Genomic DNA, 105,672 nt, shown 5'->3' with positions numbered 1-105,672 from the left:
TGGGATGTTTGTTTAATGCATGGTTTGAGAGTGGTAATACTGCTATTGTATCCTCCTGATAGGATTCATGGTGTGAAATCACCTGCAGTACAGAACAGAAGTGGACAAATGGGATTGGCTAACTGAGTGCCTTTCTTTCAGAGGCTGGAAAAGAGAGTAAAAAGGTGGTGAGTTTATCTGAGGAGGTTCAAGTGGAGAAGAGAGAAAAGAGGTGAGGATCCTTTCATTCTTCCCATCTCTAGGCAGAATATTCCCCCACAGCCCCTTCGGTAGCACTGTGCCCCTGGTACCCAGGCTAGTGCAGCAGCCTGCACTTCCACTGCCATTTTGTCCAAAGGGATGGGGAGGGTATTTTCTTTCAATCTTGGAGAAGTAGTAACGAGAGCATTTCCTTATCTAACTTGCACTAGCAGACCAGTATGTTATCTACATCTTCAAATCCAAAGGAGAAGGCGATGAAAACATTGGTCAAAGCAATCCATTCAATGCAAGGACTGAAGAGGATCTTTTTTGCAGAGTGAAGGTCAGAGGGATGTGTTTTCACAACTTTAAGAAAGCACGGGAAATAGTTTCTGTAAACTTGCCTGAAATTACAGTGAAAATGGATGAAAGATAAAGCACTTAAAAATGGGAATACTTTACCTTCTTCACTTACCAAGATCTTCTTTTCTAAAACTACGTAAGCAGCCAGGCCAAAATGAAAATAGGGTTTGACTGAATTGTTTGAGGGAGTTTTTAAATTTTTTTTAAATTTCATTTATAAAATAGGCATTAATACATTTATATATATATTTTTATATGTATATATAAAGAATAGTAAACAAAACTTGTTCTCTAAAACCATGCATGTAAAAAACAAATAAGTTTGTTTCTGTTTTTTCCTTTTATAGGACTGGGGCCTGGAAATTGTGTTTTCTCGGAAGACTTAGAAAGCAATTCACATTCCAAAAGCAGTTACAAGCTACGGGTTATCCTGCTTGTTTTTCAAGAAAATATGAAAAATACATTTTTAAATGGCAGAAATAATTTACCAGCACAAACCATTTAATTACCAGACAAGAGTCATAGGCTAGTAACACTGTTGTGAAGTCTGTAAAAGGACCTCGTGAAAAATGAAGCATTACATGGCTCATTTAGCTTACAGCTGTTCTGCATTCTCATTGAGTGGTATTCTGTGTCAAAGAATGACAGTTTTAATTTCCTTTGCTAGTTCCTCTGTTTAGATCACTTTGACGCAGATTATCGCTTTTACAAGAACATAGTCCAGCTGGAGGGCAAACATCTCTTCTAATAATTTTTCTTCTTTTTTCTGTTGTTCCTTCACTGTGTGCAGCAGCAGTGCAAAGCCAAGTTGTATAACTTGGACTTATAATAGCTAATTTGCTATTTTTAGACACTCAGGTATAAAATTTGGTCCCTAAATTACAGGGCTGTAATTTCAGCTTAGTCTCAAGAAAAGGATTTCATGAGGTAATAAATGAAAGAGTGACTGGATTAAGAAGTATCAAGAAAACATTTAAAGCATGGATTCAATTTCAGCGGATCTTAGGCATGTATTTCACCTTCTATGTGCATTTAATTATTGTCTTGAACAATGACTAAATGAAGCAGAATCTTCCCTGACCTTCCCTGATCCTACGGAGTCTGTGCTTACTGGAGCCTATGCTTATTTTACAGGTAATTACATTTAAGCGACTGGTGCGTCTGTTACAACACCTGTCGGGACAGCAAAATGTGGGGTGCTTAGCTAAAACAGGCACTATGAACAAACCATACTATTAGGTCTTAGCCTGCCTTAGCAAGAGGCCTGCTTGCAGGTTGCGGGAAAAGTACTGGCATTGATATCAGGTTGCAAGAATGTAAACTATTGAGATAATGGGAAGGAGTTCTTAGAGAAAGACAATGATTTCATATGCACGGACAGCACGTGGACAGTGCATACAAACCAATCATCTAGCAACATTTACTAAGTAGTAAGAAGTGTGTTTAACTATTGCAAACCAATTATGCAGCGACATGTACTTGTAGTTAACCAATAATGTAGTGACATGTATGTGTGTGAGAGTATAAAACAAATGTTGTAACATGTAATAAACGAGATCTGCCTATCGATCATATTGGTCTGCCTGCAGTTGCTTCATGCCCTCTCGGCCAACAGCAAAATCTGACCAAGGAGTTCCAACACCCATTCAAACTTCCACACCTGGCAGTGCATCCTCAACTGACCTCCTTTCACAAGGGTATTTTGGTAAGGATCCTACTCACTATGTGGTATCTCAGATCAGACTGCCCTGAAAAGGCCCTGTGCAACCAAGTTTCAAACTCTACACTGTTTCCTGCCCTCTTGTGCGGGGAGACTGTCCTGCATCCATCATCACTGACAGTCCTTCCCCTGAGAGGAAAAGAAAGGACCAACCTTCCATGGACTGCTGGTGTTTTTCCAGCAATACTAACAAAGACTGACTTCTCCAATGTAAGCATGACACAACACAATGAAGGATGCATCTGGCACTCAGGGTGATGTAACCATGTCTCTGCTGGGGTGCATCCACCATGCATCCCACATGAGGCAGGTGATGCTGCCAGTGGTTGACTCTTCATATAGTTCAGGGACAAAACCTTCCTCTGTCCCTGTGGCCTCCTTCCAAACCAATCACCAGGCACTCCCTGTCCTTTGCTGCCTCCACACACACCAAGTTCAAACCAAACACTTCCCTCTCTCTTCCTCTCCATAGAGGACTGTGTACCAGTCACAACTCTTACCTCCTGAGATGGTGGCACTGCTCTTTGCAAGGTAGTGGCTGTCAGGTCCAGCACTGTATTCAAGCTCCTGCAGAGGAGTCCTTGGTACCTTGAAGATACAACTTTCCTTTCACTGTTTTTTGGGTGTGCTGCAGCAGCACAGCCTTCAAGCTACGTTGAATCCTCCACTAAGATAGAAAAGCTGCAGACAGAGGGCTCAGGAGTAGAGGGCAGCCAGTCCACCTGGAAAAGGTGGATCGGATAAGGGAAGGTCTTTGAGATTCAAAACAGGAGATAAAAATCCCACTGCAGGAGATAGATGTAGAGACCACTTGCAACTGAGGGCTCCTAAAGCTGAAAGGAGACATTGGAAGGTGTAGTAGTAAGGATGCATTCAAGAGGTGACCCTCAAAGACCAGAGGGTTCATAAGAGGATGCAGAGCAAATTTTTAGCCACTCAGAGTATCAATCCTACCAACTATAGCTGTGGTGAGAAAGACATCGTGTCCTGACAGGAAACGTGTGCAATATAAAGACATTATCAGAGGCAAATGTCTGCAGCTTGTGAGACAGTTACTGTTTTGACTACAGAGGAAGAGAAAAACTTGAGCGTTTAAGTGAAGTGGGAGAAAGCATTTGAGAATTCCTCCTCTGTACAAGCACAGACATGTTTCGGTTTTTGCTTGGCCTCTCTTGAATGTCCAACTGCCAAGCTATCACACTTGTCTGTTGTGACATCCTCGGCTGTCACTCAATGCAACCGAAAGTGCGTGGTGGCTTCCCCAGAATGACGTGTCTTCCTCCCGCATATGCGTAACTGCACTGGGTCTTTGAGTCACTGGGAGATGCCTGCCCATCCACTGTCGTCTGCCCCTGGGCCATGAACACAGGGCATTTCCAAACAACTCAAAAGTTTTGTTTTTCCTGTGGAGGTTCTTGTTTCATTTCTTGTAACTGTGCCCCTGCCCATGGCTGTGCTGGGAGAGCAGGGCAGCTGCCACCTCAGCAAGGAACCCCCCCTCACACACACGTTATGCATGCAGAGCTCACAAGGCAGGCTGAGAGCAGTGACACTGGGGTGTGTGCTGCAGGTGGTCTGCATCATGCTGGGCCACCCATGCGGGGAGGACGATCCCCCTGAGAGGCATCAGAGGGGTACCAGGAGGCAGAAAGCCATGCTCTGGCTCTCAGCGAAATGCTGAAACAGTGCAAAATTAGAGAGAAGCTGCATGTTCTGCGTGTATAGCTCTTCTGCGCCTCACAGATGCCAAGACTTCCTTGCCCATACACGGAGAATTGCATGAAGGTTTATACTTATATTTTGGATACAGAGCTTAGGGCAAGCTGAGCCTTAATACCTCTTTACCATTAGAAACAACAGGCACATCTCAATCCAAAAATTACCAAAAGCATGTGAAATTTTTCCTTTTGGATACAAACAAATGCAGTGGATAAGGTATAATTTCACATGAAAATATCTTTTAAATTACTCAGGTTTCCCCTTGTATGTTTATTTTTTGCCTGCTATTTTTTACTTCAATGTAAAAAAAAAAAAGACATTAAAAATATTTTTTCTTGAGCATCCAATTTTAATATTTCTATTTAGCTAAGAAAGGTATCAGCCCAGTCCTTGCACATGTATTTCTGTACGATTCCTAAAGGACTAAAAGCCAAATTTCCTGAATTTATTTCAGTGGAATGACATTGGTAGAAAACTGAGTTACAAACAAGAAACGGATATTTCCTGCTGGGATGAATGTGCTTGAAGAAACAATTGTCTCCTTCTTCTAGAGATGATCCTACAAAACTAGCATAGGCTACCTGGAGAAAAAGAGGAGTCAGGGAGAGAGACCTGAGTTAAAATACTGTAGCTGACTCTGCCCAGGGTAATGCTCTGTCTTTTGCAAGAACTATAATTCCATGATGCAAAAAGTCATGCAAAAATTCCCTGATGCAAAAGTAAAAGTCAGGTCAGTTTTGTTTCACCAATTCATTTCACTTTCTAAATTATTCAGGAGAGGCTGTGCCATTGGACCTGCCAAAGAAATTCGATTTTGCAGTCTATTTAGGAAATCTGGGCTTCCCCTGACCACGTCTTTCTCCTTCTTCCCTTCAATTCTCTTTTGATTCTTTACTTCCCCCCAATCCTTTTCTATATTCTAATTCTGCCTCTCATCACCTTCTTTGTTTCATTACTCAGCCATTCTCAGCTCTCCTGCAAAATAACCTGAGTCTTGTGAAAACTATATTGAGGACAAGAGTGATAAAGACAAGCAATAAATAAGTTGTCAAAGTCTTCTGTATCAAAAAGTGCTCATTGCTGCTGCTGAGCTGTGAGACCCAAAAGAGATGGTAAGACATGTTCTGACTTGTCGCTGCCTGTCTGCCCTGCAAGGTTTTACAGCCTGGAAAGAACACCCTAATCCTCAGGTCTCTTTCCTGCGTAGCACCTACAGGTACAAAACAATCCTGTTGTAAAAGTCTGCCTTAATAGCATTTTGGGTTTTGAGGGCTTTTCCTTTCTTTCCTTTTGCTTCTCACTCTTCTGCTGTGAAAGGTGTCTGGGAACTTATTTGTTCTAATAGTGCATGGGATCATTCAGGTGGCAGGCACCCCTGGAGGTCATCTAGGCCACTCCCTTACTTAAATTCAAAGGGGGATCAAGTTGCGCATAGTCTCATCTGGTCAAGTTTTGCACAGCTCCAAGGATGGAGATTTGGCAGCCTCTGGGCACCACTGCAAAACATTTTTCTGGTTAGAAAATTTGTTCCATGGTTAGAAAGCACCTTCTCATTTGAAGAACACATTTCTATTCACAAGTAGGTTAGTCCTATCTGCTCACTGGCATCTTCTCTGGTATTTATACTGTCAATAAGAAGCATTCTTGGTCCCCTCTAAGGCTTTGTTTTGCTGGACTAAATACAGCACTCACTTTCAGCTTTCTTTCCAGCACAAAGCCCTCCATCCCTCTGACCACTCTGTGCACCCTTCAGTCTCAGTTCATGTTTGTTTAATGGAACGGTAAAAAGCATATGCAAAATTTAAATGAAATCCCAATAATCTCTTTGAATCAGGGCAGTAAGCTTCACTCTTTTCTGCTGGCTATTCCTCACCTGACCACTTTAAGATCACATTAGCAGCACACCCACCATATACAACAGTGTCCTTCCCTTCCACAGCTATCTCTATGCAACATACTTGCTGACATCACAGCACCCAGCTCATGAATTCCTTCCTCAACATGTACTTATTAGCACTCAGCAGTACTCTCTCCCTTTTAAGCAGCTCTAGGCATACCTAATCCCGGTTTCTCACAGCTCCCTTATCACTGCATCCTACAAGACTCCATGAAAAGGCTTAATTGAGATTCCCAGGAAGGAAATGCATATTTCCTTTATGCAGGAAATGGTTTCTCAAAGAGTCTATTGGTGTGACATAATCCAACTCTGTAAAGTTATGCTTCATTTTATCCTGTTCCCCTCCCAACTCCTATTTGCCTTCCATTCAAATTTTTTCTGAGCTTTGTATACTATGGCAGTCAACCACTGAAGACTCCCCCCACCATCTTTTTAACTAAGGGGTCTGTGTTTGATTTTTCTTCCTACCAGAGCTGTGCTGTCACGTGACAGTCCCTCCAAAATTCAGAGACACACTTTGTCTCACAATAATCCAGGAGTTTTCTGTAAAAAAAAAGGAGATATTTACTGTACTTGGAACACCATAAGGGCCAGAAAAATTATTAAATGCTTGAGATCCAAAATTACTTATAATTATCCCAAAAGCATGCAACAAGACACAAATAGAGCAATAGTTGGCAGTCTTTTCATAGCTGCGGAGGCAGAAATTTCTTCAACTATATCTCTGTTGTCAGAGCTAATGTGTTATGTTGTGGGGATCCAAAATGCTGCCATAGCTCTGCAGTTTTGTTTCTGGAGTTACTGGTTGGAAAAACAGTGATGAGGAGAGCTGAAATCATGAATGAGGAGTTAGCTACCAATAGAAGAGATTTCAATTTCCTTCTAATCCCTTTCTGTGCTGAGACATGTCTGGTTATCCCAGTTGTATTATCCTTTTCAACCACAATTCCCAGCAAGACAGTTATCAGCACTGCTTTGACAGTATCTGTAGCTAAAATAGTTTTGCAATATGGGGAATATCTACAAGATGCACTTTGTTGACCTCCTTTCAATTTTCTTGAACATTTCTTGAAGAGGCAAAAATCCCTTGGTACAAGAGGTGTCTTACAAGAAAATATTTTATCCTGAAGTCTCTACGAAATCTAAACAGTTTCACTTTCTAAGTTCAAATACAGTTGTAAACGAAATGCCTGATCCTCTGCAAAAAACATACTATGAAAGTCCTACATGTTGAGTGGAAATTCTGCAATTTCATCCTAGAAATTTAAACCAGACCCAACTCTTTCATTTGCTCAGTCTCTTACAAAAGCTTTATTAAAAAACTCAAACATATCACACAAGAAAAGACTTCCAACAACAATAACCTCAAACTTGTGTTGTAGCTCAATGGTAACAACACTAAGCTTAAAAACTACATTTTGTTGGCACTGATATTTAGGCAAAAAATGTTTAGGGAAAAACCGGTATCTGCATCACATGAATTGTCAAAAATTAAATTTATCAGTACTATGCACTAACTGTAATGAATCAAATGCAGAAGACTGGAAAGTTAGAAGTCAGCAGAGAGAAATGGCACAAACCATGTGTATGTGATTTATTATTTGTCATGGAAATAAACCGCATTATTTATGTAAAACTGACTATTTAGTATGCCTAAACATGGTGCTTTGTACCAGTATATTGCATGGGGTTTTTCTCCTGGTGTTCTCTTGCTCAGTCTGTGAAGCTCTTTCATTTATTTTCAGGAAATGTTTAACATATTCCTGCCAGGTTGCATAAAATTCTGCCCGAGAGGAAGGTAACTACATCTGCCAGCTTCACGTGCACCGAGAAATGTGTGCTGAAGCTAAAGGCTTCAGACAGCAAATCTGTAAAAAGCTTTGCCTCAGCAGAGCCCTGGTCCAGCTGACATCCTCATGTGTCCCAGTGCTGTGTGAGCCCAGCATCACCATCGGTGCCAACAGGATTACTCAGAAACACGAGGCTGAGTACCTGTTTGGTGTTCATCCACATCTAACAAAACACTGTGAAAGGAGCTGGGGAAATCAATATTGTAACAGAGACACTTATACAATTAGGAACAACTCCAGGCCATGTGAAGTGCCTGAGGCCATCATCTGGCTCCTTTCAGAGCCAAGGGTAAAACTTACATTAGAGACTACCCCTCTGCCAGGGCTTCTCCACTACAGAGTAGAGTGTGATCATAGTTGCTGTCTGTCCCACAGCAGGGAGAGGAGCTTTTAAAAAAATTTCCTCAAAGCTGAGCTCTGAGGTTCAGAAAAGAGTGAACAAACTGCCCATAAAAAATGGTACATTATATAGTAGGACAGATGGTAGAAGCCATTACCCATTTTTTTGGTCTTTCTTTTTACATACAAGACACTGCCTGTTTCATAATGAATTCAATAGAAATGTTGTCATTGAGTTCACCCTCTTACAAGTAAATTTAGCAGGCTTTTGAGAAAGTTTTAAAACAGCTTTCATCTGTGTGACATTAATCTTAACCTTCTGAGAAGTAAATATTTTCATAACCCCCCATGACTAGTTCTCTGCAATGATTTACAAATATTTTCTCAATAGGGACACAATAAGGAAGATACCAAACACCAAACAAAAAGTAATGGAATTCTAGAGAAGTTAAAGGAGCCCTCCAGGCATTTTTTTTGTCATCATCAGAAGCCAGGAAAGTCAGTTTTGTTTTACTGACTGTTTGCAGGCTTTTTATTCTGCAGAGGTTCTCAGTAGACCCAAGAGCATTGGGAGTTCTGGTTAAACCAAATGTTCAGACATCAACACTCCTTTTAAAAGCTCTGCTTTCGGGAGGTTAGGAGTCATGAACTTTGCAGTCTAAAGAGTCTTGCAACCTCATCACATTGCTTAGCAGAAAAAATTGTCAGCTGTGGACTTACCTATTCAGATGGCAAAGCATGCAGTGACAATAGTCTGTGATTGCAAAACTCTTCAGCATGACTCTCTTTGCTCTTCGCTCTTTCATTAGACAAGAGAAGTCCTGTCAAAATCAGTGGAGTTACAACAGTTTAAAACATGTGCAATGGCTTTCCATGGTCAAGGGGGTAAAGCTGACCAAAAAGACCACTCAGGGAATAATAATAATAATAATAAATGTCCAAAACACTGTCTGGAATTGAAAGCAGGTGGGGAGACAAAAGTCCTCATGAATTCAAATTGACTTCAGCTACTAGTTTTGTCTGCTAATAAAAAGTGATGACCACATCAATGTATTAAAACTTTCTCTTTTTTTTAATCTTTTTTTCAAGAGTATGCACTTCTTTGGAGGTGTGAGATGTGCATGTTGAGATGAGGTATAATATTTTTCATGCTCAACACTAAACCACAGTGATTTTTATTATTTGTTACTGATACTGTCCCAGGACTCAGGCATTGCACCTTGATCCTTCATACTGACACAAGTGTTTGGGCAGACAAACCATCACTCAGATCGCAGAAGAGATACTAATGAAAACTATTAAATTCTTTTGGTAGAATTTTCCAACTAAATGCCCTCCCCAGTCTGATATTATGGTTCCAGCACCAGCACTGACACACGTTTTGACACACATGTGACAAAAAGTGACTTGTGGCACAAGTCAGATTACAGACTGGCAGCGACACTCTTTTTGGTAGCATCTTTCCCAAATTTGTAGTCATTTGGTAGTATGTTCCCACTTCCCAGGAGTTAGCAGAGCTAACTCCTTTAGAGTTTTAAAGTGGATTTGAATAATAAATAAGTCTGGGGGCAGCACACCAATGTTTCCATATCAACTTGTAACAATTGCAGAACCACATGCTAAATGTTACGCAGAAAGCAGCAAATTTTACTAAATAGCCATTTGGCACCTAGGTTAAATGGGAGATTTAGCATGCAGTTGGCAACACTATAGCAGTCTCCATGGAATGTCTTCTATATGACTTTGAAAAAAATAGTAGAAAATCCAATTTTAGAAAGTGCTAATTTTACAAAATGTATAAAATATGCAAGTTCTCACCAGAAATTTTGCACAGACTATTGCAAACACAAAATGAAAATACTGCGAAATGAAACACAAAAGTTTTGTTTATCCTTTCTTAAAAATGCCTGTAATTCTGACCAAGGCCTTTGCTCTCTGTTCATGTTTACCAATATTTACTGTATTCACAGGGAATAAAGAGAATACTCTTTGCTGCCTTCATATAGAGATGTTTTGAAAGTCTAAGCACTTTCAAAGTGTTGACAAGTCCAGACAAGAAGTATCAGAAAAAAGTACACCATAAAAATTCCAAGATCTGAGCACTTGTAAGTAACAATGATGATCAAAGTAAGAGCAGAAGGGAGTGACAGTCGATGATGCTGAGCTGAAGTACAAAAGGACATACCCAACAAGTTCCTTCTCCACACCAAAACTGCCATTGTCCCACCAAAACTGCCATTGTCCCATGTAGCTTCAGGCACAGGGAAGGGCTGGAGGTTGGTTTCGTATCAAAGCAGTTGAACTTGACTGCTTCTGGTTTTTATTTTTAACTTTTGGTCTCGCATGTATTTTTAACATCAGCAGGGGAAACAGAGTACATTCTGCATTTTGAGTGAGCAATACTAGGGGACTTTACAAAGAGAAGCACCTGACCAGAGCAGCAGAGCTGTGGTGTTCCCCTGCCAGGCATGGGCAGAGCCCCTGCCAAGGAAGGGGTGTGCGAGAGCTGGTGTGTTGCATGATTTGCTTTTGCACTAGCCCATAAGAAACTCCAGGGAGAGGAGCTTTTCCCTCTCAGGAAGCAGGCATCTCTGCCAGGCAGCCAGGATCCTTTGCCAGGGAGGGTCTGACACCCAGTCCTCCCGGGTTTCACCATACAGACCAGCTCTTCGTTCCAAAAGGCAGTCCATGGAGAAAGTGAGGCCTTTACCCATGCTCAGGCTTACTCAACAGCTCTGAGGTCAGAGTGCTCCCTGAGAATCACTTTCTATTCCTGCCTAAGGTCTAAATTTCTTGTACTACATATTTGAGCAAACTTCCCCTGGAATCCCAGTCAACCCACCATGGTGGCACACAGGCTCCTGATCTCCTCTTTGTGACAAAAAAGCTTCAATTTAAGAAAAGGGATAGAAAAATATCTTAGCCAAGATTCTTAGGAGTTGGGGGACTTTCCTGTAAAGTAGTAAATCTGGGTTAATAATCCCTTTAAATAGGGAAGGGATATGATTCAACATTTCCCACATCCTGGTTGAGCAATCTAAACAAAAAGCATCAGACCACCTAATTTGCCATCTGAAGGAAAAACCTAGTTGGACCTAGATCGCTCAAATCCTCTGGTGATGGGATCAAAGCTTTTACAGCCAACCTGGCCCCAGGAAACTTTTGCTTCAATAACATCAGTGTGGAAGAGTGAACATTAAAGATCCAGCACAACCTACTAATGCTATTATAGTGTGCTGTTATGTGATTAGAAAGTGCTCCTGCTATAGTAAGTAGGTTCCTGTTCAAAAATTCAGTTTAGAACAGTAAAGGAGTTTGCTAGAACTCACCCAGAAAGGAAGAAAGACCCCAAACCCCCAATGCATAAGGCACTGAGCAGTGATATTCAGGTTTCTCAACAAGATTGCAAAGCCAAATATATGATCAAAGTGGTAAAAACCACAGCAGCTCCACTGCACCCTTGAGCTAGAAAACTTTAATAAAACCACACAGCACTTACTGCACAAGCATAGTGCATTTTGGTTTTCTAGTTACCCATCTGCTTAGACAAAAATTCCAAAACATATGAAGTACTATTGAAAAGTTACCTCCCAAAAGGAATGCACTGGAGCCTTGCATATGATTCTGACAAGGGAGTTACTTCTATCGGTGGCCCTGTTAAGCAGTACAACCATGTTACAGATTATGTAAAAGATAGTCCTCCAGCTGGGCAGTCTACATATCTCATTGTACTCAGACAGGATATAAATTACAAATACCCACACTCAGCATTATTTCCCTATTCTAAGCTCTGAGGTAGAAATAAAACTCCCTGAAGCATGAGAAATACTCTCTCTTGCATCATTATGCATACACTGGCAAAAATAACTGCTGATACCACCCAACTTCTGTTCTCAGTGAAGAGAGAAACTGGTGCTATCGAGGAAAAAACACAAAAATTTCATGAAGTGACTTGGGTTATGTGCAGGTAATTTACAATGTCACAGAAAGGCAATGACCAGAAAAAGAAATGAGGATGCACGGCTACACGTCAAACCAAGCAATCAAGTCTGGTAATGAGATTACGAGCACAAAAACATGGGTCATGAACAAGGGTAAACACATTTAGATCTACAGATATCTCATTTAGCAACACATGAACTTTTATATAAAAGTTGAATAGATCCTCTGTTTACTGAGCTGAACTAGACTTGGTATGCTTTCATGAGTGTGATTACAGATAAACATTGACACTCCTTCAGTTTCCTTTTGCATTGAGCAAGCTCCTTGGAGGGAGAACCCGCCTTTTGAATGCTTTGTAAAACACGATCTACATCTAATGTACTATGTTAAAAATGGCAAACAATAACGATAAATACTTACCCCATGCAGTACCTCCCATACACTCAGACTCCTCGCTGTGTTCTCTTTTCAGCTTCTTCATTTTCCCCCGTGACTTCCCCTCACTTTTCTGCTTCGTCATACAATTTCTTTGAATTTTCATCTTTTATGCTTAGAAAGAGAGCTCAAAGGGAACAAAGAGGTTCCTTGAACACAAGTGGAATTTACAATCAATTTATTTTTAAAGGGGGAAAGAGATTTTCTTTAGAAGTACAGCCCTACGAAATTCAAAACACAATACCCATCAAATGGGATCCTTGTCAAAACAGCATGTTGCCATAGTGGGTAATGCTCACAAATAAGCCAGATATAGCATGCAGGTTCTGTGAGAGTGTGCTTGTGAAAGACCAAAGGCCACTGGGGTATTTCTAACTCATCCAGTTCTCTGACCTGGTGCCTGATGTAGCCCCGTGAAAAAGTACCCACTACAGCACACACACTGCACTGTGATAGAGACAAAGCAACAGCTACTTTCATTCCGTAAGAAAAGTTTGTGGAATTGCCTCCTGACACCATTTATTGGTGCAGCCACAACAAGAAAGTGTTCCTAGTGCAAATCTAGTTTCACTGGCAAGTGTCACAATGTTCCGATTCCAGCATTAAAATGTCTGAAATCATTATGACTTGAAGAGGTGTCTACTTAAAGTGGCTTGCAGCATTCAGATATTCCCCAAGAACAGTTATCTTTATGACCTCTTTCTCCGAGGACTGCCCACCTGTCTGCCTGGAAGTTGACTAGAGAAGACCAGGGCATGATTTCTCTTCTTGAGATTAAGCAGATTAAGCTGAAAACCAGGATGTAATTTAAGGGTAAGCAAACATTTTTGCTTTAGACCTCTGATTTAGCTCAAGGCAAGGAAACCCATGGTATTTGCATATGATGCACTTGAGGAAGAAAAATTGTCTTATTACACATCCTAGTCTTGTTTAAAAATGATGCATGTTTTTCTTAAGGAAAGAAAAATTAGCGATCCCCAGAGTTTTTCACCAAAAAGTCCCCAAAGAGCTCTGCAGTTCCCTGGCAAACAACCAACAGAGAACCAAAGAACTTGCAAAGCCACAAAAGCAACAGGCTGTTAGTCAAGTGCTTCAGCGGTCTTTGGTGACACGCAGCTTGTCAAAGCAATGTTTGCTTATGAGAAACATGAACACAGGGTATTACTGACCTGTTCAACCTGTTCACTTCAAATACAGCACAGGGCAGCTTGGTTTAACACCACAAAGAACTCTGACATTCTTTACAAGATCTGTAGGAACTCAAGTTCCCTCATTTTAAGCTTTGAGGAATCCAACCAAAAATATGTCAGGGGAACTGGACATCAGCTTTCCAACCTCATTCAAGAAATTTGGAAATTATTTACTCAGCCATTGCCATGATCCCTCTTGAACAGTCTTTTGACAATTGGCATTTTTTCCCACACAAAATCTAACGCTTCTATAAAAGAACACCATATTTCCATTTGTATTTCTCCTATTACCCACAATACTATTTTAAGTCATTATTCCCCAATATGCATCAGTGGTTTGTCTTACTACTGTAGCATAGTGGAGATTATTAGAATGAGAAAGACAGTCAAACCAAACACACAAATCAAAGTGGAACATACTATAACCCTAGTAAAATAAAATACCTTATTTTTCTATCTAGGAATGCCATTTATGTAGCCATTTAGTTGACTCACAGCATTCAGCAAGCAGTGTCTCCTGCTGCTGTGTTTTACCTCGGCCCATGGTAGGGCTCCTTGCAGACATGTGCCTGACAGCCAACAGAAGAGGGGAGACAAGCTTTGACCATGACAGCTTTGCAGTTTGTTGAATTCTTTAGTGGCAGCACCATTTCCATGCTGTTGTCAATCACCTCTCCTGAAAACAGCCTCCTCTGTACAAATCTCCCAAGTTATCAGGAGTAAAAGCGGCATGGGTTTGCTCCTGGGCAGAGTAAGAATTCTAGAAGAAACAGAACCCATTCCAGAACAGGTCAATGAGTAGCACACTGATCCTAGAAAACAAGAGATTGACACATGGGATGATTCTGGATTGGCTTCCTGGCTATAAACTCACACTTGACTGCGATCAGGAACAATTTTCATGTGTGGACAGTCTGAGAGATTCTTTACAACATTCAGAACTGGATCCTTTGCTCCTACAGAAATGTACAGTAGTAATTTTCATACATTTCTCAGACAGAAGAAAAAGTTGGATAAACACTGAGAATTTCTGAAATCACACCTTAGGGAGGTTTTACATGTCAGAATGCAGCCATCTGGTTGATACTATAAATGCCAAGGAAAAAAATAACCTGCACAGTGAAATGAAGTGCAATAGAAATAAAAGGATGCAAGAACAGTAATCGGCAGCATTACAGAGGTGCTATGCAGGAAAGAAACTCCTCGGTATCTAGAAACTATGCCTTTGAGTCTCAGCAATACTACTCATGCATTTCAAGTACCAGGCAGATCTCCTGACCTGTATCTAACTCATGAGCAAGTGCTGTTTGTTCAGGGCTTAATACATTTTGAACAACGTGACTACTGATAAATCAGTGCAACTCACTGTAGTACAGTGTGGATTAATTGACCTCCTTTAAGCCCTCCACAAACTTTAACCATTATTATAGATAGATCAGCACAAAGTATTTCTATTATGTACAGGACCAATTAAATAAGTGATTTTCCATAAGAAACTGTCCCCAGCAATAGAAGAAGTATTTTAATGCTGTTGTGTAAATTCCAGTTCCTTCTTCCCTTGAATGCTACGCTTTGTCCTAGATTATCAAATGGAGTTTCTAAGGCATTAATGAGCAACTTCCACTGGAGCATGTAAGTATACTTTGTACTTCTGAAAAGTCACATGGACATTCATATAAAAAAGTAAACAAAACCCCAAAATGAGAAAATAATAACTGAAGGCTTAGAGCCTTTTATATGAGGAACAACAGATGAAATTTGTTTTTATTTCACTCTTAAAATGACAAGACTCAATTACAGAATGCCTGCTGAAAAAAATTTATTAAGGAAACACAGCCTTCTACCAAGTTTTGGTCATTTTAAGAGTAGCATTTTCACTTCAGTTAGGTAAAGGAAAAGTTTGACTGTCTGCAGAGAACAGCCTATGAGTCGCCTGGCAGTGGAAGGAAATTCCTCTCTGAGGCATGTACATCCATATGGCTATTGCAAATGGAAAAAGAGGTAGGCAGGAGTTCCTTCCCTGCTGTACCTGACTCTGATGGTCATTAGAACACAAATACCAGGCACTGAGCTCATCTGCTCTGGCTGTTTTAATCCTTTTGTACAGTTGCAATAGGATCTTTTGATTGATACTAGTCAAATATACTGTTAGTGGTATGCTTTCTTCCATGCCTAACTCCACAGACCCGGTAAGGGAGAGCTAACATTACAGTAGATACTGTTCTGGGAATATCCCCTCTGCTGTGCTCAGGGACCTGGGCAGAGATGGACTGCTGCTGTTGAAAGCTGCTCTCTCACACTTGTGTTCCAGCTCTACTATCTCTCCACTGGGCAAAATTACTGCAGTTCCCTTTCTGTTACTGTCAGAACGAGACTTGAAATAAAAAACAGTAGTAGCCTGCTTCTTTCCTGAGGTTCTCTATCCAAGCTATTTTTAGAAATGAATTAGAAGTATCTCGGTTTTTTTTAAAGGGAGAATCCAAATGAAGACACGCAAGTTCAGTCACTGTATTGTCTATCACCTCTCTTACGCCCCATGTTCTGTTCTCCTCACTCTGCACCCTGGGAAGTCAGCACTTCCCAAAGCAGAATCAGGTCTCACTCTGGTCTTCATTGTGTGAGAAAACAGAACTGATTTCATATTAACACACACACACAAAAAAAAAAAAAAAGGAAAGAAAAAGGTCAATTTGGCCAAAATCAGTTCAAGACATTCCAAAAGTTCAATGTCAGCATGCCTTGCCCAGTTTGACTCAGTCTGCATTCTACAAGATTGATCTAAACAGGCACACTTGCCCTGGGTGAAGAGTCCCTGTGAAAGGTTAAAATTCCTGCAACACTGACCAGGTAGGCAGAAAAAGATAAGGCAGCAGATAACAGGGAACTTCATGGCATTTCCTGCAGCCACCCTCCTGCTGGAACTGTAGGAGCTGGTTTTGGTCCACTTAAAGTGTATGAATGTGATGTATTTAATCTACCCATATGTAGTTCACAGGGGAAGAGGCAACTTACAACTTGTACATACCCTGCACCTAAAGAGGGGCGTTTAGTTTCACATATATATATATATTATAAAAATAGCTGAAATACAAAGATAAATATACATCGTACAAATTCATAAAACCCTAAACCATACAGTTTAAATATGTTTATTTAAATATATAAATATATTTATTAAAACGTTAAAATTTAAATTTTAAAATGTTGAAATACCAGAAAGTATATAGCATGTGTAGTGCATGCATGTAAACAGGTAGGGGAGTACGTATGATTTCCAAGTACGTATGATTTCCAAGTACGTATGATTTCCAAGCCTTTCTGCGCGGCTGGAGCTGGCAGGCTCAGAGGCAGCTGGAGCGGAGGGAGCTCCAGCTCTGGCCCCGGCCGAGACCCCGCGGGGTCAGGTGAGCCGGCGGTGTGTGCGGGGGGCAGCCCGGCCCTCAAGGAATTACGGAGCAGGATTACTTCATGTTCCCACCGGCCCCGTTTCACAATCCCGCTCTCCAACAGTGTCAAGCCGGCACGCTCCTTCAAGCACACACACCCCCCCCCTCCTCCCTCTCCGTGTTCTCATGCCGGATTTTCCCAGGCCATGAATAATCTCGAAGCCCCCACGATAAATACACGTTCAGGGATGCCCGGAGCTCATTCAACCCGCCAGCCTCGCCGACGAGAAGGGGCCGGAGCCGAGAAGCCGCCGCGATGAAGTTTGCCCCGAGCCGTGGCTGCGGCCGTGCCCGCTCCGCCCGCCGCCAGCCCGCGCTGCCGCTGCTGCTGCCGCTGCTGCTGCTGCCTCTGCTGCTGCTGCCGCGGTCCGCCGCCGTCCCGCTGCCCGGCGCCGCAGACTCCTCGGGGGAGGCCGAGCCGGAGGAGGCGGTGGCGCGGCGGGAGGCGCTGCCCCTCAGCCTGCGGCTGGCGCAGCTGCTGCGCGACCGGGCGGCTCAGCTGCAGCACGAGGTGGGTACGGGCGGCCCGCGGGCTCGCACCCCGCACACACCCGGCCAGGGTCGGGGGGAAAAGCTGCCTCCGGCCAAGGTGCGACCGAAACTTCTTGGTGTCTCTCCCCAGATGTGCGAGAAGTTCACCGTCTGCGAGAACAGCATGGAAATGCTCCTCCAGAACAACCTCAACCTCCCCAGAGTGACGGAGGAAGACGGGTGTCTGCACGCCGGCTTCGATGAGGCAAGGAACTCCTTTCTGGTCTAAGCCTATGTGCCTGGGGCAACTTTTGCCTGCTTAAAAAAATGTGGAAGTTGACCTAAAGATCTGTGCCGGCTCCAGCTGGCTTTGGCCAGACCTCCACAATCTATAAGCATCATCTGCTAACCTGCACACAGCATTGCGATCAAGGCATTTTGAACTGTAAGTGACTTTCTCACCTTTCTCTCATTTCAGGATAAATGCTTGAGAAAAATCTCCAGCGGGCTTTATACATTTCAGACATACCTCAAATATGTACAAGAAACTTTTACTAGCGAAAACCAAAACGTTGAATCGCTATCCTATAGTACAGAGCACCTGGCACATACCATAAGACAGATGGTGAGTTGGTTTTAAATTCACTCTGATAATTGTTATGGCTTAATACTGATGTGCAGTCAGAGATACAGGATGCTATGTGAAGCTGAACATTTCCCCCTGAAACAACAGGTGACAGTTCCTTATGCTCAGATCTTATCCCCATGACTAATGTTGAGGTTTTACAAAGTTTTGGTTTCTTTTCTTAAAGAACAACTCTTCTTCCTACTTTCTATTGTTATTTCTAATTTCCAAACCAATTAAATGCATCAAAAAAAGTGCAAATACATTTTTACAGTAGTATTGATCTTTAAAACTTTCCAAAACAAACTTTTAAGCCAAGCTGTATGGTATATTGAGATATCTATCAGTAGCTTAAAAATCAAGGAAGATAGCTGCCTATTAAAAAGCACATATTTTGCTTGTAATGATCATGAGAAAAAAAAACTTTGACAAATACTGTTTTGATTTGGCAAACTAAATGCTGACAGACATTTTCCATGCTTTGGAGAGCTCTGAAAGATCACACTTCAAAAATTCACTTATTTCCTGTAGTTCTTGCTCACATTAATAATCCTTAAAATGAATATTTCCTTTGTCATTGGGGAACCTATTTGCCCAAGTAAAAATCATCCACATAAGGACTGCAGAAGTTTTGGGGAATTATTTCCTTCAAGGTGCTTTTTGGCACGTGAAAAGGCCATTGTTTGTTTCCCATACATTTCCTAACATACTGATTTATGTACATCATTCTTTAAAGTGAAAGGAAGCTGAACTGCTTTTTTTCACAGTGTTAGCTGAGAATAATAGCCCCATCATAAGACAGCAACTGACTACTGGCTTCCAACTTGATATATTAGTTTGCAGAAAGTTTGTTTCATAACTGAGGGAGATTAGGGTTTGGATTTTTTTGAAAATTAGTAGAATCAATGTAATCAAACAGGCAGAATTAAACACAGTGATCAAAAGCAAAACCTCTACTTGTAGAAACTATAGAGGTTTTGAGAAAAAGTCTTGATCTTCAAGTTGGAAGTTTTTCTTTATGAGAGAAAAATCTGCTATTTAAGGAAAGGAGAGCAAGACAGAATCTGTCACTTGTGGTTAGATAGATCCACCAGTACAGTACCTGTCTGGATATCCAAACACAAACTTTTACAGAGTGCAACAAGGAGCTGGGTATACCAGTAACAGGGAATGTGATCAGAATCCACTTCCAAGTAGTTTGGACACAAGGAATATGTTTTTATATTTCACACACACAAAAAACAGATATGCCAGAAGGAGGCTTGCATAATAAAAAAGTTCATAACTACTTTTACTCATCTTGTAGTTGTGCTCCCACACATCAGTGAAAGTTGGCGGCACTCAGTCTCCTCTGTGACTAAATGCCTGGAAAGCAAGAATTAAGCAACTAAAGTTTGACATCTTTGGAAACTATTGATCTACTATAAAACGTGAGAGTCTTTACTCCCAATTTCAGTTTATGTGACTCAGGAAGGAGCAACCAGTACAGGTTAGAACAAACCATGATCAGCACCTTCCCACCTCCCCACGGGACTGTCAGACAGCAGGAGGGTGTGTTGATTCTGCTCAGTGCAGAGTGTTGGACCGCACAATGCCAGACATTGCATTCAAACCAGAGCAAACAGTATAGATCAGAGATTCTTACACAGGAATCATAGCAGGCATCAGCATTCCTCAAACCCCCCCACTGAAGCACAGTTGCATAGAAGCAGAGCTCCCAGGGAGAACTGTTGCCTGCAGTACAGAAAGGGTGGATACGCAGCTGGTTGGGAACACACAAAGTGATGCTCTCCCATAAGCTCAATTACAATTTAACCAGGATCCCCCCAATATTGTCTTTTTCATAGGTGATCAATCCCGAAGAAGTGATCGTCCCAGATGCAGATACCCAGGAATCCCTCCGTGCAAAGCTGAAGTCCAGTAAGACCTGGATTGAGAAAATCACCACCCACCTCATCCTCCGAGACTTTACTTCATTTATGGAGAAAACAGTGAGGGCTGTGCGCTATTTGAAAAATACCAGGAGTTTCAGTGCCTAAATGTTTTAGTTCAGGCACAATCCTTCGTTACACATCTGTCATGTGGCAGATGACAGTGTTGTTCTGTTTTAAGAACCAGAAAAAGTAACAGTGGTTTGCATTTATATACATTCCTATTTCCTTCTAGGAAGTTATTTATTGTATTTAAAATATTTATTAGTTTCTAATGTTTCTTATTTATATTTTCAATATTTACAAATAATTTAAGCAAAGGACATATTTTATTTACCTTTATACTGGTACTATTCAGAATACCAACCTATTTAATATGTACTCAACAAAAAAATATTTTCAGAACCCAGAAAAATTGTTGTCTACCTTATGTTTTTAAACTATTTGAAAGATGGTATTTATGACTTATTTATATTTTTAAAACAAATAAAAGCTGATTTTAAAAAAAACCCTGTATAACCCGTGTGAACTTTAAATAAGACTAAGGCACTCTAATAAATTCAGTTTTTAATGCCTGCAATTATCAGAATAACCACTTTCAAGAATTTATCTGTGTTAATTAGTTCAGTTACCTACATAGCACCTATGTACACACATATACAGACAACTTGGTCAACATATAACTCATAAAATTGGATATAAAGGAACCAGATGTACCGCACACAGAACTTAAGAATGAGCACGATAAACTAAAACATTGTTCCTGAGAAACAAAAGAACAATAACTCCACTACATTCAATAAGGAAAAGTCCATAAAACAGTAATTGTTTGGAAGGATCTTCTTACAAGTTTAACAATCTCTTTTAAATAAATAAAATGGTGAGACTTTGACATGAATACTATCTTTTGATTAGTTTTACTGCTGTCATCCAAGGGAGTTTTCCAAGTTTGATTAAACAGTTCTCCCTTCTCTCCCAAGAAGCAGAAAAAAAAATCTTAGGTTCTTTCCTTAGGTGATATAAATCAGCATATTGCTGCTGAGATGTCAATGACCATGGATGACACAATGCATTTGTCTTTTATCATTTATATTCCACTAGCATGGACAGGCCACAAACCATGAATGCATATTCTTGAATACTGTAGAGAAAAAAAAAAAAAACAAACAACAAACCAAAACCAAAACCTAAGCTTGAGTATCAAACTGCTGAAACTTTCCTTAGCTGCATCACTTGCAGCACTGGAGCTGTGCAGGTACCAGGTACACCCAAACTTTGAGGAATTCACAGGCCACACAAGGGATGCAGGCAGCAGAAGTCCCTCGAGCTTTGTCTCTAAAATTCATAGAATATTAATTACCCTCTCTCTTTCTTCCAGTACAGCAGTGAAGATGAAAGGTATGCCCTGGAATGTGGATAAGGATGTCAGTAAATTCTCCTCTTCCTCTGTGCGATCTGATTGTCCACATATGCATTCCACCACTGGGGATGCCAAAACAGTGACAAGTCCACCCACTGTCCACATTTCAGATGCTCTAAACAAACAAAACCACTGCTTTGCCCAATATGGTAAAACTGTCGTCTTAAGTTGTGTAACATCTTGAGAAAGAATGAGGAGACCTCAAGGTGGTCACTTTAAAGATGTTTGTGGTGAATGATTTTTCCCACAGCACGTAAGATCCTGCTTTAGCTATCCTGGCATGTGCTGGGAAACATAGGAAAGCCTGGTTTGGCTTTTTCACTGCTTCCTTTCAGAGAGATTTTTTTTCAGTGACCATTTGGTTAGTGATCATTCTGGCCCTTATTATCACAATAATGGCTATGAAACCCAAATGTGGATCCTGCACTGGACCTTATTACTATGAGAGAACAGAGAGGAAAAAAGAAAAAAAAAGGCTGACCAAAAAGAAAGGCATTTTCTGGTTTCACCTCTACCCCAGTAGAGATCGCCGTTAATTACTATGTACACTGGAGTAAAACAAACTTGCACTGATCTCCTTAAAGACCAGAAAGCATCTATGAATCGAGGTACTGAAATCCCTTGCAATTGATAGACAAGTACCCACACCTCCAGCACTCTGCAGCTGGCAGCCACCCCGCATGGTCTGCAAGTAGAGCAGAGATCTAAATGCTGCCACATTTTAGGATGTAGAAGATGAGCAAAGATTACCACCTGTTTGGTGGGAAGGCCAACTTTCAAGCCCTTCCTGGAGCAAAGGATGTCACTGGTGCTGCTGTTGAGCTGCCATTATTTTACATGTGGCTCCTCCACAGTCACCTGCAGTTCTCAGAGTACTTCAGTGCAGCAGCTGCTTTGCTGGCCATCACTGCTGTTACAGTGCCAACTTCAGGGACTGCCGCCAGGATAAAAACACTGCTTGCTGAAACCAACGCTCACTGGCGCTTGTGCTACAGGAAGATTTGCACTGGGGAATTCAGACGGAAGTCAAAGGAGACCTAAACCTTGTTGATGTTACTGGGCTTCTTAGACGACACAACTAGTCGTCCTTTATCCAGTTTGCTGTGCAGGAAGTATTCGTCAACAATCAAAAAACACACACAGGCATTTATTTTAGTTGGCAGACCAGTACAGACACATAAAAAAACAGAACAAGAGTAAAAATGAGCATTCCTAACTAGATTTAGTCACAATGAAATACCCCAACACTTCAACAGAAGAGCGCTCCTCCTAAGTGACTCACGGAGCAAGGCAAAAAAAAACCCTAAAAAACAAAACAATGACAAAACCCCCCAAACCAACCCAAACAAAAAAAGACCTGCTAATGATTACCTAAAAAATTAGGAAATTACCCCACAAAAGCAGCATTCTGGTTGCTGCTGTACAGGACCAGCTTTGCCCTGCAGATCCCTGCTAGCCCTTCCCCTTCCACTGCATCCCTATTCAGTAACCCCATACTGAGATTCTGGAATGCTGAACAGATTACCAGCTCCCTTCATCCTGATTTTGAAATCCCAATGCAGGAAGAAGGTAAAGCTATGTTGAAAAGTATGCATACACTCTATGCAAGAAAAAACCCACAGTATTAAGAAACAGTGTTAGCAATGCTGCCATAACACTAGAATGCTGGACAAGGGAGAGAAAAAAACCTCAAACAACCAAAATAACAACAAAAAATTAAAAAGACAGAATGCAACCTAATATTAAAGTCATCTGTAATAAAAAAAATACTTTTTTTCCAATTATAGACTCTGAAGTATCATTTTTCAATTTTTTTTACCATGCTTTTTCTGTGTAAGAAACTTCTAAGAAAAAAAAAGTGAAAACATTTCAGCCTGACCGACTTCCCAGGTTGCAGTACCATCCCCTACCCAGTAAGCTCATGTACTGCCGTAAACACCAAATTTTGGCAGAAAGAACAACAGCTACTTGAAAGACTGCCTGCATGTCTAATACCTTCACAGATTTCATTAACAGATGATGGTGAGATTAGCAACACCAAACTGATTCTACAAGAAATGGAAGAGTTATGCCACCAGTAAAGCATGAGAGCAGGAACACTTTTCTGCAGTAATGAGCCATTAGGCTGGCTTAGCTTGATGGGAAACTTCCCCCTAAGTTTGCCACTGTTATTTGTGACTAATAATCTTTTCCACAGTCAATTTAAAAGATAAAATGGTTGAAATTTAGGTATGCAGTGGTATATATCAAAATCACATCCTAATGGTCAAGAGGTGCTGCCAAATATATATATATCTATCTACATATACTATATAACTAGTATAAATGTAACTACAAACTTTGTGATATTGGTGGGAAGCTTTCTGTAAATCCTTGCTTCTCAAGTCAAATGACTAGACAACAATTTCTTACTCCTTGATAAGAGGAAAACCAAAACCCACCCCCTTGCTCCCCAAATATGCAACCTCTGCAGGTTTCAACACTGAAGTACCATTTTCTCCCTGAACTCCTAGCAAAATAAACTAATTCCTGTAATCTAAACATATTTAACCAAATCTTGGCATATTTTCAAGACTGATCTCGGCAGTCATTAGAAAACATGATAAAGACATTTTGCAATCTGAATTTCTATTCAGTGACCAGAATCTAAGAAGATTCAATCTTTTATGAGAAAACTCATTTTTAAAAAATTTACACATTCATTTTCAGAATCAGAACACTGAGATTTGATTTGCCTTGCCAAAATACCCTTTTCCACTTAGCAGATACCTTTTTAGAAAATACCCTTTTGCACTTAGCAGATAAGCATTACCTCCATCTCACCCATTCTCTAATCCTGAATATAAAGCATAACCAGGAAACAATGCATATAACCCACAAGCTTAACCAAGACATGGCTATTGCATCACACACCATCATGGAAAAGTATTTAGAAATTCCAATTAAGTGGTTATTTGTAAAAATTAGATTAGTCATATGACAGGATGTGATCTCTACTTCTGTGGTGAAAACTGATGTAATGTAATTTCCAAATATCATCAGTATCATCATAGCTTAAATTCCAAGCCTGTAACAAAATATTTCAAAAAATATTTCAAAAAAATATCCAGGGTATATGTTTTGGTTTAGCATTTTTTCCTGATAAAAACCAGTATGTTAGATCTCTGTTTCACTTACAATGCAAGAAGACTAGATCTTAAGCAGCACTCTGTCACCTACAGCCCTTTTGGAAGGCAGACGTACAAAGCAGCAAAGGATGGGTTTTATACGTCACCAGCACTGGGACCTCTTGTGACAAAACTCAGAATGTTGCTTTGGTCTGCATTGTTTATGTGTTTAAAAGTTAGAGTTTAAGCTAATAGGAGTTTTGCTCATGAGTTAATTCATGAAAAAAAGGAGATAGCCTCTGTTTTATAACTGATAACAGTACAGTTACTTTGTACAATCCACATCTACAACAGGAATTTGTAGCAGAAGGAAATACCTGTTTCAAATTTCCTATCACCTTAACTTTGCCTCACAGTTGGCCATCTTTGAAGAGTTGTTAGCAAACATGCAGGTTCCTTTGTAGATTAACTTATTAAGAACAAATTTATACTGAAATCCAGATTTGTTTTTTCTCCTTTGTTTAGTGACGACACTACACTGACTGTTTTTTTACCAGGAGATCCACAGGTCAAACACCAAGACCAAGAAAACCACCAAATTCAAGACTCCCTCAGCATCACACACCAAGTACCACAGGAGCCCCACAGGGCTCTGTGGCTCCTCTGATGTGCATGCTTTTTTCTCACTTCACCGCCACCTTTAAAAGTCTTGTCCATTTTTAAAACCCTTTGTTGTTGTTCTGACTGACCTCCTTGTCCTTATTCTCTTTTCAGGACTCTGACTCTCTGCCTACCTTCCTTCCCCCTTGTCTCTTAGCCTGTCTTTATCCCCCTTTCCATTGCTTGCTATGCCCACACTCCAGGGTCACTCCTCAGAGCTGAGCTGGCAGGAGATGCTTTGTTGAAGGGCCTGTCACCACGGAGTGCTAATGAGTTTCTGCCCACCATGATTACCAAACAGTACCAGTTTGTATCTTATCTTCCGACTTCACCTGAATACAGTAATGGGAGACGCAGTTTGAAGAAAATATAGGGATGATAAAAAATACAGAAATTGTTCTTGAATGGTAAAACCACGAGCAGTTGTTTGCAGTCAGTGTGCCAGCAAACAAGCTGTTCAGCTGGCAGGATACTGTATTGCTCCAAGACCACCATAAGCTCCTGGCACTTTGCTGGTATTTCACTCACAGATTGGCTGGAGGAGAAACAGCCCATTCCTTCAGTCCTGAGTTAAGAACAACCCTGTGTTCACAGACACCTTGGAGACCAAACAAAAGTCACTGTTACCTTTGGGTTTTTCACAGGAGGAGGCCAAGAGACAGACCAGCACCTTCTGACAAGGAGAAAAGTCTTCCTGATGTGAAAGGACCATGGGCACAGGACTGCAGGTCACTCAAGACAGAGAATGGGGCATTCTTGCATTAAAATCCTCAAGATGCCTTCACTTATGGCAAGCAGAATCTGAGTAGAGTAACCTTTGATCTTCCTAAGACTGGTCCAGATGGAAACATTCCTCTGGTCCCTTGCGCAATTGTTTGTCACCAGGTACAGCGGGCTACAGGGATAGCCTCCCACCTTCGGTACTTCCCTGACACTAAGGCAACCACAAGCACGCTCCACTTCCACTCTGAAGGCACAAAGTGCAAAGCCAACCAACCCCTATCTCCAGGTAGGATCAGCTGGACACCCCAAAGTTAGTACCATCTCCACAGACCACAGTGAGGCATCAATGATTTTATTTCACACATCTAGACTGTAGTCTTGAGCTCAGCTGTGGAAGTCACAGCTCAAGTTACAGTAAACGACACTCACTGACTTTATTCCAACACTGAGTTCATATGTGGTCTTACAGGACTGCATCACAAATGCCACCACAGAAAAGAATCCATATTTGACTGTGGAAGCCACAGATTCACTGACAGAGAGACTGATACAGTGAAGCAGGGGAGATCATATTTGTTCTTTACAAATATCTCCCATCTGACAGTGAAACAAAACTTTCTTAAGTTTCACTGGGACAAAGAGAGAAAGATAAAAATCACAAATTAAAACACCTGGAACAAATAACACCTAACTTAAGTCCCCAGCCAACAGCCTTGAAAAACATGAGTGTCCTTCCCTTTCACTCCAGGGACCTGTCCTCTTCTCCCAAGACCACCAAAACTCCCCAGTCTTGCTAAAACTAGCATATTTGCTGAACTTATTTTAGGGAATTAAGATTCTTCACAGGAATCTAATGTACAGCTTCATAGAACACTAATATGCCCTTATAAGCACAGCCAAATTTTGTGAAAATGACAAAAATGGCAAAGTAACTTCAAGACATTAAAAACGAAGAAATCTTTGGTAGCAAACATTTTCAAACATAAACATTGTTGCTACGTTACAATTAATTACCAAGACTTATGATTAATACTACTTCTTTTTCCTCAGGGAAAAAAAAAAAAGTGTGTTTATTTAAGGAGTTTCACTCACTTTTTAATTACAGAAAGCACACTACATGGACTTAAAATCTGGACGTATAAATGAAAAATACTACGTATTGGCATTCAATGTAACTTGAAAGTAGCATGGAAGACTTTTTTTTCTGCTCAATTTGAAAACCCATGGGTTCTCATGCTAATGACTTTCCTGAAAGATACTTGCATAGCAGTGAATTACCAAAAGTTTGCTATCCAATGTGCTTAAAGCAAGAACTGCATAAGCAATATTAACCCAAACATTCTAAGTCCCCCAAAAAATGAACTGCAACTATTTTTAAGAGAAATTTTCAGGATGGGGAGGTCACAGAATCTGGGCTGTGCCTAAAATAGCCAGGCTTTTGTAAAACTTTTAATGAAAGAGGTAAGGACACTTCCCTGCTTTGCTTCCTCTTGCCAAATACTATCATTCTTGGAAAGCAGCCAAGCATTCACAGAAAGCAACCATGTGGTGGTTAAGACCCACAAACCACATCCCCAAAATGGCTGACACAGAATAGAAGACATGAAATACACCTCTGCAGGTGTCTGGGTACATCTATCCACTGCTGCATTTTTGGGTATTGTACACCCTTGTGAAATGCAAAACCTGATGGAGAAATCTGACTTACTTCACGCTGAATTGAACAGCGTTAGTATTGAGTATCTCAGGTTGTTACACCAGATTCAAGAGAAGAAAAATGTTCCTGATCATGATTAAAGCCACTATCAAGTACGAACAGACTATTTCATTACTGTTGTAATTACGATCAGTCAAGAAAAAGGATCAGAATTTGAATTCCTTTCATAATTTAAGATATATGAGTGGTTACATTAATCTCAAGTTACCATTAGAAAAGCACTAGAAAAGCTGAAATAGCAAAAGGATATACAGTCACAAGAAAATGTTCTGCGTTCAGTCCTTGCTCTATTCCCCTGTCAGCAGACTATTATCATTAGCTATTCCTCTATTTCATAACATTTGATTAAATTATCATGATTAATGGAATTTTAAGAACATGGTGGTTTGCATTAACCCTCATAAATGTTTCCACTTTTTTTCCTTCCCAGTTCTTGTCTTTCAATTTAATTTTTTTCTCTTGGCTCATTTCTCATTTTTTTCCAGTCATGTCTGCCCTTAAACACAGTAACAGTTTACCATGGATTTTCATGGCAGATTAAAAACTGAGGAATCCCTTAAACATTTAATTAATGTAAAAATTGTCTGAAAACCTATGGGGATTAAAAACAAAACAAAACAAAACAAAAAACCAAGCCAAAATGTAGATTACCTTCATAATTTGGGGCCAATGAACATTTGTTTCAAAAATCACTGCAGAGATACAAACTACCCTGCAAAGTTCCAGAGCGGAGAGAGCAAACTACCCAACACAGCTTCTATTTAACAGAAACCACACGGTCACCATTTTAGTGCTTGAACTTCGGTGTTAAAAAGGGAGAAAACCAACTGAAGCCAAACCAACAATGGTCCAAAGAGCAAGACTTCAGCATAAAAATGAAGCATATACCTTGAAGCATATACCTTATCAGTGTACTTGTTTTCTTCCTTCAGTTACACATTAATAACTTCCTCTTACGGTAAGAGCACTGTATATGCGCACACACAGAGCACTCTTGTTGTGTCCTTCCCCTCCATCCTAAATCCCAGGAAACACAGATAGTATTTAAAGGTAAATTTGGCAGAAAAGTATGCTTTTTACTATCTGACTGTGCTAGTAAAAAACAAATCTGAGGAGGGAAAAAACCCAAACAGGTCAGCACAATAACCAATCACAGAGGCTTACCAATACTTGGGGAAGGAAGCTTTGAAGAATACTGAAGTATTTAAAACATTAGTTCAGTTTTCTGCTTACTGTGAGGATAAAGAGGAATCTTTACCCACTATATGATCATAAAAGAGAGAAATATGGGGCTTGAATATCACCATATTTTGGAAACAAAAAACCAACAAAGCAGAACCTACACAATGGGCTATCTTCCTGTTATAAAGAAATTACTACACTTATTTAAAGACTTAAAAACAACATTTATCCATTCAAATTGTATTTATTTAATTACACTGTAATGTAAATAAGTTAGGTCCATATAAACTCCATTTTGTTATATGTACAACCTATGTCATTAGCAAGCTGATTGTGCCAGCTGGTCTAAGTGTCGGCCTCATCCTCTGGAATGTACGTATCTTCAGACACTCTCTGTTCATCCGCTGGTTCTAGAACAGGACCACCACATCCTTCATCCCCAAAGTAGACTGAAAGTGGAGGGGGGGGAGGGAAATGAAAGTCAGATTTACAGCATGTACTTGTCTTTAAATTGATATTTCTAAAACACAAGCTGAAGGAACAGCCCTATAAATAAATGTACAGGATAAATGCTAACCCCCAAAATAATGAAATAATGCCATTATTTCAAAATTTAAGCCTACAGAGAACAAACGTGTGCTTGGGAAAATGAGTGTCTGTAAGCTTCAGATTAGCCCAAACATCTGCTTCTGTTATCTATGTACATATATTCTAGCATGAAATATACATTTTACACTGTAAAGAGACAGATTCAGTGGACCAAGAAAAAAATCCTCTAACTGCCAGTGAAGCTAAACACAGAAAAACATAGAAACACTGTCAGCAAGCAAACAACTGCAGCAACTTAGTTCTTAAGACAACTGAAGATTTTATTGAAATTGTAACATGAACTTGACACTTTTTTCCCCACAGTCTACTGTTTCTACTGAATCACTGAATCCTAAAACTGGGATTTCCATTCACTGTAACTATGTGAAGACAGAAGAGTTAATGTATGGTTTTGCAAATAATACATTCCAATTTTTTTTTAGGAATACCTGGTCCTGCACAGTAATCACAAGTACTTCAAGACAAACTGAAGAGTCACCCTTTCTTCTTAACTTTATCTAGTTTGACTCATAGAAGCCCTTCAAATACCACTAGAACATAAGCATTACTAATGCCATGATATATAGCACTAATAAAACGTCCCATAAGAAAAAAGCAACATGAGCAAACGCACTTTGCTTCATGACAGTGACTAATATTGAAGGATACAGCCCTTTATTTCCTGCAGCTTTTATGCAGTGCTAGTACCTCATTTGCAAAGGCCAAAGGAGATTAGATTGTGTTTTAAATTTGTGCTAGAAAGCTGGTAAGTTACTCCTCAGTGCAGAAACTTGCACAAACTAGCTCTACAACAGGTTGTCAGAAGGGCAGCTGCCACTCAAAAGGTACAAGAAGTTCCATATATAAAAAGCCATGCAAGATTAGGAGAAAGGCCCTCCCAAGGAGTAGAGCTTTGCTGACTTGTCATTTGGATTTCTAAAGAAACAAGAACCACAACACTAAAAACAAAGGATGAACACAATATTCACAACTGTTGCTGTGCAGAGAGAACACTCAAACCAGTAACTATCTGCACCGGGTTTCTAAGTAAATGCAGAACCAATACATACCTCCAGATAGTGGGCTCAGGCATTCCAGGATCTGCACCTCTCTTAAAACCTGAAGTGAAACATACATTACATACATGTATATAAAAATATGCATGTGCAAACTCCTACTTAAATCACTATATAATTAATCCAGCCCATTAAATTGCAATTAGAAAGAAAACTACTGAACAGAGAACTGTGATTCATGAAGCTGTGCAGTAACACGAATAAAAACTGTACATTCTTATCAGGGTTAGGAAGCAGAGAAAATAAATACAAGTGCACTTTTTTTTTAAAGTCTTACCTGCATCTTCACCTGACTTAAAATTCAGGGTCAGTTACCTGTGAGATTGAGGAAGTTATCTACCCCAAAGAGCAAGACACAGCTTTACATGCAAAAACACACAGATTTTAAACGCTGTTCAGAAAGCAGCCCAGCAAGGCTCTACTGACAGAGATGCCTGAACCTGGTATAAAAGAGTACCTTGAGGCCTAACAGGCAACATCCTGCAATGATATCTGATGTAGAACTTAAGTTTTTCATTAAGAATTCACTCAGTTTAGGATGACAGAATTCTAAATGTTAAATCAATGAAAATTCCAATCTTCTATTTTGACTGGTACTTTTTGAAAAGCTACATAGTACTAAAGCTTGCAAACAAACAAGATGTTTATCAATCAACTAACACCTCACAAAATGAAAGTTAATTACTAATTACTCCAATACCAACTGACTAAAGTAAACAAATGCTGGAGAAGCAACTGAAGGTTTAATATATGAAGTATCTTTGCTCCTTGGACTGTAAATTAAAAATCTTGACTCACAATCACACAGTTCAGGCACTGTTCAACACACTACCTCCTACATGGGCTATCTAGAAGTGGATAACTTATGAAAAGTATATTATTTCCCTTCTTTACAGAAAATAAATAATTTATGTCATCTTGCCTGAAACAGGCCACAAAAGCTAATGGAAAAACTTACATTAACTTCACTGGCACAGGAAAAGCACCTTGCATGATTTGAGACTATCAAACACCCTGATACAAGCTGTTTGGTTGCCATACTGTCAAGCAACACAGCTTTAAAGTTCATAAAGTTGTATTACGAGTCACACTGTGTGTGTGTGTGTGTGTGTGTGTGTGTGTGTGTGTGTGTGTGTGAATGTTTCTGGTTCCTTTTCCCCCACCCCCATTATTTTTAAATAATCAAACCAGGTTTAACAAAACTACACTGATCTAATTTATCAACTTAAAACCTGGGCAGCCACTTCAAAGCAAGTTTTAAAAAATACAACAAAAAACCCCCAATGACCTATAATTACACATTCCCATAACAGGCTCCCTTGTACCTCACCTGAGCATCCTATCCTGAGCTGGAAAGCCTTTCAGAGGAAATTAAAGGCTCAAACTTGCTGAACATTTCCTTGCCTATGTTTAGTTTAGCATGTATTTCTTATACACAGGGATCAATGAAAAAATTTTCCTTGAATCAGTGACAACTACTGTGTAGCCTCTTGCCCTTCCTCTGCATCGCACCTTCCCTCCCAGATTCCAAGGTAATCCCAGTACAGAAGGGGTCTTTCAATCCTACAGACTTTGAATGCATGCCACCTCCAAATGTTTATGGCAAGCAAAGGCGGCACCTACACATCCCCTTCCCATCTGCTCATACTTAATGTCCTTTCAGTACTGCAGACAGATTTATAAGAAGGCGATGCAGACATGGAACAGCACACTTATTTTCTGGAGGTATGAGCCTGAACTACTACAACTTGAGTTTCTCACAGCTACATAGCAAACTTGTACTAGGCAGCCTGACGTTAGTGCAACTGCAAATACAGTAAGATGGCTTTATATAACCTGAAGTTCATATAATAAGCATAAGTATTTAATGTCCTCTGATGTCACTCAGAATAAAGCACATCTTTCCCATATCCATAGATACTGTCTTGAAAGTAAAATCAAAACAAAACTTCAGCAACAGTAGAATTAGGTCACAAAATGCTGCTGAAATTCCCACCCAAAACTTATCATTTTAAATAAATAATAAAATAAAAATGGAAATGCAAATAAAGTTTAAACCTAATAATGCCAATTAGGTTTTTTCCATAGTTTTTGAAGTGACTTCTTTTGCTTGTAGTTTTTGTTAAAGCACTTCTGCAACAGTAGAAGAGACTAACTTTTCCCTGATTGCTACCTATGAACAATTAAAGCCCTTCAAACTGGACACTGCATTCCCCTCAATTAACCAAAACAAGCTATCAGATTTGACTGTGAACACATGAAGCTCACGATCCTCCTTCGTGTCTGTTTTCCATGCAGAGATGCCTGCCTGGTTTAGGTACTTTTCCCAAAAGGCCCAAATGAGTTTGGGTAGAAAGTAAGCGAGATGAATTGCAGGGATCAACCTTTCTGGGGCCCCTTGTCATAAAAGAAGTGAACAAAAGTGTCAGGCCTATGGCACACTGCCTATCTTAAGTGGGTCAGGCTCTCTAGCAAGGACAGCTGATGGCACACAGCCCTAACTCAGCAGGAGAACTACCACGTGGTAGTGACACCTGCCCAGCCCCATGACAGGAGCAAGTGAAATACATCCTGGGCACCAGCACGACAACAAGGAATCCCATCAACATTCCACTGCAATTTGGAAACAGGAGTCACATTTTGGGTGGCAGAGAGACCGTAACCTGTACATTATGCTGGAAATTCAACCTCAGCCAGAGGCTGGCAACCCCCTCAGTGCCATGAACCAGCACTCCCATCACTTGTCAGATTGTTCCTCCCAGAGCACAGCCTGGCCTACAGGAAGCAGCTGGTCACTGACACAGGTTAAATCACAGCTCTGTTTGCTGTTTGGCTGCTCCAGTGAGTGCTCTGCCCGCTCCCCTGAGGGGCCCTCCCATCACTGGGCACACACAGCACAGGAACAGCCTCCAGGGAGAAAAAGGAGAAGAAAACTCTTTATTACAGAATCACAGACCTGTTAGGGTTGGAAGGGATCTCTAGTCCAACCTGCCTGCCAAGGTAGGGTCACCTAGCACACAATACACAGGAACGTGTTCAGGTGGGGTCTGAATTGTCTCCAGAGAGGGAGACTCCATGACCTCCCTGTGCAGCCTGTTCCAGTGCTCTGCCACCCTCAACCTAAAAAAGTTCCTCCCTCATGACGAGGTGAAATTTCTTGTATTTTAGTTTATGGCCATTGCTCCTTGTCCCGTCACAGGGCACTGTAAAGAGTTTGGCACCGTCCTCTTGGCACCTGCCTTTGAGGTATTTATATGGATTAATCAGATCTCCTCTCAATCTGCTCTTGTCTAGACTAGACAGGCCCAGCTTCTGCAGTCTCTCCTCGTAAGAGAGATGTTTCAGACTCCTCATCATTTTCGTGGCCCTCTGCTGGATCCTCTCCAGTAGATCCTTGTCTTTCCTGTACTGCGGAGCCCAGAACTCCGGCTGTGGCCTCACAGAGGGGGAAGATCACCTCCCTCGACCCGCTGGCCACACTCTTCTTCTTTACAAGGAAAGGGGAAAAAAAGAAACCCACCACAAAACCACCACCCAGCACGAAGCTTCACCGCCTCGCAGCCCTGCCAAGGGCACCCCCGGCCCTGCCCCTCCGCACATGCGCGGCCATGGCCGCGGGGCCCGGGCAGTCCTGCCCCGCCGGGCCCTTCCTCGCCCCCGCCGCTCCCCGGCGGGCGGCAGCGCCCGGACGGGCCGGGGGGCGGAGAGCGGAGAGCGGAGCCACCCGGCCGCCCCGGCCCCGGCACCCGCCCCGGCCATGGCCACGGCAGCCGAGCGCCCCCCGCGCGGCCCCCCCCGCCCGGCACTGACCGAGGTAGAGCACCACGGGGATGAAGCCCCAGCGGATGGCGAACTGGCCGCCCTTGAAGAGCTGCTGTAACCGCTGCTTGGCCTCCTTGCTGAGCTTCGGCATTCCGGCGGCGGGGCAGAGAGGAGGGGGAGGAAGAGGAGGAGCTCAGCCGATCCCGTAACGGCGCCGTGCGCTGGGCGGGACCCATGGCGGGGCTGCGGGGCGGGGACGGGGGACGGCGCTGCCCGGGCAAGGGCGAGGAGATGGCGGCGGGGGATGTCTGCGCCCCCGGCCGGCCGCGGCCGCGTGTCATTGCTACAGGCAGGGGGATCAGGGTCGGGCGGCTGTGAGGGGGCTCTGCAAACGCTGTGGGTCTTCTTCGTCCGCCTCAGCTCCCGCAGGAGTCACGTCTGTGTTCCTTCTCCGGAGCTCTCGGGGTGTACGCGCGCGCCGCCTCTGGAGGGTGGGAAGCGCCTTTGGTAAGTGAAGGAAGGGTGCAGGTGAAGTGACGAGAAAAGTCTTTCTGGGTGAAACTGGAAGTGCCTCTCCGTGAAGCTCTCCACGAAGCTGTGTCAAGCGGAGGTTTAAGTTGGATATTAGGGAAAGATTCTTCACCCAGAGGGTGGTTGGGTGCCGGAACAGGCTCCCCAGGGAAGTGGTCGCAGCAGCAAGCCTGACAGAGTTTAGTAAGTGTTTGGACGGTGCTCTCAGCCACGTGGTGTCCCATGTAGGTCCAGGAGTTGGATTTCGATGATCCTTATTGGTTCCTTCCAGCTCTGGGTGTTTTGTGGTCTTCGATACCAGGCTGCACGATGTGTTCAGACCATGGAAACACAGAATTCAGGGAATGAAAGCTTTACTAGAAATACAAGGAGAGACCCAATATCTAAAAATTGTCAGTACAGCACATTGGCCTTGTCCTTACAACCTCACAGCCCGTATAAGCCCTGAGGTACTTTCTTTTTTAACAAAGAAATGAGTGGTCTCTACCAAACACCTACAGTGCAAGAGGCACATTCGTTTGTCAGTAATGGCTTACTCAAATGTCATATGCAAAAGAGAACTCAAACTATTTAACCTGCTTTTCTGCAAAGGAAGAGAAGTGGTTGCTGCAGAAACCTATTTTCCAGCAGTTCATATTAAATTGTTTTTCCTGTGTAGGTGAGGCCAAGTAAGATCTGCTTCCACACTGTGGTACTGTTACAGCTTGTTCTTTCTAAACATACAAAACAACTGTTCATTACCACCCACAACTTGTTAATATTCTCTTACAAAATAGTACAATAAAATGTCACCCACTGTAGTAGAATTAAATTCATAAGGTATTTTTCCTTAAACTTCCTGTAATTTTAGTGTAAGTGGGATTCAGAAGGTCAAATGTACTAATCAACTGATCCAAAGCTGTGTCTCCTTTGAGAACTGGTTTAACTGTGTCACATGCGACACAGTATAATTTTATTGTGGATGTTCTTGAGAAAGGGTATTCACCAAAGTGTGTCACGTGTACCAGCTCTTTCTCTTCTTCCCTTCGTGCATTAAGTGTCAAGGAATAATTTTCAGAGCACAGAAACTTAGTAGCTCTCATTTCCCATGTCTGCCAATTTGAGTGTTTGGCTAAAAGCTTGTAGGTTATTTCCTTGATTTAACCATAGAAGCCAGGAAATGAATAGCAAGAAAATTAATATTTCTTTGCCAGTTTTTCTTCAAACAGAATCAGTGCTGTGGCCTATAATAGCACAAGGGTGTTTGTTTGGTACGCAAATAAACCAGTGTTGATTCTGTATAGCTACTGGTTTAGATTTACATGCTTTTACGTACTGAGGCTGTGAAAAAATATCTGTAAACTAAGAAAAGTGACTGGAGAACAGCACTTTTTCCATCATAACACACATCCATAGTCTCACGCTGTCCAAAGGATCATATTTGTAGTAAAAAACCCAACCAACCAACCAACCAAAATCACAAAATCCCCACAGCAAAACAAAAAACTCCAGAGCATGCAAAAAGTAAGTAGTTGTACTGACTCCAGAAGTTTTCCATGCCTTTTTTTGGCTCCTGTGGCACCTAGGATACCAGAGGGTCAAAGAGCTCAGAAGTCCTTTGGTGAACTACTGACTCAGCCAAAGTGGGAAAGAGAGCAGCAATAATCCTTCCTGCAAGTTTGTGAGGCGGTGCTATTCTAATAATTGAGATAATGAAAATTAACCCTTAAAACAAAAATTCCTATGATGGAGCAAGAAAAAATTAGCTGTTTTGAAGAGAGAAGTAATACCCAAAGAAGTGGATACGAAAAGAAATTGATGGAGGAGGCTTTGCCTGGAAAAGACAGAAGTAAGATGATGTGGGTGTGCTGTGGATGTTACTCCATGTTTGTAATGTATTGTGGTAACACTTCCATGAAGGATTTTGAGGACAAAACCACTTGGAATGGTATATCCATTAAATAAGAACAGGAGCTTCAGTTGCTGGAATGAAAAAGAAAACTAGTAATACCGTATGTGTTGAAAGATTTTTGTTACAAAAAATCTCTCTGAATTTCTTTTTGCCTCATAGTTTCATGTGATCAGCAATAACAGTAAAATCAGAAATAAAATTGCAGGGGTTTTAACAGGGACAATAAGAATGTGAATGCCTGCTGTTTTCCTAACTCAATTAGCAGTAATTCCACAACTGCTGTGTTTTCATAGCAAAAAATACCACTAATGCACATTATAAAATGGCCACGTTTCCATTTTTATGGTAAATGAGAGAACTGAGATTCTTAGAGACATGACTGAATAACTCTGAGTGTCGGTCTCAAGATCAGGGAAATAGTGTCACTTGATCAGATGGCTGTAACATGTCTTTTTGGTTTTGAGTGCAAATGGTACCTTTCAGGTTAAAGAATTTCAGACCTCGAAAGCTTTATCTCAATACACCAGAAAGTAAAGCCATGCAACAGTATGTGCAACTCAGAAGGCTGATGAAGGAGACAAAGTGCAGTGACACATTGAAGTCTATGAAAAATCACTGTAAACGCGACATAGGAAATCCCTGCAGACTTCCATTATGTGCTTACCACTCTCACTTCTGAGATTTTTCCCTTCAATTTACTGACAAGAAACTGCATTAAATTCATCTTCTTTGGATGAAAGTTTGAGTTTGACTGTTTAGGAGGAACTTAGGTTTCAAAGAGGCTGTGGTAGATATTTCAAACTTGAGGATTACACCGTAAATCAGTATAAATAACACAAGAACATAAAGAAGAGGTCTTTAATGGATTTCCATTGCAGGCTGAATCTTTACGATGTCAGTAAAAATGGTAGCATATTATGACTGGACATTCTGTTTCACTTCATTATTATAATCAAGCTCTCTATTTTTATTGTGCCCTAGTAATCATGTTCCTTCTATTTAATTTTAATATTCCTATTTATTTAGTCTAATAAATCCCAGCTCCTCTGCAGAACCACTGGTCTGGGAAATGTTCCTTGTCATTTCACAAAGACAAGAAGACATATTTTCACAACATGCTTGCAATGCAGAGCTGTAATGCACATAAAAATTTTCTGTCCAAATTTGAATCTTTTTCACATGAATTTCTGTATCATACTTGTTGGATGTACTCTAGTCACTGTCTGATATGGAATATTTCCAAGAAAAGTGATACTGTCAGATGGTGTGCTGGTTTTGGAAGGGGTAGAGTTAATTTTCTCTAGTGGCTAGTATGGGGCTGTGTTTTGGATTTGTGCTGAACACAGGGCTGATGATAGAGATGTTTTTGTTAATTGCTGCTTACAGAGAGCCAAGGCCTTTTCTGCTTTTTGTACTGCCCTGCTGGCACGAAAGCTGTGGCCACATGGGAGGTTGGGAGGAGACAGCCAGGATAGGTGACCTGAACTGACTGAAGGGATATCATGGAATCATGCTCAGTGTATAAAGTAGAAGGAAGAAGAAGGGGGGCGCATTTGGAGTGATGACATTTGTCTTCCCGAGTCACCGTTACACGTGATGGGGCCCTGCTCTTCTGGAGATGGATGAGCACCTGCCTGCCCATGGGAAGCAGTGAGTTTATTCCTTGTTTTGCTTTGCTTGTGTGCACAGCGTTTGCCTCCCTATTAAACTGTCTTTATCTCAACCCACGAGTTTTCCATCTTTTATCTTCCCATTCTCTCCTCAGTCCCACTGGTGGGGGAGTGAGTGAGCGGCTGTGTGGCTGCTGACTAGGGTGAAACCATGACAGATGCTTATCTACAAAATTAGTAAAATTATCAGAGAGGTAGGAACAAAAAGCAAAGTGTAGTAAATTTGTATATTCAATACAATAATTGTACAATTTATTTAAGAATAAACCAAAGCTGAGTGGAGTTGAGTTACAATCATTACTTTTCGTTACAGCTTCCAAGGCAAGGGAAGGAACAGCAATCTGAGGTGAGACAGCATTCAAAGAACCTCATCCAGTGCTTTTAGAGACCTCTGAGAAGAACTGTTGATGTGCTTAGAAATTGAATATTACCTGCTGCAAAACTTTACTGTTGTTTGATGTGTGACTTTCCCATTCTCCCTATCTTCATTTAATAATGAAAAATGAAGTGTTACACTTAAAGATATTGCTACCTTTTACCATAGGTAGTTTATCTAAAAACACAACAGTTCTTAAATGCATGTTTTTATGATTGCACTACTTGGCCAAGGATGAAAACAATAATCTGATGCCTTACATACTTGATACGCAAAAATGATGAATGAAAGGATTTTCTGAGGCCAAAACTAACATATATATATTCACTCATTCTCTGGTTTAACATTAAGCTCTTTTTTTTAGCATCTGAACAGTGAACGTTTCAGTAACTCCATGAGGATTTTCCTCTAAAGATATTTGAATGTAAACCTTTTCTTTGTCAACAGAACTCAAGTAGATTTTTGTTGCTTAAGAATATGTTGTTTTAACAGCACACGTCCATAAAGATTTCAAAGGACTTAAAAAATGCTTATTTTAGGGAAATGTTTACTATGATTGAAACAAAATGAGGAAAACAGTGAATATATTCTGATTTTCAAAACAGTCTTTGCTTTGTATACTTGCCTTTGTACTAATTCTGACCTTAGTGGATTGTATTATGGTGAAACAACCCTGAAACTGAGAATGTAAGTCTTTGCAATCAGTTGGCAGTGTTGCACGTGCCAATGAAATATTTCTCTCTGATATAGAACATAGAAATTGAGATTTGAAGAATAGTAATTTTAAGTCATAGTGTTCTTTCTCTCTTCTATGACTGTTGTAATAGTCTTTCTCAACATCCAACTACAACAAATAAATGTGCTGCTGAAACAACTTTTTTCTGACAATGAAGTATTTGAAAATGCAATTGAATGATGCGCAGCATTTGCTTCACTGATTTACAGTAATGGTTTTGGATGCACTCTTTCAGATTTTACAAGATAAATGCAACAGCAAGAAGTTACTAACAGCGTTGATTATAAGCAGAGAGAAAACGGGTAGTAAAGCAAAAAGAAGAACCTCAAAGTTGTAATATGTCAGGTGGATGTGAAACGTCTGTGTGCATTTTCTGCCGAAAAAATTATTCTTCTGGCTTTTGTGTTAAGTCACTAATAAATTATATATAGTTCCAGTTACTGTGTATATCCGTAAGTATCCTTTTTTGTTGTTACCTCCAAAACAAGAAGGGTGTTTGTTAAAATTGAGATTTTTTTAAAGTATAAATTAAAATTTAATTTAGGATGTCTTTAATTTAAATAGAATTTAAAGCACAGCATAGTCTAGGTTTTCATATTGTCGTTATAATAGTTTTTAACAACTTGTAATAAAAATTACAGAGTTTAGAGCTTATTGGAAATATAAAAATATCTGTATTTTCAGATCTTGAATAAAATTTGCCATTCAACAAAGTAAATGTGTCATGTATATGTACAAATGGAATAACTCATATCTAAATGTTTAATGAATTAGTTGGGTAAACCAAATGTAGGTATTAATTTATCTTCATTGTTCACTTGGTGTGAATTCACTTCAGAAACTTAAGGACAGAGCTTCTGTCATATTCCTAACTCAGCATGGCCTAACCATGACCCACAAGGTGAGGAGCAGTTCACACCTCCTGTGGCCAAGCCCCATCAGAGTGCGCTGTGTGAGCTGCCAACTAAAGGTGATGCTCCAGCAAGAGCTGCCATTCAGAGCTTGGAAACCCAACCAATACAGATGAAAGTATCAGCGTTTATGTCTGTCTTTAGTTTTTGCATTTCAGTAGTTCAGATTTCACTGAAAGTTCTTTGGGAACTTCAGCACATGGAAGATTAGAATCAGTAATTTAGTATTATAATGAAGAGTAATTAAGGCCTTTCCAAGATACCAAGAAGGTGATCAAGGAAAGCTCTCTTCTTCCTTTGCAAATCTAGTCTGGTGCTAGCAGATTAAATGAAGCGCAACTCATGGTTAATGAAGTTTTTACTATTCTATTAAAATAAAATTTAGTCTCTTAAAATGCTTCCCTTTCATACACAATTTCTGTCCATACTTTGTCTATTTTAGCATAATTATAACCCATATTTAGCCCAGACAAATGTTTTTAGATTTTATTAATTTCAGTACATTGTCAAGTAGACACACAAGTGTATCTTCTCTTCTCTATATGTTGACAGCCTAATTCACATGCCTGTAAGTTCATCTAAGACTCTTTCCACTAAGGCATAGAAAACAAATGACCTTTCAGGGAAATACCTATCAGCATTTCAATCAATGCTGCTGCTTTTCAGTTAGGATTATTAAAAATCTCAAACATTAATCTCCTGTAGGTGCAGAACGACAGTCATTTTAGATACTGGTTTCTTTGGAGTCTGATTTAAGAGGGTGATTTGTAGGAGTAAGTAGTGGAGTGATTAATGAGATTTCAGTAGCTTTTTGCATAGCTTCCTATCTAAAGCAAATAAAATAAAAGTCTACAAACAAACAAAACCCCCAAACCAGTAAGGGCACATTAGTTGTGTGCCTTTCACTTCTTCCTGTAAAATCTTACACCCACTCCTAAAAGTTTCATTTTGCATGAAAGCTATTTAAGCAAGAGTTTTAGCAGATGCAGAAGACATTCAAAGAATTTGTGGAAATTCCTTATGTTCTGCTTTATGAAGTCTGTTAGGCACACTTGGCACAGGCTGTGAGCCTGACCCTGATTTCCAAGCACATGAATGGCCAAAATGAAATGCCATTTCTGTAATACTTTTTTCCCTTTTTTTTAAAGCATATATTAGTCACATATCTGAAGAAAAAATATTTTACTCCTTTATTTTAAGTTTAGGTAGCAGTCATGAGAGATTAGATGCTGTTAAGTGCAACGAAGCATGAAGATTACAAGATAAATGAACCAGAGGCTTTTCAGCTCAATAGCATCATTCAGCACGTAATGATACAGACTTTGTATTTCAGACACAAATGTCACCTTGGGATTGAAATTACGCTAGATGAATCTGCGTGAGCAAGTATAACTGAGATAGTTCCCCACACCCCGATTACCTTCCTCTTTTAAATATAGAAAGGAAAATGAGTCCTCCTGAATTGAGACATGAGTTATTTGTGTGTAGTATTTGTGATGGAAAATTCTTTCTAAAATTAACACAGTAATAAATATTCTTCTTCTTTCCTTTCATATTTTAAAGGGACAGGCTGCTTCCAGTGGCAGAGTATTAGACTAGCCTGATCCTGGTCTCTTAGGGAATTAGTATTTGACTAGTACCTACAGCATTATATATTAGAGTCATTAATTGTACCATAGCAAAATATTTTTCTGCAATTTTTCTATTACATTTCTTTAAAGTCACATGCAGAATGTTACTTTCCATGTTGTATATTAGTTGCAGCAACTGTAATATGAATGATATGCTGGTGGGTTTTTGAAAACCTGAAGGACATGAATCTGCCAGGGAGCCTAGAATGGGACTTTTAAAAAACAAAACTAAAAATCATTTAACTACTATTAAAAAAAAATCTAAATTCTGACTAAAGGTCCAAATTAGTAAATTTTATCAGCCTCTATTAATTTAATTCTTCCACTTCATTACAGAAAGACACCATTGATCCAAAATGTATTAGCAGTGTTCTGTTAAAGCCAGGAGAGGGCAGACTTGAATTGGAAACTCTTTCTGCTGCTTCAGTTACTTCAACTTAAAATACCAGATAGTCCCTTGAGCTCAAAGCTGAACACAATCTCATTGCTTCTCTACTACTCTAATTACACTTGTGCTGGATAAAAGCTTCTTTGCAGTTGCTGTTTGACAAAATGAGTGTTTTGCGAATGTTTAAATAAAGATGCTAATATGAGAGTGAATCAGTCAGTGGATTAGCAGCTGTGTTTTACTCACCAGGGATAATTCACACTACTTAATCATTAACTATGTATATCTAAATGATTTTTAAAAGCTAGTGAATATCAGTATCCTCATTTTACAGGAGAAGAAACTGAGGAATAGAGTGGCAACTTTGCAGGTTACCCATCTGGGTGACTTACAGAAATAAGAACAAAATCCAGATTTCTGATCCAGAGCTTTGCACACATAAACTATGACATTTCTAACTCTTATAAACATTATGGAAATGATTGCTAGCAGCCCAAATCGCTGAGACTGAGGAGCTTACACCGATGAAATAGCAGACAACTGACAGTCAGGTTGTAGATCGTGAGAAGAATATTTTTCCCCAAAATGTGTGGCGATCAGATCAGGTGGCTAAAATCAGTTTTAAGAATAGTATTTTATTATTAAAACGAGTACTTTGCATTTTTAGATATCTTTGTCATTCACTGTTCGGTTGCAGTCTTTCGAAAACCTTTATGGTAGCCTGTTACTGCCTCTTTAACACTATATTCAACATTTGTAAGTGCTGTGTGAAGGTTTGTAAGAATAAATTATGAAGGAGTCCACTTAGGGTTTCTTGGTGATTTCTCCTTGTACCTTGTGTAATTTTACACCTCACAAAGAGCTGACACCTCCTAATAGTCACAATTTTCCATAATTCCCAGAACCCTGAATATGCAATTATCTCAAAAGGGAAAAGATTAATTTGCTTTTCTGAAGAACATAAAATGTCCTCAAAATAACCACTAATTGAAGGCGTTTGTTTACAGACTTATTTTATAGTCAACCACTGGATCCTTTAGCTGAAGAAGAAGGAAGAAAGATAATGATTCAATTAACTAAAACTGCTGCTTTGAGAAATGTGTTTTCCAGTGTAAAACTTATTTTATTCATCCCTAAATTATACATTGCCGAAGACTGTTAACTGTTATTAAGGAGAAATAATCTGAGTTTTTGGGAGCATGGCAGGTTTTTCCTGCTGTAAGCTCCACAATGATCTTTTCCTATACTAATCCTAGATGGTGTATATTTTTCCTTTGTTTGTACACAACTTTGCCTTTTATTTGTAATACATTTGTGAAATGTTCAAAAAATTAGTGCTTTAAGAGCTACTCAGGTATTACTACCTCAGAAACACATCATTGTTACATACAGTTGTATTCGTTTTGCTGAGTAGGTTCCAGCTCAGTTACAGAAGGAGTTACAGATAATGCAAAAAAACTGTCCTAGAGCAGCAGCTGTTTCTATAGGCAGATTGGCCAAAAGCCTATATTTCCCTATATTTTTTACATGGAAACAAAGGGATAGATGTATGTATTGTCTGAATAGAGAACATGGTGGTGTTGTGTGCCTGTGACAAAAAAATACAATAATATTTTTTTTGAAAAGTATACTTACTTATGGATTTAAAAAAACAGAATATGCCATGTATTAAGCTTGTATTTGATCAAGATCAGTTATTCTGGTAATGTTCCTTCAGAGATGAGAGTTTTAGTGACAGGGTAAAGATACTTCTACATCTGCGGAATTTAAAGCCTGCTACTGTCAAGTTGCCAGGACCCTTAAATGTGTGCTGAAGTGTCCTTCTCTCTTTTAGTGAATCAAAAATGTTTATACTTACTGTCACAAGTAGTAGAAGAATACCAACAATTGCTTCCGTGTTTAGAATTCTGTGGAGTCTGCTACCTGTGAGCAGACTCTGCTTAAATTATCTGAAACTACTAGTTGCTAACCTCATTCTTGACATACTTCAGCCTCCAACAGCCTGCTGAAACTTCTGTTACACCTTCTGGGAATCTATCTATAGTAATTTCTTTCTCTCCCCACATGGCTCCAAGCCAGAAATATATCCATTTACACAAATGCTTCTTAACCTTGCTCACACTGGTTTTTTGTTGTTTTTTTTCTTTCTCCTTCTCTGGTTGTTGGATGCTTTTCTAGTACATTCAGTACTTGCCATGTTTGCTGTGTAATGAACTGGTGGTTAAGTGCATTTTCTAAACTACTGTTTGTTTCAGTTTTAGTACACTGAATAAAATTATTTCTCTGTTGTCATTTTATGGGCATCTTACTGTAACATAGGAGTCCTAATCAGTTTTCTGATAAGGTCATATTCTTCCTTCTCAGCAGGGCAATAAGGCCCAGTTGACAGAGAAAGCCTTCGGCATTCACAGAGTAACCAGCACTCCTGAAGGCTGAAAAAACATTAGGGTACAAACATTCTTCACCAGCTACCTGGCAAGTTCCAGTGTCCCTGTCATGAAGAAACTCGTTATAAGTGACAGGGAAGATTTGCTTGCCCCATGAATGCTACTGGAATCCAGACTAGCTTGTCTTAATTCTGAAAAACCTGCAGCTCACACACGTATGTGCACTGTGTCCAGCTCCAATGTCCTCAGCGCAGGGAGGACATCAGCCTGTTGGAGCGAGTTCGCAGGAGGCCACCAAGATGATTGGAGGAGGGATGGAGCACCTCTCCTATGAGAAAAGGCTGAGAGAATTGGGATTGTTCAGCCTGAAGAAGAGAAGGCTTTGGGTTGACCTAATCATGGCTTTACAGTACCTGAAGGGAGCCTGCAAGAAAAATGGAGAGAGACTATTTACAAGGGCATGTAGTGACAGGACAAGGCGGAATGGATTCAAATTGAAGGAGTAGATTTAGCTTAGATATTAGGAAAAAATTCTTCACTTTTAGGAGTGGTGAGGCACTGGAACAGGTTGCCCAGAGAAGCTGTGGATGCCCAATCCCTGGAAATGTTTGGATGCCCAATCCCTGGAAATGTTTAAGGCCAGGCTGGGTGGAGCTCTGAGCAACCTGGTCTAGTGAAAAGTGTCCCTCCTCATGGAATGAGATCATCTTTAAGGTCTCTTCCAACCCAGGCCGTGCTGTGACTCTGTGTACATGTGTTTAGGCATGCATTATACGTATATAAACATATACAGTATAGAACTGTAGGTTTATCAGAATTAATTGAAAATGAGCCAGCTTGGATATCAATACCAACACCATCATTGAGGATACATGTATAGACACATAGAGCAAACCTCAGCTGCAGCTGGGAAGTCCGCAGTGTTTCAGCTACCTAGAACCACCTAGGAAAATATTTGACATTAGAAAATGAGGAGCATTTTGATTGGAGTGATTAGGTTGATACATAGCAGTTCTATAGTAGAAGCAGGAAGAGATAGTCTGGAATTTTCTGACTCAAAAAAATTAAAAATGTTTTTCACGCACTTCCTGTATGGTTGTGATGAATGCTACACCAGAGTCCAGTCCAAGCTCTGAGAAAGCCAGAAAGTGTGTGGTGACAAAAATAGCCACATATCATGGTTCCATGACTGCATGCTTGATTGAGAACAAGGATTCTGCATTAAGCTTGTACATAGGGCAGCGTGTAGCATCTCTTACTATATTCTGTGGGATCTTAACCACATTTAACTTCCATTTTCAATTAGATCTCAACACTAGGAAATAAAAACACAAATTGTACCTTTTGCAAAATTTGGTTTATCTCCAACTTTGATAAATCCAGCCTTGCAACTTCCAGTCCCTGGGGTGTCCAAATACCTGTCCCTAGAAGACATTACTCTGCATTAGAACTCATAAACTGTTAGATCAGTGAAGTTTTCTTCCAGGTACTGTACCACGAATCTGTACTTTTTTTCTCCCCTTAAGGCAGCTGGAGTTTTCAGGCTATCCCCTTTGACTGCATCTGTGTCACAAGGCACTGACATCAGAAACACATCTTAGCCCTGCTATCTCAAATGAATCCGGTTATGGAAAGAAGAACAAGATTACTAAAAGAATGGATTTTAAGATTTTACTTCCAAATAATAATGAGAAGCAAAAAAAGGCTAAAAGCCAGGAGCATGCAAGCTCCTACTGGTCAGTTTTCAGCTGATCAACACTGGCTTTTAACAACTAGGTGCAAATACTAATTATGGACTTCACCGTGCTACCCTACATTTCAAAGTGTCTAATGCTGTCATGTAGTTGCACACTGTAACACTGACTGCTAAATGCAGACTTACCCTTCTTGACTTCATACCCAGCACTGGTCAGGATGAGCAAACCTCAGCTTCAAGATTTAAGGTAAAGTACTGCCTCCTGTCAGTGGTAACCTATCACATTGCTGGGCACAAGTGAAAAGATACTAAACCAGGAATGGTTTGGTTTTCTCCCACTAACCATAAATTTAGAGCATTAACTTCATGACATCAATGAGAGCGCTGTGTTCAAATCCTCCAGCACGTGTCATGGGAAATACAGACTATCAGTTTTCCATTTACTATTTTGGCAGGCATAATTTTGTTGTTTTTCAAGCTGTTTACATTGGCCACCCCAGTGTTTTAGTTAATTTCACACATATTTCAGCATTTCAAGAAATCTGTGCTTCAGCAGACATGGAGCATGTTGTGTGTGTCCCCCCAAAATTGTAGAGTTTCTTTCACTGAGTATGATATATATTAACATTTACAAGCCTCATTTACATTTCAACAGAGCATTCACCTGTGCCCTGTCAAAGACTCCATGGGGCATTAAATTATATATTTTAGAGAGATTATGAATTCTAATAAAAGGGCATCAGGAATGTCCAAGGCAGGTGTAGAGATCTGTAACAGCAAAGTGAAGGCTGGTATAAATGAAGTGTATACAGAAGTTCATGAAAGCATCAGCAGAAACAGCAGAACAGAGGGTTAAAAGGATGGACTCTTGTTAACACAGAAAACTGTTCCCAGCAGAAAAAATAAGGAATTGTTCTGTTTATGTCAAGGCCAAAGACTGCACTTCAAAAACAAATGACTTGTCAGCAAAAGAACTATCATCCTGACCCCAGCAGGATAGTAACAAGGCTGCAGCATCAGATTTGCCTTGCCTTTCCTGTTAGCCTGTCCAGAAAATACGTGTTGAAAACAAGATAAAACAGGCACTGGGCAGCAACCTGGCCTGTCATTTATGGAGAACAAAGTAAACAGGATTCTGAGGTGAAAGATGACCACATGCCACCTGATGCCTCCTAAGGGGAATGAAAGTTCTGTCCAGAAACCAGTTTGTTGTCCTTAGTCAAGGGCTTGTAGTGAGGAGGGCTTGGCAGCAGCCATCCCTGTTCCTTTGTGTCAAACTCAAGCGATCCTGGCCAGGCCACTGGGACTCTATGTTTTGGTGCTCATGAATATATGAGTGTCAGAGAATTAAATTTAGAGGAGAATGAGTGCAAGTGCATAAAACCAACTTGCTTAAAGATTTTGTAAATAAATACCTTCTCCCCTTTCAGAAGAACTCACGCTGAACTTTCTCACACTGATTCGTCTCTTATAGCAATTTCCCATTGTTACATGAATGAACAGTCATTCATGTTGAGAATCATATCCCAGCTCCCCCACAGACAGAGGGACAGAGATGCTCATGACTTACTCTAACTCTTGCATTCCTTCCTAGATGTGGCATAATAACAAACTGCATGTCACTTTATCTACCACTATATAGATGATCATTTCCTCCCATTGCTTTTCTAAATGCTTGGTTTGCTCAACCCAAAGGGACTTTGTACAGCATTTCATGACATGGAATTTAAGCTTCTCTGAGGAAATCCATGCACTACTGGAGTAACATAATCAAAGAATGACAGTTGAGTGGTTGTTGATAAAGAACAAATTACTCCATGGAAAGCCACATGAAAAATAAAGGGTTGGAGAGAAAGTGAAGGAGGAAGGGTGAAAAAGCCTACTTTAAGTTCTAAAACAATAAAAATGAGGAAATAACATGTTGGTCTGATACAAGGATGATATGGACTTGGCCAACATCACAGTATGACTCAAAGTTGGTAGAATGTTTGAATAATGCCTTCCAACACCCCACACTACTCTGGATCCGTAGTGCCAGAGAAGGAGGGTCTTAGAAGGGCTCAGTTACAACAAGGCTGAGCTGTAGCATGTGGAAGAGGAGATTTGGTTCATGATAGGGTTCACATATCAACCTCTGCAAATGACAGGATTAGGGCAACAGACTGCACCGCCTTTTGCACTTTCCAGTAAAAATCTGGTGGAGAAATAAATATCCTTGTCCTTGCCTTTTACCATAGTAGCATTAAAAGAACCTACAATATGTGCATCCATTTAGCTGGTCAGCCAGATGTCAATGAGGCTCAAAGTCCTCATGTTAACTACCACAAGAGCCTTTTCTCAGAGGACTAGTCAGGTGTTACCTGGGAGCTGGCTGCATTTGATCTTAGATCACAAAAAGAGCTTAGATGTTTGCTCTAGCACAATTATATGTTTATTCTTCAAAATTTAGTTTGGAGTTTTGCAGAAAGTAGGAAGTCTGCTGATAAGTCACCAGCCAGTTGGCTTCCGCTGTTCCAAGAGATGACCATGAGCTGGTCTTTCTAAATGTACTGAGAATCTTACACTTGCTAATTTAGCAAGGACTGGTGTTGTGCTCACTGCTGCGTAACAGGCTCCCTCAACAACTGACGGAAAGGAGGGCAGGTGCTATAAGGAATTGTTGCTACTTACAGATCAGTGCCTGGCAATGCTAACCAGAGGCCTGGCAAGTGTGAAAGCTTTGAGAAAGCTTTGAGAAACTAAGTTTGTGTTCAAACACTCAAATGTTTTACTATTGGCATTCACAAACTGGATTTTCTACCCAAGTAAGATGCCTGAAATCCAGCACAATCTCATAAATGTCTTCTCTGGAGTGCCTGTAGATTTATATAGCTCAAGAGCAGAAATTTGCTCTGTATATCCTTCTCTTACAATTGATGTTAGAAGGCTTGCCAAACTTCTGCCTTCATATTTATTTGGCACTCAAATCAAAAAAAGGAGCATTGGGAAGGGGGAAAGCCTGGTCTGCTAAGAACTGTATCTGCCAGATAATAAACTATGTATTTGGGGGAAAATAGTGATGTGCAAAAGTATGCTTAAACCCAATTTGCTGCCTCACACAGCTGGACCATTTGTCACCATGGTAGGTGACCTGAGAGGTACTCTCAGTCATGGTCCACTGGAGGTGCTGAGGACTTCTATGTCCTGATAAACTATGATCCCTCACAGCTTATCACATCAATTTTTGACTTGCCAGTCAAGAAAGGTCACAGCAGCCCAGCACAAGGAATAATCCACTTTCTAGATCATCCTCAAGGATAAAGAGTCTTAATTCAGGCATTACTAAATTACAGAACTCTAAAATTACACTGCTGAAGTTTAATTAAGATGTGAAAATAACCAAGCACCAGGTACTGAGAGTAGTACAGCCATGTCACGAGCACCCAGTCTCAGTTCTGCACAAGGCTGCAGCATCCACAGTAGGCAGCAAGGCAATAACCAAAAGCTTGAACGAAAAGGTGCATCAGCCACAAATTTAGTAAGCTCTCATCCAGCTGCGTAACAGCTCTGTTTTGAAGACATCACAGAAGCATTTCTATTAAAAAATAAAGAAGCTCATAGGACAAACCTTATCATAGTCCCAAAAAGACCTGCATAAGACTCTGGCCCACGCATCACTTGCAAATGAAGGTCAGACTATCAAATCTCCAAGAATATAAGGCACATGCTGAGGAAAAGGCTTGGGATGTTACTCCAGCTACAGAGGGAAGGGGTGGTCTATCATCTGCTGGTAGGTACATGGTAAATACAGTTTTGGTTACCAACTTGCAAGAAATAAATCCGAGGGAAGTGACCAAAAGACAGGCAGCTCTAAGAATTATCTTGTGAAGTTTACGTGACAGTGACACAAAAACAGTCACAGGCAGATCTTTGACCATGAGGGCCAGAATTCAGCTACATGCACAGTCTCCTCTGGGAGCTGTCATAGGAGGAGACACCTTCCACCAGACAAGGTTACTCGAAGTCCCATCCAACCTGACAGATTATTTCCTTTTATAAGGAGACATATAACCAGTGTTTCTGACACATTTTCCTTGTAAAAGTCCCACTTAGGAACAGACCATTTTAAAATGCTTGTGTTTCTCTGTAAAAGAAGTTCATGCTCCCTTCCAGCCCTGTATAGATGGCGAGTTTTCTTAGATTGCAAGGTCTGCAATTACGGAATAAATGCCTTGACAGTGTAACTATAAAATACCTTTAATTAGTGGGATCAGCTCCCTTCCTCTAGAGGAAGGTTTGCACTACTGTCAGAAACTCTGGTTTGTTCTCACTCACCTCAGGGCAGCTCAGTTTCAGTTAACACAGGGGAAAAGTGAAAAGTCTGATAAACACTGATTGGAGACCATATTACCTGCAAATGTGCAGTCCATCATGCAACAAGGACAAATAAATTCCATTTACCTCAAGCTGTGACACTGTGGTGTCAGTGTAGGCTCTCAGTGGTATTAGTGCCATCACGTCTTTTTTACCTGTTCACCTGGGATATTCCATTTCCCTCCTTCACAGGAATCATAAATGGTAGCTATTCCTTGTGCAGAAGGATTCCTTATGTTTTTGTTCTCTGTCACTGCAACTTCCAAGTAAGCCTACAAACAGCTCAATGGAGGCAGCCACCACTAACTAACCCAAGAACAGCTCTCAGGAAGAGCTTGTACCCGTGGAAGCCTGTGAAAGATACATACATTGCAAAATACCATCTGAGTAAAAGGGAAAAAGAGGAATGGTGTTTTTGTTTCTGCCTGACAAAGCAGATCCATACCATAACTACCCAGAAAAATGCAGGAAGTGGGATGTATGAACACTTACATTTTCAACTCAAATGCCAACATTTCTGGGCATGCTGCCCCAAACAGTCTGGTGTTTGAGTAGATATCAGATCTTGGATAGATTTCTGTACTTTCAGAAGTAAAAGTGCCTCTCAGAAATGCCACTCATCTTGGCCTATTGGAACAGGGAGCATCAGACTGTTTTTCTGCTCATACCTTCCTATGAGGGCAAGGTTGGGGGAGCAACCCCAGGCTCAGTAAAATTAAAGAGGGTTCTTATGCCATAGAAGCAGATATGGCTGATACACCATTTGAGCAGCCACCATACGACTGAAAGATGAGCTCCAGAGATGCTCCAAAACCAGAGTCCCAGCACCAAAGATGTAGCACCAAGCAGAGCAAGCCACTACAGAAATCTCAGAGCTTGTGTGTTGAAAGTTCTGTTTCCATGAGGTTTCTCAATGCTGGCCTGGAAAAACAAATTTAAAAGCCACTGACTTGCAAGTAATAATCTGCATGCAAGTGATGTTTATTTATGAAGCCATGTACCTAAAAAAGGAAGGTTAAGGTAGGGTCAATAAAAACACACTCTAAGATGAAGGAGGACATTCTGCTCTCATGGGCATCAACAGCACCAGTCCTACTAAATTCAGAAGTCAAGGTGTTTGCTGATAGAAAACAGAACATCCACCTTCATTCCAGGTAAGTGGAAATATTATGAAAGGAAGCTGAAGCCTCCCGTGAAGTGCTGTGAACAGTTTCAGAAGAGAGCAATACTGTATCTGATCTGTTCAAATCAGAACAATTTTGTGCTCTCCTTTTGGAGCAAATCTTTCTGGTTGCAGCTTTCATGAGGAGCAAGTGACATCAAGGGCTCTGGTCTAAAGCATTAATTACCCTTTAATCTTCCTTTAATTTTTTATCCATGCTTTGGAGTCCTCAATGCAAGTTACTGCAAACATTTAGGCAGATACGTAACTCCCTGTTTTCCAGACACAGATGGATAAAAAAAAGTTTAAGCACCATGGCTTCTCCTATAGTTGAAAGTAGATGGATGCTTTCTCACCTTCAAACAACTAAATGTGGTAAAGACTCAATTCCCCTTTTCAACATGTTTCTCACATTTTTATTAAGTTAATAGGGAATAAAAATGATTAAACACATTGTCTACAGTACATGCAATCTAATAAACTGGACCAGCAATGGTTTCCCAAGCATCACAAAACGACACATTTTTTCATCCAATGTCCAATATTGAGCTCCTTGAAGCAGAAAGGATCTCTGTTGGGAAGAGCCTCCCTTTCACTATTAGCCTGATTAGCTTCATTAAGCCACCTTCTCTACCATGCTGTATTTGCCCTTCCTACCACATACATACTGTTACATTCAGCTTGATCCTCACAGATGAAAAGTGCTTACACAGGGGAAAGTTAGAGGAATACCTGGCAATATATTCTAGCATATATTCCTTATTATCCTTTTTTAATTGCGGTCACTGTGGCATTATCTCCAGTTTCCAGTGATTGCAGGTTACAGCCTTGGGCATTACTACACCAAACAGCCAGCCTCTGAAATCTAAGGCTTTGCCTTCATTCTCACACTCATTTGTGGTATCTTCACCTACACAGACCAGTCTTCGGGTCTGAAATCCATCAGGAGAGGGGAGGAGAGGACTGATTTCTATGGGACACTAATTTCAAAACCACACTTGGTTTCTAAGTGGTGTTTTAGAGCAGGAACAACTAATTTTGGGAAAAGTAGTGCTTTAGACAATTACGTATTTTAGTGGACAACCAAAGCTGCTGTAGACTCAAAGGAGCCAATTTCCAGATACCTGGGGACATTAAATCAGCTCTACTTAGCTTCAAGAAGTCTACAGAAAAATTGAACTTGGTAACAGCTCCTTTTTCAGTAATTCTGTGCCTGCTCCTACGAGATATTGCTGCCACTTCATCTATTTTATTTTGGTTTTTAAGTCCCAAGAAGGGCAATAAAGCTGGTGAGGAGTGCAGGGCACAAGACTTAGGAGGAACAGCTGAGGGAGTTTGGGGTGTTTAGCCTGGAGAAAAGGAGGTTGAGGGGGGACCTTATCATTCTCTACAGCAAAGGTGGAGGTCAGTCTCTCAGGTAACAAGTGACAGGACAAGAGTAAATGGCCTCAAGTTGTCTCTGGGGAGGTTTAGATTGGATATTAGAAAATATTTCTTCCCTAAAACGGTTGTCAAACACTGAAACAAGCTGCCCAGGGAAGTGATGGAGTCACCATCCCAGGAGGTCTTTAAAAGACGTGTAGATGTGGCACTTGGGAACATGGTGAGCTTGGTAGTGTCAGATTAATGACTGGATTTGATAATCTTAAAGATCCTTTCCAACCTCAATGATTCTATGATTTTTTTTATGTTTATTTACAATATGTAGCAATAATTTAAAAAATCACAGACTGATAAACACACTAAATGTATGTTAGATTCTGGTAGGATATATGGCCTAATGTTAACTCCCACATTTTGAATGAAGATTAGTTTTATGCAACACTGAAACCAGTCTCCCCTCTGTAAGGCATTCAGCACAGGGGCAGTAGAACAACTTTCAGCTCCACCAGTGTAGTGATCAATAACGTGACATGGTACTGTTATGCCAGAGCAAGTGACATATGGCCATGTAGCTGCACATTATAATTAACCACTGATTAACAACAGAAAGAGGATAGACTGTTACATTCAATTAACTTGCCTTCCTTTCAGATGACAAGCAGCTGAGTGCTGAACACTTAATATACTTTTTGCAAATTTCCTTCTCTGCAAGTATTATAATTGCTGTAATTAGCACAGATCAACTATGACAGCAAAACTCTCATTTCATCTATACAATGCAGTAGCTTATAAAAAGTTAGGTTTCATCTGTTTTATTAATTAGCTAACCAGTATTTCTCTTTTATCACACGTTTTCATAGAGTTCCATGTAGTTTTTTTCAGATAATTCAGTCAGCTACTATATAACCCTACAGGAAAAGAAAATTTTCCCAAGAAATATGAATTGGGATGAGTGCAGTTGACGACAGACATGCACATCTATGAAGAGGTACAGTGGTGTGTGAGAATTGATGCAGGTGTTTCACATTTGTTGTTGAATGAGGGTTGGTATATTCTCTCATGCTGTTTCCTTTCCTATGGACTGTGTTTTAGTCCGTAGAAAAAAAAAAAGGCTGCCAAGGCACTTTGAACCTCCTTTTTGACTTTCTTCTGTTTTCCATAAGGTGGCCTGCTGTCATAGGTGCTTGGTGCTTCATTTGACTTGACATTTTGATTTGCCTGTCAGAATAGTGCAGAGATTAGAAGAGGTGACTGGCAAGGCTAGAGAGGAGTTTATGCTAACTAGCAACTTGCCCACTGAGCAGATATTGAGAGATTTGAGCAAATGTGGTCAAGTCAGATCACACTTCTGTCAGAAGGACCCGTAGAGTGACTTTGGGACTGCAGCCCTGCTGTGCTTTATGTCATCCATCCAGGCAACGAAAGCTGCACAGAAAAAGGTTAATTCAAGTACTTTGTACAGCACAGTCCAATAAAGCACTGAGAGACTGCCATTACATTTCCTCAAGGAAATGTTATCTGCTGTGATAACCGAAAGGAGATCAGACACTGACCTCGTGAGTCACCGGATTGTTCTTCTTGGCATAAGGAGTCTATTCAGACCATGTACAGTGGCACGTAAAGGAACTTGTGGGGGTCACCGTGGTGCCTGCGGGAGAATGATGCACAGCTCAGGCTGTGCACTGCCCGGGATGCCTGACCTTCCACTGTCATTTCAGAGAAGTGGTGACACTGACCACAGGAACACCACCTTTAGCCTTCATCCTTGTACTGACTGGCCATGGGGTGGCAACGTCAATCCTCTGGAAAATACCTTCTTACACTTGCTTGCCTCAGGCCCCACTCCTGCTCCTCCCCCTGTGTTTTTTCCCTTGATCTGTTTTTATAGGTAAGGAATCTGTACTCATATTTTAATTTCCTTTGAAATAGTTGAATTCAGCTTTTTATTCTAGCAATAGTTCACCACGAAGACCTTCTGACCCCTCTAGACTGTAGGTTCTCTTCTGCTCCCTCTTCTTTCAGTTCCTTACACTCTTTAAGGGAATTCGATGTTCAATGCCTCACAAGATTCCTCCCCTTCTTAAGGTGGCAAATGCCAGAGACTCTGTCCTTCAGCTGAAGTTTCTTTAAGCATATGGCTTTTTGCTTTCCCAAAGGTACCACTCACACATTTCTTGACACCAAAGCATGACAAGAAAATTATCAGTGCTTAAATCTAAGTAGGAGAATGCAGATACCAGTGCTGCCCACAAACATTCTTCTAGTCCTGTGTAGGGTTGTTTCAGCATTAAATTTCCTCTCTTTGTTACTGTGGTCGTTCCAGCACTCAGGTTCCTCTCTAAGAAGGAGGCAGAGGCAGGGAAGGGGCAAAATGCCATAGCACAAGCTCTACTTGATAGGATGATGCCTGTGCTTGCAGTCAGGTGGCAGCCACGGGAGAAGAGGTTTCTTCCAAAAGCTCTCCCTCCTCTGGTAATCTCTCAGCTTTCTGTGTGTTTCATTTTGCACAGCTCCTTCATTCATTCAAAACTGCCCACGGGGACAGGCAGAGAGGAAGCACACTAGACATTCTGAACTGCCCTTAAAGCCTCTGCTTTCACCTCCCATTCACCTCTTTTCCCACAGCTCAGTACAAAGTGTGCTTTATACAACACGTTTCTCCTTTCAAGCATGAAACAAAACTATCCCTCAGCACTTGCACTGTACACTGCCTACTCTTATTAGAGTAGGAAGGAATAATTACAGGGATTATGAACGTGGTACTGAATGTCAAGGCACATTAGAACTGTTCAGTATCTCAAGAACAAACCAAGATTCTTCCAAGGGGCTGCTTTTCTGCCCGAAATTAAATTATGACATCAAGTACCTTATAAGTAGATCTACCTACTAAACTAATTTTCTTTGTGGATCTAAGGAGTTACTCATCTCACATTACCAGAATGTGTCAAAATTCTTTGTGCTCCCAAACATCATGGGTTTTTATTGAATACTGCTCCTAAGGTGCAAAACCACTCTGCCATTCATAGAGAATAGGGCACAGGTATCGTGCTGCAGTATGCATCACATATGCCAGGCTTTACAATAAAAATGGGTCATACAATGTGGATCTTGGAGAAATACATTAGTTGGTAATTTCTTCAAGTTATGTGTCCATAAGCACATTTTATTTTGGGTCATGATGTCAAAGCAGGGAACTGCTGGATTGCACTGGTCTGTGTCTTCATTCCTCTGCCACACACAGAACTGGCTGCCACATGAACACCTCAGCACTGGGCTGGCAGCATTTTGACATAGCTGATGGTGGCAGGAAGCTTGCCTTAGGCAAAGACTAAAGAAGTGATGAAAATCTCTCCTTGGTCCTTCACTGAGCCTTGAAGACCTGAAGCACATTCATGCTGGATTCAAGGGCAATGTTTTTGTAGCATGCCTTCCTATGCTGGTAGCAGGAAAAAGCAAGTTCTCACAGATAACCAAAGCAGCTTTTAAACTTATGAATTTGACACAGTATGGAGACAGTCAAGGAGCTCTGTCCCAATGTGAAGAGTTAAGAACCAAGATTTGTCAGAGGACTCAGCTAGAGCTGAACAGGTATCATCCAGTTGTAATGAAGCTTTATCAGCCTTGCTCTTATTCCCCCGTAAAATTCAAAAGCTGGTAAAGTTATTACATACTTTTAAGTGGGATCATGAAGGAAGAATAGCAGACACAGGAATGCTTTAGAGATTCGTGCTAGAGTTCTTTCCTTCCTCCCTGCTTTAGACATTTAAAAATGCAACTACTTTATGATTATTCAAATAATCTGAACAGATGCAGTTGGAATCTTAAATCCCAGCACCTGTCCAAATTATTACAAGCTGATCTTTACAGCCTAGCCAGAGAACTACTAAACCAGATCTAGTCTTCCTAGACATCTGCCTGCTTGTAAGGCCTTTAGCAAAGAAGACAGCTGTTGACATTCAGAGCTCTGCTGAAGCCCCTGCTGCTATGCTAAAGCTTCTTTTAGCTTAATGTAGCAGGAAGGGGAATGTATGGATTCAATTCAGTCAGAATCAGTAAGAAGGCAGCAACACTAAGCCAGTTGTTCAGGATAAGAGGAAGTAAGAGATGGGATGAACACTTTGCGGGTGTCAGAAAGGATCTCCCTGGCGCAGAAGGTGCTGAATCAGCATGATAGTGCCTGTATCTTTCTTCAGTCAATACAGGGAGAGCTGAAATTAATATAGTTTCACTAAATAGCAGTTGGATTGGTTTTCTCTAATGGCTAAAATGAGAAATATAAATCACAATGAACTAAACAGTAAACAATTTCCTAGGAAATATTAATGCTGTTACCTTGTGATTTATTATAGCAGATTTCTTAAACACCAACATTTTAGGGGCAGGACAGTCTGCTGAAAGATGACATTTGGTATGACAGTTGGCTACAAAATGTTATTATATTTAATACTATCCCAATTCACTCCCAATTATTAGCGAAGTCTGAACTGCAGGTTATTAACAATAATGGAAACACAGTGCATTTTAACAAGTAAAAAAGCAAATGAGAAAATATGAGTATTATGACTTTAAAAAAAAAAAAATCTTTCAGGAGTAAGTGCAAGAACCTTTACAATTTATATTCAAATCAATTTATTCTTGCCAGACAAAACCACAAGGAAAATACACCAGTGACATCACAACTCTTCAGTGCCTATCTCCATCTCCTTTAGATGGTACCTTAGGTCATCAACATCAGTGCTGCTCCAAACCTTTGCCAGCTCCAGCAGTCTCACCCAGTTCTACAATCTCCATACCCAAACAGCTGAAGGGGAAAACATATATGTGTATAGATGTGTAAAAATGTATATATACACACATACATAACAAACATATGTTTTTATGTGTATGTTTTAAGTGAGTCACTGCTCTGTTCCTACTTTGATAGGCATCAAATACCATATTCAATGATTCAGTGAAATCAAAGATGATTTATAAGAGCATCTAGCGACAGGAGGAGGTGGAATGGCTGCAAACTGAAGGACAACAGGTTTAGATTAGATATTAGGAAAAAGTTCTTAACTGTGAGAGTGGTAAGGCACTGGAACAGACTGATCAGATGTGTGGATGCCCCATCCCTGAAAGTGTTCAAGGCCAGATTGGATGTGGCTCTGAGCAACCTTGTGTGGTGGGTGGCATCTTGGCCCATGGCAGGGGGGTTAGAACTAGATCATCTTTAAGGTCCTTGTCAGAGGACACAGAATCTGTGATTCTATGATGTTCAAGTTTCATGCATGAAGAAAGTATCTTTTCAGAAAAAGCACTCGATGGTCATTGGTTCTGTTTCACTATTTGTCCTGTATAAACACTGGAAAATCATACTCACAACAGAGACTTCTTATGTCAATACTTGACACATCTTCATTTACTTTGTTGTGTTGTGTTGTGGAGGGAAAACCTCGTATTTCTTCTCACCTCCTCTGATATGTGCCCTCTCAGAGTAGAAAAACCTACCATCACACTCCAGACCAAGAAACTATGCAGAGGACTGCCAGTATTAGTCAGCACTAGTGATGAGAACAACAACTAGGCAGCTTGTCAGAAGTGCGGTGTGACTCAGACTGACTTCCACAAGTCTTTCCGCACCATTAAATTTCTGAATTGTCCCAGCACATGTAGAGTAACAGATGATTAAACACAACCTTATTTTAGGAATCAAGTTAATGAAGCGAGCACTGTGCGATGATGTGAAGGCTTGTTGCACAAAGGTTTCTGGAGTCAGGGTGACATTCTTCCCACTATCCTGAATTAGCAGATGTATTTATTACCTGGCAGCTGTGGGTTGGGAGAAAACCCCCACACTGAAGTCATCTTTAATACAGAGCTAGATTAACAGAACATGAAAAATAATTATTACAAGCTCAGTGCAGGCAACCAGCTGTGAAGTCTGTAGGAACAAATGTAATTTTGGTAACTGGTTACTAATTGCCTGTAATACCTTCACACATCCCTTTCCCTATGATTGTCCAGCAGGCTCTCAGCTAGTCTCATCCTCCAATTAAGGGCTGTACTTTGGAGTACCACATTTTGGGAAGAGGTATTTGAATTCAGGTTGTATTTCACTAATCAATAGGTATTCCAGCCTGAAGTGATGCAAGAGCCCATTCTAAGCTCTGCCTTTCACTCACTATAACTGAAATGGCAAATCCTACACATTCATAGGACAATCACAGCATCAAGTCTAATCTGTACCTTTTGCAAAGGAAAACTTTTACCTTCTTCAATATTCAGAAGCAGTTTTCCTTTCTCACCCATTTATATGAAAGGAAATTGAGTTTTGACTATTCAAAACAAAAGGTTAAAGACTGACATTGAAAAAAGTGGAACTATGCACAGTGGGATCTCCAACTGCTGCCATCTACTACAGCTCTTCCATTCATCCAGGTTTTTCTACAGCATAGCAACAGAGACTACATTTATAAGGGGAAAGGAAAAAACCTTAAAAAAATGCAGGATCACAACCCTGGACCAACATAGCAGAACTTGCCTTGCACAGGAATCTGCTCTGTAGATGCCCACGGGAGACCACGCTAGAAAAAAGGGCCTAGGAGAGCTGGTGGATGTTCAAGAACCATCTCCTCCAGGCTCAAGAATGGTCTATGGCTACGTACAGAAAAACAAAGAGAGCTGGCAGGAGGCATAAATGCACAAACAAGAAGTTCTTGACTAAACATGAAAAACCAGCACTGAAGAGGTGGAAGAAAGAGCAGCAAACCCAGGGAGATGCACCATCCACATATGCACAGATGGGGTTAGGAAAGCCCAAAAGTGGAATCTGGCAAGGAGGTAAAGGGCAAAAAAAAAAAGCTTTTGCAGAGACACCATCAGCAACAGAAAGACTAGGGAAAAATAAGGTTCCACAGCAGAGTGGGGCAGAGGACCTGCTGAGAGTAGACATGGAAAAAACCACCTTTGCTTCTGTTGTTACCAGCCAGAGCAGCCCCCAGGAACCCTGGATCTCAGAGCACAGAAAACTGTCTCAAGTGACAGGATCAAAAGGCACAAAGTCACCAGTGCACAAAGCCCAGCTGGATACCTGGCCTTACTGGTGAACTCCAGGGGTCAATACCCAGGGCAGGACAATTTCACATCTTTATTAATGAAGAAGACAAACGATGGGACAGAGCTCACCCTAAGTGTGTTTGACTACGAGGAGAGGTTGATAGCCCAGAGGGATATGTTGCCACTCACAGGGACACCAACAGGCAGGAGGTGTGAGCCAACACATGAATCACAGGAAGTTTAACAGGGACTACCAAGTCCTACTCCTGGGAAAAAAACCCAGGCACCAGCACACAGAGGGGCCAGACAGAAGCAGCTGTGGGGGTCTCCATGAACAAGGGGAACATGAGCCAGCCACACCCACCCTTGAAGCAAAGATGGCCAGATCACCCTCAGGTCACAAACAGAGTGATGACTGTAGCATAAAAAAAATCTAGTTAAAAAAACACATTGTAGATAACAGCTGTGTATCAAAGCACTGTTATATTAAGACCACCAAAACTATCAAGTTGCCCAAGAAGTGCTACATTAATGACAGGACCCTCATCTGCTTCTGCAGATCGACAACTCATACGCTTGAATTCACCCTTCGCCTGTCAGTGTTTCTCAGCCGTGGTGTCGTACCTGAAAAGGCTGCATTTGCAGAGCTTACATTCTGTAAAATTGGTATTAAGCATATTTTAAGTAATGCAGTCAACCTTACTGTGACTTCTAGATGTGAGTAATGAAAAGTGTACAAATACATTGCTATGTAATGTATATTCAACAAAGTCTGTAAAGAGGCAAAACTTTCTGCTGTACAAAGTATTTACATAAGCATACAGCTTCAAAAAACCAAATTTATTTTACTGCCAAAAATTATTAAACACTAAAAAGACAACCTTGTAGTTTATACATTAGGAATGTAAGTTTTCAATGTAAGAGAACACTTCACTGCAAAAAAGGTGAAATAGCGTGTTACTAAAACAAAGAACAGTGTCACGTAATGAGCTGAAGAATGAGACAGCATGGCAGTAATTTAAATTCAGGTTCTCATGTGAAGACAGACACCTATAGACTGAGGCAGATATTCCACAGACTTCAGTGACTATTAAAAAATGTACACATCTAGTCCTAGAAGTAGAATTATACAAATACAAAAGGCAATATATTACACACCTATATACACCACTGTAAGCCACAAACACTGACAAAAAGTATTAGACAATTACATTGGAAATTTCTAGAATTCTCATAAGAAACCTCCTTAGAGAGAAGTGTGGCTAAAATAGCTCTATATTTCAGTACCTTTTAAATTTGTTAGGTAATCAAGGCAATTCAAGACATTTCAATCAATTCAGAAAAGTCACTGCAGCTCTACAACAAGTGGCTAGAGGCCACACACTGTAACATGTGGGAATGTTACACATTCTCACAACAAAAGTAATTCTTCTCAATTTCAACAGAGTTTTGGAAGTGTTGCTGTTCAAAGCCTTGGAAACAGTGCCCTCTGATTTAAAACAGTAAGGTCAGTCATAAACGTCAGCATTGAAACAACTTCTCTTATTACAATCTGAGATGATTCACTCCTACATAACATTTTTCCTGCAGGATGTTGCAGCTGTGTATGCTCAGAAGGTATTCATCAGAACTGCCCACTCCCAGGCAGACTATAATATGGATAGTCTTAATAGGTTTTCCTTACACTGTTAAAAGGCATCTGCTTCTTTTCCATACATTTTCCATTCAGCAGTCTGAAGTGATCACATAATGCCCAAACCCCCAGAGTTTGACAATTTTAGAAATATCATGAAAAGAGAGATTTATTTAGAAATATCTGTTTCCTGCCCTACTTTCCCCCATCCCTCTCCCCAGTCCTGTCTTTTTTTATCTTTTCCATTTTTAAGAACAGAAAGAAGCACAACTGAAAGTTTTGGTACTCATATCAGGAAATAAATTCTTTTGCCTCAATCAGTATCAACGTGTGATGTCAGCTCACAAAAACATGTTCACTATGTAAACTGCTCTAGAGACCAATACATACAAATGTACATGAAACCACATATGTACGGAAAGAGCAGCCCATAGTATCAAGAACCTTTCCTTTTATCATTTTCTCAAAAAAGTATGAAGCTTTATGTTATCTCAGTTGTACCAATATGAGCCTATATCTTGGGCTCAGGCAAGATCAGATGGATAAAATAAAAGAATAAACTACCTTTATTTTAATGCCATTTGACTTGTAGCCAACAGTATTGTAAACATCATGTTACACATCTACATTGTATGGCATTTTAGATCCTTCAAAATCCTAATTATTTAGAGCTAAAGGGACTAAATCTTCCCAGTATAATAAATATCTTTTATACCAACACCCAGCTTGAAAGATTGTTTGTTACCTCCATGGTAGACAATCATAAATTAAATATAACAAACCAAAACCAGTAAAATTAGTTAAAAATTCAAGTCCCTTAACACTAACTCACAACTAATACCATCACAACAAATATCTGCCCATTGCAATTTTACTTATGTATTCTAGTTTACGTCTCAATTTAAATTACAGCAAAATTTTCCCAAAGTATTCTCAGGTCCTACACTGCAAAAGCAGATCAGGAGGCTGCCGTGAGATCGGCAGGTTATTTCTTTGCAACATCTAGAGCAAATTTCAAGGGAAGGAAGAGCTCTACATCCAGTGTGTGCAGTACCAGCCAATGCCTACTGTCAGCTGCCCAACACAGTTCTGTTGCTCGTGGTTATGCCTGCTCCAGCAGCCACATGTATTAGCCAATCTGAAACAAATGTGTTAATGTACATTGCAGAAAAACCTTAAAAAAAGAGGCAAAATTTTCTGCTGTACAAAGCATTTACAAAAACATACAACCTCAGTGAACCAGTTTCTTTCACCGGCCAAAGGATTAAAAAATTAACAGGGCAAATTTATAGTTTATACATTAGGAATTAAGTTTTCATGTACAATTAAGAAACCATTTCACTGTAAAAAGTTGAAATACTATGCTACTAGAATAGAACAGTGTCACACAACAAACTGAGGAATGAAAAAGCGTGGCATATTCCTTTAAGCTCAGGCTCTCAGGTGAAGACAAACACCTACAGACTGATGCAGTTATTCTACGTACTTTGGTGAATTGTAAGGAATGGACACATCTAGTCTGCAGTCTTAGTACTACAATTATATAACTGTCCCTATCAACTACGTCTCATCTCTTTTCACTAATTAACCAGCTTATTAATTGCTATAAACCTGAATACCATTAGCTGCTTAAAGGCTATTTGTGCTTCAGTTTAAGTCAAAAATGAGCATCTAAACTTATTTCCAGGCAAATGGGAAAGTCTATCAGAATTTTAGTGATTGTTTTCTTACAAGTTTCTTAAGAATAATGGATTGACAGCTGCAGAAATCTGGACAGTTGGGAGTGACTATGCCTTAGATCTTCATCCTAATACATTGCCTGTTTATCAGCTAATCACTGCTACTGGAGTGGTTTTGTCAGCTACCGCTTCTTCAAATTTCTGCATAGGAAGTTTTAATGTCCTCTTTTAATTAAAATCCTAACATTAGAAAAGTTGGCATCAAACAAACTCATTGAAAGTTAAGGGTTAGGAAACCTTGAGCAGGCTCTGCTGGTTTAGAATTTCAAACTAGAAAAATAATAGATATAAAAGACTAGGAATTACAGTGTTAGTTATATTTACATTATAATTCCCTTTGTGCTTGCAAGTTACTGAAAGTAAACATCCTTTGGTAGTATTCTCTTAGTCTCAAGTACAAAGTTCATGTTAAACACATTGACGCTCCTGATTTGCTTGAGTGAGTGCAAAGGGCTCATATTTCCTGCATAACATTGATACACAAGCACATCTCTTCCCCACAAATAATAAAAATACTGATGGCAGACTTTTCAATGAGTAGCTCTGCAACTGATATTTAAGAATCCTAAAGAAAGACAGAGTCTGTCACATAATTTCTAAGACTAAAGGCTGACTACTATAGCAAGCAATAATAACTCCCATCCAGAAGTACTGCTGCAGTATGACTTTTGGCCCAGTTTTGAAGACATACAGAAAAACTAAAATGCATGTATAAATTGGACTCATATAGGCATAAAGAACTATGAACATTGCAAGATGTACTAACTACCATTACAAAACCAACCACAACATCAAACACTGTAGTGATGCTTCTAGTTTTAATCTTTACATGTAAGCACAGCTTTCTCATGGCTAATGTAAGAGCTCTTATGATGCTGTTCCAAAACTTCATGACAATACTGCAAGACTCCTCCTTAAAAAAAAAAAAAAAAAAAAAAGTACTTGCAGTTTTGCCTATGCCAAGGGTAGTGAAAAAGTAGAATCTGGGAGAAAGTCTCTATTTGTTCCCACACTACACATCTGTAAGAAGCCACACACCTTCATCAGTGGCCAACCAACCAATCAATGCTTGTTCAACTGGGGAAGGTGTAAACTTCTCATGAAGCTGTAAAAAGAGTAAGTTTCCAAGCTATCAGAAGTTGACTCAAAAATAATTTCAACTGTTGTCTATTCACTATTACTGTCAAACGTGAGCCAAATAAGAACTTTCAGGTCTTGGGGTTTAAGGAAGTAATGTATAGCATATTAAGGAGTTTAATTTACCAATATCAGAACAAATCCTCAATAATTCATTTTTCATAATGCCCAATTTAATATCAATCTGTTGACAAAGTTATGCTGATACTTGGAGGTCGCTGCTGATTAGGTGGTTTGCTTAAAATTGGAAGATCTGTTCTTTCTGTTCCATATATCAGTTTTTCCTCCTGAAGACTGCAAGCCGAAAACCTGTTTGCCTCCGTACCAGAGACACCACCACGATTATTTGGAACTGTGACACCACTGACCTGTTCAAAGGATTTGCTAAACACAGTAGTGGTTGTTCTGGCCAGACTATGACTGCCAGGCTTAGGCAGGGACTGGCTAGTTGTCAGTGTCAGTCTCTTCAGAGAGACAAGCTCTAGATTCTCGCTCATAGCTCTCTGAGTTTGTTTTCGTGATAAGTGTTCTCTGCAGGTTTCTCCTTCTTTTTCTTTTCCTCCAGCTTTGATTCCTCCAGACCTTCGCTGGCTCTTCCCTAGAAGGTTCTTGCTGCTCGTGTTGCTGCTGTTAGATAGGGCAGACTGACTTGCACTAGAAGTAGCCCTAGAGTAAAACCCTTCATCAGTTTCAGACACCTCTATTAGTTCTTCTTGAATTCCTAAATCAGAATTACCTGCATGGTAGAAACAGAAATAAAAAATTAGCAATTGACTTTCTTGCATTTATTGATTTTACGTATTGCTCATTTTTTGATATTTACAAGCGTGAAGCCATAAAGCAATAGAGCAGAGTACGGAAGACAAAACACTTACTTACCTATTCCATGACATTTTGGAATTAAGGTTCATTAGGATTAGAGTTACAGCAAATAATGCCACAGAAGCATGCCCCCAACCTCTTTTTGTTGTGATTTTAGGAAAAAAAAAAAATAAGAAATGCGGACTTGTTAATTCATGCAGGAAGTTAGAAACTTAGAGATTAGAAGGTACCACACAGAACAAAAAAAAGTGTAAATCTTATTTTCAGCAAGTGATCCACTACATGATTTGGCAAAGCTTGTTAATTACAGAGGTATGTGATCAATGCCCCAGGACACCCATTATGGTACCTGCATGTTTAGCAACCCAAGAATGCTTTAGGACTGAAAGGTCACTTTCTGCATCACAGGTCTGGTAGTATGAGTTTGAAACTCAAGCACAACATGAGATCTCCAGTACACCATGAAAGGTTGAATTTGGGAAGTCTGAGGTACATGGCAAGATACTTTTCACATTCATTTTGATGGATTTTTCATACCATTGATCACTGGATTTTGAAAACTCCGTATATATGTTTAATAAATTCAAAGGTAGGTTGAGTCTCAGTGTATTTTCTCCAGATTAAATAAATCTACTTGTAAGTATATCATCACTGTCTGTGGCACAGACGAAGCTGTGTGCAATACATGCAATTGTGTTATTACACATGCAAATATATTAACTGCATACTTTAATTCTTGAAACATGCAGCAGTGACCCTTTCAATCAACAGCGGTACCTTAGAGTGCAGCTACAAGTGCTCTGCTAAAACTGCACTCTGCCAGATGAGTTTATTCCATCCTCCATCATTTTTCTTACAGATTTTTGCCTCCTGATTTCTGGTATGCCTTTGCTGTCAGTTCTAGGATCTGTAGCTGTTTCCTGTACTCCCTGTAAATGCTGCACATCATTCTCTGCTAGTGCTCTGCTCTTTTCCCCATTCCCGGTTCTCTCTCCAGCCACACTTGTGACACTAATCTCAGGTATGATAAAGTTGCCCAATTCAGTAGCATCATTACCATTCTCTGGTTGTTCTAGAATTGAAGATGGATAAGAAAAAAACACAAAAGATGTCTGAAACAAAACATGAAACAAAAGCCGATACAGATGACTTAAGCATTATAAATTAAAGCAGATGTACACATATTAACCTCTTGTTAATTAGCAACATTAGCAAGTATGGAATTTTGCTTTATTTCTAAAATTGCAATCTTCAATCTTCCAGCTATTAGCCTGCACCACATACTGGAAAGGCTCATGCTTGATCTTGCAAAATTGAAACTTTGGAGGGTCATGAGGCAGATTATCATAAACCAAAGAACAGCCCATAATTCACTTTCATTAATATACTCTCTGTATCACCATGCTAAACTGAAGTTTATTTGTACAATGAAATGGCATATCAACTTCATGTATTATCATGCAAGACCAGAAATTCTACACATACTATGTCATCATGTTGCACAGTGGTCAGCCCAAAAACTAACAGTGCCATGACTAAGCCAGTTCAAGCACAGTTTGATTTCCATTTTCTTTCTTCATTTGAAAAAATTCTTTCCAATCAGAAAGATATTTCTGTATACCATGGAAGAACAAGTGAAGAAGAATGAGAACTGCACTATAATATATATGATTATATATTCTGTATGTGTTATATGTGTATAATATATGCAAACACTATGGCCACAAATTTGACAAGACTAAAAATGCACTAAAAGCACAGCTCAAAATAAAGCTCAACTGAATCCCTGTGTTTTATTCATAATGCAGCTCTTTCAGACCCAAGGATTAAGTAAGGACCACCCAGAGTATCCCACCAGTTTGCTGCTGCACATGACAGAAGCTGGCAGTACAGACATTTAACTGACAGTATGAAGTCCAAAACCAGCGGAATTTACAATGAGATGATTTTTCACAGTGGTGACTCTACTGCTCTCTTAACTGAAGGGGATCCTCTCTTCCTCCTATCCCCTCACTGAGGACACTTGTGCAGGCACAGTGTACTTCTAGGACAGGTGGGCTCCAGCACTGGGCTTTTCGCTGGCATTTGTGCTGTCTGCCCTGATCAGAACAGAGCCAGAAGGTTATTCTGGTAGGGATGGACATTAGTGGTCCCTGGTGTAAGAGCTATTCCTGATTTTACCTGAAAAGTCTAAGTATGATGAGTCTTTCTAACTAATCAGTGACTAAAGAAAGCATCTATTTACAAGTTGCACTATCCAAAGGAAATGGTATTAATAACTGCTGCTATTAGCCACTGAACTCCTGACATTTGGTAAGAAACTCAAGTTAGAACTGTTTATTCTTTCTGACAGCACTTTCTGTAAGTCTTGCATTGTCAATAACAAAGTAACAACTGAGCAACATGAACTGCAATAGTAATAAAAATAAGTAAACAATAATGATAATAATAATAACAACTATCAAATACAGGCTTTTTTCTGAAAACACAGGAGCACAGAGAGAAAATCAATGTTCTCACTGGCCTCACTGCTCTAACTTCACTAGGGTGAGGAACCTGTGCCTCTCCTATGGCATCTTCAAACTCCTTCCTGCTGTCCCAGAGAGAGAAGAGGACAGGACAGAGCTAAACTGTCAGTCCCTTCCCCATCAAGGGCAGAAAAGCACTAATTATGCAATTCCAAAGAGAGAAGGCTCAGTGTAGACAGCAGAAATCAGAAAAACAGAGGTAGATTTTTTTCTGTTAAAGATGCTGTATAAAAGCAATACTCAGTTATTGCTATTTGGTGGTGTGCATTTCTAAATGTAACATCCTGCTGTGACATTGGCACTTTACCCATCACTGCTGCATTCCCACAGCTGTGGGAATAACAAAATAGCCATTACCATAATGAACTGAGGAAAAGAAACCCAGAAATTTAAGAGTTTTACTCATTATAATTATGTCTAATCTTTTAGGCAAGTGCTAGTAACTGTTAATGAAAGGAAGTATACCTTTCTCTGAGTTTAACTCAACTACAGGAGGAAGTTAATGAAAAAAATGGGATACTGGGTATCTCAATTCCCATCAACACTGTCTGCCATAGCATCTTGGGGCAGGATAAGACTACACAATCCATGTCCTTAATAGTAGCATACTCTCACTTCTTTTAAAACTTTCAAGAACACCTAAACCACACCTTCAGCTTCATAGTGCTTGGTTTTGAAGATAATACTGCTTCAACTCTGGGCAACTAGTCTTTGAGAGAGAGAGAGAGATTAATACCCAGGGCACAAGGTAATGTAACAAAAGAGAAAACAAAGGACACTGTTAAATAGTGTAAAACTGAAAAATTATGCCAGTTTGAAAATTAATCAAAATATGCCCATAGCAGTTGAAGAAAAATGCATTTGGAGTCACATTTCTGAAAGCTTTGAGTAGTACAACCGATCTTGATATATGCATTTTCTGATTACTAACTGCTAAGACTTAATTCAAAAGATATTTCAATCATAGCCTACCTTATTATTACAGTTGCCTAGATCATTTACCTCAGATTGCACAGGCAAACTGCCCATTTAGATTGCAATTCAATTTTAACCACCACAAGCTCAAGCTGCACAACTGCGATAGCATTTTGAATTATTCACAAAAGCATCAAGCTTATACCCAAAATTAACATTCGTTCCAGATTCTTATGAGCTACAACAATTTCGGGAATTAATACTGTTAAAAAAACCAAAAATAAAGTAAGAAAATTCTCTCCACAGAGAGATTTCAAAGACTAATGTTTCTAAACATTGTGTACTACACGAAAGCTAATTTCAGCAGTGGGGAAAAAAGTAACGTCTTGTCCTTCTTTGCTAGTTGATGTCTTTGTTCTTGTGTTATGTATCTTACCAACATCTGCTTAGCTCTTCTTAAGTCTGTTAAATCAGAGTATTTCTCTTATACACACTACCTCTACACCAGAGGTTTTTCCCAAGCAACTCCTTTATATGGTAGTTTGAAAGATTTTACTTTAATAAAGAAAACACTGATAGGGCTTGTTTGGTTGGTTTTTTTGCCTAGCTTTCATAAATAAACATTCACTTAAATATTTATGTTCCTTACACGCTGTATGATTTTTCTGGTTTCCTCTATTTGTGAATGGAAATGGAGATGCCACTTAAGGCTTGAATTTAAACAAACTACAAAAAACTAATGCTAGATCAAAGAGCTAACGTTGCTCTTTTTGAAGTTTTATAATTTATAGGCAATTCAAACCAATATCAACAAATAATTTGTTGCTAAACAGTGGCTAGTATCAACTCAGTCTAAACACTACCCATTTGTGATTAGATTGATCCATTTTACAAATCACGTTCACCTTTAGTAAATAATAATAATGGCCAGTCTTCGCGAGCGAAGATCCGGGGAAGGTCTTTCCACCTTCCAGCCTGCGCATTGGATTTTTTAGGTGAGACACAGTGTGCGCGGAACTGAGCCCACCCTTTAATCCTAAGGTTCATCTGCCGGGGCCAAGCGAGCTTGGACGGTGGCAGTGAGGTCCTTAGGACGTAGGTGGGTTGCCTTTAAGGGCTGACGAGCCCCACCTACCCGGGAGTGGCCCTGACCGGGAATCGAACCCGGGTCTCCGCGGTGACAGCGCGGCGCCTTTCCATTAGACCACCAGGGGCTCCTTCACCTTTAGTACCTATCTTAGATGTCTACCTTCCCCATACGGATTTAATTTTTAAAAGTCCTTCTAAGTAACGACTCTTAATGAACAACTTACAAGATTAAGTATCACAAGAAGATTCAATGTTAATTCAACCTTTATTTGAATCTGACTTCAATCTAGAGTTCTAGCAAAGGTCAGCAAGATCTACACGTTTTTTAAACGTATAGTTTTTTTAAAAGACAAGAGAAAAATAAAGCTCATGTTTCTCATCTGGAAATGTGATTCACTTTAGTTCTTCTGTTTATTTATTTTACACAAATAGCTAGTCATTGAAAATTTCTGCCCTCGCTTGCCCAAGAGGTACTTTGCTTCATCAGATCTCCCAGTTCACATAATGTAAGAGATCAAAATAAGTCTCAGCTGTCTCATTGGCTTCCTAATCCATTTATACTCATTTTTATTATACTGAAAATAAAAATAACCCCCCCAAAGACACTTTTCTCTTACACCATGAGAGAGAGGAGGTACAAGGCTTGTTATCTAACCTCTACCAACTCCAATATTTATTTTAACTCAAACAATCATCTGTTAGCACAAGTCTTGTTATTCTTTCTGCATGCTGACCCTGAAGATGTATTTCATATTTTTATTTCATCAAGAATTGTGGGGAACTGAATTAGGTTATTAGGAGTGATGAAAATAGAAGACCATCCACTCTGACTTTAAACAGGCTCTTCAAGTCACAAACACAGCATTCCACCCCATTTCTGAGTTCAACTATTATTCTCATTTCCCTTTCACCTTACTGTTATCTGCTGCAGGGCACACTTGTCCCACACATTTTTTTTCTTGAACTTCACCAAGCACCACTCCCTGCCAGGAGGCAATAACTGTAAAAACTTCTAGACTTCTGTATTTCCTGAAAATTTTGCATTCTTATAAGGATGGCTGCAATACTGATTCTGTAACATTTTCGTCTCCTGTTTTTTCTCCTGTAAACACAAAGGGAATGTTCATTTTAATACACTTTGAATTTCTCTGGATGAACTAGCACTCAGTATCCCTGAGTTGCCTTATCGTCTACCACCTCATTTGAAAAAGCATAAAACTACTCAAAAATAATTGTTAATAAAATTGCCAAGCTTCAGAGAGCATTTATCTATTTAAAAGCTGACCTATCACATAGTTTTTTTGCATCTGGTCCATAATCCATGCTTAATAACTGTAAGGCAGAAGAAAATCAAAAAGGTCCTTATCAGCCATGAGATTTCAATTATGACTTGCTCCTGGATCTCACTAAAGACAGAAATGTTTTGCTCCTCAGCTTTGTCTGACAGTTTTAAGCAGTTTTTAATCAGTCAAAGAGAAATTTGTTTATTTTACTTTTCTCTGCTCTTCACCCCCTCTGGTAGCTTATACTGTTGGCACTACTACCACCAAAGTGTACCACTACTGTTCAGGAAGTTCTATCATTATTTTAAAGTCATCTTCTCCCAGTATACTTATAATTTTCTCAACACTTACCTGAACCTCTTGGTCATTAAAGACAAGTAGCTTAGCAAAATTTTTCTGACTGAACTGTCCATACACTACAAAAGCTCACGTAGTGCATATTGTACAGAAATCTTATTGCTACTACAAAATCTGCATTGAACCTAATAGGACAGCGCTCTTATCTACACTCACACTCTCAGCCTATCACTAGAACTACAACACCAACAGAACAAGCCACTGCTGATTCTGATCGCTGGTCCAGCTGCTCTTCCCTCATCCAAAGATGGCAAAAGTGGTGAAACACAACATTTAGACTCATGGAATCCCTTGTTGATATTTCTGCTTTTGCAGTACATTCAGCACCATTTTATGTACTTCTCAGCCCAGACCTATGTCCTAATTTGTGGAATTCCTCATACTAAGTTTGCCCGAATGTGCAGGTTTTGGCTAGGACAGAGTTAATTTTCTTCACAGTAGCTGGTGTGGGGCTGTGTTTTGGATTTTTGCTGGAAACAGTGTTGGTAAATCGGGAATGTTTTCATTATTGCTGAGCAGTGCTTGCACACAGCCAAGGCCTTTTCTGCTTCTCACACCATCCCACCAGTGAGTAGGTTGGAGATGCACAAAAACCTGCTGCTCCCAACTGGCCCAAGGGATATCCCGTAACATATGGCATCATGCTCAGTATATAAAGCCGGGGGAAGAAGGAGGAAGAGGAGGGATATTCAGTGTGATGGCATTTGTTTTCCCAAGTAATGGCTATGTGTGATGGAGCTCTGCTCTCCTGGGGATGGCAGAACACCTATATGCCCAGGGGAAGTGGTGAATGAATTCCCTGTTTTGCTTTGCTTGCATGCATGCTTTTTGCTTTACCTAATTAACTGTCTTTATCTCAGCAAGTTTTTTACTCTTCCAATTTTCTCCCCCATTCTACTACAGAGAGTAAGTGGCTGTGTGGGGCTTAGTTGTTGGCCGGGGATAAACCCCAATATCAAAGCATAATGTTTTATTCCCCTACCATTAAATCCAATTTTTATTTAAGTAATTTAAGACAGATGAGGTTCTGTGGTAAAGTTGTTAAATATTTACTTTGTTCCAGGTACTAGAAACTACTTTTCAGAAGAAAACAGGAATATCAATCTCTTAAAAGAAGCAATAACCGTGTATACTTTCCTTTAGCAAAAAGGTTTTGTGTGTGTTTTTTTTTTTTTTTTTTTAAACATGGTTAAGGAAATAAAGAATATACTTCAACTGAACTGCACTGAGATTCTCATTCACCAATCAAGAAAATAAAACCCTCCCAAATGCTGCCTGCCTACAAGCAATGAAGATGTGAAATAAAAATATTCTTGTTATTATTTTAAAAAACATGTAAAAAGTTCAGATTTCAATGCAAAGTGTGTTTCTTACCATGCCTTTTCCATCTGTGCCCTCGGATGGACATGCTAGTTACAGCATTTCTTGATATTCTAGATGAAGTAGGTGTAATTTCAACCTGAATGCATCTTGTACCTTCTTTACTAGATTTCATGGCACCCTGAGGCAGTGAAGCTTTTATTGCATTAGCAACCTAGAACAGAAGAGATGCAGTTAAGTCTTGAACACAAAGATCCAAATTTTAGAAGAATCCTGTCAGGGACTCTTACTACTTCAAGAAGAATGCTGTGTACAATTCCAATTTAAGGTCAAAAATGCACGCTGGCTTTCTTGCCCAGGTTATAAAGAACGCTGGCTGCAATAAGCTCTCAGAACTAATACTTGCCACTTTCAAAAAAGAAAGTTTCCAGTTTAAAAGATGTGGCTATTGCTTCAGAATCCTTCTGTGCTATTACCTATGTTCTGAAGACTTAGAAGTGTTCTACTGAAAATAGTTTGTTCAGTAGGAAACACGACATAGTAACACTGAAAATACCTGTGCGTGTATGCACACCTACAGGCGGAGCTGCTCGCACAAGCACGGACACACAGATTTACCAGCTCCTGGCATGATGCTGCACCATGCACGTTCACAAGACGGACTTCCTAGACTAAAAGCTCTACTCAACAGAATGTTGAAATACAATACCTACCAGCAGAGGTTCTGGATACAGTTCAAGCTGTGCTCTATACAAAACGTCATCCATAGCTTTACGAGCCAGATCCCATTCTCCATTATAACTGCAAAGGTAAATATATATGCAATAAGATGAACCTTCTTGGTCACCCAACCTTCACAGACCTAGTGTTCCTTGAGAGCTCAATTTAAAGGATTTGAACTACTTGTGTTCTTTAGCATGAACTATTTATAGAACTTTGAAGTAGCATTTGTGGAGACAAAGCTTCATTTTCATTGGTCACAACAAGCAGTTAAAAAAATTTATTATTAGCTAATGATCAGCTAGTCATGAAACAGTCTGAAACTCAAACAGGATTCTTTAATATTCCTGCACCTTCTGAGTATCCCTGTGTTACCAGTCTCTAATTATTTCAGTTAGTAGGAAAGCTTCACACATTAACATGACTATCAAAAGGTTGATGACATCAGCATTTCAGTGGAAAAAAACCCTCTTTTCCTTAACTAGACTGATGTCAGAAGTAAGCATGCAAAACTGTGGTCAGTTAACAATGGTTGGAAAAGGTTTTTTAAAATATTTTATTCACATCAGCAGTTACACCTATCAAGTGCTGTTCTGGCCATCTTTTCCCAGTATGACACAGGTAACTTCAGCCCACTAGCTGGAGAACTGACTCCTCCCGAGGACCTTACTGCTAGAGACAGCATCTGTCCACTAGAAAATGAAACACCTCCAAGGCAGCATGCCTAAACAAGTATAGAAATTAAGCTGACATTTCTCTATTTTATATGCATATCAAAAAAAAAAATCAACTTACAAGGCATAATAGATCCCTGTTAGCATTTGCACCATGAATTCAGATGAAACTGGAATCCTACTGTTGACTCCCTTGTACTTTCTCACTTGTTGGCGAGGATATCCACAGACACAAATTCTAAAAAAACCATGCATTTGTCATTAGCAAATAATGTAGAACCACCTTTGTAGTTTATATATTTTCAGTACTTCACCAGTATTGATTAGTTTTTAAAAGCTCTGAGTTACTTTCTTTGAAAAGGCTAGAACGACATCAGCTTCACAGTAAGGTAACGTTCTCATGAAAAGAAACTTAGTACCTGCCCAGATGCAAAAAATCTGGATTTACAACTAGAGATCAGCACAAAATATTTTATGTTGTAATTTTCACATTTACAGCCCATGGTTGTAAATAAGAAGAAATAGATAATTTTGATTCTTTAGAAAAGTCATAAAAATTCAATTAGACTTACTAGAAGAAAGCACATTCATTGTAGATCTTCAAAAAAGCCCCTAAATTCAACATCACTCAAACCAATTAAAGGAGTTATTTTATAGAGTCAAATAGCAGAATATTGATTCCACCACATCCAAACAGGACACTGAAAGATATTCTGAGCTTCTGAAACATATTCACTTGAATCTCTAAAATGCTGTCAGGGTGAGATTTTCAGTAAGCAGAGAAACATGGATGACAAAACCAGTCAGGAATTAAGAACTACAAAAGAAGTCAAATTTTATAGTATTAAATAATTCAGTATCCAAACATTCAACATTTTGAAATAGAAAGACTTGTATTTACTGATAGCTTGCTTTTGGAGGCTTTAAAAAAATTATTTATTCCAAATACAATGAAAACCTAATCAACCAGAATAAGCAACAGTTTCCTTTGCACAATCCTTAGCTGCTACATATTTTCTAAATTACATTTTAGAGCAGTTTATCTAACAAAGATCCTGTAAAAACTCTTGTAAATATTTCCAACTGCTCCCAAGTCTCTGGCCTTCTCTGAAGAGAACAACATCTTACAGGCATCCATTGTCATGTTTTGGTTGTGTGAGGAAACAAGGAACTACAACTAGAAAAAAGGCACTGTAGTTGACTTCTATCTCTCTCTGGTTTCCCAGAGCAGGAGACCATTCTAATTTTTCCCTTAACCTTAAGTCCTTTCAAAAATCCAGACACAGACATGTTTACTACCAGTTCTTTCCATTTGAAAAGATACATTGATCAAAAAAGAGACACTGTAATTAAAGTTGAGGTGGTTTGGTTTTTTTTTTCCATTTTGTTTCAGAGTTTGGGGTTTTTTTGGCCTTGTTATTTTGTTGTTGTTTAAACCAACAGCTGATTTTGGAAATACCCAACTTATCTGTAAAAAGGGATGTATTTCTAGTTTCAATATTCACTATAATTCCAAGAAAGTTTCAACTTGAAGAGCATTCAAATAGATTTAGTTAACTTGCAATGCAAAATTTACCACACTTTTAAGAGACGTTTCTGGTTTTCTTTAGTTAACACAACCACAACTACTGTTATTAAGAAAAAATAGTTCATTTTATTTGAACTCTCCAGTAAGGGAAGAAACTTAATCTGCATAAGCCAGGTTATTGTTTCGCCATTTTGAGGTCCCAAGACAAAGTTATATAGGAGATACTTTGAAAGCAAATAATGCACACATAAATGCTTATGAAAAGAAGTCAAATTTAAAAGCAGCCTTTGGGAACACAAAGCTTGTTTTTATAAAAATTAAAGAGGTCAAACTGATTGCTTTTCAAGTTGAAAATGCCATTTTAAGTGTAAACAGCCTAGAGAAATTACCTTGAACAAATTTGACACAATGACTGAAGAGACACTGCAGGCATGTAGCTTAAGGCAGCATTGTAACAGAGCAGAAGGAAAGTCAGCACTTCAAACCTGGGATTTATAAGAAACATCAGTATTACATTACTGATTTTATTTTTTTAAGAGCAAACAAGTTTACATGAAAACTTCCAAGACTTAGTTAAACGTATTTGTTATTTTGTTTCAGTAAAATTGTCAACTGAGTAAGCTTTTCCTCTTCATGTGGTAATATGCCCCGCTAGTCTTTCTGCATCTACATTTACATGTGTGTAAAAACAACAAAAACCCCACACCACAAAACACAGCTTAACACTTATCCACCTTCAGTCTACAATCATAGTAAAAATTAGAAGAAGTTAAGATCCATTATTGATTCTCAAGTAAAATCCTATTATACGATTTCACCTGTTCTGTGCTGTTAGCATCTCCCTTTGAGGATGAGGTCCACTGTACACAACCCTGGACAAACCATGCTGAGACAAAGCTCCTTCAGTGAGAGCTATGGAGCCAATGCTGGAAGGCTAAAGGAAAAAGGATCATTCAAAACATGTCCACCCCAAATCTTGATATAATGCAAGTGAAAACAGAAAATGATCAGCATAGCCATATTTGTATGTAAATTTTCAACAGGTTTAAGCTTATTTGACTGCTTAGCTGTCTTAGATTTGAGAAGTTATTTTACACCAGAAAAGGCATGTGGTTTCAGAATAGAAAAAAGACATAGCTGGTGCACGGATACTATGGATTAATGACTATTCAGCCTTGAAGAAACCTCACAGGCCAGTTAGCAGCACTCGGAAGTCTGAGAAACATGTTCCTATGTCACCATGCAACATGCTAAAACTAATTTTCACTTTTATTCTTAGCAAAGGGCCTCAAAGCATTCTACTTTTCCCAATCAATAACAACTTCACTTCGTGTATGTTACTTACTTCATGGTAGACTGAAGGTTTGGACAAAGACGGAATTGTGAAACTCAGCACTTTGCTATGTCCCTCTTTGTCAACTATCTCCTGAAAAGGCAGAAGATACCAATGGTTACACTGTACTGCAGAAACAAGAAACCCAAAAATGTTAAATGTTATTATAGGGAAAGACAGGGACACTAGAAAAATTTGAGCTACAAGCTAGAAATTATCTATTTGTTTTCTATCACAGTGCGTTTGGTTTGTTTCTGAAAACTATTCAAATGACTTGGTAAAGGGCCCATGCATTTTGCATACATAATCCACCTTAAAAACAGTAACAGGAAATCTCAGTATGTTTAAGCAGCATTATCTTTTTTTTTAATTACCCACTATTTGCTAATTGTGAATGTTAATGCTCAGTAATTCTGTTCTGAAAACTATTTAAACATCAAGTAATGGCTCTAGGAGTAATTTCGTTTTGGAAATACTACAGCTCTGGAATGACTGCAGTCTCATATGGTTTGACAACAGAAGACAGCATAGCATTTGCAAAAGCCAAGTCTGCTAACTCTCTCTACGGAATTAAAAGAAGCATGGATGAAAAGCCTTGGAGAAGCTACTTTCTTGAAAGATTCCACCATAGCATTATGCTGGCAGACTTCTCACTCCTGTAAATTAACAGAAGGCAATGGGTAAGGCAACACAAGATGTGGTTATGTACCACAGAAGAGCACTGACGTATTTCAAATAAAAAACTTTGGAAGATCCAAAGCAGGCTTGACCAAAACCCAACACCATACAGCAGATTTTATTTCTTCTTCTCTAAATTTCAGCAGCAGATTCCACATATCCAGAAGTATTGGTTAGAGAGAAGCTTCAGTGTCTCCTATCACCTATATGTCTTGGAAGGCTTAAGGACTGACTTCATATAGTAATAATTAAAACTCATGTCTTAAAAGTAGAATATGAAGCAGTAAATGAAGAATGAAAAGTATCAAAAAGGCATACAAAGTTGTTCCTTCTGAAAAGCTACACAGCTCCTCCACTCTTCACTTATAGTCTAGTTTTCAATATTGCTTCTGCATCAACATGGAAAACATTTTCCTCAATATATAGGAGAAGGGTAAAGCAGCTGGCTACATTCAAACTTTTAAAATCCAAAAATAACAACATTTGTATTCTTCATTCTAATCAGATTTGTAATTAAGTTTCAGGAGCACATTTCAAGATCTGAAGCATATTAAAAAAACTCGATACCCACGGCCAGGAAAGCAAAAAATTGTGTCTACTACTATTGTTACATGCCTAAGTTGAAGGTAGAAAAAACCAGTTCATGATCTCAAAGTTCAGCCAGAGTAAATCCATACCCCTCACAAAGTAATGAATTTAAAATTATTCTGAGCAATACTTAATTTTTCATTTTCCTTCAGTAAGAAACTGCAGGATTCCTACTGAACATGTTAATTCCCTCAAGTTTCCAAAAGCCACCATATATCATTTACATAGGAATTACTACTTGTATTAGGCTACATATTTCCTCTTGGTTTTGAAAACATAAGGTAGCTGGTTAAAGAGAAAAAACGTATCTAAGCAGGTCTCCTACTACCTTTTCAATCTTGTACACTGAAGAACAATACCATCTTGATTGTTTAAGTTACAAATTTTATATGAGTAACGTGGCATTATTTTGGCATAAGTATTCATTCTGTCTTAAAGCAGAAGGAGAGGAAAAAAGTTCCCCAAAGCCACCTTGATCTACAGCTTCGTACAGAAGCCTGTGGTAAAATTCTTACGACTTCAAGCAGCTGGAGATGGAAAGCTAAGTTACTAATTGAGAAAGAAACTTCATAGCTAAGAGAAGATGTTACTGGACTAACTGGTTTTAAGATTAACTGTAAATGTAACCTCTTCTAGGAGAAAAACAAGTGATTATAGCCATATCCATCAACCATTTTAGATGACTTCATACTGCAAATATAGGAGTGAATTGACTTAAGGCATAAGACACATCAAATGCTTTCCAGGAGTGTTCTCCTTGTCAGATACAACTAAGCACGCAGAAAACACTGCGTGTTTTTTTACATGCCTTTTACTTTGTAGCTAAAGAGGAGTAGAATATAAGGGCTCAGGTTTTTTTACTGGATTCCTGGGTTAAAAAAAAAAGGTTTTCACTTGCTTGGTAAAGATACTTGTGATTATTTCTAGGAGGAGGACAGCAGGTCACCTTCTCCAGATTTTCAGAATGGGAAGAGGCGACAAAGTTCATCGCTTTTTTCACTTCCCAAAAAGCCTTCCTAAAACATCCAGAACATATAAACTACACTGACAAGAATGACAATGGACATAATAACACTAAGGTTTTTATAATAACCATAAAAATACTAAAATGTGGGGCTCTTAGAGGTTCCTTATTAATTCTGTTCTTCAAAGCCTTAATTTAGCAACAGGATATTTTCATATAAAAATATTTTCAAAATGTCAGTTATTTCAAAATGTAGAATGTACTAAGAAGTTGTTGGTAGTGAGGTTTTTTTTGTGGTTTTAGTCAAGATAGTCAAAATACTCCAGAAAATATGGACAACCACTTCAAAAGTAGTGCCTCAAAAAGCTCTCAAGTAGAATGTGAGTTTAATAACCACACAAAGAAATTAGTAACAAAACAATTAAGAACCACAGAAAGAACAGAGAAAACACTGACAGGAGAATAAAAGCTCATGCTGCAGATTTCTGACATGGACACCCATTTGAAGGGTCAAAACTCAATACTCAATCACTTAATTTCAATTCTGAAATAAAAACTGTTAATTATTCCCCAGTAAAATATTCCACAGTATCCCCGGAAGCACACTAATATTTTAGGCCTGAATTACGTACAAATACTAACCAAGTTATAAACTCCCAAGAGAAGAGCCTCTATGCACCCACTGCTCTGCAAATCTCTGCTGGCTGAGACAGAAAGATAGCACCACATCAATTCTGGTAGAAACTGCAGCGTAAACCGTAGCAATTGTTCCTCACCGCTGCGATAGAACTCAAACAGCTGATGGCAAACCGGCTCCAGAAGCTGAAAAAGAAGTTCCAATTGTGAATGAATAAAACATTAGAAGAATCAGCAATTCTGTTTGGAACAATCCTTTAGATAAAATTGTAAACTGATAAAAATTACATTTTACTTATTAGGGAGTGACTGATACAATAACTGTCCAACTCACGTTACACAATTTTCATCCTTACAGCATACTTTGGAATTATAAAAGTAGAGCCACCCAACTCACATGAAGAAAGAATTCCAAAGGCTGCTTTCACTCATTTTTTTTCACTTCCTCTGGCCTCAAAGGCATAAATAGAGGATACTTGTTATCACATACCTCATGTCATGCTCTCAATATCTCTAATATACAGGAAAAGTACCTGAACTAAAGGTCTTGCTTTTCTAGAACTCCAAGAGCATACACACAAATTGCTGGAAGCTTTTACCCACCTAATGAGAAGAGTTGTGTAACACTTAAATTCCAAATATTACAATAACTAAGTAATTTTCCCACACTCATTAAAATCTTCTAGAAGCTTCCATGTATTTATACATTTGAGACAGAAGTAGGAAGCCTCAAGAGTAATTTTAGAATCAAATTTGTTAAGCTGGATGTAATACACTGAACTGGAAGTAATACATTGAGCTACATCAAGATAAAAAAAGACTTAACAACAATTAAGCAATCAGCTTGCACTGTATGTCTTGATTTAAATGTGCATTCCTGCACTACCACCTACCTCTGCTATAGGATGAAGCATTGTGTTAACCATCATGCATCAACATATGGAAATTAAGAAATTCCCTAACCCGAGCAGAAAATGCTCTTGAAAACAATAAGCACTTTCAAAGCCAGATGAACCACTAAATTCAGTTCTTCTGCTATTTGTCTAGGTCACACCTTCAGTTTTAGTGGCACAAGTTTTCAGAAAAGTAAGAAACCCAATTCTATGTTCCGCCCTTTATTGCGGTAAAGGAGGCAAAACCACCAGATCACGCTAGAAAAAAATCTGCTTGCTTTCCTAAGATTTTCCTCCTGAACACAAAGTTGAGTCAACATTTCTTACCTCACAAAGTTACTTCTGAAACTGAAAGATCTTACCAGGTTTTGGTTCTTTTATAAGAAGTAATTTGGGACAATCTCATCCATTCAAAAAAAAAAAAGAGGAACATCTAGCTTCTGACGGATATAGCTTCACTTTGGAAAAATCATCTGTGAAAAATCTAAAAGTAATCTAAATTTGAAGGCAAAAAAGCCATGCCAAGCTGAACTAGTCATCAGTTTTAAGAGTATAGCAAAGGTCCTTCTCGAAAACTTTACCAGCAGAACCGCTTTCCATCTGCAGCTTACGTATTTCCCATAATTTGCATGCTTCCCATAATGAAGTATCAGTTCTGAATGATGTGCTTGAAATTTAAAAGGCACATAAATAGCAATGACAGGTATCCATGTTTACATCGTTATCTCTGTTGAGACAGCTTTGTATCAGCATATTTGAATGCCTAATCAGTACAAAACCAGATTTTCTTCCTCAAAATGCCACCACATGCTACAACCTAATATCAAAATGCACTAATGATTGTTGCCATTTCAAGATATCATTTTACACCGAGCACTTCTAAAAGGTATCTAGACTGAAAAATATTTTAATGCTGGAACAAAACGTCCAAGCAATTTAATCCCTCTTCCTTTTAAGTTGCATCCAAATGTGTCACACATTCCAAACACTATTTCCTAATGCAAATGCGTGCATGGTTCCTATCTAAAAGGACAGTAACAGTGAAAAAAACAAACATCACATATTTACTTATTATTGTAGGAGTCTTGAGTCAATTAAAAGTCCTTTAAATCTTCATATTTACTGAAGACTCTCCTTTTATTGAATTACATTTTTCACCTAGCAGTGGCCCAGAAGTCTCAAATGTAACTAACAAAGTCTTTACTAACAAAGCTACTATGAAGTGGATATTGAACAAGCAGTTCATTTATCTCAAAAATGGGTTATTAATTTTTTTGAAAAGCAAACCAAAATAACCCATATGAAAAGCAAACATGAACCAGTAGAAAAATGCAGTTACAGATGCAAACACACCTGATTACTTTTCAAATGCTTAAAAAAAAAAAAAATCCATTCCCCAAACAAGATAATTCACAATTTTACAGTACTGACAATTATATTAGAAGTACCTATATTCAAAGGTGTACAGATGGGGTTGTTTGTCCATTTTTAACATCAGCAGTATCTGTAGTGTTCATGCAATTCATCCTCCTCTCTTGCATTACATCCATGAGGTAAGAAAGGACAGCACATACCCCACACGGTATAGCAAGGTGCCATTACACAATGCAGCTAACAGATCTCAAATAACAGTTGAAAAATATTACTTTTTAACTGCTAGTTTGTAATTATTTTCACAACGTGGAAAGCTCCAAGTAGTCCTTTCCACAAAGTGACCGCGTCTTGGAGAAAGGTCCAAATGAAGACTTTGGAACTTTTTCCCAAGGCAGCACAACACTCAGTGCCAGCACTGGTTTTTCATTTCAATTCAAAGTCTCACTAACAGGGAAATCTTCAATATCGTGCTCCTGGAATTACCCCAACAACCTTTTCAAGCAAGAATTTGCAGTAGCACCCTGTTACTAAAGTCCCTGAGAAACCTAGCGATAGCCAGAAGTAGTAAGAAATCAAACAACATATGAAATTTGGTTATCAACAGGGAGACTCATCAGATTAATGTACATGTTGATATGCATTCTGAAGACCAGACAGGCTTGACTCATTAGTTGGAATGACTCAGAATGCCTTTCTGAGCAGCAAAGAAAAATTTCTTCTTTGCTGGACAACCTGAGAGTTTCACTATGAGCATTCTCTCTAAAAATGTACATACTGAAAGTGTTTTATCCTCTGACCTTTACTGCTGGCATAATCTCAAACTTTGGAAAGCTGCCTTACTGCTGGGCCTTTTCAGAAGAGGAATTAAGGACTTGGTGCAATCTTAAAATAATACACACAAGGTTTGCTGGATCATAGAAAGTGAGTCAATACAGTTAACAACACAAAGTTAACCCCAGCTCATTACGTTCTGAATTCACCCAGACACTTTAAAACAAGGGCAGTCGTGGGATATGGAACATATCCTGGTACAAGTACTGGGCAAATCTGCCCCCCTTCCCCCAATTTTTTTTTATAGTTTCCATCATATCAGCAAGGGTACATCCAATTTATAAATCCACATATTTATACTGTATGTATTTCAAACAACAACAAAAGGATCACAAACCTATCTTTGTTCTCATGGGCTATAATAGATAAGCTTCTGACATAGATTCACATTCAATTACAGAAAGAATTCTGTCACTCAAACATCTCTTCAATTCCTTAATATATTTCTCAATTCTACATCCAAGTCCTGAAGCCCATGAGTGGGATCTACAAATTTAGCTATGATTAGGAGGTTACAAAACTTATGATTCTTTTTTTCCATGACAGTATGTCATTGCTAAGAGCAAACATTTTGAAGGAAACTCTTTATGTAGTTCTGTAGTTCATGTAGTTAGAACACCATTAACTAGCATGCAAGGTCTTCTTTTTATTCTGCTAGTGTTGTGCCAGACATTTTGGGTGAGAAATCCAATATACTTACTTCACTCTGTGGATCCTGAATTACTTTATAAAGAGATGAAATCAAAGCAGTCTTGTCTTTCAAACTGGTAGCATAGCTGGATATGGATGCTTCTGGCAGTGTCTGAAATAAAAATATTAGGAGCAATTTTTATCACTAAAATATAACAGCTGTTTCCACAACAATTTTTCATTGCAAGTTACTATTTATCAGGGTTTAACTAGAAACTAAAACGTGTTTTGTAAAGAAAGCCTTACTATGGAAATCATTGCCAGAAGACACACTGCATTTTGCAGTTTCATACAGAATGTAATGACAATGGATGGAAAAAATAGATAAAACCCCAAGAGCTTCAGAAGTGCAACTCTCACTGAAATTTCACTTGAAATGTCAGTACCATGAAATTTAACAGTTTTCAGATCCATACTTCAAGGAGTTCTCAAGACTGACTGTACACAAGCAGTGAACATTATTACTAGATACAGTTTACTCTGCAAGAACACAAATTCCAGTTGATGCAAACAGCTCTTCTCTAACACTAAACATATTTTCTGCCGGTACTTAAGAAGGTAAAGATCTAATATTTTTAACAGCCCTTTGGAAGCTGTATACTTAAACTTAATATACCTCTTACAGTACTTACCTGCAGTCCTTCAAAGGAGATTATACTCCACTATACAGATAGGAAAACATATTCCCAGTGTACCTAAGCAGACCAGGAGCAAAACCTACAGTCAAGTCTAGTACTCAAACCAACAAAACCATTCACCTATGATACACATTTTCACTGCTCTGTATCAGGGAGTTCGTCATCCCCAAGGAGGCAAGGGAAAAAAAAGAATCTTTTCAAGTAGACATTTGTATTTATCACATGATCTCAGCAAAACCCAAGGTTACTATTTTTTGTTTTCTACAGGAATCAAGCACTCCGGCATACTGCTCCAGCAGCAATTCAAACACTACTGACAAAATATATGAGAATGTATTACCTTAAACTCTGATAACCACTCCTCCACAACCCCAGTATCCACCGCTAACATCTTCCAACATCCGTTTCCAAACCTTCAGCCTGAAAGTACAAGCAGAGTTAGTGAAAACTACATAAGTCACTGCATTAAGCAGATGATGTAAATTAAGTGCCTGTGAATGTTAAAAGAATCTTTTTATGATTTTACTTGTTAACATTTCACATGCTGATATTACTTTGAACTTTTATTCTACCTCACTTATGCAAGCTGCTGGAAGCATTAAACACGGGAGTCTTCACATACAGCAGTTTAATAAATTTCAAGTATGAATTGTGTGGGAAGCTCAATAAGTCAAAGATTTGCAGAAATGGCATTCTGAAAACAGAAAATATTATCTTCTCAATTTCAATTTATTTTTCAGCTTACAAAACTCAAGAGAAAACTGCATGGACTCACTGAAAAGAAATGACTGTTTAGGTTTTCCTAGTCAACTACTATTCCCAGCTTGGAAAAGGTCACTGAAATAAAGGCGGATGGAAAACCTTTCAATCCTCCCCCACCGTGGCAAGTGCAAGACAATGAGCCTGCTGCCTCAGCATGGAGCCTAAGACAGACTTCCCTGCCCAGCATTCTGCCCAATCTCAAACAGAGCAAAATTATCAGTACTAGGACTTGAAGACAAGAGATGCAGAGTGACTTCTGAAATGACGGTCAGTGACGTCAAGGTCAGGGAAGACACAGCTGCAATGACAATGACATAGTAGAACACAGGAACCCAAGAAGGATCAAAGCAAGGAGGAGGACCAAGAATGGTTCATGGACTTTTACAAAACTATCATCAGCAACAGGAATACTAGGGCACCGTGACTGAATTAGGCAGAGGACCTGCTGACAGGACGTACAGAAAAGGCCAAGGTACTCACTACCACATTTGCTTCTGTTGTTACCAACACGACCAGGCCCCAGGAACCCTGGAACTCAGAGCACAGAAAACTGCCTCAAGTGACAGGATCAAAGGGCACAAAGTCACCAGTGCACAAAGCCCAGCTGGACACCTGGCCTTACTGGTGAACTGCAGGGGTCAATACCCAGGGCAGGATGATTTAACATCTTCGTTAATGAAGATGAATGATGGGACAGAGCTCACCCTCAGCATGTTCAACCAGGAGGAGAGGCTGACAGCCCAGCGGGATGTGCTGCTGTTCACAGGGACATCAATGGGCAGGAGGTGTGAGCTGACACACGTATCTCAGGAATTTTAAAGGCTACTCCAAGTCCTACTCCTGGGAAAAAAACCCAGGCACCGGCACACACAGGGCCCATGAGTCAGCCACACCCACCCTCACAGCACAGATGAACAACAGCCTCCAGATCACCATCAGGCCAAGGGAAGTGATCCTTCCCTGTGATGGGCCCTGTAAGACACGTTTGGAGTCCTGGGCTTCCCAGCACAACAGACACATGCCCATACTGGAAATAGTTTGGGAGAAGGCCACAAAGCCAATGGATAAACTGGAGCATTTCTCACATGAGGAGAGACTGAGAGAGCTGGGACTGTTAAGCTGTGACAGGACAAGACAGGACAAGAAGCAGTGGGCACAAAATGAAATACACTGAAAAAGGGTTTAAATGTAATTTCATGCAAGGGTTATTGAACAATGTAACAGGTCACTCAAAGTGGATGAGGAGTCTCCATCCTTGGAGACATTGAAAACTCAGCTGGATAAAATCCTGAGAAACCACCTGTTTCAATTTTGACTCCTTTGAGCCAAGGAGGTTGAACTTGATGATCATCTCCAAAGATCCATTCAAACCCCATCCATTCTGTCATCCTGCATCAACAAAGAACTGTCATGAAGAATATTCATCTAGCTAAATTCCAAGGCTTTCTGATCAGCATTGATAGTCTCTGAAGGTTTAACAATGACAACACAGATGAGTGGCCTCTCAATATTCAGCATAGATTGTGTCAAATCCTGCTATGAAGTGAGACTTCTAAGGATAATACTGTGTGCTAACAAACACAAAGGCCAGTCCCACCATAATTATTGAAGTAACCACCTTACCAGTTCCTATAGAATCCCACAATCTACTAGCCCTATTTTCAGTCCTGTGAAGGTGGACAAAGGCTTTTGCAGCATCTCATGCTTCAGCACAGCTGACAATAGTAATCATTATCTACCAAGCCCCATTAATAACACAAATATCTGTCCTAGTATTGACTGTTCAAAGCAAGAAACCCAAGATTTTAAACAGTCCAGAGGAGTACTGGATACTCCAAGTCCATAGCTGATACCACATTTATCCAAGAGATGCATTTTTTCACCTATTTCTACTGATCCATCAAGCACTATTTTCAGACTAAAGGTTCCCAGAGAAATCTATAAAAAAGTTGAGATAAAAGAAACGGGAGAAAGGTTTTGCTGATCAGGTCTTTGATTTTTAAAGTAGCAGAGGCATTCCACTGAAAGTTAAGGCAGTTGAAATGCACAGAAGATAGACTGTCATCTTTACCTTCAAGCATTAAAAAAATGCATATATACCCATTTAACCTCAAGCACACAGGCACCCACAGCAGCACACATTTGAGTGCCACAAATTAAGAATTCCAGCTTTACAATTATTTTCCATGAAGACAAAGATTATGTGTTAGACTGATCTTTCCCAGAAGGAAAAAAGCCTCAATTACAACATCAGCTGTGGGAGATCTATTAAAACAGGCACACAACCTACTGCTTTGCTAAGGATTGCCACATTTTGTCCTAGTTAAATAACAAGTGGGACTGCAACAATGTGTGGACAGAGTTGGAAAACCCAAGACTGTTCTAAAACAAGGATCAACAAATTTCAGTTAATACAATTTTTTCTGAAGCCCACAGAAAGTTTAAAAAAGTAACTAAAATGAAATTTCTAACACAAAGTGGGCCAAAGTAAGGCTTAACTTATAGCATCTGTTAACCTTCTACAGAAAAAAAAATCCCCAAAGGATTAAGAAAAGCATGCCTTAATTACAGCTTTGTTTCAGTGGATATAACTGCAAGATACAGGCCACTAATCATTAGATATCCCAGTCACTATAGAATTAAAGCAAAAAAGTGGATAAAGTAAATACTTGCTACTTTGGGGGGGGGGGAAGTAAAATTATATTAGGAATGTATTTTAGAAGTATCAAAACTGTAATGAAAATTTAAATAACACAGCAAGCATTACACAGAATTTCTCTAAAGAAAATCTTGTTTTAAGGTACATTGGAATGTAATTCCCTTCAAATGAATTTTTTTTACTTGATCTCCTCCTGCTAAGTCCCTGCAACGACTTCAAATGAGTAGAGTTTGAGAGTTTCTTTAAAAACAACTTGCTTTTGTCACCATAAATCACACAATACTTTGATTAAAACTGATGAGCAGCTTCAAATGTCCCCATGCTTCTCATTCCAAAAGACTGAGGCAGAGTCATTTGGATGTCCTGATGAAGATTGTTACAAGAAAGAGGAAGAAGACTAGATTATTACAATGATATTGCAAAAACACTTGTTATGCAGCTCAGTAACAGTCATGTGGTTCATCTCTGTTGAATTTTTATTAGACACGTATATATTCTTAGCTTATACCATACATGAAGTAAAGCCACTTTGGGTGATACACTTTCATTGCAGGTCTTATCTTCACATTTGCCACATGATGAAAGCAAGAAAAGCTTCCGCAGTCTAGCTAACACATGACTAATTATTTATATTTATATGGCTAATATAATCTGTTTGTTTATGCCTTGTGAGTTAAAAGTGCTTCGGAGTACTTTCCACAAGACTCTCAATATGGACAAGCTGCAAAAGATAGGATTTATACTAGATAATAATTAACAGACTACCTCTCCTAAAGTCCCTATTTAAAGTAAGAGTACCTAAAATCATGGAGTCCTTATTAATCTCTCACAATGGAACCCTAGGACATATTCAACTTGAGCTCCAACATTAACCTGAGTAGAATCAGTTTAACTGTACTTTCCACTCAAAGTCTGCAATGTGTTTTTATACAGCTTGAGGTAAGACTGTTCTCTGGATCTGCTCCCAAGTACTAAGCAGCCTCCAGGAGCTGCTAATTCATCTTGTTCTATTCTAATACAATAATAAAAGTCTCCTTACATTGGAGATATCAATTTTTGCTTTGTTTCAAGATGAACAATACAACTTGATTAAGATGCCAAGCAAGTTTATCTGACAAAAACAAGTCTCGTTTAGAAGGCACTTTCTACAAAATCCTCAGGAAGGTCATTTTCTTCTTCCTATTACAGCACAAACACATGAACTTACTGAATTTATTGTTTTTAATAGAAGAGAGAAAAAAAGTTGCTATACATTGAGTTGGCAGAGGGTAAGCCAAGACAAATTAGGACGTATTCTCTGGCAAACTTACTAATGCCTCCACCTACTTAAATGGCTTTGTTTTTTTTCATATCTGTCACTCAAGACTTTAATACAATATCAATTAATAGCTTTGAATGAAATCACAGACAACACATGCACAGATTTTTCTTTAAAAAGAAATTCTCATAATAGGTGGCTTTCTTGTTCTTAAAAGCTACCCAGCCTTTGCAGAATTCATCCAGGGAAGCATGTGTGTAAATGAAATCTGGATTAATTACAAGGAGGCTGGACTTGGATGAAGAATGATCTCTTGAGTTCTGCAGAACTGACCTTCTGAAACCACAGCATTAGATATTTGCTAGAGGAAATCACAGAGCTGGAAAAAACAAAACCAGGAGCCAAAAACTGCTTAAGTCCTGTCCTCTGGGAATTGTGGGAAGAAGAGAAAAAGCATATACTGAGCCCTTACCTAATCTGTAAAGTATCTTCTTGGAAATCTGTATTATTTGCTAAGAAAAAATTTTTAGCCTAAAAGAAACATGGAGCACAAAGTTAAGCTATTTATGAACCATAATCCAAATATGTCAGCTCATCCCAGAAGAAGAATAAACTCGTGATCATTCCATTAGGATGTATCAGACCTATAAGAGACTGAGTCCCTAGTAGACGTTGATCTTCTATTCTATAGTAGTCTGCATACACAAGTACAGAAGGGCCAATTAGGATGCAACTTTTCTTACCCTTTGAAGTGGTACAAGTAGTATTAAAAACCTTTTAGTCAGCTGTACATGATACATCAAGTTCACTTAAGGTCTACAGTCTACACTTAAAATTCACATTGTTGAACTCTTTTCTCTCCCACTTGTTTCACAAAGACACAATCCTTGGTAAGCCTCAAACAGGAAGCAGCACTTTGGCAAGTGTATTCTTGATTAAACTGCCAAAGAAGAGGATATATCTTCCTGATGTTAATTATCAGTCATTCCAGTGACAGAGGGATCTGTTCATTTACTATACAAATTTGAATATGGTCAAGCTGTTCTGTCCAGATACTTGTAATGGTGCAGTAATGGATAGCAAATCATTTGAAGTCTCTTGAGAAAAGAAACAGATGGTACTGTGGACTCCCAAAAGCCACTCTGACGGGTTCCAGAAACCACAGAGGCCAGGTCTGACTTCTTAGCATTTTTCAAACTTCCACAAAAACCCAAAAACTTGTGCTAAGCCTGAAACAGTCACATGCTCTGTTCAAATATACAAATGCAAACAGTGCTCAAAGACTTGGTATGAAATAATCTGTGATAATTGCTATCTTCAGTGTAAAACAAGATAGCTATGGTGCACCAAAGCATCACTCAAGCAAGGTTCAAGCAAATTCCTAAAATGACAGATGAGTATTAGGCGAAACTATAGGTGACAGGCTCAAAAGAAACAGGAGTTACAAAGAAACAACGTGAAGGAAGTATGCACTGAGGTCCAATATATGAAATAGACATAAATGCACAGAAAAAAACCACCACCTGAACGAATCCATGGAAGAATCCATCCACAGCCACTAAATGCATAATCATTTCTTCTAGTTCAGAAAGTTGGAGTCAGAAGTTGCTCCCTCAGCACACAATTATAGTTTCCCCTCTCATCTCTTTCTAGGTCTCTATTACAGTCACTGTTAAGACACTGAGGTTTCAGAAATTCTGATTTGATTCAGTATGGTAATTTCTGCATTCTTCTCCACAATACAGTAGTGAACCTTACAAAGATAACTGTTCTGAACATGGTTTGAACCTTAGGAACTGAAACTGCAGTCAATTTTAATTTCATCTTGCCAAGGGCGTTATTCAGTTTTGCTTCCCTTTTTCCCCTCCCCTCTGTCAATGATAGAAGCAACCATCTTATCTGAAGCTTATACTTTAGATCACAGTGCAGAACACCAGCCTTAGAGTTCAGGTGCCAATAGACCTCTTCATGACATAGATTTAAATAAGACATCCTGATCCTGTGCACATATGCTTCTTGACCAGTTTACATCTGGGATATGAAAAGTGCTGGATATTTGCCCATCAAATGGAAAAGTCCTCCTGAATGATATCCATTAGTTTTTTTAAAACATCATAGATCTAATAATATTCAGTCACAGATGACAGACCTCAATTCAGTTCTGAGAACAGCAAATAAGGAAAAAAAAAATACAAAAAATTATAGAAAGAAGCATACCTCAACTAGACTGTATAGAAACTATAAATAACTGTTTAAATGCAGTTGTTTCTTGTGCAAAGTATCCAGTACCACAGAACACTGTGTGGAGGCTTCTGGGCTGCAAAGCATCAAACACCTGGCATATCAAATTATAACTCAGACTTCTATAACCCTTCAATTCTGTCAACAGGGGAAAAAAAAACCCAACAAATCACATACAGTTGAGGTCATAAGGCCATTTACAGTGCTGGCACCTAGTCACATGGGCACACAGGACCCAAAACATTAATAATGAAAGCTTTCTAAAAAGTCTCAAGCAGAAGATAAGATCCCTAATAGCACAGGCTTTGGAAGATTTTAATCCTGATCTTTGACTCTTGGCAATTACATTTGCTCAACTTCAGATTAGCAAACAACAGTTACAAACCACATTTGTACACAACTAATCTTGTATTTACCCTTTACTACCAAGGAGATAACTCTTCCAAGACAACCAGATGACTCATGCCAGTCAAACAAGTCACCAGCACAGAGATATGAGATTACACACACTAATATGTTCACTTGAATTTATACAAGCCATAGTAAATCAGATCTAGATTGTTTAAGCAGTCCTAGCAGTGCAATGTCAAAATGAAGTAAGAGGAAATAACCTCCACAGCTTGAACTTCACTTTGGTTTTCATCCCACTTTACTATTTCCTCCTTGCTGCCCTTTTTTAATCCCATTTTACTATTTTTTTCCCCTGTTGCCTTCTGCACAGAAGCACACCGTAAGTACAACTGCCATACTGGCAACAACAGAGTCAGTCAAAACTGACCACCTGTAAGCCAACTTACACCATTTACATCCCATTCTCTGGCATGCAGAACCCCTACTCTTTCAAGCTATTTAACTGGAGTATATTCTCAAATGTTAGCTTTTCTTTCACCTGTAATATATCAATAGTTACATTCATTATAGGAAAATAAAGTAAGAGTTATTACTTTCAAAGTAGTTTTTCTTAGCAGCTAAAATATACTTGCCTTTTTTTTTTTATGTCATGCATATATTACTGTTTACATCTTATTGACTCTTTAGGAAAGAACAGATATAAACAGCCCAGTCTTTGATAAAATAAAATACACATAGTTGAAAAGTTTTGTCATAAAGTAAGTCCTTACTTATTCTGGATTAATACAGTTAAAAGTTCAACATACACAAAGAAAAGTCTAGATAATAACTATATGCATCATAAGCAAGTAGAATTTAAGTAACATTAAAAGGAGTACAACCACAAGCTTAACCAAATACAACTCAAAAAAACAAAAAGAAATGTGTAAAAGGGAACAGTGTATTAATACTACACAAGTCACCTAATCCACACATATGTTCCAGTTTTTGTTTTAGTCATAAAATTCCACAGCACTAAGATAAAGGTATCTTCTTTATCCTCAGAGACTTCACTTCTTACAAGTACATGTAGAGACAGGACAAGGGGAAATGGCTGAAAACTGAAAGAGAGTAGGGTTAGATATTAGGAAGAACGTGAGGGCACTGGAACAGACTGCCCAGAAAAGCTGTGGATGCCCCACCCGTGAAGTATTCAAGGCCAGGTCAGATGAGGCCCTGAGCAACCTGATCTAGCGAAAGGTGTCCCTGCTCGTATCAGTGGGGTTGTAACTAAATGATCCCTTCCAATACAAGCCACTCTATGATTGTATGATAAGAACAAACACAAAAGCTTTTTAAATTTTGTCTTTTCTATCTATCAGGACTCCTGTAAGTTGTGTCAAGAGCATTTGTGTACGTGGCATAGTGCTCTTACCACTTCTGTAAAGGAAAGCAGTGCTTCATGAGTTCGATCACTACAAGAAACATTCTCTGCAGAACCCCAAGCAAAGTAAACTTAACTGTTCTCATCCAGACTAGTTCCCTAAGCCCAAAGTACACTACATCCCTATGAAGTCAGAAAATTTCCCAAAACCCAAAGACAAATTTAAAACAGTGAAATACAATCAACTATGCAGAGAGAATAATCCTGTTGCAGTTTTAATTTCAATATTCCAGGTAAGTCTTTAACCAACCAATGGTCTTTTCAAAAGCACAGAGCATTACTTTTGGTACCAATGCAGTGACACAATAGCTTGAGAATGTCCTAAAAATCACTTGGAGAACTGATCAGGGGCTCTACTTCATCTCTGAATATCAGCTGTAAAAGGCACAATTTCACCACCTTCTACTATTATAGCATGTAGTTTCAGTTAGCACAAGTGAAGCAACATTCATCCAGCAAGAAATTTAGCAGTGATTCATCAGAAGGAAAACGACTCAGTTCACAGTTACAGGAGTCTGACAGACTGTTCTTCACTTAGTTTTATCAGCAACATGAAGAGTGCGAGACCTTTGTCCAAAACTTCCCAACTCTGATGGTTGAGAATGAGATTTTAGGAGATCGTGCCTATTTCCAACCCCGCTCTAGGTATCTGCACCTCATCAAATTTGAAAAGCAGAGACCTCCACCTGCAAACCAGAGGTTGACTTAAGAAGATACTACACAAGCCTCACAAGGAAGAAATTTTGTAGCAGCTCTTGGGACTTCATTTCAACTGAATCTTCCTTCTGCCTCCAAAAAAATTGGAGAAGTTCCACAAACTGAGAACTGAGTTGAAAATGTTACAGGTGCTTCAGAAGTGACTTATGTCCTTGTTCTGGCCAGGACAGGGTTAATTTTTGTAGTCGCCAAGAGGGGGCATGGGCAGGACCCAGAGGTTATTCTCTATCACCTCAGGTCACTGCCAGGAAGAAGGGAGGTCCCTTTTGGTCAAATAAGCATGGAGGAGGGAGTGGGTGCAGGACAGGGAGGACAGCACCAGTTCCACATGGTGAGTAACCACCTGCGAATCATTCATCTATCTTTTACACTTTGTTAATGATACTGTTGCTGTTATTATTCATTTTCTCATCCCACTGCTGTTTCCAGTAAGTTGTTCTTATCTCAACCTATAATCTTTACCTTTTGTGCCTTCCCTTCGCCTCTCCACCCAGCTGCAGGGAAGAAGGGGAGTGAGCAGGCAGTGCATGGTTTGGAGCATTTCAGCGGGAACACAAAATTGGGAAATACCGTCCCTGAACCATGACAGCCTTATTTGGTAAAACGCAGGCTCCTCTCTCTGGGGCAAACCCATTCCAGGGCACCTGGCCCTTCACAAACAAAAAGCTCTCCTTACAGTTTCCGCTTGCTTCTCCGGGATCAGCCACATCACCACACTGGGAGCCTCTCAGTGTCCATCTCTGTCACTCTGGATTTACGGATCTGAACCTGACTTCCTTTTGATCAGCTGAGGGCAACAGAGCCTATTGCTCGTCCTTTTGGAACGCTTCGGCCCGGCTGACCCATGTTCAACTGCTGCTCACATGGAACCCTGCTCCACTTCGGCCCTCAAAGCTCTTGGTTGAGTATTTGCTACCACCCCCAAGATCTGCACCTGCGGCAGCTCCACCCAGGCCTGTGCTCCAGGCTTCAAGGCTCACTGCAGCATCCCTCCTACTCACAGCCTACCCCTCTGCCCATGTTGGGCACCAAATAAGGCTATCGTGGTTTAGGAATGGTATTCTCCAATTTAGCATTCCCACTGAAACACTCCAAACCACACGTCACTCACTGACTCCCCTTTCGCCACTCCCCCTGCAGTGGGCTGGAGAAGAGAATTGGAGGCACAAAAAGTAAAGATCATGGGTTGAAGTAAGAATAATTTACAGCTGCACATGTCCAATTAAAGTTTCCCTCTAAAACCTAGGCTCTTTCTCTGTAAGCATTTTTAAGTTGTCATTTACCCACAAATATGAACTATTCTTTCAAAGTGCTTCCACATGTAGCTGAGAAAGTCCAGCACACTGCATTTGAAACAAGCATGAAACTATGCTTTTGGCATAAATACTGGGATAATCCAGAAACAGACTTTAAAGAATTTAGTATGCTGCAAGAACAACTACTATGGTGTGTTTTACCAGGGTAGATGTACGATATAGTGTAATAATATCAGACATGATCAAATACAACTAAAACAGAAGGGGTTGATTTTACTTTGACACCAAAGCCTGTATTTTAAATGAGTGCTATGACACATCCCATCACCCAACTCAACCAAATGCAGCAGCATTACCCTTCTTGATAACTTTATATTTGCAAAATATTATCTCTGGTATACCATTCTACTATTCCCTCAAAGATCATGAGAGAAAAGCAGAAGCCTTGCTACTAGGAATACCCCACAGATTTTATAGCAAAAAGAGGTTTATGGTAGTCTATTGACATGAGTTTTTGTAGCTCATTTTCACAGAAAAATAAGAAAAGCTATACAAAGGTGCATTTTCCAGAAGAAGGGTATATCGATACTGCAAATATTCTTAGGACTTAGTTTTAGTGGTCAATATTTATCCATCAATACATGCACATAATGCTGTGTTAAACAGTTCCAGGAAAAATATGCTTTATCGCTCCATGGCAGTTCTCTCGTTCTTCCTTATCCCTTCCCTTTCCCCCAACAGCCCTCCTGCATGAGCCTGCTATACTCACCAGACAGGACGCATTCATTTGATAAACATTTTAAAGCAACTAAGAACAGCTTTGTGAGTTCTTTAAATACCCTATGAGCTACAGAAAAACATGACTTCTCAATTAAATTTTTTTAAAAGAGGAGGATGCACACTTTTGTCTCATTCAGAAACGATATCTAATACATGAAATGTCCTATTGCCACATACAACTTAGATGCTGCAGTACAGACAGAGCATATGCAACTCGAAGTCTCAGACAATTTATACCCTGCATGTCTTGCTATGCACTGTAATGTCAGAAAAAAGTCGAATTCCAAAAGCATAATAGTGTCAAAGCAGAAAAAATAGGCTGTCTTAAAATGTAAGACATATTAATTTAGACTGAATTCCTGTCAGATGAAAAGGCTTTTCAAGTAAAAAGTTCCCACTTCAAGAAACCATCTAAAGCTTGGAATATTAATTATTCCAAGAGAGAAATAAAAAGCTAATGAAGCTCAAATTACATAGGTTCTTGAGAGACTCATTTGATTTCAGATTTCCAGGGTAAACAGTATCACCAAGTAATGTGCCATTGTTCCAAAGTCACAAAACCAGAGAGTTTCCATGGAATTTATATTGATATCCATTGGGTAGCAGAAAACAGTTTAAAAATAGCAATTAATTACATTAATTTTATTTTTCTATTTCTTTTATTTGCATTCTCATTAAGTCACACAGTGTCTTCTACTCAAGATAGGCCTGATTTTTAAGAGCATTCTTTGAGACCTTCCTAACTAGTAGTTGTAGAATAAGTGAGCAGTACTTCAATATTCATTTACAAATTCAGAGACCTGCTTTAGAGCACAGACTTGATTTAGAGCAAAAGTAGTCAAAATTTGTTTCTATAATAATCTGAAGTCTGTGAACTTGGAATTTGCTTTAGTGTATTCCGTTTACAAGCAGCAACTGAGAAGTCACTTGTATGGCAGATGTGATTATGAAAATACATGGAAATTGGTCATTGACTACACATGTATTTGGGACACAGCGCACTCAAATGAACCAGAGCAGAAGGATATCAATACAGCCTGACTACCCTACAGAGCAACATGTTCTGCTTGCAAAAACCGTCATACGCATATGAAAGAAGAGTCGCAATGAACCCAAGAGCAAAGCAAGCTGAATCATATGGGAGGAAAAAAACAAATACAATCTAAGTGAATGGCCACTTTTCAAAAAATACGACATTAAAAGGGTTGGGGGTTAACTGCACAACACAAAAAAATCATACAACTATCATTTAACATCAATAGACACATTTAAGGAACATCTTTAAAGGTAAATGTGGTATCACTTGGTTCCTGTTTCATCACTCAGTTAACTTCCTATTCACACTTTGGTCAGTTCCTCTGTTTACCATACAAGCATGGACTTTCATTTAGGTGTTCCTTCTTCCCTGGACAACAAATGTACCAATATCCTACTGCTGCTATGGAATTTATACAGCACTTTTATTCTACCACACCAAAAAGCAGCTGTAAATGGTTAAGTAGTCCTTGCCACTGTTTCACCAGATTGCTGCAGCTTTTTGAACATAAGTGAACTAGCACTCACTTCTTTGCCAAAACAAGACAAAACCTCTAAGCCACTTCCAAATATCACTAAAATGGGAATGAACCAAAAATATTCACTACTTCCTTAAGCAATAAATGAATGTGTTTGTTATGTATGCAAAGGAACTGCACAGTTGAGAGATCTCTGCTGATGTTAAGTTTCAGATGGAAAACCCTTTTCAGTTTTCCCTGTGCAGCTACAGTTTGCCAGTAACAACAGTCTGGGATAAAATATCACTGCACAAATAACCATTACGTTCTACTCAGAACTCTTGGTAACCAGTGCAAATTCACATGCTTCAGATACCCTTAAATCTTACTCTAAGACAAAAAGAATAATACTGAAAATACACATAACAAAAAAAAAAAGTGAGGAAGCCAGCAAAAAAATTAAAAGTAGCAGAGACTGCAAATCTACTCATCCAGTCCCCAGCATGATGCACAAGTGCTGGAAGAGTAGTTCTGCTATATTTGTACACATTACTGAAAATTCAACGAAACTTAAACCAATTCCCGCTTTAACAACAGAATCCTGATACTTCGAGCTGTATCATTAAGCACTTCACAAAACAGATGTTTCCTTTGTTGTGTTTCATTAAGTAACAAGACAAATGTGATTGTCTGAAGTGTCTCATCACAACACAACTTTGGTGAAAATACCCTTCATTTACAGTACTGACACATAATGCTCCTGAGAAAACAGAGAGGGGGTGAAGAAACTTAATTTTTTTTCCTTGGCTTTACAATTAAATGTAAATCACATTCTCTCAAGACAGGCAGAAATTGGTAAATATTATTCCAGCACTCACAAAGGTACAGAATGCACCCGTAAGCGGATGTGCAGAATTACTGTCAAAAGCCTCTCACCTGCTCCTCTGGCTGCTGCACTGGGAATTTAGTTCAAAGGAGAGGAAAAAAATTGCAGGAGCCTATTAGTCTTTCTAGACCTGACATGTGGAGTCAAATTAAGGACATGAGATATGTGAGCAGAAAGACTACAGCTTATTGAGACTAAAAGCTGTAACTGAGTAAAACCAGTAGCACGTCCACAGCATGTGACATAAAGCAGCTAGGTATTTTGGCACAACCTAAAGAAAGTCAATAAGAAATATATTCTTTTAACTGAGTATACAGTAATTGCTTCAGCCAGACGTGCTACTAACCACAAACCAAAGGAAAATAGTCGGAATTTCACTGACAAATCCAGTGTAAATTCACTGTAAGGAACACAAAATTATTGCTTTAGCACTAAGTACCAAGAGCTAAGGAACTCTCCAATATCACTCCTCCCCACACTTTGATCACACTTTCCTCCCCTTCATCAGCCTAAAATACATGACGTTGCAGTCTGATTTTGCAACCTACCTCAAATCTGGAAGAGTAACACAATTTCCTTCAGCCAGCAAACACTGCAAAGGAGTATTACCAGGGAGAAGGGGGGGGAAATTCCATTTTTATATCGCCTCCTCAGGTAGAAATGTTACTATAGCACACTCAATGTGTCTTCTACAATAGACTTTTTGAAATATTCAGTATCCTAACTGACAGAGGTGGTGATTGGTGTTAAAAAATCTGTCAAAAGCCATTTTTTTAAATTTATTAGGTCAGCTTAACACTTTTACACATATTCCAGTCATTTCCTTTAATAAAGAAAATACTATTAAAGGATTGAAAATAACTAAAAATAAAAAACAATTGTCTTTACATATGAGAACAGGATTCAAGTGCTTGAAAACAAATCACAGTGACATAGTACAGCCTTGTCCATTAACCAGACAGTCAGGGAGACCTTATATTATTCAGCACTAGCTCCTGTACAATACTCAGACTGCTAGACAGCTTAACTGTTGAGTACTAGATTTAATTCTCTAATGCATATTTAAAATGTAACAGGTGTCTTCCCCCTTCCTAAAAAAAAAAATTGCAAAAAAAATATAGCAATAGTAGTGAATCATGGTGTTTAGTATTAACAAAATATTAAAGTTGTATGTACTATTAATCAAGTTGAAATTAATGCCTTGCTGAAGCACAAATATTTATCCAGTACAAACAGCAAGAAACCTTAGGAGACAGCACAGCTTTAAGCACTGAAGTGAGTTAATTAGTACCCCGTGTGGCTTCAGAGCATGCTATGGTATTTTTAAAGGTTAGCTTCTGGATAGAAGAAAGTAACAAAATGTAAAGGTAAGAGATAAGGTATCCTAAGAATGCTGTCTTTAGCAGCTTATCAAAGTGCCCTAAACATACAGCTTTTGTCACAGAGTTTAGAAGAGAGCTCTTATGCCAATCAGGATGGAATATAGCAATACTTAGCAACTTCTGCAGCAGCAACAGGTGGGTTTTACTAGTATTGCTTTTACCTAAATTTGTTTGCTATGCTTTGATTGCTACACAGCATTTCATATCATATGTGTTCTTCCATCTCTAACTTCTGATATCTGTTTTGAAAAGATAACCCATTTCCACATCTTCCTCTCAACAATCAGTTGATTCTCCAGCAATGCTCCTCATTTCAAATAAATTTAAGAACACCTTTCACGCACTCCCTGGCTTTTCATGGCATTCTTCACAGACAAGAGTGATGATAATTAAATATCTGTCCAAATTCCACATGCTTTATTGATTCCAGTTCTAATAAATAATGCTCCTAGTAACAACTGTTTATTGAACCCCCATGTATTACATTTGTACACCATTTAGAAGTCACCCTGAAGCCTTATAAACAGAACACTTAATTCACCACACAACTTCACCAACATCCTCCCATCTCTGGCACCGCAAGAAAAAATAGGGTCGCATTCGGACAATTTCAGTACTCGTTTGGCTGTAAGTTATGTTATGCTGCTCTCACTGTCTTTCCAGTTGTTACCAAAGCACGTAAGTTCATGCGGGGATGCGACTAAAGAAATTGCCATAAATAACAATCGCCCTCATAGACTCAGCCAACATTCTATTTTTAGTCTGCTCCTCTTGAACGTGGCCCTGATTAGGGCAAAGGCTTCACAACAGTTTCCCCAGAAGTACAAGTAAACACTTCATATTCAGCATTAATTTAGAAATGCTATCAACTGAAAACCAGTACAGTTGTTAGATATTTCAAGTTTTGGTTTTGGTGTTTTGGGGGGGAGGTAGGGGTGTTGTGTTTATATCCAATCCAGGATTATTCAAGTTTTCATGCTAGCAAAGTTCCAGCACAAGTTCTGAGAGAAATCTGATCATTTTCAGTAAAAACAAATGCAGCAGCATTTCACCCCTTGGCCTTGCGGAAAACTTTTTAAATTTCACCAGTGCTTTCAAATAACTTTAAATATTTCAAGTGTCAGTTATTTATAAAGAAAATCTCAAAGCCCTGCAGAAGTACTTCATCTTAAAAATGCGTGCATACACTTACACGTTATGGAGCGTAGGGAAGAGTCTGGCCATTGCAGGAACTAATAAAATCTTTTAATGGCATGCAGAGCTTGAGAAGCCCAGAAGATTCAAAGACAGCCTTGTAGCAATATGCAGTTGCTACACACTAAAAACACTTTTACACTTAAGTACTCCTTGTCTTAACAACACTGATCTGACACAGATTTCAGTCCCTATTCTGACACCACTTTGGTTTTGCCTTCCAAGATTATCTCAAGGAGCATTTAAAATAAATTAATCCAATTTAAGTTCCTAAATAACTGATGTTAATAAAAAAATGCTCTAATTCCAACCCATTCTTCACTCCCAAATGTACATTTAATGCACCACCATTTTAATTCTGGCAGCTGAGGACAGTGAACTGCCAAAAGGGCTATTTTTCCTGGAACAGAAAACCACAGATTTAAATACAAGATCTCAAGGCTACAATTCTAATTCAAGTGATTTTTTTATATATATATACTTGCATAATTAAACAGAACAGCATTAACAAATCAAAAGCTGTAATTTTGTTGAGCAGGAAAACTATGAGATTCCAGTAAACCAACAAACTCAAGTACTTCCTACCAAGTACAAATCAACATACCAAAAGACACTGCATATAAAATGCAGGTTTTAAGCACACTATATTTTTCTAATCCCATGGAAGTTTCAGGGATTACACAGAGTCGCTCCAGTCAAGATATTTCACTTCAGAAGATAAGCCCAGATTGACAGTTTTCAGTTTTTTCTACAGTGTAAGAGGTTTGGACCCTGGTTCTCCTAACTTCACAGAAGACGGAGTATACACACAGTCAGGGTCACACTGTCAGGCCTCCCATCTCCTACACAGCATGATCGGATCTCCTGTTTAAACTTCATGCATGTTGCTCCTGGAAGACTGACTGCTTGGTAACTGGTAACGCTGGAAGTAACACGCAGGTGCAGTGATTCACACGGGTAACCTCCATTTCTGCTAACAAAACTACCCACACAAATCCTATGGTAGACTGAAGTATAAGCTTTGTTCCCAATCTTCTGCGACAGAGGAAGCGTGCCAAGTGACACAGAGAGCGCATTCGTCAAAGGGAAGGGCTGGGAATGAAACCTGACCTGGTGATTCACCTAACGGATTTAAGTCTAAGCTCTTCCTGATAGAGGCTTTGTATGTTTGCTGAGTGCCCAGGTGATCTTTGTTAAGAGCCCAAATGCTACTGCATTTTAATATTCTCATCAACAGAAACATTTAAGCCTCATGAAAGTTTCATCTAAAAGCCTCAAATACTCCACAACTTCTTAGTCCCTAAGGAAAGCCTACGAACTGAGACTTTTCTCTAACAAATCATGCAGTTTTCTCAAACTATGCATTTTCCATACAACCTGGGGAAAAAAAAAGTGTCATATCAGGCCATGAAACGTACATTTACTTTCTAATTAAAATAGCCAGATATGAGCCAACATTCAGTAACTAATAATTTAAGTTTCCACGTGGAAACAAGGTGATTCTCACACTGCATGCGTTGAAGTCAGTGACAGGTTACGAGACAACCTAATATTTATCTTAAGGTAGGATTTAATGAAAATTAATTTCCTGACATGAACATGAGAAAGGTTCAAGATATCCGGATTTTACAAGAACACGTACTAAGAATGAGATTTTAACTCACTGACTTGGCCGAGTCATAAATATACATCAGCGAACAGGCTCTTCTCCCAGCTTAGACCCAGCCCCACTGTGCTAAGTAAAACACAGATGACATACAGCATTTGAAGTGCCCAGCCTTACAATATCTCACACGCATGCTTGTCTGCGATACAAGTCCTTGCAAAATTAGAATCCAAGTGACTTAACCATCCAGCTATGCCTGAGAACATGTCTACCATGGACTATTTCAAGTGAAAGCAAACCCGCCCATTCAGGAGACTACAGCCAAAGTTCAACATGATTCTGTCTCTGAAAGCCCTGTTCCTCAGAAGAAGCTTTCTGATTAAATTTAACATGTACCTTTAAAACAGCTCAACACTGAAAGGAAGTGAATTGCTACGGTTAATAAATCATCCTAAGTGGGACTGAACTTCCTCAAAATTGTCATCTCTGTGATAAAAGGCACGTTAGAGGTGCCTTGTCTCACAAAGAGATTATCACAGAAAAGAAGCATTTGAGTTTTGCATTTCAAAAGTAGTATTTTCATATTGTTTCCTTACTCTAGAGGAAAACATACGTCCAAGAACATTGCCAGAAGGATCTACAACTCAACTTCAAAGTACATTACTTTTACCAAAAGTATTTCACTGATGAAAATAAAATAGCTTGGAGGTTAATTTGACCACATTATATAATACTACTTACTTTTTGCAACATAAAATAGCTTGTTGGAAGGTGGAGAGAACAAAAGCAAAACACTTGGGGGGGGGGGAACTATATGATCTTTAAGGTCCCTTCCAGTCCAAACCTTTCTATGACTTTGTGGAAAGCCCAAACTTCTGAAAAGACACTGCAGCACATAAGTACATTACTGAAGGGAAAAACTTGAGCAAAGGCTTTCAGGCGCCATGACATGCAGTCATCAATGTCACTCTACACTTTGCTCCATAAAACTGCTTTTTGCTTCTTTGCAGTGTCATTCACTCCAGCTGCCTTCAAAAAAAAAGTCACCAAATCTGAATTTGCAGCTAACAAACCCAACAGCCAACAAACCAACATCACTTAATAGAAATTTCCATATTTTGTTCTTCTACAGTCACTTTCTCACTCACTGGCAGCATATGTGAAAAATTCCGAAAGATAATTAGCAAGACTTCATAATCGTGGAGAACACACATCTCTTCCCTGTGAGCGTAAGTCTCAGGAGCTTTTTCGGCACAGAGCTGGAATTCAATTGGACGGGCAACAAACGTGATGGTTGTCGGGATTACAGGGAACGAGCCAAATCCACGGGCTCTGCCTCTGCTTTCACCGTTACCTTTACAACACAAAGCACACAGAAGGTTACTCCGATTTAACGTGCTCGAAGTTAAATCACGAAGCCCACGCAGGCACAAGCCCTGCAGCCTGCGGCGCTTCCTATCCGGGCACGGCGAACTCTCAGCGATTGTAACTGTTGCTGCCACCTCTCGCATCCCCACCGCCGGCACCCGAACTCGACGCGGCGCCCAAAACGCCAAACACACGGACAAGACGGGTTAGAACGAAGATATTTCGCAGCACGCCACCGAACTCTGCCCTAACCCTTCCCACGGAGGTTCACGCGCGCGCCGGGAAGCGCCAGGCACGGCGCTGCCCGCCCTGCTCCGGGGACACAGCGGGAGCAGCTCCTTTGTCTCGCCCGCAGCCCCGGCCGCCCTCCCCAGGCGGCACAAGGCGCCGCTGCCCCGCCGGTCCCGAGCGGCCCCGGCGCTGCCGCCGCTTCCAGAGCTGCCCTCTCCGAGCGGGACCGGGCGCTGGCGGGGCGCGGGCGGGCACCGCGGCCGGGATGCCGGGGGCACCCCGGGTGGACCCGCGGGAATGGGGAAGGCTGCAACCGGTGTCCGGAGCGCCGCCCCGCGGCCCCGCACCGGGGGCAAGGACCCCGCCCTGCCCCTCCATCGCTCCTGGGCACCGGCCCTGCCCCCGGCAACTCCACCGCCCCCTTCCTCCCTTTCTCCCTCCCTCCCTTCTCCAGCCGCACCCCCCCTGCTCCCTTCGCCCACTGCTGCCCCGGTGGGTCCCGGCCGCCCCAGGCGCGCGCCGCCGGCTGCCCCGGGGCGAGGCGCGGGACCCGGAGCCAGAGGGGCTCCGCTCAGCCGGCCGCGAGTTGCCCGACAGCCGCAGCCATCCCGCCAGCATGCGACAGCCCCGGGCGGCAAAAAAGTTGTGCCCGCGGGAGCAGCCGCGAACCGGACTCACCCTCCCACCCGGCGTCTCCGCCGCGGCTGCGACTCAAACTCCCCTCCCGCCGGGAGCGGAGCGCGGGCGGCCCCGCCCGGCCCCGCCGCTGCCTGGCGGCGCCCGCAGCCAACCGGAGCGCGCGGCGCGGTCACGCCAGCCAATGGCAGGGCTGAGCGGGCCGGGCGGGCGCCCCGCTCCGCCAATGGGCGGTGAGGGCGCCGGGCCGGGGGCAGCGCGGGGCGGGGGGTGGGCGCCGCGGCCGCCGCGCTGTGGGGGCGCCCCGGGGGCGGGCACGGAAACGGGGAGGCGACTCATCGCCGCCCCGCCGGGTCTGCCTCGGGAACGTGGCGCTGGGGGGAGCTGAGGCGTAGCCCGGGGCGCTGGGCAGGGTCGTGCCCCGCGGGGAGATGCGCCCTCCGGGGCAGCGGGGAGCGCCCGCTCGCGAAACCGCCCCTCGAGCGCCGGCGGCAGCGGCCGCTCGGGACAACACAGGGGCGGCAGCGCTTGGGATGGGCTGCAGGGAGCCGGCACCAGAGGCG

The 105,672-nt window shown here is 39.9% G+C and overlaps 3 protein-coding genes, 2 long non-coding RNA genes and 1 other non-coding gene across 11 annotated transcripts; 3 read left to right on the top strand and 3 right to left on the bottom strand.

The window, feature by feature from the left end:
* Nucleotides 1-4,126: 4,126 nt before the first annotated feature.
* Nucleotides 4,127-17,194, bottom strand: LOC126647455 (uncharacterized). Its single transcript, XR_007630607.1, has 4 exons — nt 12,431-17,194; nt 11,656-11,722; nt 8,789-8,889; nt 4,127-6,422 (listed from the first exon to the last, which is right to left on the bottom strand). It is a non-coding gene; the product is annotated as an uncharacterized LOC126647455 (long non-coding RNA).
* A 227-nt stretch (nt 17,195-17,421) lies between these two features.
* IL6 (interleukin 6) lies at nt 17,422-20,292 on the top strand (the record flags this gene model as incomplete). Its single annotated transcript, XM_050329673.1, has 4 exons — nt 17,422-17,592; nt 17,704-17,817; nt 18,031-18,177; nt 20,025-20,292. Coding segments are annotated over 4 exons (624 nt in total), but the record flags the coding sequence as incomplete, so codon positions are not given.
* Nucleotides 20,293-29,141: 8,849 nt separating this feature from the next.
* On the bottom strand, nt 29,142-34,559 carry TOMM7 (translocase of outer mitochondrial membrane 7). Its single transcript, XM_050329661.1, has 3 exons — nt 34,392-34,559; nt 30,576-30,624; nt 29,142-29,366 (listed from the first exon to the last, which is right to left on the bottom strand). Exons 1-3 carry the CDS (start codon nt 34,492-34,494, stop codon nt 29,351-29,353), a joined length of 168 nt encoding a protein of 55 aa, XP_050185618.1. The 5' UTR covers nt 34,495-34,559; the 3' UTR covers nt 29,142-29,350.
* A 63-nt stretch (nt 34,560-34,622) lies between these two features.
* Nucleotides 34,623-40,160, top strand: LOC126647440 (uncharacterized). Its single transcript, XR_007630600.1, has 4 exons — nt 34,623-34,850; nt 38,152-38,415; nt 38,749-38,781; nt 39,783-40,160. It is a non-coding gene; the product is annotated as an uncharacterized LOC126647440 (long non-coding RNA).
* Nucleotides 39,037-39,117, top strand: LOC126649632 (small nucleolar RNA SNORD93). Its single transcript, XR_007631102.1, has one exon. It is a non-coding gene; the product is annotated as a small nucleolar RNA SNORD93 (small nucleolar RNA).
* A 21,161-nt stretch (nt 40,161-61,321) lies between the features above and the next one.
* Nucleotides 61,322-105,190, bottom strand: HYCC1 (hyccin PI4KA lipid kinase complex subunit 1). 6 transcript variants are annotated; one of them, XM_050329430.1, is made up of 12 exons: nt 105,152-105,183; nt 85,207-85,286; nt 84,239-84,340; nt 80,447-80,626; nt 77,587-77,667; nt 77,060-77,175; nt 76,631-76,726; nt 74,835-74,951; nt 74,033-74,120; nt 73,374-73,533; nt 66,885-66,899; nt 61,322-65,741 (listed from the first exon to the last, which is right to left on the bottom strand). In XM_050329430.1, the coding sequence occupies exons 2-12, from the start codon at nt 85,255-85,257 to the stop codon at nt 65,185-65,187; spliced, it is 1,563 nt and encodes a 520-aa protein (XP_050185387.1). In that variant the 5' UTR covers nt 85,258-85,286; nt 105,152-105,183; the 3' UTR covers nt 61,322-65,184. The 6 variants fall into 6 exon arrangements, with proteins under 6 accessions (XP_050185387.1, XP_050185396.1, XP_050185405.1 ...); XM_050329439.1 differs by lacking the exon at nt 105,152-105,183 and adding an exon at nt 104,023-104,290; XM_050329448.1 differs by lacking the exon at nt 105,152-105,183 and adding an exon at nt 103,616-104,010.
* Nucleotides 105,191-105,672: the final 482 nt, after the last annotated feature.

Source organism: Myiozetetes cayanensis, unplaced genomic scaffold, assembly GCF_022539395.1.
Source record: "Myiozetetes cayanensis isolate MyiCay16 unplaced genomic scaffold, myiCay2020 scf1, whole genome shotgun sequence".
NCBI classification, from domain to species: domain Eukaryota; kingdom Metazoa; phylum Chordata; class Aves; order Passeriformes; family Tyrannidae; genus Myiozetetes; species Myiozetetes cayanensis.
The sequence above is the reverse complement of the archived record's forward strand: the minus strand, read 5'-3'. Positions and strand labels throughout refer to the sequence as shown.

What these genes read in the sequence shown, in the direction of transcription:
- TOMM7 (XM_050329661.1), bottom strand. Translation starts at nt 34,494, where the DNA reads ATGCCGAAGCTCAGCAAGGAGGCCAAGCAGCGGTTACAGCAGCTCTTC. An exon ending in CCCCGTGGTGCTCTACCTCG is followed by an intron (nt 30,625 to 34,391) that starts GTCAGTGCCGGG and finishes GTTTCACTTCAG; the next exon opens with GTTTTAAGAGAGGTGCAGAT.
- HYCC1 (XM_050329430.1), bottom strand. Translation starts at nt 85,257, where the DNA reads ATGTTAGCGGTGGATACTGGGGTTGTGGAGGAGTGGTTATCAGAGTTT. An exon ending in TCTTGGGAGTTTATAACTTG is followed by an intron (nt 77,668 to 80,446) that starts GTTAGTATTTGT and finishes CTGCCTTTTCAG; the next exon opens with GAGATAGTTGACAAAGAGGG. An exon ending in ACAGGGATCTATTATGCCTT is followed by an intron (nt 74,121 to 74,834) that starts GTAAGTTGATTT and finishes TTACCTTTGCAG; the next exon opens with TTATAATGGAGAATGGGATC.